At 64.0% G+C, this 132840-nt stretch overlaps 14 protein-coding genes across 17 annotated transcripts in view; 6 read left to right on the top strand and 8 right to left on the bottom strand.

The window, feature by feature from the left end:
- TTLL10 (tubulin tyrosine ligase like 10) overlaps positions 1 to 5924 on the top strand; it is a gene marked incomplete at its 3' end in the record, with an annotated part of 12121 nt that extends 6197 nt beyond the window's left edge. The window contains exons 10-12 of the mRNA XM_082860401.1: positions 4625 to 4741; positions 5102 to 5195; positions 5509 to 5924. Of these exons, the coding sequence (XP_082716527.1) occupies positions 4625 to 4741; positions 5102 to 5195; positions 5509 to 5924 (627 nt within the window). The remainder of the gene's footprint in view (positions 1 to 4624; positions 4742 to 5101; positions 5196 to 5508) is intronic.
- Positions 5925 to 11583: 5659 nt separating this feature from the next.
- TNFRSF18 (TNF receptor superfamily member 18) lies at positions 11584 to 14505 on the bottom strand (the record flags this gene model as incomplete). 2 transcript variants are annotated; one of them, XM_082834632.1, is made up of 5 exons in its annotated part: positions 11584 to 12011; positions 12078 to 12277; positions 12461 to 12548; positions 13388 to 13510; positions 14349 to 14505. In XM_082834632.1, the coding sequence occupies 5 exons, from the start codon at positions 14503 to 14505 to the stop codon at positions 11884 to 11886; spliced, it is 696 nt and encodes a 231-aa protein (XP_082690758.1). In that variant the 3' UTR covers positions 11584 to 11883. The 2 variants fall into 2 exon arrangements, with proteins under 2 accessions (XP_082690758.1, XP_082690757.1); XM_082834631.1 differs by having other exon boundaries at positions 11584 to 12277.
- Positions 14506 to 19267: 4762 nt separating this feature from the next.
- On the bottom strand, positions 19268 to 21938 carry TNFRSF4 (TNF receptor superfamily member 4; the record flags this gene model as incomplete). Its single annotated transcript, XM_082833017.1, has 7 exons — positions 19268 to 19338; positions 19437 to 19565; positions 19711 to 19907; positions 20552 to 20618; positions 20875 to 20982; positions 21425 to 21547; positions 21797 to 21938. The coding sequence occupies 7 exons, from the start codon at positions 21936 to 21938 to the stop codon at positions 19268 to 19270; spliced, it is 837 nt and encodes a 278-aa protein (XP_082689143.1).
- A 3075-nt stretch (positions 21939 to 25013) lies between these two features.
- On the bottom strand, positions 25014 to 37860 carry SDF4 (stromal cell derived factor 4). Its single transcript, XM_082832922.1, has 7 exons — positions 37763 to 37860; positions 34345 to 34697; positions 31459 to 31595; positions 30864 to 30977; positions 26585 to 26743; positions 26206 to 26381; positions 25014 to 25556 (listed from the first exon to the last, which is right to left on the bottom strand). The coding sequence occupies exons 2-7, from the start codon at positions 34647 to 34649 to the stop codon at positions 25380 to 25382; spliced, it is 1068 nt and encodes a 355-aa protein (XP_082689048.1). The 5' UTR covers positions 34650 to 34697; positions 37763 to 37860; the 3' UTR covers positions 25014 to 25379.
- Positions 37861 to 38022: 162 nt separating this feature from the next.
- On the top strand, positions 38023 to 40110 carry B3GALT6 (beta-1,3-galactosyltransferase 6; the record flags this gene model as incomplete). Its single annotated transcript, XM_082856960.1, has 1 exon — positions 38023 to 40110. The coding sequence occupies one exon, from the start codon at positions 38023 to 38025 to the stop codon at positions 38995 to 38997; it is 975 nt and encodes a 324-aa protein (XP_082713086.1). The 3' UTR covers positions 38998 to 40110.
- Positions 40111 to 50912: 10802 nt separating this feature from the next.
- On the bottom strand, positions 50913 to 54783 carry C1QTNF12 (C1q and TNF related 12; the record flags this gene model as incomplete). The annotated part of the gene is made up of 8 exons (XM_082834251.1): positions 50913 to 51011; positions 51143 to 51221; positions 51467 to 51557; positions 51793 to 51901; positions 52236 to 52387; positions 52485 to 52569; positions 52650 to 52766; positions 54616 to 54783. The coding sequence occupies 8 exons, from the start codon at positions 54781 to 54783 to the stop codon at positions 50913 to 50915; spliced, it is 900 nt and encodes a 299-aa protein (XP_082690377.1).
- A 3150-nt stretch (positions 54784 to 57933) lies between these two features.
- Positions 57934 to 70430, bottom strand: UBE2J2 (ubiquitin conjugating enzyme E2 J2). The gene is made up of 7 exons (XM_082833472.1): positions 70323 to 70430; positions 66507 to 66637; positions 63833 to 63873; positions 59778 to 59880; positions 59559 to 59697; positions 59162 to 59242; positions 57934 to 58578 (listed from the first exon to the last, which is right to left on the bottom strand). Exons 2-7 carry the CDS (start codon positions 66635 to 66637, stop codon positions 58294 to 58296), a joined length of 780 nt encoding a protein of 259 aa, XP_082689598.1. The 5' UTR covers positions 70323 to 70430; the 3' UTR covers positions 57934 to 58293.
- Positions 70431 to 75892: 5462 nt separating this feature from the next.
- SCNN1D (sodium channel epithelial 1 subunit delta) lies at positions 75893 to 79575 on the top strand (the record flags this gene model as incomplete). The annotated part of the gene is given in 13 exon segments (XM_082860388.1): positions 75893 to 76228; positions 76230 to 76276; positions 76805 to 76962; positions 76965 to 77011; positions 77087 to 77265; positions 77442 to 77730; positions 77732 to 77962; positions 78154 to 78271; positions 78399 to 78481; positions 78556 to 78627; positions 78843 to 78936; positions 78980 to 79318; positions 79466 to 79575. Coding segments are annotated over 13 exon segments (2103 nt in total).
- Positions 79576 to 81514: 1939 nt separating this feature from the next.
- ACAP3 (ArfGAP with coiled-coil, ankyrin repeat and PH domains 3) lies at positions 81515 to 94683 on the bottom strand. The gene is made up of 24 exons (XM_082861353.1): positions 94572 to 94683; positions 90716 to 90773; positions 89922 to 90041; positions 89675 to 89728; positions 88443 to 88501; positions 87856 to 88039; positions 87375 to 87419; positions 87136 to 87231; positions 86981 to 87055; positions 86548 to 86559; positions 85856 to 85968; positions 85718 to 85769; positions 85380 to 85480; positions 85196 to 85307; positions 84751 to 84959; positions 84602 to 84671; positions 84382 to 84476; positions 84098 to 84303; positions 83820 to 83924; positions 82736 to 82834; positions 82432 to 82652; positions 82119 to 82228; positions 81871 to 81981; positions 81515 to 81784 (listed from the first exon to the last, which is right to left on the bottom strand). The coding sequence occupies exons 1-24, from the start codon at positions 94616 to 94618 to the stop codon at positions 81637 to 81639; spliced, it is 2502 nt and encodes an 833-aa protein (XP_082717479.1). The 5' UTR covers positions 94619 to 94683; the 3' UTR covers positions 81515 to 81636.
- A 662-nt stretch (positions 94684 to 95345) lies between these two features.
- Positions 95346 to 98215, top strand: PUSL1 (pseudouridine synthase like 1). Its single transcript, XM_082834844.1, has 8 exons — positions 95346 to 95454; positions 95717 to 95774; positions 95884 to 96071; positions 96231 to 96380; positions 96469 to 96642; positions 97413 to 97467; positions 97547 to 97709; positions 98050 to 98215. Exons 1-8 carry the CDS (start codon positions 95390 to 95392, stop codon positions 98097 to 98099), a joined length of 903 nt encoding a protein of 300 aa, XP_082690970.1. The 5' UTR covers positions 95346 to 95389; the 3' UTR covers positions 98100 to 98215.
- Positions 98216 to 98380: 165 nt separating this feature from the next.
- INTS11 (integrator complex subunit 11) lies at positions 98381 to 111319 on the bottom strand. Its single transcript, XM_082834843.1, has 17 exons — positions 111209 to 111319; positions 108262 to 108359; positions 107835 to 107908; positions 107287 to 107515; positions 101936 to 102034; positions 101814 to 101848; positions 101430 to 101568; positions 100900 to 100964; positions 100543 to 100732; positions 100298 to 100381; positions 99793 to 99882; positions 99518 to 99680; positions 99299 to 99406; positions 99148 to 99209; positions 98929 to 99071; positions 98713 to 98842; positions 98381 to 98629 (listed from the first exon to the last, which is right to left on the bottom strand). Exons 1-17 carry the CDS (start codon positions 111234 to 111236, stop codon positions 98567 to 98569), a joined length of 1800 nt encoding a protein of 599 aa, XP_082690969.1. The 5' UTR covers positions 111237 to 111319; the 3' UTR covers positions 98381 to 98566.
- Positions 111320 to 111482: 163 nt separating this feature from the next.
- On the top strand, positions 111483 to 115286 carry CPTP (ceramide-1-phosphate transfer protein). Its single transcript, XM_082832553.1, has 3 exons — positions 111483 to 111520; positions 113485 to 113617; positions 113780 to 115286. Exons 2-3 carry the CDS (start codon positions 113496 to 113498, stop codon positions 114300 to 114302), a joined length of 645 nt encoding a protein of 214 aa, XP_082688679.1. The 5' UTR covers positions 111483 to 111520; positions 113485 to 113495; the 3' UTR covers positions 114303 to 115286.
- Positions 115287 to 116953: 1667 nt separating this feature from the next.
- On the top strand, positions 116954 to 119785 carry TAS1R3 (taste 1 receptor member 3; the record flags this gene model as incomplete). Its single annotated transcript, XM_082860371.1, is given in 14 exon segments — positions 116954 to 117093; positions 117095 to 117170; positions 117172 to 117381; positions 117458 to 117536; positions 117539 to 117775; positions 117778 to 118131; positions 118134 to 118234; positions 118339 to 118521; positions 118574 to 118751; positions 118917 to 119063; positions 119066 to 119083; positions 119086 to 119311; positions 119313 to 119546; positions 119548 to 119785. Coding segments are annotated over 14 exon segments (2421 nt in total).
- A 927-nt stretch (positions 119786 to 120712) lies between these two features.
- DVL1 (dishevelled segment polarity protein 1) lies at positions 120713 to 132639 on the bottom strand. 3 transcript variants are annotated; one of them, XM_082862488.1, is made up of 16 exons: positions 132384 to 132639; positions 126948 to 127017; positions 126699 to 126820; positions 126309 to 126412; positions 125928 to 126066; positions 125574 to 125667; positions 125425 to 125494; positions 125202 to 125341; positions 125050 to 125126; positions 124899 to 124966; positions 124600 to 124752; positions 123865 to 123996; positions 123619 to 123786; positions 123303 to 123509; positions 122564 to 122603; positions 121980 to 122044 (listed from the first exon to the last, which is right to left on the bottom strand). In XM_082862488.1, the coding sequence occupies exons 1-15, from the start codon at positions 132551 to 132553 to the stop codon at positions 122593 to 122595; spliced, it is 1725 nt and encodes a 574-aa protein (XP_082718614.1). In that variant the 5' UTR covers positions 132554 to 132639; the 3' UTR covers positions 121980 to 122044; positions 122564 to 122592. The 3 variants fall into 3 exon arrangements, with proteins under 3 accessions (XP_082718612.1, XP_082718613.1, XP_082718614.1); XM_082862486.1 differs by lacking the exon at positions 122564 to 122603 and having other exon boundaries at positions 120713 to 122044; XM_082862487.1 differs by lacking the exon at positions 122564 to 122603 and having other exon boundaries at positions 120713 to 122044; positions 124675 to 124752.
- Between the last annotated feature and the right edge of the window lie 201 nt (positions 132640 to 132840).

Here is a 132840-nt window from a genome sequence, read left to right as displayed (position 1 = left end):
ATTCTTTAAATATATTTGGAAGGATTCACCAGTGAGGCTACCTTATTGTGGACTTTTCCTTTGTGGGAAGAATTGTTATTTTTTTAATTATTACTAACTCAACCTTTATTTGTTAGAGGTTATTCAGATTATCTATTCCTTCTTGGGTCAGACTTATTAGTTTGTCTTTCTAAGAATTTCTCCACTTCTCCTAAGTTGTCTAATTTGTTTCGAATACAGGTACTCATGGTATTTTATGAACAATTGTAATCGTTTTCATAATCATTTTCATCTCTATGTAAGTCTTTCTTTCTTGATTTTAGTAATTTGAGTCTTTTCTCCCCTTTATCTTGTTCAATTTAGCTAAAGGTTTGTCAGTTTTGTTGATCTTTTCAAAGAGCCAGCTTTTGGTTTCATTGATTTTCTCTGTTGCTTTCTATTCTCTATTCCATTAATATCCACTCTAATCTTTATTATTTCCCTCCTTCTTGCTTTGGGTTTAGTTTTGTTTTGCTGTGGTTTGGGTTTTTTGTTCGTTTTTTGTTTTTTGTTTGTTTGTTTTTCTTCTAGTTTCTTAAGGTTGAAGTTTGGGTTATTGATTTGATTTGAGATCTTTCTTCCTGTTTAATGTAGGTGTTTACAGCCATAAATTTCCCTGTGAGCACTGCTTTCACTGCATCCCATAAGATTTTGTGTGTTCTGTTTTCATTTGTTGCTTGTGTGTTAATTTCCACATATTTGTGAATGTTCTAATTTTCTTTCTCTTATTGATTTCTAATTTCATTCCATTGTGGTCAGAAAACATACTTTGTATGATTTCAACCCTTTAAAAAGTATTGGGGGCTTCCCTGGTGGCGCAGTGATTGAGAGTCCGCCTGCCAATGCAGGGGACACAAGTTCGTGCCCCCGTCCAGGAAGATCCCACGTGCCGCGGAGCAGCTGGGCCCGTGAGCCATGGCTGCTGAGCCTGAGCGTCTGGAGCCTGTGGTCCACAATGGGAGAGGCCACAACAGTGAGAGGACCACGTACCGCAAAAAAAAAAAAAAAGTATTGAAACTTGTTTTATGTTCTAACACATTGTCTATCCTGAAAAATGTTCCACACACACTTGAAAAGAATGTATATTCTACTGTTGGGTGGAGTGTTCTATAGATATCTTTTAGGTCTAGTTGGTTTATAGTGTTGTTCAAGTCTTCTATTTACTTGTTGATCTTCTGTCTAGTTGTTCTATCATTGAAAATGGGATACTGAAGTCTCCAACTATTATTACTGAATTGTCTATTTCTCCTTTCAATTCTGTCAGTTTTTGCTTCATGCATTTTTAGGCTCTGTTGTTAAGTATATGTATGTTTATGATTATTACATATTCTTGACTTATTAGAAAATGTCCTCTTTTTTCTTAATGTCCCCAATTTTTGTCTTAAACTCTATTTTATCTGCTATCAGTATAGATATTCTAGCTCTCTTTTGGTTACTGTTTGCCTGATATATATATATTTTTAATTTTATTTATTTATTTATTTTTGGCTGTGTTTGGTCTTGGTTGCTGTGCACGGGCTTTCTCTAGTTGTGGTGAGCGGGGGCTACTCTTCGTTGCCGTGCACAGGCTTCTCATTGCAGTGGCTTCTCTTGTTGCAGAGCATGGGCTCTAGGCACATGGGCTTCGGTAGTCATGGCATGCAGGCTCAGTAGTTGTGGCTCAGGGGCTCTAGAGCTCAGGCTCTGTAGTTGTGGTGCATAAGTTTAGTTGCTCCGCGGCTTGTGAGATCTTGCCAGACCAGGGCTTGAGCCTGTGTCCCCTGCATTAGCAGGCAGATTCTTAACCACTGCGCTACCAGGGAAGCCCTGATATATCTTTTTTTTATCCTTTTACTTTCAACCTATCTGTGTCTTTGAATCTCAAGTGAGTCTCATAGATAGTGTATGGGGGGGAGGGGAATGCATCCTGACAATCTCTTTTAATTGGAAAGCTTACTCCATTTATATTTAATATAATTACTGATAAGTTAGGATTTACATCTTCTATTTTGCTATTTCTTTTTTTTTGAATTTTATGTATTTTTTTATACAGCAGGTTCTTATTAGTCATCCATTTTATACATATTAGTGTGTACATGTCAATCCCAATCTCCCCATTCATCCCACCACCACCACCCGTGCCACTTTCTCCCCTTGGTGTCCATACGTTTGTTCTCTACATCTGTGTCTTTATTTCTGCCCTGCAAACCGGTTCATCTGTACCATTTTTCTAGGTGCCACATATATGCGTTAATATACAATATTTATTTTTCTCTTTCTGACTTACTTTACTCTGTATGACACACTGTAGGTCCATCCACCTCACTACAAATAACTCAATTTCATGTCTTTTTACGGCTGAGTAATATTCCATTGTATATATGTGCCACATCTTCTTTATCCGTTCATCTGTTGATGGACATTTCCATGGTTTTTAATGAGAACTGGTTGTTGGTCTTATCGAGGAGCCTTTATGATGAGTCGCTTCTCTGTGCTGATTTCAACATCGTCTGTTTGTCTTTGGAAAGTTTGCTTATGCTGTGGTGGATCTTTTTGAGTTTATCCTCCTTGCAGCTCACTGGCCTTCCTGAACGTGTAGATTACTTTTCATCAAATGTGAGAAGTCCCACTGCCATTATTTCTTTAGATATTCTTCCTGACTCTTCCTCTGCCCTCTTTCTGGATCTCCTTATGCATTTTGGTCTGCTTGACGGTGTCCCACGGGTCTCTGTAGCTTCATTCCTTTGACTTTCTGTTCCTTAGACTAGATAATATCAATTGATCTATCTTTGAACAACTCCAATGGACTGTTGAACCCCTGTAGTGCTTTTTTATTTCAGTTCCTATAATTTTCAACTCCAGAATTTCTATTCAGCTCCCTTTTATAATTTCTATCTCTTCACTGGCATTCTCTATTTGGTAAGACATTGTTCTTGTATTTTCCTTTAGTTCAAGTGAGGTCTGCCATGGAACCATCAGACACATCACAACAAATGACTCCAATTCTTTGCCAGACGGGTCTATTCTGCTATCTCCAGTACCAAGAACACAGGCTTTTTTCAAGGCACTGAGCTGGGATGCCAGGGATAAAGTCAGGGCAAGTTAAAATGCTACAAAGCTTGCTGTTCTTACCAAGATTTAAGATTTTACTTGAGTAAACACTCTTCGTGTTGCTGGGCGCCTTTGGTTAATTTCCAGCATTTTGCGAAGGTTAACTCTGACAAATTTGGCCAGTTTGGGCTGTTTTTATGTTGCCTCTCTTGAACCTGCTCAGCAAAGCTTCTCCCTGTTGTTTCGCTGAAATGCTCACTGGAGTGACCTCTATGCTGTCAAACCCAGGGGTCAGTCCAGCCCTCTTCTCCCTGACCTGTCAGCCAACTTTGGACACAGCTCCTCACTCCCCATGGCTTCCAGGACCTCGTCCACCCCCCCTCCGCCCCCTGTGCTGGCCCCTTGGCTCCGCACTGCTGCTCAGGAGGCCCAGGGCTCAGCCTGGCTCTACTCTTTATCTGCTGTACCCACTGATATCTACTCTTTGTCTTTATCAGACATCGCCTGACTTTAAATTCCATCTATGTGCTCAAGACCCCACATTGAAACATCCGGCCCTGACCCCTCCCCTGAACTTGAACCCTGGCTCCCAGCACCCCATCTGTAGGCTCACAGATGTCTCAGACTCCATGGGCCTCCTCTCCTTCTCCGCTGATGCGGGCTCCATCCTCCCAGAGCCTCAGACCAGATACCTAGGGATAACCCTGCATTCCTCTTTTCACAGCTCACCATCCTTTCATCAATCAACCAGGCTGGCTCTACCCCAGCACAGACCCAGCATCCATTCCACCACCTCGGCTTACACAAGCCACCCATATTTCTCACTGGATCTTTGCAACGGGGCCCTTCAGTCTCTCTCAGCATAGCAGCCAGAGGACCCTATTAGAGCACGGGTCAGATATGCCCTCCTATGCTCCACCCTCCAACAGCTCTGACCTCAGGGTGAAAGGCAAGGTCTTCCCATGTCCCCGAGATGTGACTGGTGCCACTCTGGTCTCATCTCCCACTGCCCTCCTAGCTCACTCGAGCCACAGCAGCCTCACTCTGTTCCTCCAACACCTTGGGCGTGCTCCCACTTACAGCCTTTGCTCTACCCAGGTGTCCCATCCCCACCCCACAGTTCTCCCTTTCAGTCTTCACCCATTGCTCACTCTCTGGCCCACCCAGATCAGACGCCTTTCCACACCACCCAGAACGCCCCACCTCTCACCCTGCTTCATCTTCTCCATCAGCATGTATGGCTTCATGTGCTGTGCAGAGTGCATAACGATTTACACATCACAACTGTTGTCTCTCTCTCCTACGAGTGAGCTGCTCAAGGGCAGAGACTCCTCGTAAGCTCTCTCTACTCTCGACCCCAGTACCTGCCACGCAATAGGAGGTCCACACGTTCGTGAAATGAGTAAAATGAGAGTGAAGGAGTTTCTGGCTGTGAGCCTGTGACCCTGAGAATGTGAAAGTGCAGGCACTGGTGGGAGCGCAGGTGAGGGGTGGGAATGTGGCTGTTCAGGCCCGGAGGGTGTAATCAGGGCCCACAGGTGACATCCTGTCTCCACCCCCCCCACCCTACCCACAGAAGCGGATGCAGCAGATCATGGCCCACTGCTTCCTGTCTGTCAAATCCAAGCTCAAGTGCAAGCTGGGCTACTTTGACCTCATTGGTTGTGACTTCTTGATTGATGAAAACTTCAAGGTGCTGCTGAGGCGTCCCGGGGTGGGGTGGGGTGGGCGGGGCCCAGCATGCAGCTGCAGGAGGCAGGGGCCCTCTGTGCACACCCTGACCACTCAGGCGGGCCCCTGGAGCAGGCAGTTATGCACCCTCCCTAGCCCTGGGGGTGGTGTGTCCACAAGGCTTCGCTCTTCCTGCAGCTGGGGCAGCCCCCAAGGCCAGACTCTCAGACCCTCAGAGTCTTAGCCCCTTGGGCAAATGGGGGAGTGAGGCCATGGGAAAGAAGTGACCTGCCCGGTCACCGGGCTTAATGGGGACCAGGGCCTCAGCCTCCTGCTGGCCAAGTGGTAGGGAGGCAGGTATGCTGAGCAGTGTTGGGCCCAGGTGTGGCTGCTGGAGATGAACTCCAACCCTGCCCTGCACACCAACTGTGAAGTCCTGAAAGAGGTGATTCCAGGCGTGGTCACGGAGACCCTGGGTGAGGCCCCTACCCAGCCCCCAGGACCCTCAAACCGACCCCTCTGCCTGCCCAACCTCTCCCCAAGTTCAGACATCCACAGACCTAGCTCTCCAGCCCCCGAAAGGCTGCATGGCAACCCCACCCTCTGCTCAGGCCCCCACCTCCCAGCCAAGGTGATGCCCGCCCACGCCTCACCCCAACCCCTGGCCCATCCCTCAGCCCCGTAAACTCCAGCCCCTGGAACGCCATGCCGGGGAGGCTGGGTGCCCGCCCCTCCCTTCCCCCCACGCCTCCCCCGCCCCAGCCGGGCTCACCCCCAACTCCTCCCCAGACCTGGCACTCGAGACCTTCCAGAAGAGGCTGCGCGGCCAGAAGATGCTGCCGCTGCTGTCCCAGCGCCACTTCGTGCTCCTGCACAACGGCGAGGCAGACCTGTGGCCGCGCCCCGGGAGCTCCCGCAGCGTCCCCCGCCCGCCGTCGCCGCCGCCCGCCGCGTCCCCTGCTCTCCGCGCCGCCGGCAGGCCGGGCGCGCGCAGGCCCGCACCACGCCGGGGCCCCAGCGGCGCGCCCGGGCGGCCCTCCTCCGCACAGCGGCGCCCCCGGCCTCCGACCCCCGGCCCCGACGGCGCCCAGGGCGGGGACCCCGAGGCCCCGGGCGGCGGGGAGCCGGCGCGGGAGCCTTCCCCGGGGTCGTCGGAGGAGGAGCGCAAGAACGCGGGCCACCGGCGCCCTCGCGGGGGCCTATAAAAGCTGCTTTTTTGTTACAAACGCGACCTCTGCAGCTGGTCCGCGGGTTCCCCGCACACCGGGCCCCGAGACCCCCTCCGGCAGCCTCCCTGCGCCCCGTGAGCCGCTACTCCACTGCTGGGGCCCGTCCCTGGGGGGACACGAGGGTCGAGGGATGGGGGTGTCTGCCCGGCAGGAAAGGGAGATGAGGCCCCCCGTGCCCCTGACTCTGCCCACCGTGGGCTGCTTCCAGTTCCTGGGCCCCCTCACCTACGGCCCTCGTCCACCCGCCCTGCAATCTCACAACCCACCTGACCTCTACTGCCTGGGTCGGTGGTCCCCAGGAAAGGTGCCCAGTGTCCCCCAGTCAAGGGTCTAGAGCCTCACGGACCCCTCTCGATTCCCATAGGAAGGCTTCCTCACACCCAACATGTTCCTCCGAGCTGCGGTCCCCGCCCTGCCCAGGCTCAGCTCCTTTCTGGGCCTTCGGAGCACCAGCGCCCTGAGCTCTCCTCCACCTGCGGCGCCCGGACTCTACAGCAGGCAGAGACCTGCAGAGGCCGGGAGGACCCAGGCTGTGGGTAACTGGCATATGGTCGTGGCAGGACAGCGCCCTGAGGGAAGTGCCGAGCCAGCAGGTCCCTGTGTGCCCTGTGTGCCCAGCCTCAAGGCTACTAGGAGATTCAGGGCCTCTCATGTGTCCACACCCCTGCCACCAAGCGTCCTGGGGCAGCCATAATCCCCTCTCCACCCTGGCCTTCCCCACCCCCCCAGTCCAGACCCCAGGGTCTGGGCAGCCCCATCCCTAGGCCCACCCTAGCTGTCACACCGTCCCCCTGCCCTCACCTCTCCAAACGGTCACCGCCAAGCCACATGCCCTCCTCCTGCCCTGCACACCCTCGCTCAGTACCTCAGCGGGCTCCACCAAGGGGGGAGGGGCCGCCGGGACCCCTGCTGTGCCCTGCATTGGCGTGCTGGTGGGACCCGAGGGGCACCGACCTGTCCTCCCCCGCTGCCCCCCCACTCCTTTCCCAGGGATGCAATGGCCACAGCACCGCTAGAGGGCGGCGGGCACTGACCGCCGAGCCTCCGGCCAGCCCACTGGAGGTATGCAGCCAGGGAGCCAGGGAGCCAGGGAGAGAAGAGCCAGATGGAAAGCGGGGCTCAGAGAGGTAGAGTCAGTCCTCCCAGGTCACAGAGCCAGTGAGGGGCCCAGGCCAGGGCTCACCTGCCTTGTCACTCACAGCCCACCCACCCTCCCACCACCACTGCACCCCGTCGTCGTCCTGCTGCTGTGGCCCAGAGTGTGGGGTCCCCAGGGCAGGAGCACACTTGTCACTGGGTGACTGCGGTCTGGGAACCCTGAGTCCCCTCCCAGTACGTCTGGTGGTCTCTCCATGAGGGGTCAAGCCCAGCACTGCGTCCTCTGCAGCCTGCTGGCCAGCTCTGTGTCTGAAGACCCGTCTCCATCAGGGAGAGGTGGCCTCCTGGGTGGGCAGAGCACACCCAGGTCTTTGTAAAACCCACGCCTGTGTCTTCGGGGTCAGGACCACTTTCCTTGCTGGCATCCAGGACACTACACAGCCATGTCACCTCGGGGTCACCCCCTTAACTCGCCCAAGGGGCCTCTAGACCCCATGTCTCATCTCTGAGGCCTCTCCCACCCCCTCCTCACATCCTGCCCACGGGGCCTCTGCCCACGCTGTCCTGTGGCTCACGATGTGGCCCGTGGTGGCAGCAGTGCTGCTCCAGGACCTTCCAGCTCTCCTCCAGCCTTGGCGGGACTGTTCCCCTGCTGGTCAGGGCGGTGTCTACGGAGGCGACCCGATCCTCAGGGAGCAGCTGTCCCTGCCGCCTCCATCATCCCTGGGCCCTGAGTGCGTGCAATGGCCCACAGGGACCGTGGTGGGCTAAGAAGTGCATGTCCTGACTGGACCTCCGCCCCCGGGCTCCCCCAAAGCCCTGGACTGTCTGCTGCTCTTGAGTGCCTGGTTACCCCAAGAGCCTGGAGATCAATAAATGAGGTTTCCTTGCTACTCATTCACCCCAGGGGCGACGGCCACACCCTCACACCCCCATCTGGATCCTCTCCTGCCCCACCCAGCCCCCCATCGGGCTCCAAAGTGTCCTTGCCAGAGCTGTGTGGGCTGCCAGGGAGAGGCGGGCAGGGAACCGAGTCTGGAGCGCTGTCGGCTGTGGGGCACCTGGGCATCTGGAGGTAGAAGGTGCCCCGACATTCAAATGATGTGCTGGGCCCCCTGCAGCAGCTCGAGGAGCAGCCTCAGCAGAGGGGAGGTGGGGGGGAAGCGGGGGGGGGAGGGGGGCACTCCTAGTGCCTGGGACGGGGCTGCCCAGCACTGCAGCTGGAGCTTGTAATCCTAGGCGAGAGCTGAGGGCCTCTGCCTCCCCTCCCCCTTGTCTGCCTGCTTTGACCCAGCACCACCCAGGGACCCCCACCATCCCTGCAGCCCCCACTGGAGGCCCTCACCCTGGCAGCCACTGGGGCCTCCCTCAGCGCCTGGCAGTCAGGGTTCTGCCCTGGCCAAAGAGCCCACGGAGCCCTGAGGACTCAGAGGACCCCCCTCACACCCCTCTTCCCTGGAACGCGTCTCCAAAAAGAGGGGTCTGGAGCAGCCATGGCCCGAATCACTGTCTCTGGAAAGCACCTCAGCCCCAAAGCGTCCTGCGAAGATGTGTGCCTCTCCACCTAGGTGTGGCTACTTCTTGGTGGGAAGGGGGCGTCCAAGGCCCTGCAAACCACAGCGGGGTGGGAGCTCAGCCCAGCTGCTGGAGGAGTGGCCCTGCTGCTGAAACCGTGGTGGGGGAGCCGGGGAGGAGTGATGGCCCAGGTCCTGGTCAGGGCCCTTGAGTGGCCAGACTTAGCACCATGGACCTATCTGATCGATGGGTTCGCATCCCAGCACCAGGGGGCAGCCAGGGACCACCTGCCCTTGGAAGGCCCCCTGAAGCTGCCCTAGGACTGGGGCTGGGAGGGGCTGGCAACCAGTTCTGCTAGGGTGGGTTCCCTCCCTATGCCCCTCAGGGGTCTCTCGGTCCGCTTGCGGAGGGGCCGTGTCTCACAGTGGCTGAGTCCAGGTCTCAGTAGAGGGAGGGTCAGGGGCCTTTTCCAGCCAGGTGAGGCGGTGTGGCTGCGGCGGAAGCACTTCTGGGAACAGAGGATGGCCTCTAGGCCCTTATCTGAGGCTGAACTGACACTGGATTCCGACCCCAGGGGGAGGAGTTGTGGTTTTCCGGAGCAGCTGGAGGGCCCCTCTGGTTGGTGTAAGGCCAACTGGCCCGAGGCAGGGGAACGCAATCAGATTCCCAGGTTGTATCAGACCAAAATTCTCCGGACCACCCAGTTCCAGAAACTGCCCTGGAGACTTTCCGGACCACCCAGTTCCAGGAACTGACCTGGGGACTTTGAACCCAGCCCAGCCTTCCCGCCTTTCGAGGGGCGGGACTAACGGTCCCCCAGGATACCCGAAAAGACCACCAAATAAGGAATACCCTGCGCCCTCCCGGATTCACCACACCCCTCTCCCTTCTTCCCCTATAAAATCTTGCCCGACCCTCGCCTGGGCGCGACTTCTCTGGCCCCTTTCTCTCGGACCAGCGAACCTCGCCCAGGAGCGCTCCCTAATCTCTGGACCAGTGCACCTCGCCCGGGAGCGCTCCCTAATACAGCTCACTTGAAGCTTTCCTCTGTTTCGCGGTGCCGTTTGTTAAGATCCGACCTTACAGCTGGGGGGGGTGGTGGTTTCCCGGGGGAAACAGCGAGGGGTGTGGAGCTGGCGTGGGCAGAGTCTCATCTTGGGGTCCCTCTTGGGCTTGGTGACCCAGGTGGGCACATATCTGCCCCCATTCCAGGAAGCTGGCCTGAGTGGGGGTGGGGAGCCCCTCACAGCACCAGCACCCTCTGTCCCCCACGCGCCGGCACCCTTGAGTCCCCTGCGCCTCCTGCCGCCCTGGGGGGTCTCCCTCCTCCCAGCCTGTGTGACTGGTGGCAGTCTGTGCACGTTGGGCCTGGGTACCCCAGCAGAGCCTCCAGCCTTGGCCCTGAAGCCAGCCCCTCCCTGCTCTGTGGGACCCCAGCTGGGGAGGGAGGTGAGTCCAGCAGGGAGGGAGAGGGGAGGGAGCAGATGCAGCGGCGGTGACCAGGGTCCCGGCAGGCCTGGTGGGGCAGAGGCCTCTCTGCTGACAGCAGGCCAGCGTGGAGGGAGGTGGCGGCTCCGGTGGCAGTGGCTCTGCGGAGCCCTTCCGAAGCGCTGAGCTCCCTGGGCAGAACCCCCTCCCAGCCCCCCATGAGCCTGGCCTCACTCTCCCAATCCCTCCACTGGGCTGGGCGAGTCCCAGCGTCCCCGCCCCTCCACGGGGCAGGAATCCCCCGCCCGCTCGCCTCACCCCACTGCCCCCGCTGCCCCGCACTGACGTTCAGGGAGCTTGTCCCACGCAGGCCGCCCGCGAGGACTTTCCACGCTGCGTCAGCAGAACGCACTCGACACCTGACTCACAGCCTCAGCAGGGGGCTGGGCCAGGGCTGGGGACCCCTTTCCTATACGTGGGAGTGGGGCAGTCAAGGGACCCAGAGGTGGGTGGGGGAGGGGTTGACAGGACAGGAGATCTGGCCTGAGGACAGAGGAGCCAAGGGGTGTGGCAGGCAGGTCCCGGAACACCTGGCTGTCTCCCCTGAGGTCGCTCACTTGGCCCCAGGGGCTGCCCAGAGCCAGGAGCCGAGGGGCTGGGAGAAGGGGCTGAGGGAGGGGTCCTTCCCCTGTGAGTGGTCCCAGAGCACCCCCCCACCCCCTGCCTCCTTCCAGGGGTGGAAGTGGGCAGTGCCCCATGCGGTGGGGGGTGGAGGGCGACGCAGAACCCTCTCTCCTCCACCTGCCTTCTGTGAGCTGGGCCCACCTGCCCACTGGGACTGGGTCGGGGTCAAGGGGCTCTCCTGGGCAGCGTGCAGGTGGGAGGGGAGGGCATGGTAGGTGGGGGAGGTGCTGTGCTAGAGCACTGAGCCACAGACAGACAGGTGGCCAGGTGTGCTGGCACCTGGAGAGTGCAGCTGCTGAGACTGCCTGCCACGCCCTGGATGCCACAGAGCCCTGTCAGGAGGCTGAAAAACTACTGCTCGCCTCTGCTGGGCAGGACCCCAGGACCGCCCCGAGGGACCCGTGAGGTGACGGAGGCCAGTAGGAGGGCTTGGAGAAAGGGCGGGACCAGGCCATTCTGAGGCTGTCCACATCCTCCAGGAAGTGTTGGGTATAGAAACTGACCTTGCCCTGGATTGGGGACCCCAGTGACGCAAGGGCCGGCGCCCCACGGGGCCAGCAGGATGTGCGGCCAGCCCGGAACCAGAAGCCGGAGCAGCGGTGGCCCAGAGACCAGACACACACCAAGGAACCCAGTGTCCCAACAAGTGCCAGGCAGGCCACTGGAGGACAAGTGTTGGACGGGGCAGCCCAGCGGCACAGAGGGCAGGTGTGCAGCATAGCAGGTCGCCCCGTGGTCTCGGCTGTGGGCTTGTGTCTAGGACTGGAGTGGCCCTAGCTTCTACCCCACCCCCCCCACCTAGGCTGGGAGGGGGCTGTGAGAACTGGCGGGGGAGACCCCGGAGCCTGTCCCCTCCCCACTCCCACCACACGGCCACTCAGGCCACCGGACAAGCGTTTATTGAGTGCCGCCTGCAGCCAGGTCCTGTGCCCATGGCCTCCTGTCCTGGGAACCAAGGAGCCACGGGCCCCACCCCAGCGGGGCCAGCAAGAGAGGCAGGCAGCCACGGTGCGCCTCTGTCCCCCTGGGGTTCAGCCACAGCTGCCTCCTCTCCTGCGTGATCCGGAGCACTGGTCACTGTCACCATCCCCCACCTGTTTCCGCCATTGAGGGGAGCAGGGCCGGGGCCCCACGGCAGGGCGCAGAGCCCTTGCTCCTGCGGGCCAGCCTGCGCCAGCTCCGGGAGGGTCTGGCACGGGCGCTCCGGGCCTCAAACCCACAGGTCCTCCAGGCGGCCCTTGTTCCCCGACAGTGGCTCGCCCCACTCCTCCTCGGGGAGCTGGCAGCTGCAGGCGTCCTCGGGCGGGGGTGGCGGGGCCTCTAGGAGCAGCTGCGTCTCTGCAGAGGGGCTGCGGTTAGCAGGAAGGCAGGGGCCCCCCTCCCCGTCCCCAGGGCACAACTGACCTGGGGGCCGTGCTCTCTGCCTCCTCAGTTGCCAGACGTGTAGGCTGAGCTGGGCCACGGTCAGGGCCAGGATGCAGGCGGCCAGGCCGAGGACGGCGGTCAGCAGGCCACGCGGCTCCGTGGGCGGCAGCCCTGGGCTGCACACGGCATCGTGCGTCTTGTTCCCGGGGAACACAGTGGGAAACCCAAGCTTGGAGCAGCTGGGACGCACAGACACAGAGCCCTCGGTCAGCCCTCGGCCACCTGAGCAGCCCCTCAGCAAGGCTGCTGCCCTCCGAGCCGTTGTGGGGGGGGGCGGTCACTGCACCAGAAGGGACAGCAGAGGCCCCACCCTCGAGCCCACCTGGACCACCCGGCCACCGGAAGTCCCCACCAGGACTCACTCTGCCCAAGGTTTGCAGCGGCCCTCACGGCCCCCAGAGAAGGTCCCCGCGGCACAGTCGAAGCACTCGAAGCCGAAGTTGAACTTCCCTGGAGACAGAGGGACAGACGGACACAGGCTGCGAGGGCAGCTGGTGTGGCCGAGGTGAGACCACCTGGTGTCCAGGTCCACAGCACAGGGACCCCCACCTCATCTGTTTGACAGGGGCCCCAGGTGGCCACAGGACCAGGACCTGGGATAAATCAGGTCCCCCAGGTGCCCCTTTCCAGGGCAGGCCAGGACTCTGGGCTCAGTGGAGGGTCCCTGATGGGGATATGGGGGAGGGGAGGGACCTGCCTGCAGAGGCTAGAGTGTATGTGGTGGGAGGAAGGGGTGGAAGCCGAGGCCACGCAAGAGCTAGGCTGGGCCTTCGCTCGGTCCGGAGGCCGGAAGGCGGGAGACCGGGGAGGGTCCCGGAGAGAGGGGTGAGGCTCTGCCCCAGCTGCCTCTAGGCACGGCGCCATCCAACCTCACACAGCCCCCCCTCCGCCCTCACTCTCCCGGCCCACATGTGCTCAGCCAGGCGCCCCCGCATCGGGTCACGGTGAGTGCAGGACCTGGGCGTAGTCAGAGCCAGGGCCTAAGGGCCAGACAGCCTCTGGATACCCCCACTGTTCCTCACAACCAGCGCTTAGGGGCATCGTCTCTGGATGGAGAAGCTCAGGCCAAGAGAGAGAAGGAAAGGCTCCCAGAGCCACACCAACAGGAGGCACTGTGACCCCAATGTGGGCTGAGATGCTAAAGTCGGAGAGCGCCCCCCCTACCCCGCCAGGGTGCTGCAAGACCCCCAGTGCTGGCGCCCACCTGCCCGGAGGACGTGTCCGTGCCCACCACTTGCGAGCTTCCTTGCACACCTGGCCTGCCCGGGCCACCCCCACCTGCCACTTACCTACAGGCCACGCCCCCTGGCCAGGCGGACAGGAGTAGTACTTGCAGCTCTTACACTGGGGGTCTCCACAGTGGAACTCAGGCTGGATACACTGGCAGTCCGGCTCGGGACAGACCCCCTCAGCTGGCAGGGGGTAAGCAGCCCTCTCAGCAGCTGGGCCGAGCCGCCCTCCCCTGGACGCCCCCCTCCTGGCCCTCCAGGGAAATGGGGGCGGCAGGGCAGCCCCAGCGGGCAGCACACCTGTCTGGGAGCCAGGACCCTGGCTCGGCCCAGCTGTGTCGCTCCCTCCTGGGCGCCCAGCTCCTCCACTCACCAGGCCTGGCTGCATCCCCCGACCGTCCCAAGCTGCTCCCACCCAGGGTGGCCATGACTCGGCATGTGACCCTGAGCCATTCCTTCCTGGGAGACCTACTCCCCCTCCCCTGTCTGGGTCCTGCACTGCCCTCAGCTGCCAGGACCCTTGAGGCAGCCTGCCCGTCCCTCCCTGACCGCCGTCCATGGCTCCGCCGCACTGAGACCTGGACTCTCAGAGCCCCCTTCCCACTCCCCAGGTCCTGGCAGGGGGACACTCTGGGTGTTTTCCCTGCAATATCTGTCCCCAAACGGACCCATTTCACCTGCCCCTCACCCATAGATGCAGGTCTGAGGCAGGGAGCTGGGAGAAAGAGGGGTGCAACCCCAAACTGGGCAAGAAGTGGCCTGAGTGATGGCCAAGGGCTCACTCCCCACTCGGAAGGAACGGGGACAGCCCTCCTCCACCCTGGGACGCCAGACCTGCCTTGGGGAAGGCTCCTACACTCCTTGCCCACCCCCCACCCCCCACCCCCCAGGCCACTGGCCCGGTCTGGGCGGCTTCCGCCTCCCCGGATTGCGCTGGGATCAGGGCTCTGGACTCGGAAAACTACGGGGGGACGGGGCGCAGCGCTCTGCCCTCCGCGCAGGGGCTCCCGGCCCGCCTTACCTGGGATGCACGAGCGGCAGCAGCGCGCGCTGGTCCCCGTCCCATGCAGATGGCGGCCGGGGCCGCAGCTCAGACCCCCGGGGGGGTGCTGGGCCAGGCCCAGCGCGCAGAGCAGCGCGACGCCGCACAGGGCCACGCGCGCGACCCTCACCCCCATGGCACCCGCGGCACCCATGGCCGCGCGCGGCTCCGCGGTTTTAGGAGGCCGGCCCCTTCCGAACACGCCCAGACCCCGCCCCGCAGGCCGCCCCGCCTCTGCCACTCCCCAAGGGGTCCCGAGGAATTGTTCCCATGGGGGACCCCCCAAGACTCTGCGCCTCGGAATCCAGGGCATGGGCAGAGGTTTGGGGCAGTGAGACTGCTCTGGGGATTTCAGCAGTGGGCACGTGTTGTCACGTCTGTCCAAAGCACAGGACGCACCGCACGGAGGGACCCTGGTGTCAACTAGGGACTCTGGGTGACATGACCTGTCAGTGCAGGTTCGTCGTGTGTAACAACTGCACACTCTTCGGGGATATTTATGGGGGGTAGGCTTCCCCTCACTGTTGCCGTGAACCTAAAACTGCTATAAAAGATAAGTTCTTTTTTTAAAAACTTCAAGGGATGGGACTTCCCTGGTGGTCCAGTGGTTGGGACTCTGTGCTTTCACTGCCAGGGTCCCGGGTTCGGTCCCTGGTCAGGGAACTGAGATCTGGCATGCCCACAGGGACCCCAAGGGAGAAGAGAAGGTCCCATCACAGGCTGCAGAGCACCTGACCACGGACGAGGGGGCATGCGGGAGACCCACATGGGGGGGTGACCTTGGGGGATTCCTAAGTGATCATGCCCTTTGGCCCAGGCATTCTTATCCGGAAACTAAATATGACCCAAATGTGTGTGCCTTGTGGGGGGAAACACCGCGTATACCCAGCCACATCCTTGGGGGGGGCGGGGGGAGGGGGTCAGAAATGTTTTCTATGTAAAACTTGTGGCCTCCGGGCCTGAAGGAACTGGAGTGTGTGTGGGCACCGGATGCGGGGTGGCAGGCAGTGCCCTGAGTCATTGGGGGTGGGGTGCGCCCCCAACGAGGGTGGACTCAGCAGGGACCATTCCTGGCTGAGCCCCCTCCCCACCTCCAGCTTCTTCAGGGGGACCCCACGGGCTTTTAAAGACCTTCTCTGACGTCCAGAGCAGGTGGGATGAGACACTTCGTCCTCTGTGAAGCCTCCAGACCCCACACCCCACACCTACCAGAAGTCCTCGAATCCCAGCACTGAGCAGCCTCAGAACCCATCCAGGGGTCAGGACAAGCCCCCTGCACCCCGCCTTTCTGGAGATTAGAACAAGCTCCCCACCCCGCCCCAAATTGGCCAACGGGGCCTGGCTGGGCTCTTGACATGCAAGCACCCCATAGCCACACACACACTTGTGGGCTGCAGCCTCGCTGATGCCTGCTGGGAAGAGCTGGCTAGGAGAGGCCAGGGCATTGATTGAGCCCTGACACTGGGGGAAGAGGGGGCTGCCCAGGCTGCAACTCTGCTGGGCAGATGTCAACCCAGATCTCCCCACACAAATGCAGTCATCCTGGAGGATGTGGAAGGCCGGCCCCGACGGAGCTCTTGAGCCACAGAGAGCCTCCAACTCACCGTGAGACTGAGCCTCAGTTTCCCCACCTGGCACCAAAGGGCTTGGGGGCCCGGCCTCCCCCAGGAAGCCTCCCCAGATTTCTCAGCCCTCCAGTTGAGGCTTGGTACAGGGGCAGCGGGTGGAGACCTCTGGGAACGCTGCAGGGGTGGGCAGTGGGGTGCCAGGAATGTGATTCTGGTGGCGCCCACCAGCTGGAGGTGTGTTGCCGGCTGTGACCTGGTGACCTGGGCAGACCCAGAAGACTTGGTTTGAGACCCTCTGAGACCTGCAGCTGCCGCCTCGCCTGATGGGGCATCTGTCCTTTTCAGAGGAAAATGACAGGGATTAGCAGTTTTGTGACTCAACTATCGTTTTCAAGTCCCAGGATGCGCAGGGCCCTCCTCAGAGAAGCAGCTGGGCCCTGCAGGAGAGGGAGGGGTCTCCAGGACAGCTCTGGCTGCTAGGGGGTAAGGTGAGGCCACCCTGTCTGAGGACCCCCCAGGCCTCGGCTCAGCTCCTAGATGGGGAGGAGGGTCTGAGCCATCCCGGGACCCCAAGGAAAGGTCAGGAGTGGAGAACTCAGCAGTCCTGGCCCTTCTGCCCGTGTTCAAGGCCTGAGCAGTCCGGTCTGTACCAGGACGGCATCACCCCAATTCTGGTAAGCGCCTGAGAAAATATGATAAATCCCCTACAAATGACGTTTGTCAGACAAGATCATATCTGTTGGCCCTTCTGGAAGCTGGGCCAGCCCGTCAGGCACCAGGGGGCAGCTGTCTGCCCGAGGGGGGCTGCCACCCGCAGCAGCAGGAAACCAGAGGCAGGGCTGTGTGTAACAAGAGGCGAAAGCGCCGGCGGGGTTGGGGGCCTGCGTCTGCTCCCCTGTCCCTGAGGCTCCGGAAGGCCCCTCCCGCACAGGCACTGGGTTGCCGCGAGCTTCTGTAACCGGGCGCTGCGGGGGAGATGGTTTCTATCTGCTCGCGGTAGTTTCCTATCCTCTTTGAGCAGCTCGTCACATTTTTCATCATTTGTCTCAGCTCACACAAGTGACGCGCGTCCAGGGGGCAGAGGGTCCCAAGCAGAGTCCAGGGGCTAACCTGGAGGGCTGTGGGGCAGGATGGGGAGCCAGGTGGGGCCCTGGAGCAGGGAGGAGCCAGGGTGGGTGCCTGTGGGCCCCCCGGGGGGTGGGGGGAGCTCTGGCGGGGTTTCACACGGGAGGGGCGGTTGTCAGCAGAGACAGGAGTGGAGAGCGTGCTTAGCGGCAGCAACCGAGGAAAGTGAAGGTGACCAACCTCCTTCCACCCACCCGTCAGCTTTCAGAGGTGGAGCCACCAGGCTGGGGGCAAGGTGGGGGGCTCGCAGCTGGGAAGTCTGGGGAGGAAGCCCACGACCTTCGACCTTCCATTCCCCAAGGATCTGGCCCCTCCCCCAGGCCCCTTCATCAGGTCCCTTAGCTTCTCTGCACAGCCTGCACACTGCCCAGGGACCACAGGCCCCAGGCCAGTGGTGCCTGTTTGCTGCCCGTTTCCAGGGCAGAGAGGACGTATTGTGTTCACTGCTGCAACCCGAGATCTTTCCAAGAACACGTGGATGGTTCGGTCTCCCCTTTGCCCCCGGGCGGTCCAAGGGACCAGCCAGGGTTCAGAGGTTTGAGGAGAGGTGGGAGGGCCTCCAGGGCAGCTCCGCGGAGAAAGCCAGCCTGAGAAACTGGGGGGCGGGGGGGGGCAGCACACGTGTCAGGGGCGGACCTTTGGCCGCTGTGAGGGCACTGGCCTGTGGGATGATGCCCAGTCCTGGCCCACAGGTGGGTGAAGGGAGGTAGCAGGCTGGGAGCTCAGAGGTGTGCATCTTTGCCAGGTCCACCGGTGGGGGGCCTCGGGCTGTCGCATTTCTCTGCTCCCACCTCCCACCCCCACCCCACGCCTGACCCCCCGCCCAGCACCTCGGTGGTCTTTTATTTCGGTTAGTAGTAGCTCTTAAATCTATCAGAAACCCCGAGGGCGCAAACTATGGGCTGCCTATGGGCTGTGGAGCGTTTCCTCGCTGGCCCACGGCTCTGGCGCTTAGATGAGCCGTTTAAGCCGCCCACCTCGCCTGCACGGAGGGGCGCTGTGGGGGGGGAGGGGTGGTGGGCCACAGCCCACGGCTCAGCCCGGTGTCCCCAGGGCGGGCTCGGCCCCAAGTCTGTGCAGCTGCCAGAGCAGGGGCTGCCCCCAGTGCCAGGCAGCGGGCCTGTCCGACCACTCAGCCTCGTACAGCCCACTCTGGTGCCCACGGACGCTTGGGTTTCCCACCTGGGAACCTTTTCACATAAAGCTGCACATTTTGTTTGCGCCCAGGGTGGACGAAAGGTCAGCCCAGTCAGAAGCCTCCAGTTTCCCTGAGGGACTCGGGGGCCCTGCAGGCATCAGTGGGGGTCCCAGGGTCACCACACACTCAGGTCTAACAGGGCGTGGGGCTTGAGAAGAAACAGACGCTCGTGCCCTCTCCTGGGAGGGGCCCCAGAGACCCTGAGGGGTTGTCCTAAAACCCCCTTTGGGACCAGGGCCTCCTCAGGGCTCCCTCCCACCCAGCAGCCCCTGCCAGGCCTTCCCAAGTAGCCCCAGAGTGGGTGCATGGGGTCCACCGGGCCGGGCTAGCATCGCGCTTGCCAGGCAGGGCTCGCAGCTCCCCAGAGTGGGTGCGTGGGGTCCACCGGGCCGGGCTAGCAGCGCGCTTGCCAGGCAGGGTCGCGGCTCCCCAGAGTGGGTGCGTGGGGTCCACCGGGCCGGGCTAGCATCGCGCTTGCCAGGCAGGGCCCGCGGCTCCCCAGAGTGGGTGCCTGGGGTCCACCGGGCCGGGCTAGCATCGCGCTTGCCAGGCAGGGCCCGCGGCTCCCCAGAGTGGGTGCGTGGGGTCCGTCGGGCCGGGCTAGCATCGCGCTTGCCAGGCAGGGCTCGCGGCTCCCCATGCACTTATTTTGGCTGCCACGCTCCCCAGAGGCGCTGGGAGGTGCCCAGCGAGCAGGACAGCAGCCCCAGGTCTCTGAGGGAGCCAGGGGAGCCCCTACCCCACAGCCAGCCCCCGTGTGTGCAGCCCTCAGACCACTGGTGCCCAGTCAGAGGCCCACATTTGCCAGCGTCGTTTATTGGGGCCACCCTGGGTGGGGAGTACGCACAGCATACATAGCAGGGCCCAGGGTGCCAGCCCAGGAGCGCCTAAAACGGCACAGGGCGGGGGGACAGGGCGCCAGGGTCCGGGGGTGACGGGTGGGGCGGCCTGCGTCTGGGGGCCCCGGCCTGCAGAGGGGCGCCGGCTTCTACGCCAGTGGGCGTTGCTCAGATCTTGGCCAGGCTGGAGTTGGCATCGGCATGCTCCTCTTGGATGGGGGTCCGGAAGCTGTTTGCCCCTGCGGAGGAGGAAGGGGTGAGGGGTGGGGGGCGGGAGGTGGGCGGGGTCCCAGCCTCCCGCAGGCAGCGCGCTCTGGGGCCCACCGAGAGCACTCACCGGGGGGCTTGGGGGCGTTGGGCGTCGGCCTCCAGGCCCTGTGGTGCAGGAGCAAGGCCAGCGCGGCAGCCACGGGGCCAAGCAGGCCCAGGCCCAGGCCCAGGCCCAGGACAGCGGCCAGCTCAGGGCCTGCGGGGAGGCAGGGCCCTCTGGGGTGGGGTCCACCAGGGAAGGAGTCCACTGCAGGAGGGCCGCACCCGGCCAGCGGGCAGCTCCACCCACCCTCCCCGCCACCCCACCCCCCTTGGGTTGGGGGAGGGCCAGGCCCCCTTACCCTTGGGGGGCTCTGCGTGGGGCGTGGAGGGCCCCTGTGAGGCCCTTGGCCAGGTAGTGGTGGGCTGAGCGGGGGTGGACCGGGCTGCGGGGCCCTGGGTCTCCCAGGCTGGTGTGAGTCGGGGGCTCCTGTCCTCACAGACAGCGTCCGAGCTGTTGCTGGCCGCCTGCAGTGTTCGCTTTCCTAACGAGGTGCAGCTGAGCGGGGCAGGGGTGTTGATCAGGCCAGAATGTCCCCCACCCCACTCGTCCCCCACCAGTGGGACGGGCCGAGAACTGGGGCAGGACCAGGGAGATGTGAGGGGTGACAGGGGTCCACAGCAGGTCACTCAGGCAGCATCAGAGTCCAGCCCAAAGGCGGCGAGGAGAGAGGCCAAGGTCCCTGCCAGCCCCCAGGAGCCTGGGCCTCCCCCGGCCTCCACCCCCTTCTCAGCCTGCTTCCCACACCCGCTCCCCTGACCTGTTCCCGCCTGCACCCCTCTCTCCCAAACCCCTGCCTGCTCTTTTCCTACCCCCACCAGGTCAGCTCAACAAGGACGGGGGCCTCTCAGCTGTGAATGAGTGAGGGTCTCACACCCTCCCGGGCCTGGGCTGGGGTCTCACGGCCTCCCCGCTCCAGCCCAGCAGGAAGGTCAGTGGGAGGAGGCTGGGTCAGGGCCGAGCAGGGGTCGTGGGGGCGGGGCAGGGACCAACGTCGGGGGGGTGGGGGTGCTAACATGGGGGGAAGGGGTCACGGGGTGCCGGGCCCCGGAGCTCCCAGCCAGCAGCTTCCTACTCCCAGACCTGACCCCTGGCTCCCAGACCCCAGGCCACCCAAACCGTCCAGCCCCAGGGACACTCACTTGGTCCAGGGCTGGCAGGCCTGGTCGTTGCCCGGGGAGAAGTGTCCTGGTGGGCACGGGGCACAGTCTGCAACAGAGTCAGCAGGCTCTGCCCATCTGCCACCCCTGGGGGGCCCAGACGCTCACCCCCCAGGGCCTCCAGCAGCCCCTCTCTGCCTACATGCCATCCACTGGCCACGACCTGGGAGCCCCCCAGCCCCTGTCTTGGCCTGACCTGCCTGGGGGAGAGGGCACTCGGCCAAGCCTGGGGTCGGGGTGCTGAGGGGAGGTGACAGCGTGTGAGGGACATGCTCCTTCCACATGGTTCCAGAGGCACCCCTCACCAACTCCACGCTTGTAGCCATAGCCGTCCTGGGGCTGGGTGCCCGGCCTGCAGCCGCAGACCGTGTCTCTCGTGGGTGTGCATCTCTGCTTGGGCTCGCTCCCACTTCCTGGGGGTCGGGTAGGGTGGGCGCAGTCAGTGGGGAGGCCAGAGACACAGAGCAGGCTGGGGGACCGAGGCTGAGGGTCTGCAGCTATCTCCCCCGGGCCAGCTGCCCCCTCGCAGCCGGGTGGCCTCTGGTCCTCTCCCATCCCCGGATGCCATGTCCCTCTTGGCCACACAGGCCCAGGGGTCACCCCGTGGCAGCTCTGCCTGCTCTTCCCACCCCTCCTCCAGCCTGCTCAGGACCCTCTGTGGTCCTTGACTCTGGGTCTCACCCACTCAGCCACATGGCCCTGGCCCTCTGGGAGGGGGAGGAGCCCCGTGGGTGGCCTCAGCTGACTGTGGTACTCTGGGGCAGGGGAGGGCAGGCCCCGGCGTGGTCTGGAGTTTGCTCCGAGGCACCGTGTGAAGTGGGTACCAGCGGGGCCGGGGCGCCTGGCAGTGCTCACTCTGGTTGCACTGTGTGCAGGGCTTGCAGGCCTCGTAGTTGACTGCCTCGTTGTAGAAGCCGGGCTCACACGGACGGCACACCGTGTCCCGGGCGTGGTTGCAGCGGCTCTCCATCCCATAACCTGCCACGGGAGGCCGGGCTCAGAGCTCCCCACAGCCTGGCCTTCCCCACAGCAGCCCCCGACCGCCTCTGGCTGGCCCACCATCCCATCCCAGGCGTGGCTCCAGGTCACCCGCTTGCCCTAAGTCCACTCGCCCCACGGTGCCTCACCATGTGACCCCATCTGTAGGTCCCTGTGTCCCCTGACCCCGTCTCCTCATCCTGGGTCCCTGTAGGCACCCCTCCCCCACTCCACGTCCAGGCCACTCACCTGGCTGGCACTCCTTACAGCACCTGCTGCCACTGGGGTAGGTGTCCCCAACACAGTTGAGCTGGGCCGCAGCGCCCAGCGCGAGCCCCAGGAGCAGGAAGGCCGAGCCCGGCGCCCTGGGTGGCTGGGCTCCCACGCGCATTCTCGGCTGCTCTCAGCCCCACAGCTCGGGAGTCTGGGGTTTTTCCTTGCAGGATGTGGCTATAAGGGCTGCGGGGGAGGGGTGGGGAGGGCAGGAGGAGGGGACCAGGAGGAAGGAGGCCCCAGGAAGCACTGGAAGGCAGCCTGTGTCCCGGTCCTGGGCTTCTCTTCTGCCCTGGGCGCCAAGGCCCCCAACCCCGCGATAACGGCCGTGGGCCTCAGGCTCGGCCCAGCCAGCAGCTGCAGTGTGCAGATCCGGGGCCTGAGTGAGGACCCGCAGCCCCCTGACCCCTGCCAGGGCCACCAGGCCAGGTCCTCCAGCCCAGCCGGTCTGCACTGACCCCTCCCCCTGGACCCCTCCCACTCCTGTCTCACAGGAAACTGGAGCCCCTTCCGCCAGGCATCCTGGCTGTCCCCCTGCCCTGCCCAGCCTGGCCAAGCTGCCCAGACCGGGGTGGTCTTGGGATCCCTCCACCTGGCTCACTCCTCCTGGGCGCCCCCCTCTCTGCAGGGCAGAGCCCTGAAGAGGAGCGGGGGGCTCACCCTGAGGCCAGTCCTCACCCCTGCCCCACAAAAGGGTGCCCAGAGCACATGGGCGAGCCAGGGCAGCACACTGGGTCAGGCATCAGGTGCAGGGGGAGGGCTGGTGGTGTCCAGGGCTCCAGAGCATGGTCACTGGCCCAAGTGTCCAAAACTAGCTCGGACCAATGCCAGCAGCCCTGGTGGGTCAGATGCCTCATGACCAGTGCCCACAGTGGGTGCGCAAGCACGTGAGGGTGTGTGCTGGTGTGAGAGGGAGAGAGCAGCTGAGCATCCTTGAACACAGCAGGCATCTGAATCCACGTTAGTGCCCTAAACCCACATGTGGAAGCGTGATCCCCGTGCAGCTGTACTGGGAGACCGGGGCCTCTCAGGAGGCCATAAAGGCTGGGTGGGGTCACAGGGTGGGCCTGATCCAGTGTGACTGGTGTCCCTACAAGAGGAAGAGGGCAGGGCACAGACACGAACAGGGCACGACCACATGAGGACACAGGGAGGAAAAAGGCCTCAGGAAACACCAACGCTGCCCACTCCTCGGTCTCTGGACATCCAGCCTCCAGGACTAGCAGAGGGTAAACGTCTGTGCTGCAAGCCACCTGAGCAGACCGAACACGTGCTGCTGGGCAAGCCCTGCCCGGTGCCCTGGGGGTGGCGTGTGCCTGGGAGCGTGCACCAGCCGTGTGTGCAGCACGCATGTGTGGCGCTGGCTCCACATGCCGGGATGTGTGCTCCCATGAGCACCTGGGCATGTGCCTTGGGCGGGGTGTCCCGTGAAGACAGACTCTCCGCTCTGCCCCCTGGCCGGGCAGGGGCTATCTTCCTAAAAACTCTGGAGGCCATGCCAGGCTCTCCCTGCACCACACCCACCCCAGGTTTAGGGTGTTCCTGCAGCACCACTGGGACAGGAAAGAGAGCTCCCGTGTCCTCAGGACAGGTGGGGAGGGCCTTTGTACCGGCCCCCCGTGGGGCACGAGGGAGGAGCACAGGTGCCCACGCACACACATGCACACATGCACGCACACACGTGTGCACATGCTCCCTCTCATGCAAAGCTCTGATCCTGGTGGCCCAAGGCAGGGAGGCCGTATGGCTTTGGTGCTTTTAAATCTGAACCACGAGACAGGATTATCTGCTTAATGGTTAACCTGAAGCTTTGGCGGTGGGGGGGGGGGTGGTGCAGGCCTCCCGCAGTGGCTGGAAACCCCCCACCTCCTGGGGGCACAGGTAGGATGTGGGGCTCCCTGCCCACCTGCGGGAAATTCCGCCAGCCAGCTCCGCCTGCGGGCAGGGGCCACCGCAGGGTCTTCGCCCTCAGCCTCCAAAGAGAGGGAGGGTCCATGGGGGAGGGGCAGGGCTCCAGGCAGCCTGCTGTGCACACTTGTGTGTGCGTGTGTTGTGCCCCGTCTCCCACTGACAGTGAGAAAAACTATTTTGAGACAAACCATAGCTGCTGAGGTGGAAGTAACTCGGGGTCTGGCGGGCAGCACCCCATGCCTTACGGGGGCCATGGCAGGGGAGGCCGCCCGCCCCCTGCCCAAGGCCCCGACTCTGGGCAGCGCACGGGGGCCGGCCCGCACCTCTGTCCCAGCGTCCCACCTGCTGGTGGCCACCCACCCACACGGCCAGAGCCACGGGCCCCGCCCTCCCACCCCGCCTTCTGGTCGCAGTTCTGAAAAGCCTTTCCTCTTGTTTGTCTGGAAACCGGCCCAGATTCTGCGGCGGCCCCTCCCCACGCTGCTCGGAAGCAGGTCACGTGGGCAGCTCAGGGCAGCCTCTCTGCCCACCTGGCCCGAGCCTCCAACCCCAGCAGGGCCTTCAAAGGCCCGTGCGGACCCCCTGGCCGGGTGAGCCGTCCACCGAGGCACCATGGGCCACGGCTCAGGGCTCTGAGGGGGGCCCGGCGGGGGGCCAGGTTCGTGGGTATGTAGAGTGGAGACCCTCCCTTGTCACTTAACTCTCACTGCCCACACCCCCCCCAGCCCGCACCCCAGCCAAGCCAGCGGGCGTGCCAACCCTGGGGGAAGGGCCCGGTGTGGTGGTGGGACCGCGGCCGGGGGGACCAGGTCTCACCTCTCCCGCCAGAGGCTCCTGACCCCCCAGGTCGCCCCTCCCCGCCCCCCCCCCGCCCCAGGCCAGGACTCTGGGTGGCTCTTGGGGACTCCCCCAGTTCTCTGCCCCCAGCCCCGCGCCCTGGGGGCCCAGGGCTCGTCCTCAGAGCCCCCTCCACCCCAAACTCCCACTTCCTCCCAGCCCGTCCCAGGTGGCCTCACCCAAGCCTGGACTCCAGCTCCTGACTTTAAATCTGCAGCCCAGATCCCCAACTCCCGCCCTGCAGACGGCCCCTCCCTGTCCCCCACCAGGACACCGTCCCGCCTGGCGGCCCCGTGTCATCCTCCCCTGTGTCGCAGGTGACCACCGGCGCTAGCAAGCCCCTGCTCTAACCAAACCGCCCACCGCAAAGCTTCAAGTGGAAGCCGCCTGGCCACAGACATCCGAAGTCGTCTACGTGTTTTTTTTCCCACCAAAAAAATGAAGCTGGGAGAAAAAGGAAACTATATTTCAAAGTAAATTAATGTGATTCCTGTCACCAGTATTAGCGTTTCCTCGGAGACTGAACGCCACAGGGCCGGCGGCTCTCACGGCCCCTTCCCGACCCCCCAGCCGCCGGCTGCTGGTTTCCAGCAAAGCCTTCATCTTTCAGTTTTCAAGGAAACGGCGGGAGCTGCGTATTTCCCACGGTGTGGCCAGCCCGCAGGCCCTGATGTGGCCGGTGCCTCTGGCAGAAGGGCTCCAGTTCTCGGAAGCGAGAAGCAGTGGGTACGCGGGAATCGCGGGAATCGAGGCGCCGCGGGAGGGACGGGACGGGGCGGGGTGGGGGAGGGGTGGGCGCGGCGGCGGCGGCTCAGAACTCCTCGTGCACGCTGCGGGCGTAGTCCACCAGCTTGCTGCCCGTGAAGAACTCGCTGTACTTGAGCACCTCCTCGGGCTCCAGGCAGTGGTTCTGGTTCTCGTCGGCAACGGCGATCATCTGCTTGGCCTCGTTGAGGGCGCTGAACTCGTTCATGGGGTCCATGTAGTCCTGCAAGGGCCCCGGCTCAGCACCGCCACAGCCCATGCCGCCCCGGGCCAGAGGCATCTCCTCACGTTCAGCCCGCATCCGGCCACGCAGCCGAGACCCCCCGCCCGGAGGACGCCCCATGCAGGCTGGCACCCCTGCCTCAGCGGGGCTGTGACACCACAACCAGCTCCAGGAGGTGAGGTCTTGCTGGAAATACTCCGTGAGCTAGTGGGACAGAAGCTGCGGGGCAGGGAGGTGGGAATGTTCTAGAACGTTCTGGAAGGTGGGTGCCAGGCCGGAAGTGGCTCAGGGACAGGCAGCCTGCACCGGCATGGGTAGCTCCACGCCCACGGAAGGGCAGGACAGGGGGAGGGCTGGCCCTGGAGCGGGGCACACACACACGGACCGGCTTGGCCGCCGGGGCGGCAGTGCTGAGGGGAAGGAGCTCCTGAACCGGGGGTCCCGCCGCTATCAGCAGGGATCAGAGAGCTCCGGCTAAAATGAAATGACTCATGCAGCAATGGGGAAAAACAAGCCCCACGCAGCACCTACACGCGACACCAGTGAAGACACTCCGAGGCAGGAAGCGGGTCCAGCGGCGCACAGCCTTCCCGCCCCAGCGTCCGGCCAGGCCGACCCCGCTGCCCAGAGCAGCGGGCCCCACACCCACCTCCAGCTCCGCCGCGGTCACGATCCCGTCGCGGTTGGCATCGATCAGCTCCTCGAACTCTCTCTTCCTGTCTCGCACCCAGCCGTCGTCCACGTCCTGGCCCTGCTGGTTCTCCACGGTGCCCACGGGCAGAGAGATGAACTCGGACAGCGAGAGCTTCTTGTCACCATCCTGGTCTGCGGGACACGGGGGCAGACGTCAAGACTCCAGCGGGCGCGGGACCACTGAGGCCACTCCGGAGAAAACTCAACTGACGGGGCTTTGCTGCCAGGTTTTCAGTTTGTGCGGTTTCGGCCTGACCCCAAACAGCGGCCGTACAGCCCCCGCGGGCCACCCAGCCCAGGACCGGCCCATGCTGACCTCCGCGGCTGGGCCTCACCCAGGTCCCGGATGATCTCCTTGACCATGAACTGCAGCATGCCGCGGCTGTGCTCGGGGTGCAGGAACGACAGGAACTCGCTCTCCGTCAGCAGCAGGTCCGGGGGCGGGTTGTCCGCCTGATACCAGCGGTCTTTGAGGTTCTCCAGGACTTCCTGTGCTGAGAGAGAGAGGCGCATCCGTGAGGACCCACGCACACGGGACCCCTGCACGCATCCAGAAAGTTCCGAGACACGCAGCCCGAGTGCAGGGGGGGCCAGCTCAGGATGTGGTGGCACGCGGGGCCAAGGGCCTGGCCCTCGGAGGGGTCCTCAGCCCCCTGGGGCGCAGATACACAGACGCCCCAAGATGCAGGTGCAGACCCTCAACTGAAACAGACCCCCCCCCACCACCCCGGACACAGACCCCCTTAGACACAGCCCCGCCCCTGCTCGTTCCCGGGAAGCGGGCGCCGGCTCTGTGGGAACAAAGGCACGACTTGCTTCCCTTCCGTCTCCGCCCGTGCACTGTCCCGGGCAGGGCTCTGAGGGAAAACTCAGTTTCCAGATATGACTCACGCGTCCCCTGTGCGATCCCCGCTACCCCTGCCACTGTGGGAAGGCCCGGCGAGGGGCCCTGGGGCCGGTGGTCGGTGACGGGCTGGGTGTCCAGCCAGGGAGCGGGGAGAAGCCGGCACAGCATCCGCACCCTCACCCGGGGCCCAACTCCAGCTTCCGGCTGGGAACAGGGACGCCGGGCCCGGCCCGGTCGCGACGGGGAGAACCCCACACAACGCCTGTGGCCTCACACCTCGTGCCTTCTGACAGAAGGACAGAAGAGCCGTGGCAACTACAGGATCGCCCACTGCCTACCTGCCCGGCCACGGGGACAGGAGTGGTGGGATGGGCATGGGCTTGCCTTGCCGTGTCTACCCAGAGCCTGCGAACGCGACCTGATCTGGGAAAAAGGTCTTGGCAGGTGAAATTAGTAAAGGTTCTTGAGACGAGACCACCTGGGATTCAGGTGGGCCCTAAGCCCCGGTGTCCTTGTGTAAGAGGAGATGAGATTGGAGAGCAGTGGCCACAAGCAGGGACGCTGGCAGCACCAGAAGCTGGAGGCCTGGAGGGACCCCGTCTGCAGCACAGGGGACGGCGGCCCCGGGGGGCCACGTGAGCTCAGCCCCCCCCACGCTCTCCCTCCTCTGGGACCCTCGACAGCCACTTTTCATTTCTGATCCCCCAGAGCTGCTCACCCCCCTCCCCCACCCCAGACTCATGAACACACGGGAGTGAGGTGAGGGCTGGGCGGATGGAGATACCATGAGCTCTAGATCCAGGAAGAACACGTCCTGACCCCACACACACCCAAGGGAAAGGGCGCTGAGGACAGACAAGCAGGCACAGACGGCCAGCAGCTACCCCAGAAGCCAGTGCTAAATCTCCAGTGCTGGCAGGAGGAGGACAGGGGCCCCCCAGACACCTCTAAAGGACACATTCGGGGGACGGTCTGAACCCAGGACAAACAGTGGAAACACAAAATGGAGACAAACATAAAAATGGCCAACAACCATTTCAGGAAGAAAATAACATCCTATTTACAGGCTTTAAAAAACAGCAGAGGGGCTTCCCTGGTGGCACAGTGGTGAAGAATCCGCCTGCCAATGCAGAGGACACGGGTTCGAGCCCAGGTCCGGGGAGATCCCAAGTGTCGCGGAGCAGCTAAGCCCGTGCGCCACAACTACTGAGCCTGCGCTCTAAAGCCCGCGAGCCACAACTACTGAAGCCGCACGCCTAGAGCCCGTGCTCCGCAACAAGAGAAGCCACTGCAATGGGAAGCCCGCGCACCACAAGAGGAGACCCCGCTCGCGGCAACTAGAGAAAGCCCGTGCGTAGCAATGAAGACCCAACGCGGCCAAAAATAAATAAATTAAATAAATAAATAAAAACCAGCAGAACCAAAATCCTGGGTGACACCACACAAACTAGGAAGGAGGCCTCTATACTGCCCAGAACAGAGTAAAATGGTCTTGACTTAGACAGTCAACGATGGACTGAGAAGAAAACAGTAAAGCTGTAAGATACGAAACCCCTGCCCACAATGCGCAGCCCCCATGCGCACGCCTGGAGAGCTGGGTGCCCCATTCACACCTGTCAGGCCGCCAGGTGGGGTCATGTGACTGCTAAGAAAAGGAAAGTGGGGCCTCTAAATCCCACACTAGCAGAGGGAAAGATGAAAGGAAAAAAAGAAATATCAATAGAAACAGAAATGAGCTTAACCCATCTATTACCAAGAAATTCAGGCTGGCGCACAATACAAAGCTAACCTCTACGTAGCCCATAAAAAACAAAACGCTTTGGAAAAACCAAGTCTCAAGGGCGGTTCACAGGTGAATTCTACCAAACATGTGGGAAGGAGGCCATACCAATCTCCACAATCTCTTCCAGAGGAGAGAGACAGAGTGAACACTTCCTAACTCATCCTCTGAGTCCTAACACTAAAAGCAGAAAGGACACAAGAAAACTACAGACTGATGTCTCGCATGAATATAGACACAAAAACATTCAACAAAATATTAGCAGGGGCTTCCCTGGCTGCGCAGTGGTTGAGAGTCCGCCTGCCGATGCAGGGGACACGGGTTCGTGTCCTGGCCGCTGAGCCTGCGCTTCTGGAGCCTGTGCTCCACAACGGGAGAGGCCACAGCAGTGAGAGGCCCGCATACCACCACCACCAGCACAACAAAAAAAAAAACAAAAAAAAACATATATATACATTAGCAGATTAAATCCAACAACATACAAAAACAATTACACGTTACAACCAAGTGGGATTTATCCCACATAGGCAAGGTTGGTTCAACGTCTGAAATTCAACTGATATTCACATCAACAGGCTAATGAAAAGAAATCACGTGGTCGTATCAATAGATGCAAAAAAGCATCTGACAAAATCCAACACCCATTCATGACGAAAACTCTCAGCACGCTAGGAACAGAAGGGACTCGTCCCCTTGATATAGAATACCCACTAAAAACCCACAGCTAAGATCATAACGGCGAGAAAGCCGAAGCTTTTCCACCAAACTCAGATTGAAAGCAAGGATGGCCCTTCTCACCACTGCTCTTCAACATCGCACGGGAAGTCCAGCTGCTGCACTAAGACAAGAAAAGGAATAAAAGAGACACTGATTGGGAAAGAGGAAATAAACCGTTTTTGTTCAACGATGTCACGACCGCCTACGTAGAAAACCCGAAAGAATCGACAAGAAACTCCTGGAGCCACTCAGCAAGCACAGCAAGGCTACAGGAGGGAAGGCTGCCATACAGAAGCCAATGGCTTCCCTGCACCACAGCAGGGAACAAGCGAAATTCGGAACTAAAAACTAAAGAGCACACACAGAAACAAGGCGCAGATCGCAACCTGATGGCAGACGAGAGTCCAGTGCCAAAAACACCAACCCTGACAGAGAACCGTGGCGCCCACAGCACGTCTACACACATAACAGTAACGAACATCCCTGGACCAAAGAACACAGTGCCAGCCGTCACAAAGCAGACGCGGGAAGGGCCACAGACACCAGCAGGAGGCCATGACGCAACCCTGACGGCCAGGTGCACGTGAGACAAACAGGGTAGCATCACAGGCACAGAGACGTCCCAGTAAAAATCCGGCACTCACGTGTCCATCAAGAGAAAACGACACACTGGATGACAATGGCAGGGACGACCCGCCCAGCAGAGACCGAACAGGAGAACACAGGAAGCACACGGCGCTCTGACAAAGCCCCCAACGAGCTGAACTCGACATCCGGCTGCGAACGAACCCCGGGGAGGGACGGGATGGCACAGAGCTGGAGACAGTAACCAGTGAAGGTCACGAGAACTCTTCAGTGGTGCTTCAGAACTCAGCTAAAAGGCGTCAAATTTTGTACCAGGGAGACGGGTTTTTCAAGGAACGTCTCTGAAAAGCTAAGGGGAGAGCCGGCTGGGACTGCGGCCTCCAGGCACCGCAGGCAGGAGCCCCCCCGGCCTTGCCGACTCCCGGGGTCGGACCTCGTCTGGCACCGAGGACCTGTCCCAGCCGAGACCTGCTTCTGGTGCGTCCGCCACCTCCTCCCCGGAGCTCAAGCCCACCTGAGGCCGCCGGCTGCACCTACCCACCCAAGGCACCTGGGGGATCCTGGGGGCTCTGCCTAGCGGCCCCGTGGGAGCACCCGGCTGTGGCCACACCCGCCTCGCCCCCTTCCCTCCCGGCGTCTGTGCTGTCACGCGCGCCACGCTGGCCACGGGAGGCCGAGCCCTTACTCTCTTCGTCGATGTTCAGGTCCCACTTATTCTTTATCTTATCAGCAACTTCTCTCTCATCATGGCCTTTGCTTGCCAAAAACTTCACCTTGTACTCATCCCATGACACATGGCCTGAAAGAGCAAGACAGCTTGTTAGGAGGTTTAACAACGAACGCTTTTTTTTTTTTTTTTGCCCGCGCCGTGGGGCACGTGGGATCTTAGTTCCCCGACCAGGGATCGAACCCGAGCCCCTTGCATTGGAAGTGAGGAGTTTTAACCACTGGACCGCCAGGGGCATCCCAACACTGAACGTTTTAAAAAGACGTATCTAGTTACTTTAAGCCATCAATCCAAAATCCTGGTGCTAAGGGCATCTGTAGAGGCAGGGGCAGCAAAACACGGCTCCAAGCTTCACGACAGAGCCTAGCCCCGTGGTCCCCGCCTGCACGGCATGCTGGCATCTGTCTCCCTGGCAGCACCTGCAGACCCCTCCTGCCTCTCACCTCCTCGTTCCTGGGCCCTCGGCCTGGAGCCCCGCCCCCGCACACACCTCCAGGCACCGCCCTCCGCCAGCAGCCTCAGGCCACCAGGGTCAGGGCGAGGTTGGCCGTACCGTCACCGTCGGGGTCCACAGCTCGGAAGTGCGCCTTGCTCTCCGCGATGGCCTCCTGGAAGTGCTCGGCCGTCTTCTCCATGATCCAGCGCTGCATCTCCTTGGCACTGATCCTTCTGTCGGTGTTCAAATCCACCCTGCAGGCCCACGAGACGTGTCAGGCGAGGCCTCCAGCACCCCGACAGACGGGTGTACGGACAGAAGGATGGCCACAGGCGTTCTGCAGGCAGCCACAAAACCACCACGAACAGCAACACATCCCACCCAACGGTGACGCAGGAGAAGTCGGGGGGATGTGGGGGACACAGTGGGGGAATCAGGGAGGACGCTGGGCAGTGTCACTACCCCATCCGTTTCGGGACCACAGCGAGGGGAACAAGCCTCCCCCCTGCCGCAGGACGGGGTCCACAGACCCACACACCTGGGACTCACGAGGAGTCCCTGGTAACAGGGCTGGAGCTCAGACACTGGAGCACAGTCGTGTCTACTCGCACAAACACAGCCAGTGAGACAAAGAAACAGCTGTAGGTGCAAGTGTGCCGGCAGCTGTACACTCTGCACACACTCACGTGCATATGTGGGTGTGTGCATGGCTAGTGCACACCAGTGGACATGGGTCAGAACACATGTGTATGCACGGGCTGGCACACACACACATAGGAAAGGACTACAGGCAAGGACACCCCAGCAGCAACGCCCACACCCGCTGCCAGGTCCTCGTTTCTAAATCCCACTCTCCCATGAAACGAACCAGCGCTCCCCAGAGAACTGGGTGATTCTAGGGCTGAGGCGGGAACACAACAAGATGAAGGGAAGCTGGCGTGGCTGGCAGTGCAAGAAAGGAAGGAAGCGCTCACAAGGGGCGGGGGGTGGGAGGGATGGGCAACGACAAGGTCCTGGCGGCCAAGGCTGGAACGAGGTGGGCAGCCAAACCGACAGCGCGGAGCTGCGTCCCCACCAAAGTGCAGACGACACCCACGCGTCCATCCTCCTTACGGGAGTCCAGACCACACGGTGGGTCTTCCCCAGAGCTTCGCTCCCACCCCCGGGAGGGTGGGCTGCCCCTCTGAGTGGCTGCCAGAGAGACGGGAGGACAGGACAAGGAGTGACACTCCTTGGCAGATCCCCCCTGAGCCAGGTGACCAGGCCGACAGCCCCCGTGATGTCGTGCGGACGTCAGGTGCCCTGATGTGATGTCACGAGAGCGCCACCTCACCTCTGGGGTCTTCTTTCCATAAACCACAACCCCTGTCTAACCAGGAGAAAACACAGCAGACAAAGCCCAAATCAGGGACACGCTACAAAACACCTGAGTGGTCCTCCCCAAAACCGTCAAGGTCACGAAAAAGTAGCCTCCCAGATGGGACCCCGGGCAGAACGAGGACCCTGGGGCAGCGCGTGACCTGCAGCCTGGAGCGCGGGGAACAGTAACAGAGCACCGTCGTGTCTCAGTTTCCACAAGTGTGCCTCGGTCTGCATCTTTCTGTTAACCTAAAACCACTCCAGAATAAAAACCTCACTTGAGAGGTGCTACGCAACCTAGGTCTTGAGGCTACGTGTTTGATCTGCCCCGGGCAGGGTGCAGGGGAGGCAACAGCAGCTGCAGGGGGCCCCACAGGGCCCACGGTGGCACCTCCAAGTGGGACGGCTCTGGGGGGGGTCCGACTGAGAAGGTGAACACGGGCTAGACGCTCCCCGATGACAAACCTGTTAGACACGGGACGTATAAGGAAGACACGTGACATGGGTGGATGCAGCCGCGCAGCTGCAACGGCCCCAGGAGCCCGGTTTTCTGCGTTTCCCGGTGATCTGCTCTCTGCACCTGAACCCCACTCCCACTCCCAGAGCAGCTGCGAGGGAGGCTCTGTCGCCACTCCTCCCCACTCCGGGGGTCCCCTCGGCCTGGTGCACGCGGCTGCCCTGCTGATCCCTGGAAGAAGCCACGTGCCCTGTGGCCCCGCTCACAGCTTCCTTCCCGGCTTCACGAGACAGTGAGGTCTGGGCGCCGGACAAGGTTTCGGTCACTTCAGCCGCTGACAACGATCAGTTCCTCAAACTGAAGAGGGCACATCCAGGGGGCCAGGCGGCCGGCTAGGCGCCTCGGGGGGCCGCCGCCCCGCCCCTGGTCCCCCACTTCACCAACGGGGATGCTGCCAGAGCTGGTCCCCCGGCCGCGTGACCCCTGTGTGCACGCACAGCCCCCCACGAGAGAGTCAGTCTCCTTTCTGGAACCAAGAGCCACCCATCGTGCGTCCTGGCACATGACCCTGGCAGCCACCGTATCGCCAGTACCGAGCCTGAGACCAGCCAGGCCGGCGCTGAGGCAGAGCCCCGGACCAGCCCATGGCCTGCGGGCGCCTAACCCACAATGCGTGCAGAGAGCAGACCCATCGGGCCCGCCTGGTGTCCCCAGGCCAAACCCCTCCCCCTCCCCACCACCTGCCCCATGGGCCCTGTCCGCCCATCACCTCAACCTGTCGTGGCTCCAGGCCAGCAGAACAGTACAGCCCTGTCCGCACACGCTCACTGGAGCGCTGATGGCGGCGCGGAGCCGACGGCCGACCGTGCCCGGCAGCAGCTCCGCGCCCACGGGCCCTGCCTCTAACTGGCACTGCGACCAGTCCCACGGGCAGCAGGGTGCTGGCGCCTCTGCCCCACGCAGCCCTCCCCACGCCCTCTGAGCCCCCGCCGGACACAGGGCGCAGGGCTGCTGCCTCGCGGCTCCCACGCTGCCAACTTCCCAGGAGCTCGTGTTACAGCACCACCTCCACAGCACGTCACCGAGGGGGGCCTCGTCACCTCGGCGCCGCGCAGAGCCAGGACTGGACCAACAGGGAGGCCGAGGCCAGCCCCCCACGCCCCCCCACAGGCCCCAGCAGCACCTACTTGGAGAAGATGGCCATCAGCTTCCTCCGGCTCCTCCGGGGCTCCGCGTCCTGTTCAAAGCCGTCCGTGTCCTTGCCCAGGAAGACCTCCTGGTGGAAATCCCTGTTGAGGTGCCCATCCATCTCTAGCTTCACCCCGTTCAGGTGGTCCGGAGGCAGGATCTCGTTTTCCTCCCTGCTACCCACTCTCTCCCGAGCGGACGTGTGGTTGGCGGGCCGGGCGGACGCGTCCATCAGAAGGACAGCCCCCAGGAGCCAGAGACAGCGAGGGGCCAGGCCACAGAGGGGAGCCTGCCTGGAGGTCATGGCTGCCGGGGTCTGCGCTGCAGGATGGCCTGTGAGTGTGGCCGGGAGCTGGGGAAGGGGGGTGGCAGGTGAGGAGGTGGTGATCACAGCCCGCCTACCACCCAGGGCAACGCGGGAGGCCCCACAGACAGCACAGCTGCCTGCAGCCAGCAGCCTGAGGCTGCCCGGTCCCAGCCAGCACTTAATGGTCCACGAAGAGGGTGCAGAGCCATGAGATGATGGAGCCCCAGCAAACACTTCTCTAAAGAGACGTTTACTTTGTAACACGAAATAGAAGTCCTTGGTTTCCAGGACCTACGCTGGGCATCCTGTTTTCTCCTTCTTCCACTCCCCCCTCCAACTACGATGAGGTGGCCCTGCCTCAAGGTACGCCCTGCACCGCTAACCCTGCCCCTTCTCCAGGCCCACCGAGCTGCCCCCAGCACGGCTGTCCTTGGAAGCTGGCCCCAGAGTCACCATAACTCACTCTCCAGATGCCGGCTCAGCGCTCACGAGCTCCGGGACCTTGACGAAGGCACCTGCCCGCCTCAGCTTCGGCCTCCCCGCCCCAAGGCTTTGTGAGGGCCTGGTGCCAGCGAAGCCCAAACCCACCGGGCAGGGCACCACCCCTCCCCCTCCCCACCTCCACGACCCTTGTGCACACACATGTACACACGTAAACACAGCGTGTACACACACACACAGGCACACACACACAAGTGCACTCATGCACATACACGAATGCACACACATACACAGGCACGCATCCACACGTACGCCCACGTGTGCTCACACACACACAGACACAGGCATCCCTGCTCACGTTCACACACGAACACCGAGAAGGCCAGAGTACCCAGGAAGTCTGTGACCCTGGGCGTGCCCGGGCTTGGCGGTGAAGGAACAAGGCCACCCTCTGTCCACGTCAGGGACCCCAGGGCCACAGGCGCTCACACCCAGCACTCGGCCACCCGGCCTCTCCCACATCTGCTGCCCACCCCGGGCCGCCTGCCTTCCCGCCCCCACGGCTCCTCCTCCAGGCCCCCCCCCCACTTCCCCACTGCGCTCCTCAGGACCTTCTTGCCCTTAACGTGTTCCTCTTGGAGCTTGTCCACCCAGCAAACGCCTGCCGGCCCTCCCAGGTGCCGCGGAGGCCCCCCTCCAGCAGGCCTGACAGGGAGCAGCGGAGGGAAGCCCCCCAGGCCAGGGTGGTGTCCAAGGTGAGGCACAAGGGGTTCGAACCACGGTGCCCTCCATCAGGCCAAGCAGGCACCTGTGCTGGCTGGCAGCGCAGCCCAAGGCCAGGGCCACAGGCCCTCCCCGGCTGGCAGACGCCACCACTTGCTTCTCTGATGCCTCTTCTGTACCCTGCGCGCTCCTGACCAACGCCTCCCCTGGCACGGGGACACCTCAGTCGGTCTGACAAGGACAGGGTAAAGGGACAAAGCAGGTGACTAAACAGTTAATCCCACTAAGGGATCATCCATGAAGAAGAACGTGTGGGAGACCCCTGTAAGTTAATGATCACTCTAGAAAGCAGGTTTGCTTAACCACAAAACCAAGCAGGCTTGCTTAGCAACAAACCACGCAACATAAGCACAAGACATGCCCCGGGACGATAAAATGGGGGAATGAGACCCACATCCTGCTCGCTAAGGTCAGTAAGTTAATGGTTCCTAAGACACGCTCCTCTGCGCAAGCTAAAAACAAAAATATAAGGACAAGGTGGCGCTACACTGAAGCCTGAGATGATTTCCCATATTTTAGTATGTGTTACCGCCTTTCTGCTCATTTCCACTGCGCCATGACAGTCCCAGTTTGACCGCGTAGGGACAAGAAAACTCCCCCGCCCGACAAGGAGGAGGAACTGGTGATGGAAGGGTGACGTCTACTCAAGAATGAGGAAGAAGGTGGTCTTCTCCCCTGCCCATTTTCCTTCCGCTATAAAAATGTAGCTTAGTTCTCAGGGCAGAGCTCCCCGCCTGCCCGCTTGTATCTCTCACAGGCGTCCTACAGTAATAAACTCTTTCCTTACCTGTCACTCTGCTGCTCAGTGAATTTTTTCTGCGCCGAGACAGAAGACCCTTCGCTCTACTATCACCCGAGACGCGTTCCGTCGGTTTCAGGTCCTCTGGGCCCAGGCGCTATCTGGACCCCTGGACGAGATCCTGCTCTCCCAGCTCAGCTGGCTCATTCCTTGGAGGCGCAACTCTCACGGAAGGGCCGCCTTACGTCCCTCCTTCCGTGTCTGTGAGGGCCTGCACCCTCCCCACACCCACGAGAACCCACCAGCTGTGCTCTCTGCGTGGTCACCGTCCCCTGAACCACATTTACTGGAACTTCCACTTGTCCCTCTCTGAGGGCACCGCCCCAGCACCCATCACACTGTCCACACAGCAGGCCTTTCTGCTCTGCCACGATGCATATATTCCCCGAGCCCACAAGCAAACCAAGACAACTTCCTCCTGGCCTTAACGCCACTCTGCTCACTGGTGGCCATAAACACCGAAAAGACTGGACTTTTCTGGGAAGAGCAGTCAATCCCACATTCTGCTTATCTTGATAGGCAGTACAGGGAATGTTATTTACATGATATTCTGCACAAAGAGTAACCCCCAAATAACCGTGTAGGCATCAGAAGGTCGGGCACTTCCTCCCCTCCATTCACAACGTTTCTGTACCGTGGTGAGCACAGGAGTCAGCCGTTCACTTCCCGCCCCAGGGGAAGAGATTTCAGAGCAGGGTCAGCCCCGCTGACTGGGGGACCCATCACGGACTCCTGGACAGCCCTGGTGCCCGCTCTGGTGAAACTAGTAAGAACATCGTCGTTAAAACGCAAACACTTTTTCTAAACGCTCCGTCCTCGGCTTCAGGAGTCGCACACGGCGTTGGCAACGACTGCCCCGGGCCGAGCCGGGTGTCCCGGGCCTCACCCGGACTTCGGACCCTCCCCACCCCCCGAACGGCGGGGCCGCGGCCGCCGACCCGGCTCCACCGACCCCCGACTCCGGCATCCGAGGGGCCGGGCCAGCAGCAGATGCCGGCCGCCCGAGGCCCCGTCGGCCTGCGGCGCGCCGCCTTCCCGCCGCCCCGGGGCCGGGAAGGGGCTGTCACGTCCTGGGACCCTCACTCACCGGCCTCCCTCGCCGCACCCAGGATCCACCGAGCGCGACCCGAGCGCCTGCGACGCCTCCAACGGGCCACCTCTTAGGCCGCGGCCATCACTCTTCCGGGAAGAGGCGGGTCGCAGGGCGGTGCGACCTCCCCGCGCCGATGCCGGCGCCGCCATCTTTCCCCCGGGCGGAAGCGGCCTCACCGCCCTCCCGGGCGGCCAATGAGGAGCGTACGCGGGTCCACGTAGCCCGACGGCGCGGTCCGCGGCGCTCCCCGCGCCATGAAGCTGCTGCGGCGCGCGTGGAGGCACCGAACGGCGCTGGGCCTGAGCGCCCTGGCGCTGGGCGCCGCTGCGCTGCTCTACCTGGCGCGCTGCAGGGCGCCCGTCGACCCCGCCGCGCCCGCGCCCTTCGGCCCCGCGCGCGCCGCCGCTTTTCTGGCCGTACTGGTGGCTAGCGCGCCGCGGGCGGCCGAGCGGCGCAGCGTGGTCCGCAGCACATGGCTGGCGGCGCGGCGCGGCGGCCCCGGGGACGTGTGGGCGCGCTTCGCCGTGGGCACCGGCGGGTTGGGCGCCGACGAGCGGCGCGCCCTGGAGCGCGAACAGGCACGGCACGGCGACCTGCTGCTGCTGCCCGCGCTGCGTGATGCGTACGAGAACCTCACGGCCAAGGTGTTGGCCATGCTGGCCTGGCTGGACGAGCATGTGGCCTTCGAGTTCGTGCTCAAGGCAGACGACGACTCGTTCGCGCGTCTGGACGCGCTGCTGGCCGAGCTGCGCGCCCGCGACCCCGCGCGCCGCCGCCGCCTCTACTGGGGCTTCTTCTCGGGCCGCGGCCGCGTCCGGCCCGGGGGCCGCTGGCGCGAGGCCGCCTGGCAGCTCTGCGACTACTACCTGCCCTACGCGCTGGGCGGCGGGTACGTGCTCTCGGCCGACCTCGTGCGCTACCTGCGCCTCAGCCGCGAGTACCTGCGCGCCTGGCACAGCGAGGACGTGTCGTTGGGCGCTTGGCTGGCGCCGGTGGACGTGCAGCGCGAGCACGACCCGCGCTTCGACACCGAGTACAAGTCCCGCGGCTGCAACAACCAGTACCTGGTGACGCACAAGCAGAGCCTGGAGGACATGCTAGAGAAGCACCGGACGCTGGCACGCGAGGGCCGCCTGTGCAAGCGGGAGGTGCAGCTGCGCCTGTCTTACGTCTACGACTGGTCGGCGCCACCCTCGCAGTGCTGCCAGAGGAAGGAGGGCATCCCCTGACCGCCCCGAGCAGGGCTGGGACGCCCGGCTCCAGACCCTGCGCAGCCATTCTGCCGCTCGTGGTGGTGTGTGGAGGCTGGACCGAGTCACTGGGGGCCGCCCGCCGGCCTTCCACTGGTGAAGCTGACAGCTTCTGGCTGGTCGTTAGCATGAGACCGGCCCTCGAGAGGACCCAGTTTACCTGGTGACCATGGGCCAGATGCCAGGCAGCAGTGGACACCTCCTAAGCCCCGGCTCCGCTAAGCACCCATACAGCCTACCCGAGGGCATCTTGTTCTGCGTCTGCGGCCAGCATCCTGTCAGACAGAAATGTCCCGTCCCTGGATTTTAGCGTTTTGCTTGGACGTGGGCGAGTCCGCAGGCAGCCCCGCGGGGCCTGAGCACACACTGTCCTCTCCCAGGCCGGCACCAAGAAGCCAGAGGATGGAGCTGACAGGCCTTGCAGGACATGACCCCAAAGAAAAATGCCCCACCCCTCAGGGCTGGGGACAATGTCGTGTCCTGCCTCCACTGTACTGACCATCCACCTGCACCTGCTGAGGGCTGTGACCGCTGTGAACTGGGTCCTGGCACTTGGAGACTCGCCATGTGATGCAACCCAACAGCCTTTATAGAAGTTACTGTTGCTTTATGCGGTTAGGTCACCTCTTGCGTCTCCTGCTGGTAACCCTTGTCACATGTACGTCTAGGGTTTAATTTCGTTTTATGTGAGTCAGCTTTCGTGGTATTTTGGTCTGTGTGTCTGGAGTGAATTCGTGGTACGTGTAATTCAGAGCTTGCCTGCTATTTATTTATAAATTTTGTGAATTTGCGAAGATAAGCGTTTGAGTTGAGAGTTGGGGGGGTCTCATATGTTTTGGTATTCAAGAGAGGATTTTTCTACGAGAACTTGGAATTTGTGGGTTAATCAGTTTTTCCAACTTGAGTTGTAGACGCATTGCTGCTTAAGAGTTGAGACATGGAAGAGCTCATCCACCTCTCTTCTGTTTACACGGAAGGCGACCCCACTGTCTCTCTCTAAAAACACTTTTCTTTAAGGCTTCCTCTCGGCCGCCCAGGGCAAGTGTTTCTGGAAGCATTGACGAGGTTTCCCAAAATCTGTCTTGAGACAGCCTTGCTATGGCATGTCCCCTTGGGGACAGCAGGAGTTCGTGGCACCCTTGCACGTCCCCAGAAGGTTGGGGCTTCCTCTTTTCCCCGTTAAATGTGAAAAGTGAGCACTGTGGTCATTGCAGAAGTCAAATAAAGTGGCTCCCGGGAAACGGGGAGCCTTCTCAGGCTGGGGGTGTGAGAACTCTGCACTTTCTGCCTGGGTCCGGGCTGTGCTGCCACCTGCCTGTAGCCCAGGCTCTGGGGCACTAGGAACGGGAGGGCACAAGTCTCTGGCTCGCCTGTCCGCTGCCATGCCTGAGCCCTCAGGCTGTGCGTTTTAGGAGCGCTGTCTTGGCCCAGGTGGCTTGCACACCAGACGGCTCTCTCGTGGCTTCTGGAGGCTGGGGGCCTGTGATCGGGGTGCCGGCGTGGCCGGGTTCTGTCAAGGCCCTCGTTCTGGTGTGCAGAGGGCCACCTTCCTGCTGTGCTGTGGTGGGGGAGCCAGGGCGAGCTCTCTGCTGTCCCTTCTTAGCAGGGCATTAATCCCCTCATGGGCCCCCTGGCCCTGATCCAGACGCCACTGCACCAGGGCATTGGGGCCTCCGTCTGATTTGGGGGGCACAGTCAGTCCATAGTGACAGGTTTGGTTATTTTTGTCTAAAGGTAGAAGAATATCAAGAACTCTCAGGGGCTTCCCTGGTGGCGCAGTGGTTTAGAATCCGCCTGCCAATGCAGAGGACATGGGTTCGAGCCCTGGTCCGGGAAGATCTCACATGCCGCGGAGCAGCTAAGTAAGCCCGTGCGCCACAACTACTGAGCCTGCGCTCTAGGGCCTGCGAGCCACAGCTACTGAGACGGCGTGCCACAGCTACTGAAGCCCACATGCCTAGAGCCCGTGCTGTGCAGCAAGAGAAGCCACCGCAATGAGAAGCCCGCGCACCACAACGAAGAGTAGCCCCCGCTCGCTGCAACTAGGAAAAAGCCTGTGCGCAGCAACGAAGACCCAAGGCGGCCATAAATAAATAAATAAATAAAAAGTCTGGGTCTCAGTCCATAAAGGAGGGGGTAGTCTTATGGTTGGTGACCTGACCACAATTCTCCTGCCTTGAGAAGGCAGAGGCTGGACAGCAGAGGCCCCAACCTCTGACCTGGCTCTGATTATGAGGTGTGGTGAGCCTTGCGCCAGGACTGACTGCGTGGCTGAAGGTTTGGGGACACCAGGGTGAGCTGGATGGGGCCCTGCCCTCCACTGGGTGAGTGCTGAGGGATGCTGACTGTCTGGGATGATGGTCCTGGGATGTCTCGTCTGAACCCCGGGATTATCGGAGGAATTGGTGGGCACACATGTCCATTTCTCAGAACAGGATAAGGTGCCTAGAGTGATGGGAAGACCTGCGGAGGCTCACATGGCCAGGGCAGAGCCTCTGGACCCTCAGATCCCTCCTGGGCACCGACATCCAAGCCTCCCTGGTAAAAACACTAAAATTCCAGGCGCCTGTCTTGGGGGTGGGGCACCGTGAGCTTTAGCGTTTAGTTGAACCATGTGAAAATGCCAGTATGCAACCAGTTTTGACCCACAGACGTGGGAATCTCATACTGTTCAACCCAAAACACTAAATTCCAACACATCACACACAGCCTGGGCTGACGGTGCCCGTCCACACTGTGGTTGAGGAGATGTCAGACAGCATGTTGGAGCTGAAGGCCAGGATCCCTTCCTAGAGGGACCCACAGCCACCCCATCTGTGGTCCTGGAGCCCGTGCACGGGCCACACGTGGGCGTCACGGAGCCCAGCCTGCCACCGGCCTGGAGGAGTCTGCCCTCCAGCCTCTGCCTCTCTGCTCCTGCCCTGTCCGCTTCGGCAGGTTCTCCTGGCTGGGCGGGTGCCAAGCCTTCACCCTCCCTGCCGGCTGGCACCATCCCCTGCATGCGGACCGGCCACGGCGCCCCCTCCCAGGCAGCCCTCCTGGTCTGCACCTCCCATGAAGTCCACACCATCTGGGCATGGGTGCCCTGTGGACCAGGGGCCGAGCCCAGGCTGTCCCGGGTTCAGGAGGCAACAGGTCCTTAGGAGATGGGAAGTTGGACCACCAAACTGGCTTTTCTGGGGGAATTTAGGGTACAGGACACCTCAAGTGGTGAACAGCCCATGGGGACCCAAAACTCAAAGTTTAAGTTAAAAATACGATACGATATCACTAATTAATAAAATAGAGAAACGTGGGACCCAAGAACCTAGAGGACACGGTGCCTGCCAGGAAGGCCCAGGCACGGGGGGTGGTCTGTGGCACTGCACTGCTGGGGTCGCCACACGGCCACAGGTGGGCCCTCTCCAGACCTCCAAATCCTGGGTCCACCTGGTGTGGCTGAGTTAGCAGGACCAGTGACGCAGTGGAGGCCAGGGGTTCACCCAGGACACATGGCTGCCAGAAGAGACCCTAGGACAGAAAGGGGCTGAGGCTCCCCTCAAGTGAGCCCAGAGGTGCGCCTGCCCTTGGTGCTGGGGCTTCCCGGCCTCTGGACCCTACAGTGCAGGCTAGTGTGCAATTTGGAGCTGGGAAGAGATAGTGGCCCAGCTGTCCCCTTGTCCCTATGTGCTCAGCCAGCCCCTGACTCATCCCAGGGGGTGGTGGCGTCCTCCCTTCCCTGCCCACCCCCCAGTGTCGCTGTATATACCAGGTTTAGCCAGTAAGTTCTGGCCTCGGGAATGTCCTCCAGCCTCATGTGCACATGATAAAAATAGAAACATTCAGGGCTTCCCTAGTGGCGCAGTGGTTGAGGGTCCGCCTGCCGATGCAGGGGACATGGGTTCGTGCCCCGGTCCGGGAGGATCCCACATGGCCCGCGTACCAAAAAAAAGAATAGAAACATTCAGATTCAAAGACCCCTGGTGTTTGAAGCGCCGTAACCCTGGGGGTTCTATGCCGAAAGCCCCTTGCTGGGTCTGGGAGGGAGACATGGGGAGGGGGAGATGCAGGAGCCCCCAAGATGCTGGCCCTACTTCACCACCTCCAAACCAGCCACTGAGCAGTGGGGCTGCTGGGGGCCCGCGGGGAACCCCAGAGATGCCCAGCCTGGCAGTTGGGGCAGGAAGAGCCAGCAACGGGGCTTCTCGGGCAGCCCAGCGTGTAGGACTCCGTGCTGCCACTGCAGGGGCACGGGCTCCACCCCCGGACAGGGAAGTAGGACCCCACAAAACGTGCGGCACAGCCAAAAAGTAAACTAAATAGATGAGAGAGAGAGAGAGATAGAAGCCAGCAGGGCACCGGGGGCCCTGCAGCCGCTGCCCCCGTCACCTCCCCTCACTCAGGCTGCTCTCCGGGGCCCCTGGCTGCAGTCTCCTCTGCCCTCCACGCCAGGCTCACTCCTTCCCTGAGCCTCCACCAGCCCTTGCTCACGGCAACATCCCTTCCTTGTCCTCGGGGAGGCCCGTCCAGATCACCTGCCGACAGCTCCCCCCGGCCTCGCGCTTCCCCCGGCCTTCACCTGTGTACCTGGCTGTCCCGGGGTCTGTGCTGCCCCAGGAGTGAGACCGACCCGGGAAACAGGAGCCCCTTGCCTGCCGCCTGCTGGGCCCAACGGCTCGGAAGACGCCTCCCGGGAGGCAGAGCTGGCGCTGCTGGGTGCCCGGAAGCCATGGCTCAGGCTCAGCCAGCCCCGCGTCCTCCGGATGGGCCTGGGCGGCTCACTCAGGATACGAAGTGCTGCTGCGTGTGGGTCCTCCTAGGACGTGGCCCCATCCCCTCGGACCTTCTCCGTCCACCCACCTGCCTGGGTGGGGCCCATATTTAGCTGTGGTCAAGGTTCTCAGGGGCCGGCTACGGGCTGTGCTGTGTCCCCCAGGAGACATGTCAGGTCCCAGCCGCCAGGACCTGCAAGTGTGCCCTGATTGGGAAGTAGGGTCTTTGCAGGTGTAACTAAGGTGAGCACAGCAGGTGCAGCCCTACTGTAGTATGACTGTGTTCTCGTAGGAAGAGGAAGCAGAGACCCAGGAAGGAGGAGGCCCTGTGCCAACGGGCAGAGTCCGGAGCGATGCAGCTGCCAGCCCAGAAGTGCCCCGGTGGCCGGCCCGAGGCCCAGAGGAGACCGGCAGGGGTTCCACCCAGAGTCGCAGAGTCTGCTGAGCCCTGGATTTCAGCCGCAGGCCCCAGACTGTGGGAGACCCCGTTTCCCTGTGGACAAGCACAGCTCCGACGCCACCTGCCCGGTCCTCCCAACGCTGGGTGCTGGGCGGGCGCCTGCCGGGGCATTCCAGAGCCCTCAGCCACTGGCTGAGCCCAGCCTCCGCCACGTCCCAGGGCTCAGCACAGACCCTGCCACCTGGGGGCAGGCCCGCAGTGGCCGTGCCAGGATCCCCGCAGCCTGTGCCTCACCTGCCTGGCCCCACGTTCCCTCCATCCATCGGGCCCCCCGCGCCCCTGTGGACTGGGTCTCAGCCCCGTATCCGCAGGGTCTCACGGGGGCGGCCAGCCCTCTTCTCGGTCCCCCTGCCCCAGGCACCCTGTCCACATCGTGAGACCACTGACCCTTGCCATTCAGGGCCCCACGGAGCCCACAGCAGCTGCCGCAGACAGGCCTAAAGCAGGCCAGCTGCCCGGCCCCCAGCGGGGCGCCCCTCCGGAGCAACTTGAGAACCCCAAGGTCAAGGTCACATCCAGCCGTTCCTTGGTGCTTTGCGCTCTGGTTCCAGGGGCTTGACGAAGGGCACGGGCTGTTCTTCCTTCTTATAAACACGCTCTGGGCTGAGCCGACATCTTTCTCCCACCATGAGGCCCGGGAGGCGGTGAAAGGCCGCCCCGCCCACCTGTCCAGGCCCCCAGGCCTGGGTCTCCCCTGTGGTCACCGTCCCCACAGCCTTGGGAGCTGGAGGAAGACCTCTCGCCTGTCACCTGGCTTCTGCGGGCGCCCCCCAGGCCCCACCCCTCGGTTCCGCCCCCCCCAACCCCACCCCATCTGTGGATGGTGCTCCTGGCTCCCCACCCCTCCCCAACACGCCCCCCTTCAGACCTCACGGCCTCACACAGAGGCAGCACTGCCCACCACGGCCACACTGCGGCCAGGCGACCCCTCCGACGGCGCCGACCGCGCCGACCGCTTCAGGGATCCCCCAGAGCAAACGGCAACCGGCCACCCAACGCGTCCCCAGGGTCCCTCCTCGGCTGGGGGTCCCGGGAACCCACCCCACCCTTCCTCCCCAAGGACCCTGAGCCTCCCTTGCCACGGGGCCCTGGATGGGTGATGAGAGGAGAGCAGGAGGGGAGTGGAAGGCGGCCAGCCTCAGTCCTCTGCTCGGGCCACAGTGACCAGCAAGACCCTCAGTGTGACCTTGTGGACATCCCGCAGACCGTGGCTGCAGCACCGGCTCTGCCCAGGGCCCGGGTCTGGTGGGAGTCACAGGGGAGGCCAGTGGCCAACGGCCGAGTCTCCACTGATACCCCTCGCGGCTCCTGGAGCCCCAGAACAGGACGCGAGGAATGAGTGACATCAGGAAAGGTGAGCAGTTCCTGTGACGCTGGGGCAAGGCCTGACCCCACTCTGGATGTCAGCCTCAGTCGGCCAGGTCAGAAGACAGGGCAGAGGTACGGCCCCCGGCCCAAGCACCAGCAGGCACCCCGGGTCCAGCCAACGCCACCCGACTGATGAGGTCTGCCCAGGAGATGGAAGTGGGGGCCTGGGGGGAACCTAGGAGGTGGTAGGGTCACGGGTCTCTACAGAGGGGTTTCCACTGGAGCCTAGAGATGGCAGCTACCCGAGAGCACACCCCCTGCCCTGGGAAGGGGGCTCTGGTGGCCAGGTGGGCAGCTGGACCCTGGACCTTAGGAGGTCTGGGCAGTGGGGACAAGGGTGTTAGCAGGGGGCCGACTCTGACCTGGCCACTCGGCAGGACATCAAGGACCCTCCCACCATACAATGCCCTGGGCTCACAGCTGGTACCCCATGGCCGCTGGCCCCGGGTCATGCCTGCTGGCCGGCCAGCAGGGTCCACCGGGCAGGGCCCAGCTGGCCACGGTGCTGGGTGACGCTCAGGGCTGGGGAGGAGCCAGGAGCCAGGGTGGCCATGGGGACCGGACAGAGGTTGACTCTGTCCTCTAAACACCGAACCTCCACGGCCCTGCCGGCGGGACAGGCGCCCAGGGAGGGCCCTCGTCCAGCTCCCACTTCCCACTAACCCAGGGCCTGACCCGGCCCAGTGACCCGAGAAGGAAAAACCCCAGCCCCGGCCCCTCCCTCCTTTGGCATCTGAGGGTCTCGGCGGCCCAGCCCCCGAGGGGGCCCGGCACGCCCGGCTACAGCCGCCCACCCCGTCCCGCGCAGAGTGCCGGGCGGATGGCCAGAGCCAGGCTCGAGCCCGGCCAGCAGTGCTGGGTCACCGTGTCCAGCCCTCTGACTGTGTTCCCAGACGGACCCCAGCCTGCGCCTCCGGCCCCAGAGGCGAGAGCGGGCAGCCTCCACGTGAAGGCCAGGCCGATCCCGCTGAGGGGCCCGGTGCGGGCGGCAGGGCGGCGGGGCGGCAGCAGGGGTTGCTTCTGGAGACGCTTCGCTTCAGAGGCGGAGTTCTGCCCGTGATGCCCCTTCCTGTTCAGTCCCATTCTCACACGCCCGGGTCCCACCAGCCGCCCAGAGGGGCTGCGGGCACAGGTGGCCATCTCTCCTGGCCTGGCCACTGCCCCACTGCCCCAGGTGTGCGTGTGATGCCAGCTGTTGCAACACCAATGTCATCGCACCAGAGGAGCCCATGAGTCAGTGCCCCACAGCAGGGCTGCACCCAAATCCTCCCGAACAAAGGCCCTTGGTCCCCAGGGCCCCGGCCCCCGCCAGGCCTGCCCGCGTGCACCACAAGACACTCCGGCAGACGCACCGAGGGGCAGGCGCGCTGATGGCGGCACACACAGGCACCGGTGTGGGAGTTGCCAATACCCAGGCGGGCTCCCCAGCCTGTGTCCACCCAGCTCCAGGGCTGGGCCGGGGGAGGCCCCAGGCTGCTGGAGGCGTCAGCTCCTGGGTGAGCTCAGGCACCCCGGGCCGGAGACCCAGCACCTCGATGACCTGGGTCAGGGCCCCGAGGTCATGCAGGGCTTGGAGTGGCCTGAACACGGAGCCCAGAGGGCACGCTGGCCGAGCCCAGTGAGCGAGCGAGGGCCCCCCCGGGTGCAGCCAGGTCCCAGGTCAGAGCACTGAGTGCAGGCTGGAGGCCTCGGATGAGATAAGGCTCCCTGCTGCCCGCAAGGAGCTTCTGCGCCAGGACAGGGGCCGGGAGCCCCTCTCCCCTCCCCCATCACCCAGAGTCCCCGGCCGTCTGGTGAGTCCAGCTCCAGGCCCTGGGCAGTGGCCCTTCCCCGCCCGGCACCCATGGCTGTGTGGCCACCAGCCCAACTGCCCAGCACGAAAGCCCCCCCGGCTGGACCAGTGCCGAGGACCCTGAGCATGGCTGTTCCTGAGCTCAGGGACCGGCCAGCCAGGGTCTCCAGCCGCCGAGGCCTGGACACCTGCTCTGTATCCACTCCTGAGGGTCCTGGTGATTCGGCTCTGCCGAGAAAGCCCAGGCAGGCCGCAGGGCGGAGACAGAGGGCACTCAGAGACCCCCACGCGGCATCCAGACACCAGGGACCATGGGAGGCTCCACCTGGACCACAGGGCAGGGCGGAGCTCCCAGAGTCACCACCGCAGCCACCACTGGGGCACGCGGGGTCAGCACGGCGGGCCCAGGTTCGTGCAGACCCAGGGAGAGGTGCACAGCCACACAGAGGACACGTCCACCCAGGTCCCAACGGGCCCCCTGCACTCCCCACACCCACACCCCCTCGGGCCGTTTTGGGTCCTTGGCCCAGGTCACAGGAGTCAGAGGGTCTGGGCTGGCTAAGGACAGGGGCCCCGGTGGGGAGAGGCAGCCCAAGGGGCCCTTGGAGCAGATCCCTGCGCCCAGCCCAGGCCTAGCCTGAGGGGACTAAGTCACACCGAGCTGGGCACCGGCCACAGGCGGCTGCAAAAGGCTGCAGCGGGCCGGCGTGTCCTGGTCACACCCTGAGGGCCTCCCCCTCCCCGGAGCCCCAGCCCAGGCCAGGTGGGCAGCCTGTCCTGCTGGCCTCACCCCTACCCTGTCCCATCCACAGCCCGCAGAGGGGACCAGGGGCCACCCCTGCCCCTGCCAGCTCCTGCGGGGCGGAGTGGGGGGAAGGGAGGGGGCTGGCAGCTGCGCCCGGACCTGAGAGAACTTCAAACTGCCCTGAGCCAGAGACCCACATTCTTGTCTGCACTGAAACTGGACAGCAGGCCGAGGGTGCTGACCTGGCTCTGGCCCAACTTGGACACACCTGCCCCCAGCACCCCAGGGCTGCCTCAGCCTCGGGGCCGGGAGGGGCAGTTAGCAGCAGCCCGGCTGTGGCCGGGGACCAGGGCTTGGGGAGCCAGGGCTGGAGTGCTCCCAGGAGGAAGCGTCCTCCCTCGCGGGAGCCCCCAGCACAGCAAGTCCCCAGGCCCGGCTGCAGGCAGAAGGGTCAGCCAGAGGTTCTGGGAACTGAGCCTAGAAGGGCCAACAGGGTCAGCCCAGCACCTGCCGCTGCTTCAGAGCAGGCCTCGGAGTCAGGGCTCAAGCTGAGGCCGCCAGCGCTGTGCTGGCCACCTCAAAGCCCAGCTCCAAACCCAGAGTCCAGGACAGGGAAAAGAGCCCCGTCCCCAGGCCCCCAACCCAGAACCCCCGGTGAGCCCGAGGGGCAAGAGCTGCTACAACCCACCCCAGGAGCCCCTGCTCAGACTGGGTGGGTGTGACTGTAAGGGCCCAGGGCCCAGGGAGCTTAGCAAACACCCCAGTTTGGGTCCAGCTTCAGGAGATGACGGGGCTGAGAGAAAATGCTGCTGCTGGGTCCAGGGCGGGGCCTTTGGGGCCTCACCCTGCACTGGCCGCTTGTCCGCACTGGGAGCACAGCCTGCGTCTTTGAGGACCACCCCAGCTCGTGCCCCTGGACCCGCCTATAGCAGCCACTGCCGCCCACCCCAGCCCCCCATGTCTTTGCTCCAGCTCTCCCAGCGCCAGGGCCCAGCTGGACACGGCACATTCCAAGGGAATTAGAGCTAAGTGGTTAATGACCTCCCATTAGGGGCAGAAACCGGGAGGAAGAAGAGACAGACGGGAAGCGTGGAGTCGGGCGCCGGGCGCGGGCCCTCCGGCCCTGGCCACCTGCCCGCAGAAGCCCTGGGCGGCCGGCTTGTCCGTCCTCTCCATCTCTCTTCTCCTCATCTCCTGTCTCCCGTCTGTCGCCCCAGCAGGGCCTGGCCCCAACCTCTGTCATCACAGCCCCTGGCAGGTCTGGGTGAGGTGAGACCTGCCCCCTCCCGGGCCGGGGGTAGGGTGGGGGGACCGGCCGGTGTTGAAGGACAGTCAGGAGAGCCCCGGGGGCGGGGGGGGGGGTCTGGTCCCACTAGTCACCGCCTCAGTGAGCCCTGTACATGGGTGGGAACACAGACTGGTGCCTGCGGCCAAGCTGGGCTCCATACAGCAGTGTCAGGAGGCCTGGGCTCCTCGGCCCACACAGGACCTCGGTGCCGGGGGTGTGGGGGGCGGCCCGCAGCCTCCCCCGACCTCCCAACAGAGACCCCAGTGCGCCACTCACGCCTCCCCCTTGCAGGCGGCGGGAACATCCCTCTCAGACCAGGCCGGCGGCGCCATGAAGCCGAGAACCGCCCCCAGACCCGGGGCCCCTGATGCCACCCGGGGGAGCGGGGAGAGAGGTGGGGACGGGTCAGTGGCCACGCCCGCCGCTGCACGCACTGGTGCCCTCCCGGCACCAGTGCTTTCCTGCCTCATTACCCAGCGGGCTGCAGGGAGGGTCTGGCGGAGCGGCTGGTAACCCACCCCACTCCCCACGCCAACCCGAGCTGGCAGACGGACGCCCGAGCCCCTGCCCTTCCCTGCTCAGCCTTGGAGACGGGTCTCCGGGCCCCCCTGCGGCGGAGCTGATCCCCCACCCCCAAGCCCCAGTCATGGGCGGAGGGGCCAGGTGCGGCCGCCCACCCAGGGCCCAGGTGCCAACCAGCGATGGTATCTCGGCAGCTCTGCAGAGACCCGGACGTCCACAACCAATTTACATTCTTCCGTCTGAGCTTGAGTGGTGCGGGCAGGGGCCGAATCCACAGGACCCACAGGCAGGGCCTCAGCCGCCTGTCCAGGCCACTCTGACCCTGTCGCCGGGGCGGGGGGGGGGGGCAGCCGCCAAGGAGAAGGTGATGAGAAGTAAGGTCCCTGGGGGAATGAGGGACGCTGAGGACACCCGGGCCGCGGGGACATCGTCCGCGTCTGGAGGGTGTGAGGCCAGCACACCTGTCTGCTCCCCACCAGCCCCACGGGGGGCCCCGCCTCGCCCTCTGCTCCCCGACACGCACTGTGCCACTCACCAGCCTCGAGGTCTCCCAGGCCCTGTGAGTGCCCACGGGCTGCTACCCTCTGAGGCTGGACTGGCCCTGGGCAGGCGGAGGGGTGGTCCCAGGCCATGGGCAGGGCCAAGCAGCGCCTGAACAGACACCTGTCCTTGTCATCAAGGTAAACGTGGCCCCTGGCAGGCACAGGGGCCGTGGGGGACGCACCCCAGCTGCCAGGGTGCTCGGCCGGAAGCTCCACCTCCAGGGCCAAGCCCGCGCCCACACCCATGGGTGTCCTGAGGCCACTCCACGGCTGCTGCTGCCCCCGCCCTCCCCCACCCCTGCCCCTACAACGCCGCAGCGACCAGGCGACAGGAAGGGCTGGGGGCTCTTTATTGCTGTGACCCCAGGTTTACCGGAGGGCAGCGGGGTGAGGGTTGCGGCAGCTGCCCCGCGGCCCGTCGGCCCCTCACGTGCCCAGGAGCAGGCCGGAGAAGCTGGAGCTGCTCTGGACGGTGAGGGCTGCGCCGGAGCCATTGTCCACAAAGACGGAGGTGTACTGTCCCGCCTGCAGACACCCACAGTGGACGTTACCACCCACAGGGCCCGGCTGCCGGCCAGGCAACACCCGGCCCGGGCAGCTTGGAGGCCCAGGACTGCCCCCCGCCCCCGCACTGCCCCACCGACCCCCGGCCTCACCTGCAGCTGCAGCAGCCCCTGCACGTGCACCGTGAAGACCCTGCCGCCGCTCTCCAGGCCGGAGATGGCCTCCAGGGACCTGGACGCGGGGCCGCAGGGGTGAGGGCACAGTGGCCGTGGGGTGGGGTGGGGTGGGGTGGGGTGGGGTGGGGTGGGCCCCCCCCGGGGTGGGCCCCCCGCACCCCCGCTGGCGCCCAGAGACGCGCATGCTCCCGCCCCGGTGCTCACTGCAGTTCTCTGTGTTCAGGGAAGCCCCCCTCTGTGGGCAAGATGGTCCCCGTGCCCCTCAGGACGCCCCCACGACCCCCAGGAGGGCCCACTCACGTGTGGCGATGGCACAGGGACTCGATGCAGACCAGCACACGCACTGTGTCCCGGGCCCGCAGCCGGGCCCTGCCCTGCAGCTCCCTGGGGTCTGCGGAGACAGGCCAGGTCTGCAGCACCTTCAGGGAGGACGGAGCAGGGGGGGCAGGGGCTGGGGGGCTTCGGGGCACACTGCGGGTTGGGGAGGGTGGGCGTGAGGACCCGTCCAGCCCCCAAGGGAGTCAGGGTGCGAGCAGGAGACGCCTCTGCAATAGGACCCAGGCCTGGGGCACATCCGGAAGGCCAGCCCCCACGCCCCACATGCACCCTGGCCCGGCCCTGCTCACCCACGTGCAGGCTAGCAAAGAACTGGAAGATGGCGGTGACCGGGGCCGTGAACCGACCGGAGGCCAGGCTCAGGCCAGACCCCCGCAGGAAGGCGCCCTGGGCAGCGGGCTGAAAGGACAGCAGGGGGGTGCGGGCTACAGAGTCTGGACCCTCACCTTCCACACCCAGCCTGGCGGAGGCGCCTGAGACCAACAGCCCCCAGCCCAAAGAGGCCCCAGGTGGGCAAGGCAGAGGGCTAACCCGTGCATCTGCACCCACCCAGGCCTCTGGGCACAGATCGGGGCCCCAAGGACCTCCAGAGGGGAGGGTGTGCCTGCCCCTCACCACCCCGGACCCCACCGCGAGCCTCGGCGGGGCGTGCGTGGGCCCGGGGTCGCCCGGCCCTGCTGGGGCCTGAGCACCCACAGTGGAAGCCCCCAGGCTGCCCCCCACGCCCACTCACGGCCTGGAAGCCCTGCAGCTCCACCAGCGTCCTCTTGTCCACCAGCACTGGGCCCTTCAGCCGACAGTGGAAGGCCTCGGACACCAGCCACCTCCCCGTCCCCTCGGGCAGCGGGGGGCCCAGCGGCGCTGAGGACCGACGCTCGGTAGCCTCTGTGGGGGCAGGGTGGAGGGGCGGCTCGGCTCAGCTTGGGGCACCCCCAGGGTGACCTCCTGAGCCTCGGGAGAAGAGTGGGCGGGGGGTGCCTACCCTTCAGCATCCCCTGAAACTCCCGGAGCACAGCCTCCTGGGTCACTTCCGCACCGGGGGGTCCTGGGGGGCCAGGGGGGCCTCGCTGTGGGGGAGCAGGAGAAAATGAGGATAGTGGTGGGACCCACAGCCATCCCCATCCTGGGCTTAGACCCCGGGGCTCACCGACTTCTTGTCCTGGCCTCGGCACCGTTTCTTTGAGGCCCCGTCATCGGGGCGCCTCACGAAGTTCAGCCATGTCATGTGGGCATCTGTGAACTCAGGCCCTGAGGCCTCAGGCAGCTGAAGGGTCAGAGGACAGGGCTAGAGTGCTGACCATCAGGCCCCACTGCCCCCTGGGCAGACACAAGGAAGATGGCAACGGGGCACCACAGGCCACCCCCAGGACTCAGGCCAGGGCCTGACGTCCAGGAGCCTCGGGTCTGCTGCTGTGTTGCAGCAACCGTTCCCAAGCAGACAGGCACACCCGTGTGCACACGGGGCCGGGCCCCACATGTCCTGACAGGGGCCCAGCCCCGGCTGAGAAAGGCAGTGGTGGGCAGGAGTGAGTTCTCCAGAGCCGTGTGAGGCTGGGGGCAGTGGGCAAGGTCCCACTCTGTGCTGGGCATCGGGTGTGCCAGCTGGCAGCCCAGGATCGGACCCTGCAAGCCCCCCTCCTACGCCCAGTTTCTGCAGCAGGGCAGCAGGAGAGGCAGGGGCACGCCCAGCCCCAACGTCAGAGAACGCGACAGCGTGCCAGGGGAGGGGCATGTGCCGGGAGCTCGGTCCCTCTCTGCGTCCAGGTCTGTGTGCCGGCCTCACACAGAGGTCCCTGAAGTGGCCAGGAGCGCAGCAGACTCTGGTGTGGCAGGAGAGAGCCACTGCCACAAGGCCAGTGGAGCCCTGGCTACTCCCGGAGAGCCGTCCAGGCAGGCACGAAGAGGGGTCCTGGCCAAGGTCTGGTCCAGCGGTCAGCTTCCAGCGCCAAACACGACGAAGGCCCAGGCTCCCAGGGCAGGCCTTTACCCTGGGGAGCTGGGAGGGGCCCGCCAGGGAAGGGAGAGGAGCCAGGAACTTCCGAACGTTCCGGGTCCTCACTTCTGCTGTCCGCCTGTTCCTCTGGCCGCCTCAGACCCGAGCCATGTTGGAGGATCCGGGGTGGGCAGGTGGGGGAGGAGCCCAGCCCCAGCAGGAAGAGCAGGGCTCCTGACACCTGGGGAGGGCCGTCTTGTGGCAGGGGTGGCGTGGCCAGGGACACCCCCCTATCTGCCCCCAGACTGCCCTGCCCTGGCTCTGGAGGGGCAGGCCGGGCAGGACCTGTCCCCAAGGACACCTCCCCCAGGAGCCTGGCTCAAGAGTTTGCGTGCCTCTGCCCCAGAACCTGCTGGCAGCCCACTCCCCTGGCAGCAGGGCCCGAGGCGGACTCTCTCCTCGGCCTACCCAGCTGGAAAACGGCGCCTCCGGCTCCAATGGGGCCGCGTGGGCCGAGAGCAGCCGGGGTGGCCGCCACGGAGACGCCCTCGGGAGGCGGGAGGCCAGGATCAAAGGCTCGAGGGCTGGCAGGGGGCCTGGCCCAGCAACTGCCGCTTCACTCCAGCGGCCACCAGGCCTGCGCTGCTGGGGTCAGCTCTAAGATCCCTTCGGGGAGCCCCAGCCCAAGAGGGTGGAACCCTAGGGCTGAGGCAGGTACAAGAAGCTCCTCTCAGAGGGCCGGGGGCCTCCCAGGCCTGGAGCACGTCCCATGCCAGAGGCCGTAAGGGGTGCTGGCTGCCCAGCAGCGCGTCAGGCAGAGGCTAGCCTTGGCCTCACCGGCGGCGGGAGTTGGGGCACCCCGGGTTGCAGCAGGGGCTCTGAACTGGCTGCCCAAAGCACCTCCCCAATTTGCAGTCACACCGAATGGCAGCAGGTTGCTCAGGGCATGATGGTCCCTGGGGCTTCAAAGGGTTCAATGTAGCCCACTGGGAAGCCCCTCCACGCCCCCACCCCTCCCCAGGCCCAGAGAGGGTCCTCGAGGCCCGCCCGATCCACACTGCTGTGGCTGCTGCCCAAAGCCCCCCCCCCCACCCAGACGGGGAGGGGAGGCCTGGAGAGTCCAGCGGGCAGAGCCTGCAGCTGGGAGGAAGGCGCCCACGTGCGCCCAGACCCTGCATACCTTGGGGAAGCCCAGTAGCCCCTCGCTGCTGGACGTGGTGGCGTTGGGGGCTGCGGGGTGCTGGCCGGGCTTCCGTGGCCTCTTGGGCTCCCGCCGGGCCCTCACGCCCCCAAGGAGCGTGAGCTGTGGCCAGAGGAGGGCCGCGGCGGCCGCCCAGACCCAGCGCATGTTGGCTGCCCGGTCGGCTGCAGCGGCTCAGTGATGTGAGCCCAGGTGCCTGAAGGCACTCAGAGCCCCGGCGCGGGAGCACAGCCCCGAGGGCTGCCCGGCCACCACTGGTGCATGTCTGCGCAGGATGAGCCTGGCTAGCAAGGGAAGCGGGAGGACACACCCCTGTCCCCGCAGGTTCCCTCGTGAGCAGTGCCCTTGCCGCCCGCGCTGCCGCCAAATAAACCCTCCCCTCCTCCCCAGAGCTGGCGGACTCCAAGGGGGAGGGCTCACGGGTGGCCCGGGGCGATGATGGGGGCGGAACCCACACTGCTACTGCCTGAGGGGCGAGGCGGCCTCCACCCCGGCCCCTTCAGGGCGGGGCCCTGAAGCCACGGGCGGGACACACTCCATCACAGCCCCTCAGCCGCCTCCTACGACCTCTCTCCTCACCACCTCTCCCGGATCCTGACCCCTCTGGCTCCGCTGCAGGGCCCCCACCCTAGGGTCCTGGTGCTGCCACAGGCACTGGCCCCGCTCCCGGGAAGGGCAGGGTCTGGAAGCAGGACAGCCAACCCACCGGGCTCCCAGGCTGTCCCAGCCTTGGTGACCTGGGGTGAGCGGGGCCAGCAGGGGAGACTGGTTGACCTCGGAGGAAAGGTGTGGCACATAGCTGCCCCAGATCCCTTCTGCCCCCTCCTCTTCTTGGGGCACAGGGCCCACCCTTACTGAGGGGCTGCCCTCAACTCAGCCGGGCCCCTTGGGCTCTCCAGTCCCCAGGACTGTCCCCCCAGTAGCTGTGCACAGCCAGACGAGCCAGCAGCAGAGGAGAGCAAGTGACAGTGGGCGGGTCCCCAGGGGGAGCTGGGGCCCTTCCTCACCTCTGGGCTGCAGGCAGCAAGACGGCTGTAGCCAGGTGGCACCCACAGGCTCCAGTGGAGGCCCGGCTGGAGGCTCGATGCTTAAGGCAGGACCCCCACGGCCAGCCACCCCTCGGCTGGTGCAGCCTGGGGCTACGGGCCGTCAGAGCTGTGGCTGGCCGTCAAGGACCTGCTGCCTGCAGCCCAGCCTTGAGGAAGGTGGCACGGCTCACTACCCTGGAGGGCAGCACAGGAGACCCTCATGACACCCCCCCCCCGCAACTGGCAGACTCCAGCAGGAACAACGGGGAAGGAGACCCCGGCCCCAGGCCATGTCCACAGTCAGCAGCTACAGGCAGACCCGCCCCAGACACAAGCTGGGGGGGACAACGTGAGGAGCATCTGCCCGAGGACACCTGGCCCCTCCCTCCTGGCTCAGGTGGAGGTGGTCACCTCCCAGGACGGCAGCGGCCAGCCCCAGTGACTCCTGAACTCACTGTGGGGGTCGAGTGTCCGGCTGTTGAGCCCAGGTCTCGAGGAGGTCATGGTACAGAAGCCTCCGCTGCGCCATCCCCGCTGGGACCCTCCACGTGACCTGCGGCCAACAGCCAGCCAGGGGGCTGCCAGACAGACCCCTCCTGTCCCAGGCTGGGCACCTGTGTCCTGCTGGCCTGGGCCACGTGGACATGGCAGTTGCGCCAGGCTCCGACACCAGCCCATGGGTCCTGTGGGTCCCAGCTCCCCCAGTGAGGCTGGACCAAAGGGAGCCTGCTCGAGGCATCCACGCCTCCCAGCCACAGCCACCGGCTGCCCGCGGGGAGGCTCAGGCCAGCTGCCCGCGACCCGACCATGGACACACCGCCTCCGCAGGGGAGGACGGGACCTCGGAGCCCCGGCACAGCCCTCAGCAGGCCGTCTGCCCGCCGCCCGGGGGGAGCCGCAACAGCCTCAGACCGAGACCTCTGAGCTGCGCCTGCCAGGTGACACCCCAAACCTGGGCCTGGGAGAACCTTCTGAGGGAGAGACACAGGCCCAACAGGACAAGGTCATCTTTTATTCGGGGGTCACATCAGACAGCAAGCCGCCACGGGTGCCAGGGGGAGCCTCTGTACAGCACAGATCTGCTCCCACCGCTGACTGAAGTTTTTAAAAGTTGAGATTTCACACACACAGAAGAAAAAACACTTGTCAAGTAATTTCTATTTCCCAAATGTTCCTCCTCCGAAGAACCTCAGGAAACGCGGTGCGTCTGGAAGGGGCACCAACCTCCACAGACGCACCCTCGGGCCAGCAGTGGACGGAGGGAGGCCTGGCAAAGCCGCACCCGTCGGGGTCCGGGCCCAGCAGCACAGCACCACCCCGCCACCGGGGTCCACCGTGGGTCGCAGGACACCCAGCTGCCCACGGGCTACCCAGTGCTGGGCGGAGAGGAACTTGTGGTATACAGACCCCAAGAGCACAAAATTTAGGAACAAAGACAAAGTGAAAGACTCTTTTTCACAAGAGCGGGTTGAATACACACAAGCAGTAAATCAAAGAGCAATTTTAAATAAATTGATCAAAAAACAAAGAACGTGAAAGATGCACCAGCGCCGGGCTGCACGCGGCTTCCCTGCCGGCCTCTGGAGCGAGGCCACAGGGTGTCGTGCGGTGGCGCCCGGACACGGCACCTTCCAAACACCGTGCAGGATGTCATTAGCAGAGACGAGAACAGGGAGACGTCGGCGATCCAGGAGGCGCAGGCCCCAGGTCTGAGACGGCACCCACCGGCGCTGCCCCTGAACCCGGGTGTCCTTCCCGGGCGGCCAGCCTCTAAGAACTGGCCACGGATCCGCTGTGAAAGGGAATGTGTGAGCCTGTCTCCAGGGCAAACCAAAGAGCTGGACCACGTGTGCGGGAAGCCCCACGTGTGCAGAGCCTGTCCGGCGGGTGGGACCCAGGGGCCCGCTGGGGGGGTCTCCTCCTTCCATTAGCGCAGCCAGCGGGAGCCCGCAGGAAGCCATGGGGGTGAGAGAAAGCCGGCAGCGCGACCGCGCAGGACGCACAGCTCAGCCCCGGTGACAGCCTGTGGTCAGAAAGGAAGCAGATTCTCAACTTCAGCAAAACAGAGCACACGTGCTTTTTCCCAGGAGGAACCTGCTTCATTCTAAGTAAACACAAATGCCAAAGCCCAATCCCCTGACCCACCCATGGCTGTCCCCGGCCAGCGGGCCCCGGGCCACCCTGCCAGGCCCCCAGCCACCCTGCCAGGCCCCCGGCACTGCCTGCCGAGTCAGAGCTCCACACTAAGAACGCACGCAGAGTGTTGGATAGGCATCAAGTTTTATATTTTTAAGTGACCAAATCTAATAAAATGAAAAACAGATTACTAAAATAGATCCAAAAGACAATACAGGAGATAAGCTATAAAACCAAAGCGTGAGGCCCTCTCGTGGACATGGAGCCTCCCAGCCCCCAACGGACGCCAGGGCAGAATGGGGGCTGGGAGTCTCACGTCTCCAAATCCAACTACACACTTTGGTTTGTGTTTTCCTTTTGAAGGTTTTTAAAAAGCTAACCCCAGGAGTCAGGCAGGCCCGCCCAGTGCTCGGCGGCACGTCCAGCCAGCCCACGTCGAGCTCGGGCCCAGCGTCCCTCGTTTCCGACCACCTCTGCTGGTCGTGGCGGCGGCTCACTCCTGCGCTATGCTTCTCAGCACGTACTTGACCGTGTAGGCGAAGGCTGCAAACCCAACTATAACAAACAAGTTCGCCAGGGCACCGCCCAGGAGTCCGTGGTGCCGGTTGGCCTGCTGGAGCCCCGCGAGGTGCGGCCCAGCGCCCGGCGCGTGCCCGTTGAGGAGCGGAAGCCCGTTCTGGCCGTGGTGCGTCTCCCCGTCTGGAACCACGTCTGGTAAGGGGAGAGCCTGGGGTCTGCTACTGAGTTCGTCTTGTGCTCTCTGTTTTTGCTTAATTTCCTAAGACAAAAACAGCAAGAAACAAGGGTTGGTTGAAACAAGCCAGCTCCTTCAGGGCTAGGGAGGGGACTGCGGTCTACCACAGAGACCCTGCAGGGTCGGCGGGCAACGGCTGCACGTTTCGTCCTGACAACTGCCCTCGGAGGCAGTGCCGCTGCGAATCCTGTTCAACAGACGTGGAGGCCACATGACTTGCCAAAACCGCCAAGCCTACGCCTCACGAGCTAGGACCGAGCCAGGTCCGAGCTACTCTGAACCACCAGGGCCCCGACTTGCGTGTGGCTCAGCCTCCCGTTCATGGCCAGGTTGTCTGCTCTGGCACCAAGACCAGCAAGCATCCCTGCCCCTCACCCCTGGCGCCCCAGGACCTCGACAGGCCCAGCGGCCTTCCCCCGACTTCTCCCCGTCTCCAACCCACCATCCAACCCCCCGACCCCGGAGGAGAGGGTCAGGTCTTTACACCTAAACACCCCCCCACTCCCGGTCTGCAGTACAGGAGCACATGTTCTCTGTGGAAAGTATTGAATCAAAGTGTCCCTGACATGGGGAAAGCAAAACTAATGGCCAACTTTCACTTTCTTACCTCCACGACTTCGGGAAACAATTCACAAAACACTTTGTCTTTTAAATTAAACACTAAACTTTGTGCAGCCAGTTGTCTTTTCTAGGAAGAGAAAAGAAGAAATATCAGCCCGAAGGCTAATTTCAATTCTTTCACATCTAAACACACACTGACAGACAGTCGAGGGCTGCTGTCTTCTTGGTGTGGAAAGGACTCCACAAGCATGCTCCTCGTGACAAGCTGACGTGTGGTCTCCTAAGGCTGTTCACCTTCCTGCATCATCCACTGATGATGCTAGACCTGACCCCTACTTAAAACGGGAGAGAAATGAAAGCCCGATATCAAGGAGTCGCTGTCCTGACTGGGTACAGCAGCTGTGGAGACCAACCGCACTGCCCCCCTCCCGCCCCCAGCTCACTGTGAAGTCCGAAGTCTCAATGCTGCCCAGGGTGGGGCCCTTCTCCACCATGAAGCTCAGGAGCCCCGTCAGGATGGTGGAGACGGACCAGGCCGGGTTCCACGTGTCTGGGTGGAAATCCGTGATGGAAAGACACAGCCTGAAGAAAGGGACCCAGTCAGCGGGGTGCACACTCCTCAGGACCCCAGTCCCACTTCAGAAGCACCCTGGACGCCTTACCTTGTGTTGCACTTAAATCTTCCATTAGGAGTTATCATATAAATACTAGGAGGTTTAAAAGGAAATTCTCTGGGAAAAATTAGTTTTCCATGATAATAGCCACCTGTATCAGAACAGAGAAGGAGCCTTGTCATTGTTCAGAGCGCGACAGGCCCTCACTGCCCTCAGGGTCCCGGCCCGGCCCAGCTAGGTGTCCCCACCCGCTACCCACCAGCCGACCATCCCTGGAACACACACATCTCACTGGGGGTCACGACCACCAACCTGGGGGGGCCCTTACCCCCACTGCCGACTACACGTCCCTCCTCCACCCTCGCGTGCCCCCCTCCCTGAGAGCAGAGCATCAGGACAGAACCTCCAGGCTCCTCGCTGGCCCCACGTCCACCCCCGCGAGTGGCAGCTCTTCCGGTCCCCTCACTGCTGCCCCACCTGCCTCTCCTCCACCAGACCACACCCAGCAGCAGGCAAACGCACCATCATTTCCCCCCCTTAAAAACAAGTAAACAACAAAACTCTGAGCCCCCACCCCCACCCGGCTCCCCTCCAAGCCCTGCCAGATGCTCCGCCTCCTTTATGTAAAATTCCTGACCTTGAAGTCACCAGACATCCCCGCTGGGCCACGTGACCCCATCTCAGGCCTCACAACCGTTCCTCAAGGCCCAACCCGAGCCCGGCTCCTCCTGGCATCCTCCTGGCATCCTCCCGGCACCTCCAGACCCTCCCCCACTCCAGACCTGCGTACTGACCGTCCCGGCAACACTGCCCCGGACGGGTACAAGATGGAATTCCTGCTTCTTCCCTCAAGCAGCAGCTCCGTCCTCTTAGTTATTCAGACTAAACTCTGGGGGTCCCCTGCTCCCGTATCACACCTACTCCATCAGCAAATCCCAGCAGCCCCACCTTCCCACAGATGCAGCCCCCAAAGCTTGGAGTGACCTCACCAGACCCCTGGCTTCCATCCCTGCCCACCCAGCTCCAGGTCCCACCATCCCGTCCGCACTGGAGGCCTCACCCCCTTGCTCTCAGGGTGGCACCTGGGAGCCTGTTGGAAATGCAGAGCCTTGGGCCCACCCACACCGGCGGGGCAGAACGTGAGTTTCACAGGATTCCCAGAGACGTGTGCGTGTCTGTGCATGTGTGCGTGTACAGCGAGGCTTGGGGTAGCTGCCCTGTCCTCCCACTGGAGCTCCCAGCTGTCCCCCCAGCCCTGCAGGTCTCCGCTCCAGCACCCCACCAGGGCAAGGCCTCCCACTGCCTTGTACGGCTGCAGCATCCCAGCTACCTGGTGTGCTCTCGCTTCCACTCTCACTGTCGGGGGTGGAGGGGTGACTGAGACCAGTGTCACCTGCGAGGACAGCTCGGCACACAGACAAGCCCACCAGCAAGGGACTAACTCTAAAAGCGACGCTGAAGCACACCTGCAACCCACAAGTACTGAGAAAAGCCCAAATGGAAAAAGCGCAGGAGATGGGAACAGGCGCTCGGCCCAGAGAAGACCATGGTGGCGCGGTCGTGACGGGAAGCAGTGGGCTCACACCACAGGAACACTGTCCGCCTCGTTCAGTCGGGGGCGGGGGGTGGGGGGTGGCGACCCCGCCTGGCTGATCCAGAGGGGACCCGTCGGCACCACCCGCCAGTCCCCAGAGGGAAGGGCTCCAGGCGCGGCCGAGCACAGCGAGGGGCTCAGGCAGAGCCATGAGCAGGGTCCACGGTGGCGGGGCCTGCAGTTCTCCTTGCACCCAGGCGCACACTCCCAACCTCAGAGGGTCCGTCCCGGGCCGGGAGGTGCATCCGAGGGCGTGAAAGGCCCCTGGGCCTCTCCTCCGGCTTCATTCCAAGTGTCCACAGGCACTGAGCCCCGGGACAGACAGACAAGACTGTGAGCACCGGGCCGGGAGGAGGCCTAGGAGAACCGCGCCTGGAACCCCAGGCACCTCCGGCCCCGCCCCGCTGACAGAGAAGCTGTGCGGGGCGATCCCCGGGCCCTGCTCCACCCCGGGACCCGCCCCGGCCACACCATCCGGTACACACAAAGACACCGCAGAGTCTCAGAACGAGGCACGGTGACTCCCCCAGTTTTATGATTTTAAAAAACTATGTTAGCTATTCTAGGTCCTTCACCTTTCCATAAGTTTTAGAAGCAGTTTTTAAATAAGCCTGTGCTCACCTACAAAAACCTCTGTTAGGGTTTTAATGGGATACTGTAAAACCTCTAGACACAGATCAACACTCGTGTACTACCGGGAAGCCCACCTGAACTGTGAAACTAGTGTCACAGTTTTGGCACCGGCAGAGCCCAGAGCAAGGACCAGGTCAGCGGGCAACCGACACGGAGCCAGACAGACGTGGACGCGGGAGGGAAGGGTCAGAGCATCCGGAAGTCAGAGGAGCAAAGGAGGAGGGAGCCAGAGTCCACACAGGCCCAGACCCTGAGGCCTGAGAGCCATCCACCAGATGCGGCAATTCTGAGGGTCCCTCCGAGACCCTGATGGGAACAGAGTCAGCAGAGGATGGCACTGCAGACAGCAGAGCCCTGAGCTGAGGAGGGGACAGGCATCAGGAGAGGGCACAACAGCAGGTGCTGAGGGGAGAAGGGCAGCGTGTGGGCGGGGTGCAGCGGAGGAGGGGGAGGGCAGCAGGAAAAGCTTTGGTCTCCGAAGGAAAGCTTTACAAGGAGGATGAGGACTTTCCCAGCCTTTAGACCGGGAACAACAGGGACACACGGGAGAACAGATGGGGCAAATGAGAGGAAAAGTGACAAGGTTGGGTCTGGAAAAGGAGAGCCTTTCATCCAGCTCAGAGGGGCTGGGTGGGCGGGGGTCTCCTGCAGTCCCAGCCACCACACCGCTCGCTCGGGGCTGCCCTCTCCTCTCCCTGCCACCTCTACCCTCTGCCCAGGTGTCAGCCTCACTTACGCCACCAACAGTTCTGGCTGGTCCTGGGCTCAGTGTGTGGGGGGCTCTCATCACACAATTAGTAAGCAGTGTTCTCTACTGTACGTTAAACACTAAAACCACAAAGAATAAGAAAACTCTGAAACCAGGCCTAACCCTACTCGCGAGAGAACACTGCTCGTTCTCGGTGTCTGTCCAAGTTCGCTAAAAACGTATCGTGTGTTTCGTAAGCGTTTTAACATGAGCTGTGCAAGCTGTTCTGCAGCCTGTCTTCCGCCCTTTCTCCTGGAACCCCCACGCAAGGCCATCGCCGAGCCCGTTACCCTGTGGTCATGACACATCCACCCTATAGATACGCTTCTGCACACTGTTTCCCTAGGGCAGGTCATCCCCCAACAGGGATTCCTGGGCCACAAGAGTCCCACGAGGCTAGTGACTTGTCTTCCCAACTACCCACAACACTCCTGGGCGTCCAGAGCACCCACACTTCCTCCCCAGTAGCACGGGTCCTCTAGTGGAATCGAATGCACAAGCCCCCAGGAGGAAGACACAAGTGTGCTGCTCCGGCCACCCGAAATCAGGACCCAGGGACTAGAGTGCCCGCTTGGCCACGGCTCTGTCCCAGGCTCCACCACCCGGAGGCTGGCGCCAGGCTCCCCTCGGGCCCCTGGAGGCTCACTGACTGACAGCTCCGAGATCTGTCTGCAAACACCAGAGGATGCTGGGTAGCATCACCTGACCACGGCAGGCCCTGCAGCCCCCTACACCTCAGGGTCCTACCTGCACAGGGGCCCGCCCCTCAGCTCAGAGGACTCAGCACAGAGTGAGCACTCAGGAAATGACCTTTCTTTCCTTCAACAATACACGTTAGTCTTACTTTTCCCCCGTCTGTTCTCTCAGCTCTGATCCCACTGACGTCCGAGGCTGGGTAAATTCGATACTCACAGCAGCCCCTGAAGACGGAGGTACATGGGCAAAACCAAACCGAGCAAATCCCTCTATGACTTGGAGGAAACCAGAAGGGGCTCCACACACGTGCGGTCTACCTCACGCACATCCAAACCAGAAACAGTGTTATTTACAAATAGGTGTTTCTCAGGCAAGGGCAGCTCTGAACACAGACGCCGCCACTTGTTCCTCTAACTCAGGGCAAAGACTTACCTTCGTAGGGAGTCATCTCAGGGCCTCGGACCACATAGTGCCTGAGGGAGGGAAGAAAATGAGTTGGCTTTGGGGACGGCAAGTTCTCCAAAGTCCGAGTCACTCCAAGGCCAGGGTTTTTAGCGCCCACCCGCAACTAGATGTTCACAGACGCTCAGTAGGGGAGCTGAAGGGTGAACCCGACCAGCTACCCAGCTCCCAGCTCTGCAGCTTCTCCAGCTGCTGGCACGTTAGCCGCTCTGTAACGGGATCAGAGAGGCTGTGTCTCCCAAGTTTTCCACAGAGCACTTCTGTATCCACAACACAATATGCAAAAAGCTAATCCTCTCTAACCGTCAACCCGACGATTTAAAAATTAACTTCACGGGCTTCCCTGGTGGCGCAGTGGTTGAGAGTCCGCCTGCCGATGCATGGGACGCGGGTTCGTGCCCCAGTCCGGGAAGATCCCACATGCCACGGAGCGGCTGGGCCCGTGAGCCATGGCCGCTGAGCCTGCGCGTCCGGAGCCTGTGCTCCGCGACGGGAGAGGCCACAACAGTGAGAGGCCCGCATATCGCAAAAAAAAAAAAAAAAATTAACTTCACAATTTATTCTTGAGACGTACCTAAAATCTGGTATTTTTCAGCATGCCCAAATATCACGCAGTAGCTAACCCGGGAACAGCTGGAGACACGCAGAGGCTGGGTCCCCGGCCCTGATGTCCTGGAAGAACCAGACTCGACCTCAGAGCAGCTGCCCTCCAGCAGGAGGGACAGGGACAGCCCGTGACTGTCACCAAAGTCCTCACACGCAGAGAGCCTCAGTCCAGGAGCACCAGCCGCCATGGACTCTGCTCTCCACGTGAATAAACGAGGCTTCATCTCTACGTCAAGGAGCATTTGAGCTTATGAATTTTTTTTTGTTTTTTGGCCGCACCTCTCAGCTAGTGGGATCTTAGTGCCCCGATGAAGGGCTGAAACCTGGGCCCTCAGCAGTGAGAGCGCAGAGTCCTAACCACTGGACCGCCAGGGAAGTCCCTGAGCTAATGAATCTTCAAAGAAGACAGAAAAGCACAAAGAAGAAAGTAGACCTAACCAAAAATACCACACCAGACACACTGAGCACAGGTCAGTAACCGCCCCTTCGGGCACTGCTTCCCACCAGGACGCTGCGACAACCCCTACCCCCTGCTGCCTGATAACGTCTGACTCAAAAAATACTGTCGTCCCGTGTCAGCAGACCAGGAACACACCAAGGAACGTGGCCTTAATTTGTTACTGCTCCCAATTCCTGTGCCCAATCTGAGGACACCGGGAAGGGCCGGTGAGCAGGGCTCTGAGAGCGCCCAGCAGCCCTGGGGCAGCAGAGCAAGGAAGGCTTGGAGGACAGGCATCTTCCAAAAAAACACGCTCTTCTCCCAGCTGAAGCAACAGACACCCACAGCTGAGCAGAAGAGCCCACGCAGCAGGCCTGACACTGCTGTCCTCAGCCAGCGTCTGGGAACTGGATTCCAAGGGGTTCTCATCACCCCAATGCATCTCAACTATTTGTGCAAAAAACGTACTTAATGCTGAAGGGAAGCCTGCTGTCCTGCTGGGAGTCTGGAACACTGGCGGGTACCAGGCAGAGCTGCCCGTGACCCACCCCACTGAAATCCCTGGTGCTCAGTCCCGAAAGGGTTTCCCTGGTGGATACACCTCACAGGGCTTGTCACAGCTGGCCACAGGGGAGGGGAAGCTTGTGTCCGGTCTCCAATGGACTCTGCCCTGTGCCTCTTCCTTTGCAGCGGGTCCTCCTAACGAATGATGGAGCGTAGGACCCGACTCGACTCACATGCAGCAGGGGCCCACACAATGAGGATGTTCCCCTAGACTGCCATGGGACCCATCTGTCCACCTGCCAACTATGTCCTGGGGGCCACGCTTGTTTTTTGTCGTCTGGGGGCAGGGAGAGCTCTGCTGCGACACTGATGCCTCCCCCACATGCCAAGGCCAGTCTCCCCCCTGAGACCCTCTGCCCCACCTGCCAGTGCTGGCCCTTCTCTGCGAGCCAAGGGAGGAACGCAGACCCAGAATCCTCGAACACCTGTCCAACTTGGAAAATGCTTTTTAACTCAGATCTCTTTTCTCTGAATTTCAAAAAAATTTTTAAGTATTTGTTAAGAACAAAACATAACAAGGAGAAAACACTCCTTGATATTTCAGCCCTACACTTTGTCTCTCACAAAATCACCAGCAAACCTGGTAGGAGCAGCTCTTCTACAACACGGCGACAATCACTATGAAATGCATATTCCCAAAACACAGAGCTGGAGCATCAGAACCCGTCCCCCCGTCACCAACTCGCCAAAGTAAGACAGGGCGCCTCACAGCACCAAGAAGCAAAGAGCAGAGAAGGAAAGTCTAAACGTGTAGCTTCTCCAACAGCCGTGAGGTCTGCAGGCCCCAAAGCCTCCCCCAGGAAGGACCCTCTCTCTGGCCCCAGCAGGCAGGGGTCAAGGACAGCCCACCACACCCCCAGCTGCTGCCCATCGTGAAGACAACCGGGCAGCGTCCACAGGCCTCACAGTCCACTCACACCTGCCAAGGGTACAGGAGCCCCTTCCCCGCGCCAAGACGGCCCATCCGGCCCACACAGCCCAGCCCGAGAAGCTGGGTGACGGGTGGTGCGGGCGAAGGAGGATGCAGAGCCTTACCACTCAAGGATGTTGGAAGGGAGGGGCTCGGCACAGATGTAAGGCACGGGGTCTTTCTTAATCCGGAGGTAGTCCTGCTTCAGGCGCTGCGTCGCTGTTGTGGGTGCTCTCCTAGCGCTGCTGCTGCTCATCTGTGGAACACAAAGGTCTGCGCTGACGAGGACAGAGGTGTTCCCTGCCGCCCTCCCTACAGGCAGCCTCCGCCACCCAGAGTCAAGGCTCATGGGCCGCGCTGACTTGCCTGAGCCCTCAGACACCCGCAGGCCTCGCGGAGTCCCCTTTCCTGTCTGCCCGCTAGGATCTTCGCTGACACGACATCGTCAGACAGAAAAGTTAATTAAAACCCTGCAGCCACACTCCTGTTTTCAAAGAACCTCCACGGGGAGAGAGAGCTCTATCTGCAAGGGTCGCGGGAGGAGGCCCTGACCGCCTGCCACGTGAGCATCTCCCCAGTGCCGTGCTGGGCGGTGCCACTCCCCCGCCACGGCCCACTGATGCCCGCTGTTAAACATTTTCCAGCACACCTACCACTGGCCACAGGTGGGTGGGAGCAACAGAGGAGCAGAGAAAGAGCCTCTTTTTGGGACTGGAGAGAGAGACGGGGACCCCAGAGAGACTCAGGAAGCGGCAGCTGGACAGGCAGAGATAAGGAAGTGTCCTGCGTCCAGGACACATCACTGGGTCACCGCGGCAGGAGCCAAACACAGTGAACAGCGGCCGATGAGGCCAACCAGGGATGCGAGGCCAGGCCATCAAGCGGTGCCCACAAAGATTTTAGGCCCAAACCTTAAGGCACATCAGATCTTCTGTTAGAAAGGTCACTCTGGTGGCCCAGCAGAGGATGGATGCGACACCATGGGACATACAGGATGGCACAGGACAGCACTGAAGGCTGGGGACAGGGAAGGAGGGAGCAGGCATCATTCAAGGCAAGAGACCTGAGGGGGCCCTGGGACACCTCAGCTCTGCCCCAGAGGCGGGAGGGCGGGATGGGGACGCGCAAGACAGGGCTCCCCACTCTCACGGGCACCACGACGGCTCCAGCTCGATCCACTTAACCTACCAGAATTTCTCACAACGTAAGGTGCAAAAGCAAAAAAGTTCTACTGCTAAAACTAAAGCGCGAAAGCCACTGGTGTAAAACATGGTGGAGACAGAGAACACACCAGGGTGTGCAGCTCAGGATGGACAGGAGTGTCCAGGCTAGAGGAGAGGCCAACTGGATGGGGGGGCAGTGAGGGAGGAGTCACTCTGCCCGAGTTCCCAACCTGTCCCGCCGACAGTGGCCAGGATCTCCACCTGGAGCCACTCCCCGCACCGGGCCGGCCCCCGCCTCACCTCAGCCCGGGGCCTCTGCATGCCCCTTCCCTCCCATCAGCCTCTGCCCACGTCGCTGCACCAGAGGCCATGGACTCCTGCCCAGTGGGATCCTCCTCAGAGTAGCCTCCCCACCAGACGACGACCAGGGCTCGCTGTCTCGCTCTGCACCCCCGGGGTACCCGCAGTGGTCCCGCCACACGCATCACAGCGCAGCCTTGCTTCCTACTCTGGGGCCCCTAAACCTCGGATCCCCATTCACCCCCACTCTCCCCAGCCCCACCACACACCCCTGATGCAGGGCCCGCTGCTCTGCCCGTCAGAGACCTCGAGACTTCCGCCCAGCCTCCCGGCTCGCAGTCTCCCTCCATTTCAGTCCATCCTGTTCGCTGAAGTCAGATGACCCTTCTCATCGCACAATTCTGATCGCAGCCCTTCAGGAGGCACCCAGAACTAAGCAAATAAACGTCAACACCTCCACCACCTGCCAAGAGCTCTCCGGAGCAGCCCCAGACCGCCCTCTAGCGCCAGACTCCCAGGGCCCCCGACATGGCCTGAGCCGACCCCGTCCTCATCCCAGCCACACGGCCCCTTCCCGCTCCAGCCTCTACTGGCAGACAACTCGCCGAGGCCCTGGTCAAGCGCCTCCATGCCACCCAGCTCCGCTCCGCACAGGGGCCCGCCAGGCCCCAGCAGACACCACTGGCTGGTGTGCCCTCGCAGGTGGCTAGACCAGCCTGGGGGGAGCACTCCGTCCACAGCACCGCCCCAAAGGCCGGAGAAGCCAAGGGGACCAGGGCGATGTGTAGTGACAAACACAGCGACAGTCCAAAAGTAGGGCCACCACCCAGGACTCGTTTCCTTTAACTGCTCGCCGTCAAGTTAACTCTGCCGACACAAACCGGCTCACTGGGTAATTCAGATACAGCCGTGCGGGCCTCAGTCAAGCGGCCAGCTGGGTGCTTCACAGAGGGTAGCGCACGGCCACAGAAAATAAATAAAACAGATCCTGCCCGCCTGGGCACAAATGGACTTTTCTCTCGCTTTTGCTTCCAAAGCCGACTTACAATCCAGCTACCGGGTCCCTCAGAGGAAAGGGCTCCCTCTGCGCAGCGCCCTCAGGCCCCTCCGGGTGACTTCCGGTGAGCCGGCCTCTCCCAATCCGCCCGTGCGCACAGACCAGGCGCCTCCACAGGCCACGAAGCGCTCCTCAAGGGCCCTTCAGGCCACGTCCCCACGGAGAGAGCATGTAAGGCGTGTCACACTGAAGGAAACAGGGCGCAGACGTTCAAAAACATAACAGAACAAGAAACAGGGCCCGTGCACAGAACCGCAGGGCAGAGAAGCTGAAGGCGGGCAGCCCGAGGCAACGGGGGACAGACGTGCCGCCCGCCCCTTTCTCCCGCTCGGCGGCTGAGTGCTCCAGTGACTGTGCGGCACGAGACCTTGGCCTGAGCCGCCAGAGGGCACGTGACACACCCGTGCCCGGGACTCGCACGGAATTCTCTCCCTTCACCAGCAGGGTTGCTTCACAGGCCGGACGGAGGCCCGGGGCTGATGGGGGCCGCCCCGCCGCCACTCCCGCACCTGCCAGAGATCGGCGCGGCCAAAGTGTGCGGATGACTGAGCGCCAGTTCTAGGTGCCGAGATCCAACGGTGCCTGCAGACACGCGGGACCTTTCAATCAAGCGAGACCCTTAAGTTCCTCTCCGCGAAAACGAGCCTACACCGAGGGCCTCGCACCTCCAAAGAACAGAGCCGCGACCACCGCCCTCACTAGCTCCGCTCGCCGCCCCCTCCACCGGCTGGGGCCTGACCTCTCTAAGTGTTTCATGCCTGGGCCCGCGTGCGGTCGGGAATGGATGGGAACTACACATAGACCAACTAAGTGGTACTAACTGGAAAAGGGGCGAGACGCTTACACATGGCCAGACGAGAGAGCGGGCGTGCACAGGCGAGGAGCCGGCCCAGGGCCCACTCCGGCCGCCCGGCGTGGAGCTTCCCACTCTGACCGCCCGGATTTTCTCTCAGTTACCACCCCAAGGGCGTCAACCAGGCACGCTCACTGCTGGGGGGACATAAGGGGCGGTCTGGAGTCCTAACTGCTCGGGGATGAAGCGGCGGCGGGCTGGACGGCAGTCACCCCATCCCAACACGGATTCCCAGAGCAGTTTACGAACCAAGCTCTACGCCGGCCCGTCCTGACGGCAGCCGCAAGTGTGCCACTAACGGGAGGCCTTTCCGTGGGACGCCAACCGTGTAACCACCCGAATCCCCAAGCTAGCCGGAGGGAGAAAGAGCCGGCCCGGAGCCCCGGACGCCCCGCCGTAACCGAAATCAGGTTCCACGCACGGAAGCTCCAGGCCGGGCCCCGCGAGCGCGGACGGGGCGGGGATAGGCCGTGCGGCGGACCCGCGCCCCCCGCCCGCCGCTCGGGCCGGCTCCGGCGCGGCGGACGCGCGGCCGAGGCCCCGGCACAGGCCCGCGGCGCGTGCTCACCTCTCCCCGTCGCCGCGCGTGGGCCGCCGCCGCGCTCAGGCTCGCCGTGCTCGAGGCCAGAGCAGGGAGCGAGAGAGTGGGGCCCGCGCCGCAGAGCTGCACCGCGCCAGGACCGAGCCCACCCCGGCCGCCGCCGCCGCCGCCGCCGCCGCCGCCGCCTCCGCCTCTGCTTCCAAGATGGCCGTTCGCGGGGCGGGGTTATCCACGCTTCCGGTTCCGGGGCGCGGTTAGCCGGGGGGCGACCTCTCTAGGCGGCCGGGCGGACGTCGCCTGCGTCTCGCAGCCGCCACCCGCTCCAGGAAGCGGAAACAGTAGGCGCATGGGCAGTGGCTTGCAGCCTCGCGGGGCGGGGCCTGAGCCCTTCTGCACGTCTGGTCTGACAGCTGCGGCCCTCCGGTTGATCCTTCAGCCGCATCGCTGTCCGGCTGGCGGCCCCGGGGAGAGTCAGCGGCCGTAGCGGACCGGGGCCCCCCACCGAGCACGTTCCCCTCCTTAGGAACCCCGGCCTTCCGCGGGAAGACAGGTTCTGTTCGAGGGTGACCCCCGCGGTGCCGGCGTGAGCCCCGCCCGACTTCTCTGGGACGCCGACCCTCCCGCCGGCCCCCTTTCAAAGGATCGGCCCAGTGCGGACTGGGGGGCCCAGTTCTTGTGCCCATTTAGCAGGAGAGCGCGGGAGGCACTCTGCGTCCCCGGGCCTCAGTGACCGAACCACCTGGGGCCCTGAGAATCGAGTCCTGGGTGGCCTTGTGTGGCTGCGGTAACGCGTGGGACCCGGAGCCCCGCCAGAACCTGTGCCAGGTGGGGTCTGCCGTGGGAAGCCTGCCCAGCCCCTGCCCAGGGGGAGAGCTGTCCTCATAAAAAGTGTTGCACTGTTTCCCGACCGAATTTTCCACCCAGCCCATCAATAGGGTCATTATGCACCGTGGATGCCGCACTGAGGCTGGCTTTCCGCTCCCACGGCCCCCTCCCTGGCCCTGGGGGAGGGGGAGGCAGAGCAGGGCGGTGGGGCGGCCAGGGAAGGCCCCGGGGAGCAGAGGGTGCTGCCACTGGGACAGCATCAAGACAGCCCTGACCACGGGGCCTGGAGGTGTCATGTGCACCTCACATCTGCCTTGGGGAACACTGGGGGGCACGTGAGGATGGCACACAGGTGGGGTTCTGGAAAAGGGAGGGCTGGGCAGCTGGGCAGGCCGACACACTACCCTTCCTGGTGAGTGGGGCTGGGGGTGCCCACACAGGCTGTGCCATTGCCGGCTCGGCTGTGAGGCTGGTGGTGCTCGTCAGCCAGGACCCATCTGGAGGGGCCGTCGCTGGGCAGAGCACAGGGCTCCGTGCAGCAGAGCTGCAGTTCAGACCCCAAGTTCTCACCCCTGACCACGACCCTGACTGCCTCTCGGAATAGACCACCGGTCAACGGGGTAACTGACCACGTGGCGATTGACGGTGGACTCCAAGCCCTGACGGGTGTAGCCGTGGCCACTGGCAGAGGGCGGGAGGGCGGCCATGCTCGCCCCCGAGTCTGGCCCACCCAGGGCGCCTCAGGCAGGATCTGAGCGGCCACTGCAGGGCTGGCCCCTGACCCAGGGCAGAAGCAGAAGGAGTGCCCGTCGTCCCTCGGCCCAGCACCAGGCGAGTCGGCCCGTGGGAAGCCAGCCTGCTACGTCTCTGGCCCCCAGTGTCCCCCGGTGCTGGCCCGCCCTCCTCCTGGGGAGGCTGACAGTCCCCAGGCCCCACCTACTGCTGCCACGCTCAGGAAATAGCTCAGCCTGCCCTTCACTCCCCCGCCTTCCCCCCCACCCGGGCTCTGCCATCCCCACACAGGGTGGGCCCAGCTGTTTCTAGCTCACGGAGAGTTCTACAAGGGAGGCCACCCTGAGGCGCCAGAGTGTTTCAAATGCAGGTGTGAGGCAGACCCACGGCCGGACCCTGAGCCCCACACGGGCAGCGTCACGCACTCTGCCCACCGCAGCCAGCCGGAGCCCCCTCTGTGGTGGCAGGAGCCCCTGCCTGCCACTGCGGTCAATGCCTGGGGGATGGAGAGTTTCTGCAGTTGCACCGAGGAGGCCCCTTACCCTCCGGAGGGCATGGACTCCAGATGGGCCAGCTCCAGGGCGGGGAGGATGCCCCTACCTGCCCACCCCCCCAGGAATCCCACACACACGTGCAGAGCCCATGAGCTCAGACTTCACATCTGTTGCACTGGAATTCCCCCGGGGCCAACCCTGAGCTGTCCCTGAGGGTGGAGGTGGAGCCCAGGCACCCGCAGTCTGCAGGGCAGCCCCGGCCTGCAAAGGGACGCCTTGGTGCCTCTAGGCCCAGCCTCGGTGAAGGCCACCACTTGAAGGCTAGGGCCAGTCGTCCTTCTGGGGAGAGGGCGGGGGACGGGGGCCCTCCGCCTTTCCCTTCTCTAATCCTTTCAACATACAGCCGTCAAGGGAGCTGGGGAAGCCCTGTCCCGCCCCAGACACCACCTACTGCTCCTCCGGGGACTGGAGGGGCCTGGTGACGCAGGCGAGGGCACGGGCCCAGAAGGGAGGAGGGGGCTGCTGGCCTCACTGCCACTGGACGCAGTCTCTGTGTCTCTGCCCTCCCAAAGGCAGGCTCTGGGGTGGCCGCCTCAGGAGGAGGAAGGAGGGGCTCTGACACTGGCCCAGTGACATCAGTTGGTCTCACCTCTGAGCCTCGAGGAAACTCAATCCCACTTTGTACCTGAGGAAACGGGCTCAGAGAGGTTGAGTAACTTGGGCAATGTCATACAGTCGATGAGTGGCAAAGCTGTGATTCGCACTCACGCCCAGATGAGTCCAGGGCCAGCTCTTCCCCAAGCGTGACTTCCCTCTCCCAGAGGTCTCCTGTGGCCATCTGCCTCCTTCCAAAGCCACGAGGCTGGTGACCTCATGCCTCCTCAGAGCCAAGGCCCCACCAGAAGGGCCTGGTGGAGGTGGGGGCTTCCTCCCTTATCTCAGCCCGGGTCCTCAGCACCGATTTGGGGTGGGGTGTCAGGAACCCAGAGCCTGTGTGGGGAGGGGCAGAGGGCCTGAGCCGACCCCTCAAGCCTGGGACCAGGCTGAGGGTCCGGTCACTTGGGATGACGAGGCCTCTGGGTCATCCTAGAGCCATGTTGGGTCCCCCGGCGTGTCACCCTGGGGCTGTCCTGCCTCCAGCACACTGGCTGGCCTCATGCAACCACACTGAGGCCGAGGGTTTCAGCAACCGAGATGGTGTGTCCCTAGGGTGTGGTGCTGTCTTCGTGGGTGGTGCGTGGTCTTAGTATCTCCTGGGAGGCTGAGCTGTGGGCGCCATCTCCCACCTGGGCCCCAGCTCCTTCCCACAGTCCCCGCCTGTCCCAGGGTCTGGGCAGCCAGCCCTGGCAGACCCCTGTGTTCTGGGAATGAAGGCCCCTGCCCAGCGACCCTTGGCCACAAACACTTGTGGTCAGAGGCCTGGCAGGTGGAGGCGAGCAGGCGTCCTTGCAGGCCAGGCTGGAGGAGAGTGGACAGGGCAGGGGGCATGCAGGGTCTGCTGCAGCGGGGTCCCTCCTCGCCCTCCAGAAACCTCGGGCCCCTCACCCCAGCCAGGGCCAGGGCCCCAAGCCTGGCGCGAGGAACCGGGGCAGGAAAGCTTCCCACCGGGGAAAGACGCCAGTGCCTGCAGCCAAAGGCTTCCCCTTCCAGGACCAGAGCAGGTGTGACTGCCCCCAGCCAGGTCCCTCCCCACCGCCACGTCCCACGCCCAGCCTGTTATAAATAGGAGGCTGCCTGGCCAGCGTTGGGCCACGGCCTGCTTTGTCACCTGCTAGAACCGCCAGCAGCACCGCCACTGTCGCAGCCACCCAGCACGGGAGGTTGGAGACACCCACACAGGGAGGCTCCAGCCTCAAGGTCCCAGGGGTGCCTGAGGTGGCCTGTGGCCGGGGCAGTTGGGGCAGGCCATCTCTCCGGGTCTCCCCTGCCTGAAGTGGAGGGGCCACGTCCCACGTGAGAGGGCAGGGGCTCCTGTCCACACCTTCATCACGCCACCCCCACTGACAGAGGGCTTGCTGTGTGTGAGAGGAGTGTGTGTTCGTGCAAGTGTGTGTGTGTGCGTGTGCTGCGTGAAGGGGCCATGCACCCCTGCTCCTGCCGCAGCTGAGGCGTCAGGGACCCGCAGTGCCCACACTCACCCCAGCGCATCCGCCCCAGTGGCAGGACCCTGCTCCCCGTCTCAGGAAACCCTGGAGGTGCCTGGGTCTCCAGAGCCACCCTCCTCCTGCTCCAGCTGGGGTGGGAGGCGGCCGGTACGGAGTCCCAAAGAACCTTCTGGAGCCCCTTTTGCCTCGCCAGTATCACAGGGCTGAGGATCCTGCCTTCCCTGTGAGGGCTCAGTGTGATCACGGGACACACGTGTGGGCAGCGCTCTGTCCCGTGTGGGACCCGCCATCAGCACCCCATGCTGGCATGTGCCCCTGGCCAGGCCACCTCCACAAACCCGAGGCCTGGGCCCACACAGCTGGCTGGTGCTAGGGTGCCAGCACGTGCCAGCTGAATGCACCAGGCCCTTCCTCTGGCTCAGCGCCCTCCCCAAGCGCCAGCCCAGGCCCCATTGGCTGGAGGGGCCAGAACTCAGGGGGCTGCACCCCAAGTATGAGAGGCCTGACGATTCAGACCAAGATGGGGACATTGTGGGAAGTCCGCAGTAGGCCCGGGCAGTGACTCAGTGCGTGTCCTGGACCGGCAGGCCTGACCTGGTCAGGGCTCCACGGCCCTGCACACTGGGGGACCTGGGTCCCGGGACGCTGGAGCCTCCGGGTGGGAATGGGGGCCAGGCAGGCCTCGGGTCCACCTCCTTGCGGCCCTCAGATCCCCACCACGTCTGGCCCATCAGCCTGCTGCCTACTTTTCCGGAAGCCCGAGGCCCACGAATGGACCATCCCTGGGGACTCAGCTCGGTGGACAACTCCCCACCCCAGGCCAGCAGCGCCCACCGGTCTACAGGCCTGACCCTTGGCCCAGATGTGGCCAGACCTGCCTGGCTCCATCGGCCCCAGTCAAAGTGGCCATGCTGGCCGCTGAGGGGTTGGTGGAGGCCGTTGAGGCCCAGAGTCCCGTCAATCCTCAGCACTGGGCTCTAGGCCCACCCTGAGCAGGTCACCTGGCTGCCCCTCACCAAAGGCCCCTGGCCCACTTGGCAGATGGCAGCAGAGACCCACCCAGCCTCGAGCCTGCCTGCAAACAAGGCCAGGCGTGGCGTGAACACCATGTCCCCTGCTGTCCCTGCCCCCACCGCCCAGGCTCAGCTCTGGCCATGACAAGACACACCCGCGGAGGCCGCCTGGTGCCCTGCCGGTCATCACAGGGGAGGGCCGCAGCGTCGGTCCCAAGTATGGACCAGCTTCTAATGGGGTCTCTCTTGGGCATCAGCAGGCCGGGCTGGGCCACTGGAGGCTGAGAGACGCGACGGTCCCGGGAGTTCCCAGGGACAGAGAATGGAAGTCGATGGCATGGCCCCGGGTGGGGACACCTGGGTGGGGTCAGACCGGACGGTGGGCTGGGACCCCACTGAGGCTCACTTCTGGGATTCAGGCTGGAGCCATGGCCCAAGCAGCTGGTGGGGGGCCGGGGACCCGAACGTGCCCCCAGCTGCCGCCATCGCCACCACCGCCCTCGCCCGAGGAGGAGCGTGGGGAGAGGCTGGTGGAGCTGCGCGCCTCGTTGAGGGAGCTGGTCGCCACCTTCTGCACCAACGGCACCATCCACGGCGCCATCCGCCTTGTGTGCTCCAGCCAGAACCGCCTCAAGACTGCATCCTGGGGGCTGCGGCTCGCGCGGGCCCTGGGCGTGATCTGCTGGCAGCTCGGACTCCTCTTCAGGCAGTACTGGCGCTACCCGGTCATCATGACGGTGTCCGTACACTCGGAGCGCGGCACAGCGCAAGCTCTTCCTGTCGGTCACCCTGTGCGACATGAACCCGCACCGGTGAGGGCTGCAGCCAGCTTGGGGCCCTCCCCACGTGCTGTCACAGCGGGAGCCCCCATCGTGGACCACTTGCCTTCCCCAGCCCTGAGCCCCGGGAGCGGGCTAAAGGGCGAGAGCCAGCGGAATCCTGGTGTGACCACTGCCACCCGGAGGGACGCTGAGGCACTGGGCAGCCCGGGGAGGGGGAGGGGAGGGTGGCAGGGGACTTTCCAGAAGGGCAGGCCCCCCGAGAAAGGAGCAGGGCAACACTCCAAAGACAGGGAGGGGCCATGAACGAGCCAGAGGGTGGCGGGGTCCACGGTGGGCGGGGCAGGCAGGCGGGGATCTGACTTCCCTCTGCAGCCCCGGCTCCCGAACCCCCTCCTAGGCTTCTGAGGACGGCGGGGGATGGGGGCCGCTCTGCTCTCCGTGACACCCAGGTCAGTGCCGTGGGGACCAGCGTGGCTCTCCCCGCAGTGTGCGTGGCTGTCGTGGGGACTCGGGGCCTGGCTCTGACTCTGCTGCCCCCCACCCTGGCCCTGCCCCCAGGCCACACCCAGCCCGCCGCCCCCTGCGGGCGCTGGACAACTTTGCCCGGCAGAACATCTACTCCCTGTGTGGGTTCAACTTCAGCGACAGCGTGGACGCCCCAGGGGCCAAGGCCCTGGGCCCCGAGCCCACCTTCCAGCTGGACCGCAGGATCCACCTCCAAGGCTGAGCCCCCTGGGGGGCCAGAACAGAGTGGGCTGCAAACTGGTGAGTGTCCCAGCCCTGGGAGGTCTGCATGGGACGGGGCAGGTCGGAGCCCCACGCTGACCCCGTGCCGCCCAGTGTAACAGCGCCGGAGGCGACTGCACCCAGCAGGCCTACTCCTCCGGCGTGGTGGCCGCCCGGGAGTGGTACCGCTTGCACCGCGTGAACGTTCTGGGCCTGCTGCCCACAAGGACGGCCACCACAGCCGCGGCAGACACTGTCTTCTGCCGCTACGACGGCCAGGACCGCCAGGCCCAGTGAGTGCAGGCGGGTGGCTGCTCGCCCCGCCACGCCCCATGCAGTGGTCTGCCGGCCCCACGGCTCCCTCCAGAGATAAGGCAGCTGTGGTCCCCTCCCTGCAACCCCGGGGCTGCACACAACAGGGTGATGGGTCAGGGGTATGTGCGGGTCTGAGCGTGGCCCCTGGTTCCAGACACTTCCAGACCTCGCACCACCCCAGCTACAGCAGCTGCTACACCTTCAACGGTGTCTGGGCCGCGCAGCACCCTGGCATCACCCACGCTGAGTGCCAGCCTGGGCTGGGTGTGGGCGGGGTGTCCAGGCCGGCCTGGCCTCACCCCCGGCCTCCCCCAGGGGTCAGCCTGGCCCTCGGGGCAAAGCAGCAGGATCATCTTCTTCTGCTGCCCACGGAGGCCGGCATCAAAGTCGTGATCCACACGCGTGACCACACGCCCTTCCTGGAGCACCGGGGGCCTTCAGCATCGGCCAGGGACTGAGACCACCTCCGAGAGGTGGGCCGCCCAGCCTCCAGGCTCCTGGCCTCCGTGCCCAAACCTGGGGCCTCGGGAGCTCCAGGGCAGGGCGGCAGAACTGAATCACACCCCCTCCCCCCAGGACAAGGTGCACCAGCTCGGGAGCCCCTGTGGGCACTGCACAGACAGCACGGGGGGCGTGGACATGCAGCTGCTGTACACCGCCTCCTGCACCAGGCAGGTGAGGCGGGGCCTAGGGGGCATGAAGGAGGGGGGAGGGGCCCAGGGAGGGGGTTGGGGAGTGGGGGGGCTAAGGCAAGGAGTGGGAGCTGGGGGGCGGACAGGCCAGTGGGAGGGAGGTGGGCGGGCGGCAGGCCCGGGAGAGGGGCGGCGGTCCTGGACCCACAGCTCCAGTCCCCGCTGTTCCCCCAGGCCTGCCTGGTCTCCTGCTTCCAGCCGCTGATGGTGGAGACCCGCTCCTGCGGCTGCTTCTTCTACCCCCTGCCTACGGGGGCCCAGCACTGCAACTCCATGCGGCACCCGGCCTGGGGTAGCCCCCCACTCTGCCGGCCTGCATGGGCTGCGGGGGGCAGAGTCCCAGGCTGCCCCGTCAAGGGCAGACCTCCCCACCGCCCCTGGGTCATTCCTAGCAGGTTCACCCATGACCCCCTCCCCAGGTCACTGCTTCCGCCGCCTCTGCAAGGACCTGGAGACCCACCGGCTTCCCTGCGCCTCCCGCTGCCCCCGGCCTTGCAGGGGAGTGGGGAGTGCCGGGGTGGGGTCCGCCCGGAGGCACCTCGCAGGGATGTGACGGGGTCTGTCTCTCCCAGGGAGTCTTCGTGCAAGCTCTCCGCTGGGACCTCCAGCTGGCCTTCCTCCAAGTCAGCCGTGAGTCCCGGAAGCGGGGTGAGGCCTCAGGGGCAGGGAGCCCTCCCCGGACTGACCTGTGTCCCCGAGGCCCTGCCCTCACACTGCCCCACAGGGCCCAGGGAGGAGCCGCAGCCAGTGAGCCTTGTGTGTGCAGGGCGGGCCAGGCCCCCGGAGCCCGAGCCCCAGGTGGGTGCAGCCCCCTCCTGCTGAGGTCATGTCCTGGCGCCCCCCCTGCCATCCTCGCCCTTCAGCGCCCCCAGGGACGGCCCCGCCCCAGGAGCAACCTGGCCAAGGTGAACATCTTCTCTCAGGAGCTCAGCTACCGCACGGTGGACGAGGACACCCGTCTACTCGGCAGCCACCGGGCCGATGAGCGGGGGTGGGGCAGGGCTGGCGCCCGGGGCCGCCGCTCACCGCCCGCAACACCCATATGTGCCACAGCTGCTTTCAGCCACGGGCAGCCTCTGGAGCCCGTGGTTCGGCTCTTGTGTCCTCTCAGTCGTGGAGATGCTGGAGCTGCTGCTGGACGCTGCGGCCCTCGCCCTGCTGCTGTGCTGCCGCCAGCTCCACGGGGCTCGGGGCCAGCCCAGGGCAGCCACGGGGATGCCCGCTCCGAGCCAGAGGCCGGCTGGTGGCCGGGTAGCTGCAGGCATGACGTCGAACGCCCGGGGGCCCAGCTCCACCTCCCATGATGTTGCAGGGGCTCCGGCAGGGGTCTTGGCTGGAGGTCAGCCCGGTGTGGGCCCCGGAAACTCCTGACACCTGAACCAGCCTGCGAGTGGCCTGACCCTGGGAGCTGTGGCAGCAGTGGGCTCTCCTGGCTGCCCAGGGCTGGCCAGTCCCGCCCCACAGGCCCCCCCCCACCCCCGGCCAGCCGAGCCAAACCCGGGGCCCAAGAAGCAGCGGCACCAGAGCCCGAGGGCGGGCAGGCGCCAGGCGCTAGCACATGGGGCCTTCTTAGCGCAGCTGCCTGCCGGGCAGTGACCTCACAGGTCTCAGGGAGGCCTGGGGCAGGGAGCAGGGGAGCGTCCCCACCACTCGGGATCCTCGCGCTCAGGGCGTGACGGAGCATCTCCCGTATGCAGGAGTGTGCACGCGTGCATGGGGGGGGGGCGCCCCAAGGGAGTGTGTTTGCCTGGTGTCAGCGTCATACATCCACATGTTTCCGAGCATCAACACGTCTGTCTACACCTCCGTGCAGGTGTGTGCAGGCATCGGGCAGAGCCCCCCTCGCTCAGGGCCAGTGGGAGAAAGGGCAGGACGAGGCCCGGGCACTCAGTGACCTGGGCCCGCTTTGCAGTAAAATGGATGATTCTACCTGGTGGCTGTAGTGTGTCCTGCCGTGCGCCCCCCCCACTCCCCCCACCCCCGCAGCGAGCTGAAGACCTCAGACCACACCCCCACACCCTCAGTCACGGACACGGTGGGAGCTGGGGAACGGGAGGGCGTGGGGCCAGAGCTTGCCCAGGGGACAAGGCCAGGGACAGAGCACCCTCGCCAGTTGGTGTCCATCCCAGAGGAGAGCAGAGGGCCAGGGAATGGGGTATCAGGAGTTGGTTTTAATCAAAGCAGCCCTGGCTTCCACGAGGCCGCCAGCAGGGGCACTGGGCTCTGCCTTACTACATGCTTTGGGGGCACGACTGGTACTGTCCCACGCAGGGCCTCCCCTTGGGGAAAGCAGGGGACGCAGAGACCGCCCCCCCCCCCCCCGCCGTCCCCAGCCAAGACAGAGCGGAGTGAGGTGGGCGAGGCGAGGGGGCAGGTGCAGGCGGCCGTTTATTAACTGTGATCTGGAACGGAGGCGGGTCCCGCCAGCCAGCCGAGGCCGCAGCAAAGGCCCTGATGCAGGCAGTGGGGCGGGAGGCGGGGGCAGAGCTCAAGCAGGGAGAGAGGAAGGCATTGATTCTGCTCTCTAGGGGTCACAGCCAGCAGGAGAGGGAGCTGGGAGCCCAGTCCGCACCCACCTTGCTGCCCATGGGGCCTCCCTGGGCAGTCTTTGCATAGTGAGCGACCAACTGGCCTTGGCCTGGCCGAGGGCCCGAGTTGGGGAGAGGCCCAGCCGGTGCCCCAGGGCTCTGGGAAGGGGAATGCAGAAGGCATCAGAGGGCCCTGGGGAGTGAGCCGAGGCCCCATGGGTCTAGCCGGAGGTGGTGGTGGGGGAAGGCTGGCGAGGGGGCAGGGCTGAGCTGCAGGCGCCTCCCCTAGCAGCAGGCAGAGCTGGGGGTCAAAGTGGTCCTTGAGTCCAGAGAAAAGATGTGAGACAAAGTGAGAAGGAGATCATTGTAGAAAACCCCTCAGTCCGTGACAAAGGATGTCGGATGCAGGGGTGGGAAGAGCCACACCCCTGCCACCCGCTGTGGGAAAAGGGGGGGATGGGTGGGGCTACGGGGCACGAGGGCCTGCATGGCCAGCCACACGGCCTCGGGACATCCGCACCCAGCCAGGGCTAAGGCCCCAGGCCAGAGCCCCCCAAGCACCCAAGAAGCCCAGCCTGGATGCTGGGGTCGCTAAGTGAGGTACGCGGGTTGATTCCCTGGATGGGCGGCCCCTTCTGCCCTCGCCACGTGCTGGTGGCCAGCCACCAGCCCCAGGGCCTAGTGGAGGGGTTCTGGGGATGTGGGAGGGCCCCTACTAGCAGGTCAGTGTTCTTGGGCAGTAAAGTGGGGGCACAAGGTGACACAGGCCCTGAGGGCAGAGTGGGGCACCAAGCGGCATGGGCCCCAGGGATAGAGGGGCATGAGGTGACACGGGCCTGGGGGAGCAGAGAGGGGCATGAGGTGATGTGGGGCCTTGAGAGTGGTTTGTGACACGAGCCAACCCAGGCCCCCTAGGGAGGGGTCACCCGAAGACACAGGGTCCCTGGGTGGGGTGATGCAGCACCTCCCAGGGGAGACATGGAGCTTCAGAAGACTCAGTGCTGGGGTCCTGCTCCGGGCCGTGGGGGTCAGGGCAGCTCCGAGGGGGGCAGAGCAGGCAGCAGGGCTCCAGGAGCTCCGGGGCTCTCAGGAAATGGGCCGGTGGGGGTCCCGCCAAGGCCCTGCCACCCTAGCTCTCATCCAGGTGGAGGCTGATGAACTCCTGGATGCACCTGCGGTACTGGAGCTCGGTGGGGCTGCTGCCAGCCAGGGGCCCCGGCTGGCCAGGAGGCGCCTCGGCCTCACGCATCTCCTCGGCCATGCGCGCCAGACGGAGACTGGAGGAGGGAGGGCCACGTGAGGGGCTTCCACCCGCCGCCCGCTTCCCGCCGCCCGGCCCCCGCCGCCCCCGTGCTGTGCTCACAGCGTGACGATGTCTGCATTCGCCTCCTGCACCGCAATGCTCAGTGGGTCCTGCTGCGTGTGGTCCAAGGCATGCTGGTCCGCCCCCCGCTTCAAGAACAGGCAGACCTGGCTGAGGGCGGAGGAGCAAGTCGGGGCGGGCCCTGGGCAGGTCCTGGCAGGCGACTCGGGTCCACGGGGGGCAAGGGGGGGTGGGGAAGGGGAGGGTGGGCGAGGAGGGGGCAGGGGCGCGGCCCACCCACGACTTACCCGGTGCGGCCCAGGAGCGTGGCATGGTGCAGGGGCGCCCGACCCCGGCTGTCTCTTTGGTTCACATCCGCTCCGTTTTGCAGGAGGAATTCACAGATGATCAAGGAACCCTGGGGGGTGGGTGGGGGGTGGGTTCAAACCAAGCGGACCAACAGAAATGGTCCCTTACAGGGCCCCTGTCCCCCCACCCCCTACCCCCCAACCCCCCCACTACGCCTCCCTGGGCGCCCCAGCAGGACCAAGCCCGGTCCTCAGCAGAGGGCAAGGGCCCCGCGTGCACGCCGTGGAAGGGTGCAAACCCGCGCCCACTTACCCCCAGCACGGCCTGCACCAGCGGCGTCTTGCCCTCGTCCTCTGCGTCAGCCCAGTTGACCTCGGCTCCTTGCGCCAGAGCCGCGGCCAGTGCAGGGAGGTCTCTAGTGCGCGCCGCTCGATGCGCCAGTAGCCCGGGGTGCAGCTCGCGCACGTCCGCCAGGCCCCAGGCCTCCGCCTCTCCATCTGCCTCGCCGCTGGACTCCTCCGACTCGGCAGCCTCTGCGAGGAGGGGGCGGTCAGGGCCGTTGACCTGGCCCGCGGTGGGGGACAGGTGGCACGGGACTGGGGAGCTGCACACCCACCCTCCTCAGTGACGCGGTCCACCACGGAGCCCACGCCGAAGGCCAGGACATCCGAGCTGCCGTCGGAGCTGCCCCCTAAGCCGCTGTCGCTGCTCAGACCTGCAGGGTCCGCAAGCAGAGGAGGTCCTGAGCGCTTCTGCCTGCTCCCACAGCCCTGCGGGAAGGCTGGCACCCTACCCACCCTCCGGGGGATGCTGCGGGGTGAGGGAGAGGGGAGCCCTGCCCAGGATGGGAGGAAAGGGGAGAGAATCAAGTAACAGCTTGAGAGAGCCAGGATCGCCCGTCCCCCAGGAGCACAGCCACAGGTGGAAGTCCGCCCTCTCAGGTCAGCCCTAGCTGTGGCCAGTGCGGGCTGGGCGGTCACCGCCCAGAGGTGGGGTCTTTGCCAAGCCCCAGACACAGCCCCAGGCCACAGCGAGCGAACTTGGCCCTGCTCACCCAAGGGCAGCCCTCACAGATGAAACCAGGCTGAGGGATGGTGAGACAGTGCCCTCTGCTGCCTGAGGGGACCTCCGTCACCCCAGCAGCCTGGCCAGTTCTTGGCCCCAACCTACGCCTCTGCCCACACGCCCCAGGCCAGTGGGTGCTGACAGACGGTTAAGGGAGTGAGCCCTGACTTGTAGCATTTGCACCCCCAACTCCAGCAGGGGTTGGGGAAGATGCACACAACTGTCTCTCAGGATCTGGTCCCGCCCCCAGCAGGCACGTGCACACGTGCATGGGCACACGCCCACGCATGTACACACGTATGCACATGCACTCACAGGCGTTCACCTGTGTGCACAGTCACGCCCTTACACGCACATTCCTGTGTGCCCACAGCACATGCGCCCACATCACTCCTGAGGGTCATGGCCCCAGCCTCCAAGCCAGTGGCCAAATTACCCCCGGCCCCTCAAGATACTGTCCCAGCCTCAGCCCTGCAGTCCCTCCTGCAAGGAAAGCCCGTCCCTCCAGTCCCTGAGCGAGTGGCCGAGGCTGTCCCGCACTCATCCACCCTCCAGGCGAGCGTGCCTGGCTCCTGCCCTGCTACCCCTGCTGAGCGGGGATGTGGGTGGGGGGGGGTGGGCAGCAGGGGACTTACTGCGTGGACCGGCTGCAGCAGCCCCCGCGTCGAAGTAGGAGAAGAGGGAGTCCAGCTCATCCGGGCAGAAGAGGGAGTCCCTGCGGAACCTGGGCTCTGTGGAGCCTGCAGGGCGGGAACCAGGCTGCGGTGGGAGGTGGGCAGAGCTTGGGGTGCCCGTGAGCCCTGCCCCCCCTCCTACCATCCCCCCACACCCCGGCCTCCCTGGGATCCAGAGTCTGGAGGCTCACGCCCTGCCCAGGCCTGTGAGCTGGGGCGCACCTGCCAGACCCTCCCACCTGAGCACAGAGCAGCCACAGAGGGCGGGACGGGCTCCATCCGGATCTTGCTGCGGCGGGTGGTGCGGGCACGGGGGGAGCTGTGGTGGCGTGGGCACTTCTGCGCCCGCCAGCGCCGTGGGGCCTCCCGGGCCGGTGCCGAGGGCGGCTTCCGTACGAACTTCTTTTCCACGTATTTGTCCTTGATCCAAGCCTCCTTGTCCTGCCTGGACCAGGACTGGACGTAAGGCTGCACTCGTGGGCCGGGGGTCCCCTGGCCCTGCCCAGGCTGCCCCCCACCTCACCTGGGGCTGCTGGCCGTGGGCTTCCTGCTGCCTGGCCCTGCGCACTGGGCCTCGTAGATCTGGTTCACAGTGCTGTTTCCCAGCTCACACATCAGCTGGCAGGAGAGGGTGGTGTGGGCATCAGCCCAGCTCACTGAACGCCCCCCAAGCTTGCAGACCTGGCTCCCGCCCCCGACCCGCTGCCCCCAGCCATCCAGAGGCCTGTGACAGCCCCCCACACCTTCAGCAGCTCCGGTTCCCACGAGTCCAGGGTCAGGGACCGCACCTTGGAACAGTGGACGCCCAGGCTCCTGGATGGCGAGGCGGGGGGAGGGGGAGTCAGGGCACGCCTTGGCCCCCGCGCCCCACCTGGCCACCCCGTGGTCCCACCTGTGGATGCCCGAGCACTCGATGCAGAGCAGCACGCCCAGGTTGATGCTGGCCCAGCGCGGGTCCGGCCGCCCGCAGTCGCCGCACTGGCTGTTCCCCGCCACGTGCTGCATGCGCTGCAGCACGCTCTCGCCCTTGACGCTGCGTTCCCGAGAGTCCGTGGCAGAGTCGATGCTGCTTGTGGACGGGGACGCCGTGCGGTCCAGCCTCTGGAGACAGGGTGAGGGGTCGCTCAGCCCCATGGGAGCTCCAGCCCCAGTCTCCCCAGCGGGGCCCCTCCTCCTCCCCAGACGCAGGTGCTGGCACAGGCCAAGGCCCCTGAGGCCCGAGCCCGCGCCCGCATGTGTGCACACACGCTCACGTGCGCGTACGCACGATGCACACGCCTGCTCGCGTGCGGCCTGCGGGAGCTGTGCGCGCGTGTGCAGGGCGCTGGAGGGCCCACCTCACGGTAGCAGCTGTCGGGGCTCTCCCGGTAGGCGGACGCGATGCTGGCTTGCACAGCCTGAACCCACGCCTGCCGCAGCTTCTCTGAGTCGGCCTGCAGCATGCAGCTCCTGCGGGGAAGGGCCGTCAGGCCGCGCGGGCAGGGGCTCCCTCCGCGCCCGCCCTGGGCCGGGCCTCCTCACTTGGTGGGCGACACGACCTCAAAGCAGAACCTGCGCTCAACGTCCTCACAGGGCTTCACGGAGCAGAGCCGGAGGTCATCCACCACCACGGTCAGCACGTCCTGCGGGCGGCACCGCCGTGGCCCTCGCACTCAGTGCCCAGCCCTGCCCCGCACCGACCGCCCATCCACTGCTCTGCTCAAGAGACGCCGACCGCCTGAGACTTGAGTGGCCTCTGTCCCTGGCCACTCAGGCTTTGGTGCCTGTCAGCACCCTCAGCCCTGTGACGCCCCCCACCGATCGCCCACCCCAAGGCCTGGTGGGGAGGCCCCGGTCGTTGCTGCCTGGGCCCAGCGCACCTTGAGCTTCTTCTGGTAGACCAGCTGGCTGTTCTGGATGGAGAACCAGCGCCTGGGCAGGGGGATGGGCCAGGAGGGGTCAGGCCGGGCTGGCCCCCATGCCTGCCCCTCACCCCCTGAGGAAGGGCCCTCCCTTACCGGTTCCATGTCTTGAAGGCGTTGCTGGCCCTCTTGAAGAGGTAGCCCTCCATCACCACACCACTGGGAGCGTCCACGTCAAACTCCACCTTGGGCTCATCGTAGGAGAAGTCCTGGGGGTGGTCGGAGCCCAGCCCCCAGTGAGCACCCACCCGCGGCTGCGGGGACACTGCCGCCCTCTCGGGCTGCCCCAGAGGCGAGGTGGGGGGGGCGTCTTCACAGCCGCTTCCTGACCCAAAACCCCGTGGGGGCAGATGCCTCCCGTCACAGCTGGGGGCCCGGAGAGCTCCAGCCCCCACCCCCCAGCCTGGCAGAGCAGCAGGCTCTGGGATCAGGAAGGAAGCTGTCCCCCATTCATGTCGCCAGCTGGGCTCCCCGACCAGCCTGACAGAGCTCCATTCACGCGGGCTGGGGAGACACTGAGCGTTGTCCTGGGCGTCCGGCAGTGGGAGAGGAGGCCCAGCCACCTGCTCCCCTGGCTGAGTGGGGGCGGGAGAGGACAGCTGCAGCTGCTCCCGAAGGGGACGAAGGGGACGCGGTCCCAGCTCAGCCACCTCCGCTGGAGCGGGCCGCGCGTCGGGAGCTGCGCCGGGGCCGTGGAGGTGTCCTTGGTGCTGAAACGCCGCGGGGCGGGAAGGGCAGAGGCCCTGCCCACCGGGGGCCCCCTCCCCCCGGGGTGGGCGCCCACTCACCTGCAGCAGCGTCTGAGGGCGAGAGCAGGAGAGGTGGGAGGAGGGAGAGAGCCAGTGAGTGAAGCCCTGCCCCCTCCCTGACGGCTGGGGACTGTCAGCTCCCGCCCCGCAACCCGTCTCTGCCCCCGGCCGCGCCCGGCCAGCTGTGGCCGCAGTAGGATCCCCGTCCCAGCTGCAGCCCCGTCCCAGCCAGCCCCTGCAGCCTCTGTGGGCTGAGGGGGCTGGCGCTGGCATCTAAGTGACCGTTCCACTGTGCTGAGACCCTGAGGGTGGGGACCCCCGCCTCTGACTGCAGTTCAAAGATCAGAGTCAGCCTGGGGAGGGACGGGGCACGTGTCTGTGCGCTGGGCCCCCCAGGTCCCCGCATGGAGCGGGGTGAGGGGCAGTGGACCCGGAGCCCCTCGGGGGGGCGGCCAGGGCTGCAGGGCCTCACCCGCTGCTGGATGGCGGCGTGCTTGCGCTCCATCTCCCGCTTTTCCACTGCCGAGTCGATCACCAGCTGGTCCAGCTGTGGGGAAGGGCACAGAGAGGGATGTGGACCCCCTCCCCTGACAAGCTGGCCCCAGGGCCCCCTCCCCGCAGGCTCACCTCAGCCGCCAGCTTCTTCATGTAGGGGTCCAGCTGGTGCAGCAGGCTGTAGCCCTGCTGGAAGAAGCTGTACTGGGCGTGCATGAAGGACAGCATCTGGGGGGTGGGGTGGGGCACGCAGGTGAGGCCCCGCCCCCCAGGGGCAGTGGCCGGGGCCCCAGCTTTTGCACCCACACCCAGCACGCCTGCGGCACGTGCCTATTCTTGAGGGCAATCCCTCTCCCTCATCCAGCACTCACAGAATCCAAAATCTCAAACTTCTTCTTGGCCTGGAGAACGTTGATCTGCCAGGGGAGGAGTGAACAGGTGAAGGGGTGTCAGGGCCAAGGTCGGACCACGACCTGGACCTTGCCACACTGTCCACTCAGGGTGCTGTGATCCCCCAAGACCTCCAGCTCATCTTCAGCTCCCTGAACTGGTGCCCATCCATCCTCTTGTGGTCGCAGTTCAGGACACTGGGTCCCTCCCATAGGCAAAAGCCACAAATTCTCTCCCTTGCTCCAAGTCCCTCCAAGCCCTGCCTCAGCAAGGCCTTCAAGGCCTCCACCCCCTGCAGCCCACAGCCCTGGCTTGTCCCTAGCCCAACCCCACCTCAGGCCTTTGCGTGGACATCCGCCCCCCATGTCCGTTCCCAAGCATCTCAAGTTTTCTCAAGCCAGAGGGGCCCCTCCAGACAGCAGCTCCCTGTCTGCAGGGACACGGGAACGCCCAGGGGCTGACCTGGAGCACGTAGTCCAGCGCCAGGTGGCGGAAGCACTTCCGGGCGAGGACCAGGGCACCCGCGGCCTCCTCCGCCTCATGCGGCCGGTGCCTCGGGGCCTGCGCGTTCCTCGCCAGGGACAGCTCCATGTCCTCCCGGACCCTGTCGAACTGCTTCTTAGTCTCCTTGAACTTGCGCACGTCTCTGGAGGCCGGTGGGCGTCAGGTCAGGGGGTCCGAGGAGGGGTGCACGTGGGGTCTCCCACCTCTAGGGAACGCTCTCCCTGCTCCCAGCCCCTCTGTGCCCCGAGTCTCCAGCCCCGCTGCCCCACCCCCTAGCCACCGCTGGCTGCCTCTTCCTTCTCAGGCCCCTCCCCCTCACTCCCGGGATTGGTCCAGCCTGGGGGGACCCCCAGCCTCACCCCGCTCCAGACTCTCCACTCTGGCGGTTCCCCAGCTGTACACACAGCACTGAGCTGAGACCCCTGCCAAGGCCCCTGGACCCTCCCAGATCAAGCGTAGCTGCGTCTGCTCCCCCTTCCAGCGTGGGTGTCACCCTGACACCTCCCGGGGCCGGGAGAGGCCAGGCCTCCCTCGGGGCCACTCACTCTTTGACGAAGTTGTGGAGCTGCTGCCGCACAGACCTCTGGGCCTGGTCAAACAGGATCTGGGGGCAAAGGAGGGTACGGGTGTCAGGCGTCTGTCCCCACATGACCCCAGAGGCCAGGCCCCAGGCCCCTCAGGTGAGAACCAGGGAAAGGCCCGTCCAGCCCCACCCTCACAGAGCCGGACTCGCAGGGTCACGGGCCCCCAGGCCTGGGTCGGCGGCCAGAGGCGACAGCTGTGACCACCTGCCCGTCCCCCCCACCTGGCTCTCAGCCAGACTAGAAGCCAACGCTGTCCCAGATGGACCCCCTCCTATGGTCCACTCCACATCAGCCCGGACAGGGCAGGCGCACACAGAATCCCGAGGGACACCCATCGCTGCCCGGCATTGGGAGGCCACCTGGGGGATGCCCAGCCCTGCAGTAAGAGGGATGGAGATGCAGCCGGAGCTCCCGAGTAATCTGGCCCGGGGGTAGGGTGGGGCCTCCCTGCAGCATTGGCCGGACCCAAAATCAGACCCCAGAGAGAGCTGGGGCCTAACCAGGAACAGACAGACAGACACACGGAGCAGGACGGCAAGCCATCCGGCGCTGGTTTATTTCTGAACTTCCCCTACAGGGGATGGGCCCCTTGTTTAGTCTGGGGCTCTGGTTTCCAGGCCACGGTCTGACCACCCACGTGTGCCTCGGTCTGTTCTATGTGTCCACAGTGGGGGCCGAGGGGCTCGAGGTCACGCAGACCCAGTCTGGGTAGCAGCGGGGTTGGGAGAGTCATCCGGTAGCTGTGGGGTCAGCCGGGGAGATGCTTTCGTTGCCTGGCCCATGACCCCTGCCGGGTGGCCCTGGATGACCCTCTAAGGCCTTGCCCACCCCAAGCCCCCGCTGCCCTCAGCCCCGGGCAGGGTCGACGTGCCCCCCGGCTGGCTGTCTGGCCCTCACCTGGGACACAGCATTGTCTCGGCGATGTGCCGCCCCCCACCCCCACCCCCGGCCAGATTGCAGGAGCAGAAACGTGGCCTCCCCCACCGCCCGCCCCTGCCAGCTCAGCTCAAGCACACGGAGCCAGCCCAGAGCCTTCCAGGCTGGGCGGGGCCTGCAGGGAGCCCGCAGGGGTGGGGGCAGGGGCTGCCTGGGATGGGGGTGGATGAGACGACAGATCAGGAAGCCGCCGGGTGGGTGGGCCCTGCCCTATCCTCCCCTCCGCCCCCCATCGCCCCCACCCGACCAGGGCTCACCATGTGGTAGGTGACCATCTCCTGCAGGCTGTCTCCGAACCTCTGCAGACATTCCTGGGGGCAGGGTGGGTGGGTGGGGGAAGACCCTTGCTCAGATGGGATGGCTGTGCCCCAGTATCCGGCACCTCCCGCCCACAGGCCGCAGCCCAGCGCAGACGCCCACCTGCTCCCAGGGCCAGGGCACCCTGAGGGGCTGTCTGCCCTCGCCCGCCCCTGACTAGAGGTCAGAGGTCAGCTGCCCCCTCACCGAGATGACGGTGTCGCCCTGGCACTGCTGGGACAGGTCGCGGACGCCACTCACGAAGAGCCTGTTGGTGGTGACGTAGGCCTTGCCAGCCTCGATCACGCCGCTGCACAGCTTCACCAGCTGTGGACAGGACGACGGATGGGGCAACCCTCACGCCACCAAGAGGCCAGGACACACAGGCAGGGACCCAGACAGGGCAGCCGGAATTCAGCTCAGGGTCGGGTCCGTCAGTGCCCAGGACACAGCTGCCCCCGAGCAGCCCCGGGCGGGAAGGGAAGGCCACTGCCCGGCCGCCCGCCCACCCTCCTGAGCCCACCTGGCACTGGGGGACAGCTTGGCGTGCCCCAGGCCTCGGCTCCAGGGTGGGAGGTGGGAGGGAAGCCAGGAGCAGGGAACCCAGGGCCGGGGGGGCGTGTGGTCCTGGACAAGGGTCAGCAGAACCCAGCCAGCGAGGGGCTCAGGGGTGCCACCCCTCCTTCCTCCCTCTGGCTTTGAAGCCTGTGCCCTTGGCCCCTAACCCAGGCACTCGGAGGCACAGCCCCCGGCAGCTGCCCCCGCCCCCCGCCAAGGTCCCCCACCCTGCTTGGCTTGGCGGGAGGAGACCCGGCAGACACAGGTGTGTGTGGGATGTACACCCCGGTATGGGTGTGACAGGCCGGTGATGGACAGGCCCACGTGCTGTGCACACGCATACTCGCGCTCACACTGGTGGCCATGGGTGAGCTGGGCCAGGGCCGCGTGGGGGACAGGGAGAGTAGCCCCGGGCCCTCCGTGTGCCCCCAGGCCCCCCTCACCTTGTCCAGTTTGGCCTCGATCTCAACCACGTCCGTTTCCACCTCGTCGATAGTTGCCCTGCGACAGGGACAGGGTGGCTGGAGACCCACCTGCAGCGAGCCTCCCCCACTGACTCAGCTCGGCCTCGTCTCCCAGGCACCTCCCCAAAGGGGTCAGCAGTGGGAAGGGGCTACTCTGCCGATGGCCACTGGCTCCTGCAGGCCCACCTGCCTCCACACGCCCCTCAGACAGACCAGGAGGTGGAGGGTGGCGGTGAGGGGGGATGGAAGAGGGAGGGGGAGAGGGGGCAGGACTGGGACCGTGACTCCAGAGCCGCAGAGCCACCAGGGCCCACTGCCACCCCAGGCACATAGAGGCCCAGTTGGCTGTGACGCCCCCATCTGGGGTCTGTGGACGGGCGGGGGTGGGGGGGAAGGGGGTGGTCAGACAGATCCCTAGCACAGAGGGAGCGGCCGGGGTCCCGTGGAGGTGCACATGCAGGGCCTCGCTGGTCACCCCCCCCGGCCCAGCCCCTGCACCTCTCCAGGGCTCAGGGTTGACCCCGAACCCCATCTGGACCCCCCACCCCTCAGCTTCTGCTGCAGCCCACCCCGGCCTGGGGCTGGCAGGCCCCGGGGCAGACCTGTCTCAGCAGCTCTGTGGCCCCGAGAGATGCCTGCAGAGGCGTGCCCCTACCTCCTGCCTGCTCCCCAAGCTCAGAATACCAGGTAGGCCTCGTCTGCCTGGCAGGAGCAGTGGGCCAGACCCCGGAGGAGCCCACTCCCACGGGCGCGGCCTGCCAATGGGGCTGCCTTGGGGAGGGAAGAGTTAACGTCTGACATCACCAGAGAAGCCAGTGGACGGAGAATCCCGGAAGGCAAGGCGAGAGGCAGATGGATCAGGCACGTGACAACCTCCAACACTCCGGGAACAGGAAATAGGGAAATAGGGCCAGGATCCTGCCCTCCCCGCCCCACTCAGCTGGCGAGCTGGGCCCATCTGGCCTCCGGGGGACCAGGGACAACAGGGAGGGAGCTCCGGCCAGGGCCAGGGCAGGGCCAGGCAGAGGAGGCGGTCCAGGTCTAGCGGCCCGTCGCTGGCCCCTCGCTGCCCCCCAGCTGGCAGAGGAGGGGCGTGTTCCAGGCTTTCCCAGGCCTGGGGGGAGGGACTTAGTCCCTCACGCGGGGTGCAGCTCGGGACGCCCTCAATTAGGAGGTATGGGGTGAGTGCCAGGCTGCCCCGTCAGGACCCTTGGACCGTCCCACCACCCTCCTCCTCTCTGAGCAGCCCCTATCCCTTCCCCACGGGCTGAGGGGCGTCTGAGTTCCAGAGAAGGAAGGGGTCAGAGGGGACATCCGCTTGGACCGGTGGTGGCCCACGGCCTGCAGGTGCCCCCGCCTGAGACTGCAGGACCCTGACGGCTGCTGTAGCCTCCCCTCCCCCTCCCCCTCCGAGGGTCCCAGGGCAGGGAAGGACCACCCACCCAGAAGAGGGGGATGAGGCTCAGCCGCCCCAACTGCCCTGGCCAGCTGCGTGGAGAGCTGTCACCCTTGGGCTGGGATGGGGGGTTTGTCCCTAGAGAGCTGGTGAGGGTGGGATGCACCAGAGGCTGACAAGTGTGCTCATGGGGACAAGGTGGGCGCTCAGCAGACAGTCCGTCCCGGGGGCCCCACGCCCCTCAGGTCTCTCCTCCCCGCCCCCATGGACCAAGGCCTCCTCTCCTGCTCTCCCTCCAGGATTTCCTCAACAGCTTGGATGCTGGGGAAGAGGGTGAGGCCAGCTCCCCCCCCAGAGCCATGACTCAGCGCCTGAAGCCCCACCCCGGGGAGGGGGCACCAAAAACAAGGGGTGAGCGGCACCCCGCCGGTCTGAGAGAGTCTGGACCCCTCCAGCCACGTGCATCCCGGGGCTGTGGGGCTTCCCCAGGCCAAGAGCGCGTAGGCAGGGTCCCCCTTCCCAGGGCTGGGGCTCCCATCGCTGACCACACTCTCCTGCCTGGCCCCGCCCTAACCCCCTGCCCCCAGGCTGGCCTCCAGGAAGTCCAGGTTACATCCTCAGCAGCACTGACAAGGGGACCCCAGAAAAGCCTCAAAAGCCATCACATCTCAGCCCAACCAAAACCCACCCAGTGCAGCTTCTGTGGCCCAAGGTCGGGGGATCTCCTTGGACCCCAGCCCGGTCTCGGCTGGGCACTCTCCAAGGAAGCCTGGCAAAGCCCAGGCGCTGCTGCACCCACTACCGCACCGTGGGTGCCACCAGCGAGCAGGCTGGTGTGGGAGGGAAGGCCTGGAGGTGAACGGGGTGCCAGCGGCCCTGATCCAACCGGGCAAGCTGGGCCTGGGCCCCTCCGCGACGGGAGGGGGAGCACGAGGCTCCGCAGCCGGGGGCCAGGGTGACGCTGCGGTGCTTCGGCCAGGACCAGGCCCCCTGCTGCGGCCCTGGCTACACCTCCGCCCACTGCCTGGGCCGTGCTGGGGGCCCAGGATCACGGGTGCCGAGTCGCTTACACCCCTCCCTCAAGCAGTCAGGAACAGAAGATGGGAGAACACAGAGGGTGGCCCTCAGCACTCTGCCCGGGGCCTGGGGCCACTCTCTGGTCCGACCCCTACCCCTCATCCAGCCTTTCTTGGCCTTTGTTGCTGACCCCTTGTGTGGCGGTTGGGCAAGGGGCTGGCTCTAGGGAGTCGGGGGTAAGGGTACTGATGCTGAGGCCCTCCAGACACCCCCACACAGGCCGTCTGGCTAACACACCCCAAAGACCCAGCGCACGTGCGCGCACACTCGCGCACGGCCAAGTGCGTGTGTGCAGAGGCGTGGCAGATATGCACACGTGCCATCAAACATGCATGCACGCAGCAGCGCAACGCACACGCAAAAGGGTGCACTCGCGGATACCGTGTATAGACACGCACCCCGTGCTGAGATGCACACAGGAAGAAACTAACGTATGCTTAGTGCCTAAACTCACGCTTTTATGATACACACCCACTATGCATCTGTATTCACACCCAGAGGTGACACATGCACACGTGTGCGTGCACCCAGCACTAGTCTGGACGCACGCATCAAGCAGCCAGTCCAGGGGTGCACAGCTCACCCACACATACACGTCCAAGGTCTGGCACCTCAAGGGAGGGTGCAGAGGGGCAGAACTCACACGTGTGCACCCGAGCACGAGCACAAGCATGAGCACCTGACACACGGGAGGTGCCCCGTTAAAGCAGATGCGCACGCACCATGAACATGTTCACACGGATAAGCCCGCCTGCACTCCCAGGAAGGACTAAAAGCACAAACCCAGGGCCGGCCACAGCGCAGACCTCCACCAGTCCCTGGAACCCAGTCTGCTCTGGTAGCGCCCACCCTGCCCGGTGCCTAGGTCACCCCTGCCAAGCAGCCGCCCGAGGCCCTAACCGAGGCTCCAGCTGCCTGCCCCCTTGACTGCTCTGGGCACAAGGACCAAGACAGATTCCATGGGCAGACGCCCCACGCACGCAAACGACCCTGGCCACAGCCGGGCTGCAGCGCCCGGCTAGGTCTCAGCCCTGTGCAGGTGGCCAGCACGAAGGTGCAGACACAAAGCGGGGCGGACACTCCCACGGAGAGGTGGCCGCGCCGGCGGCCGCCCCGCCCCACGCGCGCACCCTCCGCGCGCGGCGACCAGCACAAGGGGCATCTTTTGTTCCGGGCTCTCGGGCCGGGGCGCTGCGGGCTTTGTACAAGACGTGTCCTCCTGCTTTCGCCTCTGGCCCCGGCGCCGGGCACAAAGGTGGCACCGGCGCCCCCGCCCGCGCCCATCCCCCGGCGGCCCCGGGTGCCCCGAGGGGCGGCGACCCCGCGGATCACAAAGGGCCGCGCCGCGCCCCGGGGGCGCACCTGAAGCGCGGCGAGTCCTTGATGCACTCCTCGAACTCCACCGTCATGGCTGCGGCGGCGCGAGGCGCTCACTGGCACGAGGACCGCGGCGCCCCGAGCGGCATCCCCTGCCGGCCCGCCCGCCTGCGCCGCGCCGCGCCGCGCCGCGCTCGGCGCCCGCCCGCCCCGGAACGAGGCCGCCGCGCCACCGCCCCGCCCCGCCTGTCACCGCTGGGGAGCGTCGCCAAAGTCCGCCGCCCGCGCGCGCCGCCCGCGCGCGCCGCCCGCTGTCACCGCCGGGGAGCGTCGCCAAAGTCCGCCGCCCGCGCTCGCCGCCCGCTGTCACCGCCGGGGAGCGTCGCCAAACGCCCCGACGTCCCGCCCCCTTCGTCCGGGCAGGCGGTCGGAAGTGTGGGTGGGCCCAGAAACAGCCGCGGGAGCCGTCAGGCCCCGCGCGTTCCAGCGATCCGTCCGTTAGGCAACCCGGGGAATTGGCAACAAGCGCTCGGCCGGACTGCGGCGGGAGGATGGGGTTGGGGGCCAGTGTGTGGCCGGCGGAACGTGAGAGTCTGCGTGGGGCTGTCTCGCCTGGGTCGGCACTTTGCACCCGCTCCCTAAGTCTGCCCCGCCTCCGCCCCCGCCCTGGGCGGCCAACCGAGGCTGCCTGGGCGGGGCGAAAGCCCAGGCGCAGGCGCGGGATTGGCCCGGGGGCGTGACCAGGCTGGGTTCGCGGGCGCGCGCGGGCGCAGCCCCACGTGCCGTCCCAGTCCGCCTGCCGCTCCGCGGGGTCCGGTTCCGCCTGGCCCTCCGCCTGCCCCAATGCCGGGTCCGGCCTGGCCATGGGCGCGGGCTCAGTGCGGGCGCGCTACCTCGTGTACTTCCAGTACTTGGGCACGGACTTTAAGTACGTCATCTAGGCCTCCCACCCGTGCCCGCAACCCCCTCATGTAGCTCGGCCCCGCGGGAAGCACCCGAGCTCGAGCCGGAGAGCAGCCGACGGCCGGCGCCCGAGGGGTTGGAGGGAGCTAAGTTTAGGGCCCACACCTCCGGCCTCGGGCCCCGGCCTCCCGGGCATGGAACGGCCGCCTTTGGCCGCATAAGATGGGACGGGCGGGGTCCGGGGCGGGGCGGCCTAGCGCGCTAACCTCCGCCCGCCCTGCTCACAGCGGGGTCGCGGCAGTCAGGGGCGCCCAGCACGCCATCGGAGTCCAGAACTACCTGGAGGTGAGCTCCGCCGGCCCGCGCCAGGGAGGGGTGAGGGAGGAGGGCGACCCTGGGGTGGGGCAGATGGGAGCCCCGCCCGCGGCCGCTGTGCGCTCCCCGCCCCCCTCAGGAGGCCGCAGAGCGGCTGAACTCGGTGGTGCCGGTAAAGTTCACTATCTCCAGCCGCACGGATGCTGGGGTCCATGCCCTGAGCAACGCGGCGCACCTGGACGTCCAGCGCCGCTCAGGCCGGCCCCCCTTCTCCCCTGAAGTCCTGACGCAAGCCCTCAACACCCACCTGAGGCACCCGGCCATCCGGTGAGCACCTCTCTGCTCTCCCGGAACTCGTCCATTATGGTGGAGGCGGGAGGTGAAGAAGGACTCTGTATCTGGACAGGACTCCTTGGGGGTGATGGCAGAGATGCCAGGGTGTCACATGGACAGGGCAGGGGGTCATTCCTGGCCTCGTTCCCACAGGGTACTGCAGGCCTTCCGTGTGCCCAACCACTTCCATGCCCGCCACGCAGCCACGTCCAGGACCTACCTGTACCGTCTGGCTACTGGCTGCCACAGGCCTGACCAGCTGCCCGTGTTTGAACGAAACCGGTGCTGGGCGCTTCGGGCTGAGTGAGTGGGTGTGAAAGTGACCCTGAGGGGTTTGCCAGGCTCGCCTGGCCGGCCATTCACTCCTGACCACTCACCTGGCTCCCTGCAGCTGCTTGGACGTCGCTGCCATGCGGGAGGCCGCCCAGCACCTCCTGGGGACACATGATTTCAGGGCCTTCCAGTCGGCTGGCAGCCCGGCCACCAGCCCGGTGCGCACCCTGCGCCGAGCCTCCGTGTCCCCCGACCCTGCCAGCAGCCCCTTTGTCCTCCCCGAGGAGAGCAGGTGAGAAGGGCAGCCTACACTCTGGTCTGGACGCTGCAAAGGCTGGATTTAGCTCCAGCACCTTCCCTGGTGCTGCACTGGGGGCTCCCGGGACACCCGTCCAGCCTTGGGGGAGAAGGAGGTGCCAGTCAGCCAAGTGGTGTGGCCCCAACACCCGTGAGCCTGCAGCTGTGCCCTCCCCTGGGCTAGGGTCCTGCCAGGCTGGGGGGCAGAGGGCAGAGAAGGCTGCCTAACCTGCCGAGAGCTCCCTGCCTCGTGGATGGATCCCGGCGGTCGGTGAAAAGACTCCGCTGGGGGAGAAGCACCAAGCCAGTGGTTCGTTCGGGCCCAGGCTGGCAGGGGGTTGGCTCCACTGCCCCCAGCACTGGCCCAGGGGCCTCTGGCCAGACCGCAGCTACTGACTTCCAGAGCCTTCCCACTTGGGCCCAGCACTGAAGGGAGGAGGGACTTTGCACAGCCAGCTTCCAAGCCTCCGACTGCTGCTGGAGAGCCCAAGCCCCAGGGCTTGAGTCCCTGGGAGAGAAGCTGGCCGCTCCACCTCCTTCGCAGCCCCCAAGCCCAAGGCCTCCTCCTGCAGCCAAGACCCCGGAGGCGCTGCTGTCCCTGCTCACAAGCAGCAGTCCTCTGGCTTTAGTCTCCCTTCCGCCAGTTTCATTTACAAGGGGTTGGGGGGGAGTAGGTGGGGGCCCCTGGGGTGGGACGCGGGGAGGCCACACTGGAGGGTTGAGGCTGCCCTGAGGCCCAGACCTCATGGGCACCTGTGTCCCCAGGCGGTTGCGGTTCTGGAGCCTGGAGTTTGAGAGCCAGTCCTTCCTATACAGACAGGTGGGCTGTGTCCTGGGGCCCTGCCGGGGGTGGAGCCCGGGGCTCGGGCGGCTGCAGCACTCTTCACCTCGGGCCACAGGTGCGGAGAATGACATCTGTGCTGGTGGCCGTGGGGCTGGGGGCTTTGATGCCTGCTCAGGTGAAGACGATTCTGGAGCGCCAGGACCCCCTGGGCAGGCACCAGAGCCGTGTGGCTCCCGCCCACGGCTTGTTCCTGAAGGCGGTACTCTACGAGGGCTTCGGTAAGAAGCGGCAGGGAGCGGTCCCTGCTTGTACCCCGTTGACTGACGGACCCCTCCCAAGGCTGAGTCCTTGCCATGGGAGGGGCTCTCAGTGGCAATGCTGTCCCAGCAGCTGGGACTCCAGCCTGTGGCCAAGAGGAAAGCCAGAGCCCAGCAGCCCAAGCCCCAGCCTGGCCCTGTGGGGAGGGAGGCTGAGAGAGCGTTCTAGAAGGCAGCAGAGGGTAGAGAGGGGCTTGAACTCTGGGGCGAAGGCAGGGGGCTCTGCAGTCCTGCTGAAGGCTCTGGCCTGGCCCCTGCAGAGACTGTCACGCCCCCAGGATGACCTGGGGTCTGTTCACAGGTCCTGCCTCTATGTGCCCTCAGAGTCCACAGCACAGAGGTCACACGTGACCCGACACGCAGCAAGGTCAGGGCAGCCGTAGCACACTAGGCCCAGCTGCTGGACGTTGCCCAGCTCTGTACACCACGGTGCATCACACAGGGACCACGGCAGGCCCCACGCCTGTCAGCCTGGACCTGCCACAAGTCCCCGCCTGCCCCGGGTGGGCTGCCAGAAATGGGGTGTAGGAGACAGGCGCAAGCACCGGAAAACGAGACACCCAAACAGCCTGTGGTTGTTTTTACTGGAAATCAACACCCCGGGAGCCCCCCCCCCCCATCTCCTGGGAGCCCAGGAGCAGAAATAAAAGGTGAAAAGCCCCCCAGGTCCGTTTCTTTCTTCGGCCAAAAGCAGCCACTCGGGTAGGGGCGTGGTGGCACTGTGGTCTCTGCACAGATGAGGGTCGTAGCCAGCTGTGGGCTCCACATCCGAGGACACAGGGAAGACCCAGGGTGCACACAGTCCTGGCGGCGGGGCCTCAGCTGGCCTGGGGCAGGCCCTTCTTGAGCAGAGACGTGAGGTAGCTTCCCAGCTCCTCGTCCTGCAGCCACAGGCAAGAGGGGCCATTGGTCCCGGTGAGGCAGCCCAGGGCGACTGGGTGACCCCACCAGTCCCGCACCTTACCTGGTAGGTCCAGGAGACCAGCAGCACCTTGGTGCCTGGGTCCTCTGAGTGGGCAGCGGCCTGAATGAGGATGGACTCCACGGTCACGGAGCCGTCAGGAAGGTGTTGCACGCAGTGGTCCTTGAGGACGCTGCAGGGAGGCACAGTGAGCCCCTGCCTGGCGCCCCCGCTGGCGCCCCGCCCCCCAGGTCCAGAAGGCGCGGCCGCAGCGTCTACCTCTTCAGGTGGCTGTACACGCGCACGGCTGTCTCCTGCTCTTTGCGCATGTCGTGCAGGTGCACACGGCAGGTAAAGCGCAGCTGGTGCTCGGCCAGGCCCAGCTCCTTGAGGGCCTGCTCTGAGGACACGAGCCGGAAGTTCTGTGGGGCAGGGGCAAGGGCAGGTCAGGGACGGCGAGGGCGGACCCCACCGCCCCCAGTGATGGCTGGCACTCACACTGTCCTTCATGATCAGGGTGCCATGCAAGAGCCGGGGCTTCTTGGAGTCAGGGAGCAGCCCTGTGGGGCAGGGGCAGCGGTCAGAGCTGTCAGTGGGGCCACCTGCCCAGCAGCTGCCCCGCCCCCGCTCGATGGGCCCTGCCGCTCACCCTGTGCCATCTCCCGCTTCAGCAGCCCCAGTGAGATGCCCACGGGGATGCTGGGGCTCGTGGGCAGCGTCACTGTCTCGCCGTTGGCCGGCATGTAGCAGCTGACCCCTGGGCCGGGGTGTGGAGAGAATCTTAGTCCAGACTGGCGGGCCCTGCCTGCACCGACCCAGCCCGCATACCCTCCGTGTCACCCAGCCCGCCCTGGCCTGGGCTGCCTACGGAATTCCTGCTCAATCTTCTGCTTCAGAAACTCCATCTTCTTGGCCTCGCCGTGCACCAAGAGCACGTTCTCCGGCTCCGCCTGACCCACCAGCTGCATGATGCCCTTGGCGTCCGCGTGGGCGCTGAAGGACATGTACTCCACCTGCATCTTGACCTCCAGCTGCGGCATCACGGCAGGCAAGCCATCAGCACAGGTGGTGGCTCCCAGGGCTGGCCCCCCCCCGCCGCCACAAGAGGGTCCACAGAGCTGGTGAGAGAGGGTGAGGACTCACCACCTGCCGCCCCTCCATCTCCAGCTTGCGCTGCCCGCTGAGGATCTTGTGGCCCACGGTGCCCTGCACGCAGTAGCCGGGCATGATGACCTGCAGGAGGGAGGGATGGACGAGCAGCTCCCCTGCACCTCCTGCCTCCTACCTCAGGGCTTCCTCCCGGGACGTTCTCCCACCCGCCCCTCTGCCCACCTGAACCCAAACCCTTGGTGGAGGCCCCTCCCCCTTCCAGGGCCCACTGCAGACCCAGGCAGGCTCAGGGGTCTCAGCACAAGCCCGCCCAGGCCTGACCCCCATGATGGCTACTTGGGAAGCCGGGGGCTTTCTTGCCTGGTGCAGACAGGCCAAGACACAGCAAGAGTCTGAGCCTGGGTCAGACACCGATGCCCAGGGTACCAAGCTGCCGCCTCCTCCTGACAGCAACAGTGTCCCCCCAGCCAGGGGGAGCCCCTGCCCCTCAACCTCGCCAGCCCTCCAGGGAACCGGCCCTGGGGCCCAGACCCCTCACCATGTTCTTCTCGTTCCCTGCCCACTTCCTGAAGATCTGTAGGGACTGGCCGGCATGCAGCATCCCTGGTGTGGCAAACACGACCTTCGGGGCAGGTGTGGGACAGTCAGGGCATCAGATGCCCCCCTGCCCTCAGCCTTCTGACCGCTGGTCTTCCCGGCACAGAGGCGCCCCGCTCCCCTGCGCGACTTGCCGGCAGGGCCCCGGCCCAGCAGAACCCCACCCCAGCCGGCAATGGGCCGCACCATGGGACCCGGGCTGTCGGCAAACGCCCGATCGAAGGCCTTGATGTGCTTGAACTCAAACATGTTCCTCTGCACAAAGGTCTTCCGGATCTTCTGGTTGGTCCAGGGGATGAAGAGCTTGTAGTAGTGGTTGGCCTTCTCCGTCAGGCCCGTGGAGAAGTAGATGGGGGCCTTCAGGTCCATGCGCTCCCTGTGGAGGACGGGGCTGGTGGGGAGGCTGCAGGGGCAGGGCTGGCCTGCAGCCCCCATGTGCCCTCAGCCTGGGTTGGGTCCAGTGCCAGGAAGGGCACTCCCCACCCTCTCTCACCCCACGGCCAGCAGGGCCGGGCCTCCAGAAACCGTCGTGGCCACACCTACCAGAAGGTCTCGAGCAGGATGCAGAGCTCCTGAGCACGGCCCAGCGCAAACACGGGTATCAGCACCTGCAGGTGGGGTGGGGGTGGGGGTGGGGGTGGGAGGCCAGCTCGGGAGGAACCCCTGGCCGCGCCACCTGGCCACCGAGCCCACAGCTGTGCAGAGGCCAACAGTTGCTCCTGTGGCCACCTTCTCAGGAGACCAGCCCTGCCAGCAGCTCTGATGGCCGGAGGCCCCATGCAGACTGCCGGCAGCCCCCCCCATTCTGTCCCAGCACAGCCTGTCCCAAAGTGACCATGGTGGACACTCTGGCCAGCCCTGCATGGGGATCTGAGTCACGAGGAGTAGGTGAGCCCCACTAAAGGGTCTTCGGGGGAATCTGTCTTCCCAGTACTGAGCAAACCTTCCTCTCTCTGTGCCCAGAACACAGCACCCCGTCCCTGACCGCATGCCAGGTCAGCCGAAAGACCCGTGTAGCATGGCCAGAGGCACACAGCCAGCCCCACCTGGGGCACCCGCTGCCCACCAGCTACCTTCCCGCCACGCTCCACGGTCTCATGGACCTTCTTTAGGAAGTCTCGCTCCCGGCAGCGCTTTGAGTCTCGGATGGTGGTGGCGTACGTGGATTCTGTGATCAGGAGGTTGGGCCGGCATTTGTCAATCCAGGCAGCTCTAGAACACAGGTGGGTGTGGCCAGAGGTGGACAGGCCACACAGTGGCAAGGCTGTACACAGCCATGGCCCTCCTGGACCCTCTAGCAGGCAGCCTGCCTCCTCTGCACAGGCAGCACTTGAGGGGACAGAACATCCAGGGACAATGACATGCAGACTGCTCGGGAACCCAGCACACCCCTCAGGGACCCTGTCCCCCGGGGGCACCCGCCCAATAGGATGAAACAAACATACTGGCCTACTTACCCCAAATGCCGGTCTGGGGTCATGTTATAATCCCCCTAGCAAAGAATGTGGCAATGAGGAGGGTGCCTCCTTCCTCTGCCCGGCCAGCCAGCCCTTCCTGTGCCCCAAGTGCTTCCACTGACCGTGTAGACCACAGACTCTGAGCCCACTTTAATCTGGAACATGGCCGCCCCCAGCACGTGGCCCGCATAGTAAGCCTTGATTTCCAGCTCATCGTCCACCTACAGAGAAGAGGGCTGACCTCAGGTCTGCTGGCTGTGCCGGGCAGAGGGCAGAGGGGCAGGGAGGTGGAGCCTGGGACAGTAGTGGGCGCAAGTTGATGACATCATTCTAGCCTTTCATCATCCCTGTTTTTTCATACACGACATCCAGTTCTCAATCAAAAGCAGACACAAGGGCTTCCCTGGTGGCGCAGTGGTTGAGAGTCCGCCTGCCAACGCAGGGGACACTGGTTCGTGCCCCGGTCCGGGAGGATACCATGTGCCGTGGAGCAGCTGGGCCCGTGAGCCATGGCCGCTGAGCCTGCACGTCCGGAGCCTGTGCTCCGCAACGGGAGAAGCCACAACAGTGAGAGGCCCGCGTACCGCAAAAAAAAAAAAAAAAAAAAAAGCAGACACAAGAGATGAGACAATAGGGCCAGAAAGAAGAGGAACAACAGTCCAGAGAAACAGATTCAGGGCTCCTGGAATTTTCAGACACAGGCTTTAAAAGGATTGTGATTAAAATATTCAGAGAGAGAAAGAATTAAGAATGTTGGCAAAAAACTAGAAACTATTAAAAACAGTGGAAACTGTAAAACCAGGAACTATAATAACCCAAGTTAAGGATTCAAAAGAGCCATACTATCCCAGGTAATCTACATATTCAATGTAATCCTTATCAAAACACCAGTGGCATTTTTCACAAAACTGAAACAAATAATTTTAAAATTTGTGTGGAAACACAAAAGACGCCAAATAGCCACAAGAATCCTAACAAAGAACAGAGCTGAAAGAATCACACTCCCTGACTTTATACTACAAAGCTGCAGTCATCAAAACTGCATGGTAAAGAAAATCGGAGCTGGAGCAATCAGGCTCCCTAACTTCAGAGTATACTACAAAGCTCCAGGAATCAAAAATGGTACTGGCACAAAAACAGAAATATAGATCAATGGAACAGGACAGAAAGCCCAGGAATAAATCCATGCATCTATGGTCAATTAATCTATGACAAAAGAGGCAAGAATATACAATGGAGAAAAGACAGTCTCTTCAATAAATAGTGCTGGGAAAACTGGACAGCTACATATAAAAGAATGAAATTAGAACATTCTCTAACACCATACACGAAAATAAACTCAAAATGGATTAAAGACCTAAATGTAAGACCAAATACTATAAAATTCCTAGAAGAAAACATAGGCAGAACACTCTGACATAAATAGCAACAGTATTTTTTTTGGATCCACCTCCTACAGTAATGGAAATAAAAACAAAAAAATAGAACCTAATTAAATTAAAAGCTTTTGCACAGGGACTTCCCTGGTGGCACAGTGGTTAAGACTCCGTGCTCCCAACGCAGGGGAACCGGCTTCGATCCCTGGTCAGGGAACTAGATCCCCCACACATGCCACAACTAAGAGTTCACACGCCACAACTAAGGAGCTGGTGAGCTGCAACTAAGGAGCCCGCCTGCCACAACTAAGACCCGGCACAACCAAGTAAATAAGTTAATTAGTTAATTAATTTAAAGAAAAAGGAATCTCTGTTATTAAAAAACAAAACAAAACAAACTTTTACACAGCAAAGGAAACCATAAACAAAACAAAAAGACAGCCTACAGAATAGGAGAAAACATCTGCATATGATACAACCAAAAGGATATTAATCTCCAAAATATACAAACAGCTCATGCAGCACAATATCAAAAAAAAAACAAACAACCCAGTCAAAAAACGGAAGGAAGATCTAAACAGACATACAGATGGCCAAGAGGCACATGAAAAGACGCTCAACACCACTAATTAATACAGAAATGCAGGGACTTCTCTGATGGCACAGTGGTTAAGAATCCGAGCTCCCAATGCAGGGGGCCTGGGTTCGATCCCTGATCAGGGAACTAGACCCCACATGCATGCTGCAACTAACAGTTTGCATGCCACAACTAAGGAGCCCACAGGCCACAACTAAGGAGCACATGTGCTGCAACTAAGGAGCAGGCGAGCCACATCTAAGGAGCCCACTGGCCACGACTAAGACCAGGTACAACCAAATAAATAAATAAATAAATAAATAAATAAATAAATAAATAAAATATACTTTTTTAAAAACAGAGAAATGCAAATCAATACTATAATGAGGGGGGCTTCTCTGGTGGCTCAGTGGTTAAGAATCCGCCTGCCAATGCAGGGGACACAGGTTCGAGCCCTGGTCCGGGAAGATCCCACATGCCGTGGGGCAACTAAGCCCATGCGCCACAACTACTGAGCCTGCGCTCTAGAGCCCGTGAGCCACAACTACTGAGCCCACGTACCACAACTACTGAAACCCATGTGCCTAGAGCCCGTGCTCCACAACGAGAAGCCATGGTAATGAAACGCCTGCGCACCTCAACGAAAAGTAGCCCCCACTCACCGCAACTAGAGAAAACCCATGCGCAGCAATGAAAACCCAAAGCAGCCAAAAATAAAATAAATAAATAAGTTTAAAAAAATTAAAAATAAAAACAATGAGGTACCACCTCACACTGGTCAAAATGGTCATCTACAAATAATAAACGCTGGAGAGGATATGGAGAAAAGGGAACCGTCCTACACTGTTGGTGGGAATGTAAAATGGTGCAGCCACTTCGGAGAACAACATGGAGATTCCTCAAAAAACTAAAAATAGAGTTGCCATATAATCCTGCAACCCTACTCCTGGGCATATATCCGGAGAAAACCATTATTCGAAAAGATAAATAGACCCCAACGTTCACTGCAGTGCTATTTACGATAGCCAAGATAAGGAAGCAACCTAAATGCCCATCAACAAATGAATGGATAAACAAGATGTGGTACAAGGACTTCCCTGGTGGTCCAGTGGTTAAGGATCCACCTGCCAATGCAGGGAACATGGGTTCGATCCCTGGTCCAGAAAGATCCCACATGCCGCAGAGCAACTTAAGCCCATGCGCCACAACTACTGAGCCTGCGAGCCACAGCTACTGAGCCCACGTGCCTAGAGCCTGTGCTCCATAACAAGAGAAGCCCCTGCAATGAGAAGCCCACGCACCGCACTGAAGAGTAGCCCAACTCACCACAACTGGGAAAAACCCGCATGGAGCAACAAAGACCCAGCGCAGCTGGGGCGGGGGAGGGAGAAAAAGGGACTTCCCTGGCGGTCCAGTGGATAAGACTTCACCTTCCAGTGCAGGGGGTGCGGGTTTGATCCCTGGTCGGGGAGCTAAGATCCCACATGCCTCGTGGCTAAAGAACCAAAAACCGTAAAAAACAGAAGCAATATTGTAACAAATTCAATAAAGACTTTAAAAATGGTCCATGTCAAAAAAAAAAATCTTAAAAAATAAAAAGGAAGCTGTGGTACACATACACAATGGAATACTACTCAGCCATTAAAAAAAATGAAACCTTGCCATTTACAGCAACATGGATGGACTTGGAGAGTATTATGCTAAGTGAAATAAGTCAGACAGAAAGACAAATACTGTATGATATCACTTATTTGTGAAATCTAAAAAATACAACAAACTAGTGAATGTAACAAAAAGGAAACAGAATCACAGACGTAGAGAACAAACTACAAGTGGTGAGAAGGAAGAGAGGAAAGGCAAGACAGAGGTGGGGGATTAAGAGATACAAGCTATTACACACAAAATAAGCTACGAGGATATACTATACTACAGGGAATATAGCCAATATTTTATAGTTACTATAAATGGAGCATAACCTTTGAAACCTGTGAATCACTATGTTGTCCACCTATAACATATAATATTGTAAATCAATTATATATCAATTAAATTTCAACAAATTTAACAACCACTTACATATAACCAAAAAGAGACTTAATGAACTAAAATATCTAGTAGAGACTATCCAGCATGAAGCACAGAAAAATAAAAGGACGATGAAGGCTCTGGAGAAGCAAGACCTACATTCAGCCTGGAAAGAGCAATGGGCAGACCCGGAGGCCTCAAACCTGAGCAGGCGCAACAGGACGAGAACAGGTGGGGCCAGCACAGCATCCCTCCAAAGTCCACAGGAAAGGACATAATCCCACAAGCAGCCAAAGAAAAGATTCTCTTCCAAACAGCAGATGGGAAGACACATTCAAAATACTGATAGTAAATGCTGCCCCAGAATTCCAAACCTAAGGGGAAAAGTCTTCAACATTTGCAGACAAATAAAATTTGAGAGCATTCATCACCAGCAGACCCACAATGGTGTTCTTCATCCCAAATACAAAATGAAGAACACAGGCAGTAGAGGGGAACAGTGGGAAAGGCAAACAGAGACGGCGCCTGGCAAATCTGACCTTACCAGCATCAGCGGTGAGGTCCCAGGGGCCTCGCACGCTGCGGGAATTAAAATACATGGAAACAAGAGCCAGTGAGTCAAGGGAGGAGTAAATGCATCTGAGGTGCTCTGAGGCTCTTGCACCGTCCCGGAAAGAGGCAAAAGTTCCAAGCACCTTAGAGCTCTGTTGCCATGGATGTGTTTTGTAATCTCTACCACTACAAAAATTATAAAACAATACTTAATTACTTACCAAATAAGAGGAGAAATAGAGTTTTTAAAAGTCAATCCAGAAAAAGGCAATAAAGGAAATAAAGCATAGGACAGGCAGCCCAAATAAGAAGCAAATGGTAGGAGGATACAGCTAAATCCCAAACTATTACCCGTACAGTCCAAACCCTCCACCTACAGGACCGGCTATCAGGCTGGATTAAACCCAAACTACTTAAAACATGATGCAGAAAGAAAGTACAAAGATGGGAAAGGATGCCCCGTGCAAACGCTAACTAAAGGTGGGGGAGGGGGAACGGTGACCCGTTCACCAGAAAGGTGGACTCAAAGGTAAGAGCGTTCTTGAGGAGAAATGCACCACTTCATCTTGACAAAAGGTTCAACCAGGATAAGACGACCCCAAATGCTAGACACGTGGTAACAAGCAAAACCCAGACTCTGAGGAGAAGCAGACAACTCCGCGAGCCGCGGGATGAATTTCTCCACATCTGATATCACTTTCCTGCCTCCTCGCTGGCCCGCGGACAACTGCCACTGAGCCACAGCCCACACTCCGGTCGGCGTCCCGCCCAGCCTGCCCCCCCGCCTCAGCCCCAGCGTGCTCAGGTGGCACAGGTGCCCTCTCCCGCCTCTTCAGTGCGCTCAGGCAGCGCCGGGGAGCAGCAGAGGCCCTGCCAAGTGCTGCATCCGCCTCCAGGCAGCTCCCCGCCGGCAACACAGCGGGGTGGGGGTGGGGGGCCTGACCTGCACCGTCTGGTGGAGGTGGACGGCCACCACCTTCTTCATACAGTCCTTGATCATCTGGGACGTGAAGAAGTTGGCCTCACCCTTCTTGTCCACGGCAATCTTGCGGTAGTCCTCCAGCAGGATGGGGCAGATCGCCTGGGTGGGCTGGGTCATGTAGATGGGCCCGTCGTAGCCCACCATCTCGCTGAAGTAGGGGAGCGCCCCGCAGTGGTCCAGGTGGAAGTGGCTGGGGAAGCAACACGGGTCAGCCTGGAGGGCCCTCCGCACCTCCCCACGGGGGCTACCGTCCCCCCTCCCTCGCTCGCTGAGGGCCTGCCGTGCACGCCTCAGACACCCCGCCCTGAGAGCCGCAAAGCAAGAGGGAGCGAAGGGGCCGGAGCGCAGTCGCCCTGGGGCTCGGCGCCCCAGCGTCTAGCGGCGCCACCAGCACGCAGTCACTCTGGGGTCAGCCTAATGCTCCAGGAAGGAACAAGGAGGGGCTCAGGGGGACGCGTATCAAGAGTCGCCACTTGCGTGGGTGGGCGGGTGTTGGGGAAGGCGCCCACCTGATGATCACGCAGTCCAGGAAGTCAGTCAGCCGGCCGCTGCGGGTGATGTAAGAAAAGTCGGGGAAGCGCCTCTGTGGGGTAGGGGAAGGGTCAGGATGCCACCGGGGCTCAGGAGCCAGTGGGGCAGCTGGGGCTGCAGGCACGGCCCCCGGGGCTTAGGGTGCAGCTGAGCCTGACCCCCACATCCCCACCCCGCAGGCCCACCGAGACCGCCAACTGCTCAGAGCCTCGGAGCGTCCAGGAAGCGGGTCAGCTGCCCAGCTGGTACCTGAGCCGGGAGCCCCGATCTGGTACAGACCGGCCCCGCGCAAGTGCCCCACCTTGCCCCCTCTGTGGGTCAGAGCCTGAGACGCCGAGGCCCGGGCCTACGGTTGGTGATGCCAAAGAGCAGGCTGGGTGGCGGCCGCCCACCCAAGGGACTCACGTCGTCGCTGAAGCCCATGTGCATCCCGCAGTCCAGCATGACGTTCTTGCCCGCGATGGAGACCAGGATGCAGCTTCGGCCCACGTCCTGGCCAGCCCCTGCACGGGAGGACGGGTGAGAGGTGCCACCACGCTCCTCTCCCCGAAACTGCCCCTGCGAGGATGGCCCCAGCCCCAAGGCCAAGGCCCAGCCGCCTGCTCCAGACCCCTAAAGGACCCCCTGGGCCTCTGGCCCTGCAGAACCCTCTGTGGCTGCTGTGTGGACAAGGTGTGAGGTGAGAAGCATTGCGACCTCTGCACATGGGCAAGGGAAACGCACAGGGAGGGGACAAAGCACCAAGGCCACCTTGGGCCCTTCCCCATGATGCCTCTAGCCTCGGGCCCTGCCACTCACCTCTCAAAGCAGTGGCCCACAGGCTTGAGGCCAGGAGCTGAGTAAGGGGTGCTGGACTGTGGTCCCAGCACTCAAGAGAGGCAGGCCAGGGCTCCTTGGGGCCTCACCACCCCTCCCAAAACCTTAGCTGGGGCCACATCTGAGCTGTGACCACCAGGCACCTCCTGGTGGTGCCACTGCAGAGGGACACTGCGTGGCTTTAGCCCAGCCACGGGGAAACATGGCCCTAGCTGTCCAGCAATGACCAAATAGAGTGGCCACAGTACAGACGCCCCACCGCTGGGCCCCCTCAGGTACCCCCGGCCCAGACCATAACCCGAATCTCATCCACAGTCCTGACCTCCAAGCCCTGCCCAGATGCTCCAGGCCCAACGGGGCATATCCCGGCCACCTCATACGGCCATCTGTCACCTCCTCTAGGGTCTGGGCACCCAGAAGGAAAGGGACACAGCCTCACAAGGCCCGATGACAGCAAATGACCTATTTTTCATCTTGGCTCCTACAAGCCTCCCTCTGCAAGGAACCTTCTGAACCTTCTGTTAGCACCACACACACCAGGGTGACCAGGCCACCGCCCAAAGTGGGCCGCGGCTGGTCCTCAAGAAGCTTCAGTCACCTGTGACAATGGCAGGTGAGAGCAGCCACGAGCTTCACCTGTGAGCCGCAGGCAGCCCAGCCACAGACAGTGGCCTCGAAGTCTCTCACAGGCCTGCTCCCCCCGCCAGGATGTGAGCTCCCTGAGGGCAGGGTCCCAGCCTGCTTCCTATTGCACCTCCAGCCCCAAGCCATGCCCCGCTCAGAGGCACTGCAGACATGTGTGGGAGGGAGAAGGGCCACCCCTCTTCACGGACGAGGATGTGAAGTCCCAGAAGTCATGGGATCCGCCCACGGCACATGGCTCCTGAGCATGGGACCAGGGACAGTTTTCCAGACTCTGGAACTCAGCTCTGAGGCACTGGCCGCCTGCTCCCAACAGGAACACCCACAACAATCCCAGGGAGCAAAGACAGTGGCCCGAACTGGGCAGGCGAAGTGGGGACAGAGCCTGGGACACACAGGAGGGTGGGAAGAAAACAAGGAGACATGTGGCCGCAGGGAGTTTAGGTTCCAGGTGGTGTGTGTGTGTGTGTGTGTGTGTGTGTGTGTGTGTGTGTGTCCGAGAACACGGACAATAATCACCTAGACAAACTTGCATTCGGGGAGATCAGCACCTCAGGAAAAAGTACTGTAGGGAAGGGCACACAAACTTCCAGCCCTGCCTGAGAAGACGAATTCCGAGCAGGGTAGAGAGGGACAGCTGGGATGAGAGGGGCAGCTGTGCAAAGGCCCTGTGGTGGGAGAGACCAAGGGGGTCATGAGGCAGAAACTGGCAAAGGCAGATGGTGACACAGAAGTAGTTCTGCTCTGATGGTGCTGTGGCTGAGTGACTTTGGGGGCACACCCAGGTGCAGATTTGGGGTAAAAGGAGCAGTAAGAAGATAGGATCATTCAAGAATGAGCGGTGACAGAACAACTAAGCCCGTGAGCCACAACTACTGAGCCCGTGTGCCACAACTACTGAAGCCCACATGCCTAGAGCCCATGCTCCGCAACAAGAGAAGCCACCACAATGAAAAGCCCACGCACTAAAACCAAGAGTAGACACTGCTCGCCACAACTAGAGAAAACCCGTGCCCATCAATGAAGACCCAACGCAGCCAAATAAATAATAAATAAATCTTAAAAAAAAAAAAAAAGAATGAGTGGTGAGAAAGGGGTCACCTGGGAAAGGGTCAGGCTGGAAGGATCCTGCAAAGGCCCCTGGAGAAGAACCAGGCGCGGGGAGAGCGTGGGGCTGAAGCAGCCAGAGGGGACCCGGAGCCAACAACTAGGAGAGGCTGTGGGGGTGACGACACCTTTGGTGGGGTAGGATGTGCGCTGTGACCCAGCAGGCCAGGGTCAGGAGTGTTCACTGCAGCTGTCAACAGCTCAGTGTCCACGCTGGGGGCTGGGGGGGCTATTTTGAGGAGAGCTCACCACAAAAGAAAGGATGTGGAGCTGCGGGGGACATCCCTAGGAGAAGATGCTTCCAACACAAGGCCAGGGCAGGGGGCAGGTTCCCGAAAAGCCCCTGGCACGTGTGCACGGAGACCCCAGCTGTTTCTGATTCTGAGTGATCTTTCCTCCTTCACACTGTTCTGTACTGCTTGAGTCTTTAAACTGTGCATTTACATCTTTTGCAAAAAGCAAAGTTTTGAGGGTTTTTCTGTTTTGTTTTGTTTTGTTTTTTAACGCTGCGGCGGTCAAGTAAAGCAAGGGCTGACTTGGGGTGGACCGCAGACGGGTAAACGGGTAAACGGAGGCTGCAGGGAAGCGGGACGCGAGACAGATGGAGGAGGTGGAAGGGCAGGAAGTGGCGAGGATGCAGAAGCAGAAGAAAGGCGCCCTAAGCACCGGTGCCGGGCAGGGGGCCGCGCGGCAAGGACGACACGTCCCGGGGTCCCCGGCCCTCCGAGCCTCCCACCGGCCTTTTCGGGCGCTCCTCCCGCGCCGCGCCGCACCGCGCCGCACTCACCCAGGGGCGTGACCCTGATCTCGGGCATCCTGTCGGGCGCGCTCAGCGAGCCGGCGGGACCACTACTGCCTCACGAAACCCGGGCGCCTGCGTCCCGGAGCCCGCCATGCGCTTCCGACTCGCGGCGACGCACTGCGCAAGCGCAACCCCAAAGGCGCCAGCTTCCGGCGCGCCCGACGGAAACTCGGACCCGCGCATCGGACCTTCTGATTGGGCGGCCGGCAGCCAATCCCGGGCGGTGGGTCAGTGGCCGGGGGCGGGGCCGCGGCCTCCACTGCGGCTGCGCGGGGCAGGTGAGGGGCGGCGTTGCAGGTGAGCCGGACGCGGTGGGATCGAGCTGGCGCTGAGGAAACCCACCCCAACCGAACCGGACGTGGGAGGGGGCGGCCGAGGACCCGACTCCCGCGCTGGCCCGGACCCCGGGCCCCTGAGCCATCCCTGGGCCTCAGCTGGAGCAGGACCCACCCGAGTCCCGGATCCCACCTCGGCGCCACCCGGAGCCCCCTTAGCAGGCGAGACTGGGGCTGTGGTGCCGGAGGGTTGCCCCCTTTTTCCTGGGGTCCTTCAGCTTGCTGTCAGCCACAGGGCTGCGGTGCTCAGGCCGGCCTCAGGACGAGCCCTGACCTTGGGACCGTGGACTGCCCCTGGGGGAGCCTTGGCGGTGCCCTGCATCACCTTCCCAGAGCTGGCAGGCTGCCCGCCCCCGGCCGCGCCGCCCCTGCCCTTCCTGTTTTTTCCAAGCTCTGAAAGGCTGCTGGCACCTCCTGTTGGCTGCTGGCTCAGGTTCTGGGCAGGAAGGCCAGGCCCACAGGATGTCTGGTGACCAGGAAGGTAGCCCTGAGGGCCTCAGAGGCCATCTGCTCGGTGGACAGAAGACTGAGGGCCTGAGAGAGGGGAGGGGTGTTCTAGAAACCTCCGGAGTGTTATCTTCCTGAGTCCAGGCCCGGCTGTCCCCCACACCTGAAGACAGGGTGAGCTCACCTCTGGGCACTCCACCCAGTGCCAGGCATGCGGCCAAGCCGTGGGGCCTGCAGGGCCTCAGCAGCACCTACTGGGCCCCATCAGATGCTCCCAGCAGCCTGGGTGGTGGGCAGGGGAGGGTGTGCGGGCCCGTTTTCCCCAAAGATGTGGGACAGGATCTTAGAACAGTGCACGATTTGCCCGCACAGTGGAAGGCAGACCCTGCCCAGGCACACCAGTGTGCTCTCCTGGCTGAGCTCTCACCACACACCTCGGGCGACCGGGCTCCCACAGTGCTCCCAGCACCAAGAGCACAGGAACCCCCATGCCCAAAGGGGTGAGAGCTTGTCCTGGGCATGAGGTGAGACACAGCTCAGTCCCCAGGGCCTGTCAGAGCCACACTGCAGTGCAGGCCCCAGGCACCCAGGGAGGCAGGGGCTGAGGTGCCCAGCGACACCCACTAACGCTTGGGCACTTGGGTGTTTGTGGAGTGACTATATGAATGCCAGAATCCAGAGCAGGCCTCTGGCCTGGGGCACTTCTGGACTCCCTGGGGCTGGGGGAGGGCCTGTGGCTGTCTTCAGAGCGTGAGAAAACCTGTGTGTGCTCCAGCTGCCCTTCTGTGTGCGACGGGTACAGTTACAGTAGGAGTGAGAAGACTGGTGTCTGTCCATCTGTCGGCAAATGCTGACCCCGCAGCCTCTGCCCTGTGTGTTGCGATGCAGCTTCAAGCAAGGAAGGGCGTGGCCCTCCAGCCTCAGCCCACAGTCTGTCTCTCCACGGTGCTTATCCTTTTACCTACTGTGTTGAACTTCCTGTCTTTGCTATTATCACACACACACACACCTGCCACTAGGATGTTGCCTCAGCAGGGCCAGGCTGTCGGTCTCACTCACAGTGCACTGGAATGGGTGCCTGGCTCTGGGTGGGGACTCAGCAAATACTTCTCCAGTTAGTAGGAACAGACATACACTCAAGAGAGACAGACTATAAACCAGCAAGGAAACCTGAGCAGAGACGCCTCCCGCGAGTGAGACGTGGCAGTGGTTTGACAAGCCTGAGCGTCGGGGGGCCGTGCTAAGAGCCGGGCCAGGCCTGTGTGTCTGCGAGTGTGTGACCCGAGCAGAGCGAGGTGGGCTCCTGGGGAGGAGGGGCTGGCCTGGGGATGGGGGTTATTGTGGGCTTTCACTGGGGAGCAGCAGCAGCCCAGCTGTTTCTTTCCAGCTGCCCCTGCCCTCCCTCCCCGAAATAATGACCGAAGGAGGGAGCCTCCTCACCAGGAGACAACCCACAGCCTGACTCCCGGTGTGTTTCAGTTCCTGTTGAAATGGATGACTTGGAGTCAGAGTTTAATCTGAAAGTTGTCCTGCTCAGTTTCAAGCAGTGTCTCAACGAGAAGGAAGAGGTGCTGCTGGACCACTACCTCGCCAGCTGGAGGGGGCTGGTCAGGTGCGTGCGAGGGCCTTTCCTGGCCACGTGTCCCACTGCGTCCCGCTGGCACTCGTAGTCACCTGCCGGCCCGGTGCTGGTCAGCTGTCCTCACTAGCGGCCCAGAAGGTGGGGGGTGCTCTCCCCCGCACCCCCAGCTGAGCGCCCGCCTCCCTTGCGCAGGTTCCTGAACAGCCTGGGCACCATCTTCTCGTTCATCTCCAAGGATGTGGTGGCGAAGCTGCAGATCATGGAGCAGCTGTGCGGTGGCCCCCAGCAGGAGCACTATAGCACCCTGCAGGCCATGGTGGCCTACGAGGTGGGCAGCCAGCTGGTGGACCTGGAGAGGCGCTCCCGCCACCCCGACTCGGGCTGCCGGACAGTGCTGCGGCTGCACCGCGCCCTGCACTGGCTGCAGCTCTTCCTGGAGGGCATCCGCACCAGCCCTGAGGACGCGCGCACTGCCGCGCTCTGCACTGACTCTTACAATGCCTCGCTGGCCGCCTACCACCCTTGGATCATCCGCCGCGCCGTTACCGTGGCCTTCTGTGCACTGCCCACACGCAAGGTCTTCCTGGAGACCATGAACGTGGGGTCCCCCGAGCAGGCCGTGGAGATGCTGGGCGAGGCCCTGCCCTTCATCGAACGCGTCTACGACATCTCCCAGAGGCTGTACGCCGAGCACGCCCTGCTGGACCTACCCTAGGGGCTGGCAGGCCCAGGTGGGGTGGGCTTCCCCTAATCCAGAGCTGAGTGGGGGCAGCCGGGACCCATCAGTCCCACCGTGGAACTTTCTGGGTCCCCCTGTGAGCTGAGCTCGTCGGGAGCCATTCAGAGCATCCAGCCGCTGCAGACAGGCTTCACGGAGAAGGCAGACGCTGGCCGTCTGCTCCACGCCCGGCCTCTCCTTTGCCTGGGCATCTCATCTTTACTCTCAGCTAAGTTACACTCATGTCCAGTCAGGCCTCTCCCGGGTGGATGAGGTGCAGGAAGCAGTCAGTGGGGGTCAGGATTAGTGTTCATGGAAAAGCTGCCCCTGCCGGGGAGTCGTGGGGCGCAGGACGCAGTGTCTGCCCAGCTGGGCTGCCTTGGGCCCCTCTGTAACGGCTGGCTGTCCCCAGGACAGGGAGAGAGTCCTGGGCAGGGGTCAGCACTGCAGGCTTTCCCCCCGCCCCTCGCCTCCTCAGCCAGGGGCCCACGTGTCCTCAGCAGTGACAGCAGGACCTGAAGCCCTGAGGGAAGGACTGCCCTGCTGCCACTGCCCTGCACACGTGTCAGCCGCCGCCTGGGGCCTAGAGTCTGCACAGCACAGCCTGAGAACCCCCAGGATCCCAGGACTCCTCTGGGCCAGTGCTGGCTTCTCCCTCCCCAGCATCCAGCGAGATGCTGTGCTCCCTCTTCCCTGCCCCTTACTTCTCCATCCCCCGTGGAGCTCAGGAGTCCCAGGATGACATAGCACAAGGGAGGGGGCCTCGACCGCTTTGCCTCAGTGACAGGCTGGCAGGTGGCCACACCCATCCCAGCCATCACCCAGTGCTTGGGGGCCTGGCCCCACCCACTGCCTCTTCACTGTGAGGCCAGGACCTCAGGTGCCAAGGGGACATTATTCACCGTGCAGCAAATGTACATAAGTGCAAGCCTTCAGGTACCCTTAGAAGCTGTAATACGGGTGATGGCTTTTCCAAAATAAATAAACTGCACTTAGCAGAACTGCTGCTCTCCAGGACGGGGGTGTTGGGTGTGCCAGGTACCTGCTCCCAGGCAGTCAGGGCCGTGTCAACCACAGGGACGTGAGGTATGCCCCGGCCAGTGCTGGGGTCCTGCCCGTCTCTGTGCAAGCTTTAGCCCTGCCGAACCCCATCTGTTGCCAAGGTCCACATTATCCCCACTTTAGAGGTGAAACAACTGAGTCACAGAATCACCTAAGTGGCTGAGTTGGAAACGCAGGTCTGAGGCCAGCCACACACCGTGTAGAGAGAAGGAAATTTGCCTGGACTGCAGCCAGTGGAGGGGGGCTGCTCACGCCATGGCAGTGGCCTGGACAGAAGGAGGATGCCTGTCAGGGAGGGTCCTCTCAGACGCTGCACCAAAGCCAGCACTGAATAGCAGTGCCCAACACAAGCCACCTCCAAGTCCCCACACCCAGCGGGGGACCAGAGCCTGGTGTGCCTGCAAAGGCCAGTGACTGAGGGAACAGCCTGGGATTCCCCCGGGCCAGACAGTGAGGGCTGCACGTGTGTGCACGTGTGCATGCAATGGTGCAGGTGCAGGCCCTGTGCATGCGTGTAGCGTGTGTGCTGTGCCATGTGTGCGTGCCCCACAGGGCAGTGGAGACAGGCAAGGACTGGATCCCTAGACCACGTCCCATAAATGTCTGCCGGGCCCCACCGCCATACCCCAGGGCCATCGCTAGCCTCCCCCAGCTCCTCTGGGTGCCTGCAGCCTGGTGTCAGTGAGGCCCCCAGCCCCAGACTGGGGGAGACGGGTCCTCAGGCACCCAGAGGCTAAGCGGGAGCTGCTGGCCTGGCCCCCAGGCCCCTGGCACACCCTGGGGCTGACCTGGCTGCAGCAGCCTGCTTGGTTACAGCATTTCCTCCCTCGCTTGCATGCCGCTCCTCGGGCCCAGCTGTGAGCCTGGCCCGCGCAGGCAGGGCCCAGGCCGGTGTGAGCACGGCTAGCCACGGGGCCCCGCAGCTTCTAGGCCTTAGAGCCTCAAGGTGCACTGTCCCCAGGCAGGCCGAGAGCCCACGGCCTCCCCCTCGGGACCCTCCCCACCCTAGCCACGGGGTGGGAGCGGGCCATCCGGCCACCCACTGTCCTCCTGGCTGGCCTGCAGGGCTGTGGGACACACACCCCCAGGCTGCCCCTGGGCCTGCCGAGGGAGCCACCCCTGCAGTCTCCCACCCCGACTGCCGACAGTGCCTCCCCAGGGCTGGAGGGAGTGTTTCTGTGCCCACTCCCTGGGGCATTGGCACCTCCAAGCCTGTCTCACAGGCAGCCAGAGAATCCAGGCCCCTCTGGCAGACGGGTACAGGGTGACCCCTCTCCAGGAATAGGTGGGTACCAGGGGCTTGGGCACAGGCAGGTAGCAAGGTCACAGTCAGCGGCTGCCCAAAGCCTGCCTGCCCGGGTCACTGTCAGCCAGAGAGCCTAGTGCTGGCATCAGGATGAGTCCAATGTGAACACACCTGTGGGGCCCAGGAGATGGAGGACATCTCCAGGGCCCCGAGCTGGCAGGTGAGGACAGGCAAGCGCTTTGCTAAACAAATCGTCTGCCCCTCCGCGCCCCGACTCCCCATATCTGGCGCCCTGGTCAGTCTGCCCACTTGCTGTCCCTGCTGGAAGCTGCCACCTGCCATGCCAGGCCTGGCTCTCCTGGGCCTCGCGGCTGTCCTGGGCGTCGGGGCAGGGGCCCCGCTGTGCCTGTCCCGGCAGCTCAGCTGGCCAGGGGACTACGTGCTGGGGGGCTCTGCCCCCCTGGGCTCAGCTGAGGATGCTCTCGTCCCCTGGGCTGCTCTGGGCGCTGGCCACGACGATGGCCATGGAGAAGATCAACAGCGGGTCCACCCTGATCCCCGGGGCTGCGCCTGGGCTACAACTTCTTCGACACGTGCTGGGAGCCCGTGGTCGCCGTGAAGCCCAGCTTGGTGCTCATGGCCAAGGCCGGCAGCTGCAGCGTCGCCGCCTACTGCGATTATATGCAGTACCAGCCCCACGTGCTGGCCATCATCGGGCCCCACTCCTTCGAGGTCGCCCTGGTCACCAGCTTCTTCCTCATGCCGCACGTGCACCCCCCAGCCCGCGTCCCCCCTCCTGCCCGCCTCGGGAGCCCCTGCGTCAGGAGCTGCCTTGGACCCGCAGGTCAGCTACGGCGCCAGCACGGACTGGCTGAGCAGCCGTGAGACGTTCCCGTCCTTCCTCCACACGGTGCCCAGCGACGCGGGCAGGTGGCGGCCGTGGTGGAGCTGCTGCGGGAGCTGCACTGGAGCTGGGTGGCCGCCGTGGGCAGCGAAGACGAGTACAGCTGGCAGGGCCTGTGCCTCTTCTCCGGCCTGGCCGACGCCAAGGGCACTTGCATCGCGCGCGAGGGCCGGGTGCCACTGCCCAGAGCCGGCAGCCCGCGGCTGGGCTCCGTGCAGGGCCTGCCACGCCGGGTGAACCAGAGCAGCGCGCAGGTGGTGAGGTGTTCTCTGCCTGCGCTGCCCGCACCCTCTTCAGCTACAGCATCCGCTACAGGCTCTCGCCCAAGATGTGGGTGGCCAGCGAGGCCTGGCTGCCCTCAAACCTGGTCATGACGCTGCCCAGCATGGACCGGGTGGGCACCGTGCTCGGCGTCCCGCGTCAGGGCGCCCAGATGCCCGAGTTCCCGTCCTACGTGCAGACGTGCCTGGCCCTGGCCGCGGACCCCGCCTACTGCGCCTCGCTGGACGCAGGGCAGCCAGGCCTGGAGGAGCACGTGGTGGGGCCGCGCTGCCCCCAGTGTGACTGCATCACCCTGGAGAACGTGACTGACGGACTGCTGCACCGCCAGACCTTCGTGCCCTCGCAGCCGTGTACAGCTTGGCCCAGGCGCTCCATAACACGCTGCTCTGCGACACCTCGGGCTGCCCTGTGCGGGAGCCCGTGCGGCCCTGGCAGGTGAGGGCACGGGAGCTGTGCCACCAGCGCCACCAGGGAGGAGGGACAGTGGGAGCAGGTCTGGGCTGGGGGGGCTCCCCGCCCCCCCGCCCACCCCCCGCCAGCACCCGGAGAACACGCACAACCTGAGCCTGCGGTTTGACACCAACGGGAACGTGGACGTGAATCATGACCTGAAGCTGTGGGTACGGTGGGACCGGACGCCCACACTGCGCACCGTGGGCACCTTCAATGGCAGCCTGCAGCTCTGGCACTCCCAGGTGAGGTGGCACGCGCAGGGAAACCAGGTGAGCGCCAGCCCTGCCTGAGGGAGCGGGGCGGCCCCCAGGGCTCGGGCAGCTGCAGCCAGCCGTGCGGAGCCTGAGCCCCGGGGCCCGTGCCAGGAGCCCGTGCCCGGAGCCCGTGCCCCAGTGCTCGTGGCAGTGCAAGGAGGGCCAGGTACACCGCGTTAAGGGCTTCCACTCCTGCTGTTACGACGGTACCGACTGCAAAGCAGGCAACTACCAGCGCAACCCAGGTGAGCCCTCCGGGGGGCCTTCCCACGCTGTCGCACGAGCGAGGGAGGGTCCCCGCAGGGTCGGGGACACAGGCCTGGCTCTGAGGCCAGAGGCCGTGGCAGGGGCGAGGCTGGGGGAAGCCGACGGCCCCCAGCACCCCCCTCTCCTCCCCCTGCCCTCTGCAGCAAGTGTGACCAGGACCACAGGTCCCCGGACTGGAGCACCGGTGCCTCCCCCGCCGGCCCAAGTTCCTGGGGCTGCTTCTGCTCTGGGCCCGGCTCTGGGCCTGGTGCTGGCAGCCCTGGGACTCTTCATCTGGCGCCGGCACAGCCCATGGTTCAGGCCTCGGGTGGGGGGCCACAGGCCTGCTCTGCCTGGGCCTCGTCTGCCTCAGCGTCCTCCTGTTTCCCGGCCGGCCCAGCCCTGCCAGCTGCCTGGCCCAGCCGCCGCTGCACCACCTCCTGCTCACCGGCTGCTGGAGCACACCCTTCCTGCAGGCGGCTGAGATCTTCGTGGGGTCAGAGCTGCAGCCGAGCTGGGCAGACCGGCTTTGCAGCCGCCTGTGGGGTGCTGGCTGGTATCTTCCCGCCGGAGGTGCCGACAGGCTGGCAAGTGCCGCCCACGGAGGCGCTGGTGCACTGCCACGTGCGCTCCTGGGTCAGCTTCGGCCTGGTGCACGCCACCAACGCCACGCTGGCTTTCCTCTGCTTCCTGGGCACCTTCCCAGTAAAGAGCCAGCCCGGGGGCTACAACGGTGCCTGCGGCCTGACCTCTGCCATGCTGGTCTACTTCATCACCTGGGTCTCCTTCGTCCCCCTTTGCCGACGTGCACGCGGTCTCCCCGCCTGCCGTGCAGATGGGCGCCATCCTCTTCTGTGTGCTGGGCATCCTGGGCACCTCCCACCTGCCTAAGTGCTACCTGCTGCTGTGGCGGCCGGACCTCAACACCCCTGAGTTCTTCCTGGGAGGGGATCCTGGCGATGCCAGAGGGCGAGGCAGCAGTGGGGGCGGGGAGGAGACTCAGGGAGAAAACAAGCGACCCCTGACCCAGTGACCTCACCCCAGTGAACTCATACCTAGTCAAGGTGCCCCCAGACCAAGTCCATATGCAGCAACCTACAGACTATGCCCCAACTCCGCTGTGACTCCCCAGCCCTACATTCTGCTGACCTTGACCCCACAGTGACCTCCAGAGTGCATAAGGGGCCTCAGCTCCGTGGGATCTCAACCCCTGGGGCCCCAGAGGCAGGCTCTGTCCCTGCCCCAGCCAAGCCCTGGCCTGCACAGGTGACCCAGCGCCACTGTTCCAGACAGAAGCCCATGGAGGCTTCCTCGGGGCCCCCCGTAGCCCAGGCTGAGCGCACAGGAAAGCCCCCAGCCAAACCATGTGAAGGCAAAGCTGGATACCACTTGCCTGGCTGGGCCCAGTCTGGGGCCCCCACCCAGCATCCTGTCCAAGAATCGTAAGAGTGGGAGGTTGGTGGGTGCGGTGGGGCTTTCTTGACCCCTCTGCAGGGGTGTGTGCCTGACTGTGGGCCTCAGTGCAGGGCAGAGACCCGCTCAGGAAGGAGGGGGCACCCAGCTTCCTTCTCTCCCTGGCCAGCGAGCCAGTAGAATGTGGTCAGTCCCCTCCAGCACCGCGGACAGAGCCCGGCCAGGGTCGGGGGTCAGCACCAAGCCCAGCACCAGCCGCAAGGACGACCCACCCCACCCCACCCCACCCCACCCTCCACCCCCCGCACCCCCCACCGGAGCCAGGAGCCAGCACCACAGACAGAAGACCGCCCGCCAGGACTGCTGCGGCCAGGGCCTTGTCGCTGAGCTGGCACCCAGAGGACAGCACCTAGCCAGTCCTGGGTCAGCTCTCGGACGGACCCTGGGGAAGCTGACCCGGCCCCTGCACCCCAATCTCCTAAAGTGGTTAAAAAGAGACACAGATCACACGTCGGTCCCATAAAATTAAATGCTTTTTAGTGTTTAAAATAGCATTTACACAGAAGCAGCTCTATTAACTACCTGGACGACGCTCCAGCTCCACACAGTATCTGCAGTGCAGACATGTGCAGGCCAGCGACGCTGGACGGAGGGAGCAGCGTGCGTGCGTGCGTGTGTGCGTGCGTGGGCGGCCACCCCAGGACCGCGGGGAGGGGCGAACTGGCCACGCCCTCTGCCCCAGACCCCGCCCTGGCAGCAGCTGTGTGCATCTGTGGCCCTTGCCCTCAGTGTCACCTTCCCTCTCCTGCCATCTCTCCCTCACCGTTCTCCCGCACACCTTCAGACACACCGTGTGTCCCTGCGGGGTGGGGGTGAACACATGAAACTCTGCTCCAGTGGCTGGGAGTGGGGGACAGCTGACTTGGCCGCCACCCCGTGGAGCACACAGACCAGGCAATAAATAAATAAATTAGATCCCTACCCTGGGCAGCCAGAGAGAGGCCTCGGGGCTAGGACCCTACCCCCGAGAGGGCCCCCCACCCCGGCCTGGGCGGGATGGGGGGTGGGGCCTGTGAACCGGGTGAAGAGGGGGGCCCAGGCCTAGCGGCCACCTCTCAGCTCAACCTGAGGCCCCGTGCACAGCACTGTGGGCAAGTGCGGGTCCCTGAGGCACACGCCAAGGCGGGCAGGTCAGACCTGCCTGAGCACAGGGAGATGGAGGCCCCCCCACCAGGGTCTGCACAGACACAGCTGCTCTGGCCAGGAGGACGGGCTGCCATCCAGGTTACGGTGGCCTGGCCTACCCTCAGCCCCTCTCCTCCAGCCTGCTGCCACTCTGGCCAGGCCCAGACCCCATGGCACGAAGCACAGGCTGGTCTGGCCCAGGAAGGCCACGAAGGCCACACAAGCTCCAGGTGCAGCCCCTCCTGCAGGGGCAGCAGGACCACTGGCTGGAAGCAGTGGCCAGGCCGGAAGCACTCTCTCCTTGGTCACATGATATCGACAAAGAACTCACAGGGGTTCCCCATGGCCTTCTGGAAGGACTGGCGGCTGCCTGTCAGCTCTGGGGGGACAGCGGCCAGCTCCCGGACAGGCGGCCCCCCAGGCGGCCCGCCCACCACCGAGTACGCCTTTGTCAGGGGGTGCAGCGGGGGGAGCCCTGGGGCGGCGGCCGAGGCCTGGCTGCGCGGGCTGCTGCCACGGCTGAGCTGGCCAGCAGGACGCTCCCGCCAGCCGCCGCTGCCCACCCCGCTTGGCACTGTGTGGTCCGACTCGCTGCCACTGCCCCCAGCTCCAGCCGACCGGCTCTCCTTCTCGCGCCCCAGGGCCCGACGGCTGCTCCCGCCAGCGCTCCGGGTGGACCCACTGCTTTTGCTTCCTGGGGTCAAGAAGGGGGGAGAGGAATGGGACGGTCAGTGCCGGGCCTTGCCTCTTCCAAGATGGCCGGCCATTGCGAGGACAACCAGGGGCAGAGCCTGGTGGTCCTGAGCCGGGGTGCAGGTGGAGGGGGGAGCCATGCAGACACAAGGGCTGGGCCGGCCCCGCCCAGGAAAGCAAGAGCAGCTGCAGCAGGCCGGGGGGGGGGGGGCGCGGGGGGGCAGTGGCAGACAGGCAGGGACACCAGGGCCAGCTCAGTGCCCCCACTCCTCACCCCAGTGCCTGGACCGAGGGCCTGGTCTTGCAGCTGAGAAACCGAGGCCCAGAGAAGGCCGTGTGTGCTTGGCGCACCTGCCGGCCATCTTGGGCTCCCCACCCAAGACCCGCCTTTCGTCTGACCCTGGAGCCCTGGCTGGCCACTCGGCTCAGCCCCTCCTCGGCTCAGGAAGTGTCGGGAACCTGAAGACGCCCACTGGCTGGGGATGTGCCGGGAGGGACGCCGGGCAGGACCCTGGCTTACCGGCCCCGAGGGTCCGTTCCGCTAGTCCTTCAGTCTAAGGCTTGCCCAGCACAAAGCAAGGGATAGATGAGTTACAGAGCAGGCCCGGCTGGGCACCCACACCCTGCTACCAGGGTGTGACCCCACCGGCTGGGCCTGTCCAGGGTCCACAGGTGCCCAACACGGCTTCCCCTCAGACACCACTATCCTCCGATCCACTCTCCTGTCTCCCCGTCCCTTTCTGGGTCCACCGGGCCAGCCACCAGACCTCTCCCCAGACGCTGGGGGCACGGGCCCATGGACCTCACTGACCCCACTGAGCCTCGGGACACTTCCAACAGGTCCCCTCCTCAGGGACACCCCAAGCTTCCCGCTCAGCTGCCCCACACATCCCAGCATCGGGCTGCGCCGTCTATGAAACTGTCACCTCCGGCTGCAGGTGGAAGGCGGAAGTCTCTGTCCTCCACTGTGTCCTGGGGTCCCCATGCCACTCCCCCACCCGGGCCACCACACCCCGACGCCCCCATCCTTCCCACACCACCTCTGGCCTCTGCCACGGCTGGAGCACCGGCCCCCACACGCAACCCCTGAAGCCTCCGGGTTCTTCTCTCTGGCCCCTCTTCGACCACTCGCCCCTTCTAGAAGGAGCCACCCAGGGCCCAAGCACAGAGCGGATGGGAGCGCACAGGGTGGAGGAACCGGCACACAGGGCAGAGCTAGGCGGTGGGGAAGGTGTGGCGGCCGGGCGGGAGGCCCTCACCTTCACTCTGCTGACTGCCAGCACTGCCGCTGCCGTAGCCGAAGCCGGGGTCCTGGTACGCGGGCGGGAAGCAGGGCGGGGGCCCCGGGTACTGGTAGGGGTAGCCCTGCCCCAGGGGCCAGGGGGCGGCCGGGTGGGGCAGCGGGGCCAGCGTGTCCTGATCCGAGGCCCCGCTGGAGCCGCTGTTGAGGTTCAGCGCCGCGAAGTCTGCGAAGGGGTAGGCGGGGGTGAGGGGGGTGGGTGGCGCGGGGCGGGGGTGGGCGCGGGGCGGGGTGGGCGGGCCCTCTGGGGACCCCGCCCCGCAGCCCCTACTCACTGCTGCACAGGTCCCCGAAGACGTAGTAGCACTGCTCGGAGAAGGTGATCTTGTTCACCGTGTGCCGCAGGAAGCCGCGCTTCAGCATGCTGCTGGCGTACCTGCGCGCCTCCCGCCGCTCACGGAAGCCCTCCAGGTGCGTGTACAGCCAGTCCACCACGTCCGCCCCTGGTGTGATGGGTGGCCGTCAGGCAGGGGCCCGGGGCCGCCCCGCCCCGCCCCCTCTGCTGGCCGTGGGACCCTCACCAATGACGGCGTTGGCGATGGTGATCTTGAGCCACATGCGGTCGCGGATCTCCAGGCCTGAGTCCGGCAGCTGCATGACCCGGACGACAGCGCCCATGTCACTCTTCACCGTCAGCGGCACCTCCTCCAGCTCTGCAAGGCACGGCCTCCTCCTCAGCCCGAGTGGCTGACAGACAGGGCGGGGGTCAGAATGGACCCCAGGCCCCACCTGCCGCACCCCCTCAGAGACCAGACTGCTGGCCCAGTGACTGGGGGGTCCAGCCCCACTGCTTGACAGCTCCGAGGGTCAGGGAGCCGGCACATGGGGGTGGGCGGGGGCTGGACCTTCGTCGCCTACCCTGCAGGCGCTTCATCAGAATCTGGGGTCCAACCAGGACGAGGACCCCACGGGCGGAGATCGGGCCTCTTCAACCCCCTCCCCCGCGAGCTCGGGGCTATTAGTCATGTTAGTGGCAGGAAAGCCAGGTGAGGGCCCTGCTCAGACAGCCGCCCCTCCCCGCCCCGCCCCGCCCCGCAGGCAGACCCCTGGGCTGGCCGGGGCCCCTCCAGGCATCTTCCATCTCCACCACGTGAACAGAGGCTGGGAGGAGGGCAGAGCCCTGTGGGCGCTGCATCTGACTGCCGGACCCTGGCATGGGCTGGGCCTTGGGTGCAACCGACCATCCCCATCCGGGGCGCCGCGGCCAGGCCCTCGCCTGGGGCCTCAGTTCCCTGGTCTCGTGAGCCACCACTTACGCGGAGCGCCGGGCACCGAGCTGGTTAGTGAGGAGGTGCTGGTGCGCGTGACGGCGCTGGAGCAGGGGCTCGTACCGTAGCGGGGCAGGGCTCCGGTCAGCGCCGCCGTGTGCGACAGCCAGGCGGCCGGGTCAATGGGCCGAACGGGGTCAGCTGGGCGGCCACCGCGCGGCAACAGACGGACGGACGGACGGACGGCGGGAGAGAGAGCAGAGCACAGGGGCGCAGAGGAGAGAGGACCTTCAGGCCGCGCTGGGCACCCCCCGCCCCCGCCCCGCTGGCCCCGTGGGGTCACTCACCCCTCGGGATGGTGAAGTAGCTGCGGGGCGTCGGGTCCCAGCACTTGGCCACAGTGAGGCTGATGGGCCTGCGGGGAGGGCGGGTCACACGGCGAGGCCCCGGGGGGACCCCCCAACTCTCAGCCCCTGCCCCGCCCGCCCCGCGCCTCACCCTGTCTGGGACACGATCTCCCGCAGGACCCGCACCGCGTCGTCGTTGCTCATGTTCTCAAAGTTGACGTCGTTCACCTGGGGACGAGGGGTCAGCGCGGTGTGTGCGGGTGCCGGCCCCCCGGCCCCCCAGTGGCTCCCCCGGCCCCGCACCTGCAGCAGCATGTCACCCGGCTCGATGCGGCCGTCGGCAGCCACGGCGCCGCCCTTCATGATGGAGCCGATGTAGATGCCGCCGTCGCCGCGGTCATTGCTCTGGCCCACGATGCTGATGCCCAGGAAGTGGTGCCTCTCTGCAGAGAGGGGGGGTGAGCAGGTGCCCCCCACCCGAGGACCCCCGTGCCAGGCCCGAGGACCTGCCCCGCCGAGGCCTCACCCATGTTGAGCGTGACGGTGATGATATTCAGGGACATGGTGGAGTCCGTGATGCTGCTGAAGGAGGAGGCCTGCGGGGGGCGCCAGGTGAGGGGCTGCGGGTGGGACCGCGGCTGGGACCCACCTGCCCGCTCGGGCCTCCACACCTACCCGGTCTGTCTGCCGCAGGCGCTGCTTCCGCCGCCGGCGCTTGTGCTTCCGGATGAGCCGGGAGGAGGTGCTCTGCTCCGTGGAGCTGCTCAGCCTGGCGGGGTCGGGGCGTGGGGGGTGGGGGGTGGGGGGTGGGGGTGGGGGCGGTCGGCGCAGAGTCAGGGCCTGGCCACCCCTCCCCCACGCAGCAGAGGAAACTGAGGCCAGAGGGGCGGGGGCGGGGCCAGACCTGGGGAAAGCCGCCCCCGCAAGACAGCGAGCCACCAGCAGGGCCCCCTGCCCACACGTGCACATGCACGCGGACACACCCTGCGCACACGCCCCGCCCCGCTGCGCACCCCAGCCCTCGCCCACCGGCTGGTGTTGTCGTCCTCCTCCGAGTCGATGAAGCTGCTGGACTCAAGTTCACTGCTCAGCACGGTGGACGCGCTGTCGGGGGGCAGCCCTAGGTCCCGCCGCCGGTCCCCCCTTGGGTGCCCGTTGGTCCGGGCGGCTATGGGGACAGCAGGGAGGGGGGCTGGTTGTGGGGTCCCCTGGAGGTCACGGGCGGCCCTGCAGCCTAGAGCACCTGTTGACCTGGGAGCTGGCAGGGTGACCGCTGGGTTGCTGGGGGGGCCACTAGGGTCCTGGAACCTCTGCCAAGGGACCCCCGCTGGACAGGGCAGTACCTGGGGGTCAGCAGGGGCTTGGGGCGCCCATGGGGTCCCGGGGAGGTCAAGGGTGTGGCCTCGTTACCCTCCTCGCGGTTCCGGCGTCGGGCTCGCTCCCGCCGGTGGCTGACCAGGGACTCCGTGCCGGTCTCGTTGTCCATCCCATCTCGGCTGCCGGCCACATTCGGGCTGTGCCGACGAGGGGGGCTGGGCTGGGGCGGCCGGGCCACTCACGCCTCGAACGCCCTCTCAGCTTCTCTGCTGCCCTCGTCTGGTGGGACCCCGACTCCAGCAGGGGCCCCCATCCACCCGCTGGCCCACTCCAGGCCTCTCCGCCCGCCCCTCCTCTGCTGACCAGCGCCTACTGACCGTGGGTCCCTGCTCAGGGACCTGCCCCTCCCCACCCCTAAGAGGCCTGGCAGGACACAGGCCCCTCAGAACCACTGGGCTCAGCGCCACCCCTCAGAGTCCTTACTGGAAGGAGGGGGGCCGGGAGTCCCCGATGCCGCCTGTCCGCTCGAGAGGCGGAGGCAGGTCTGCGTGGCCGTCAGTGCCCTGAGACCCTGCATCCGAGTGTGTGCCCTCAGCCAGGACCAGCTGCGGAGGAGAGCAGGGCTCAGGGACCGGCTTCCAGGCGAGCCTTGGCAGGGCACCGGGGCACAGGTGACCAGCCTCCTCCACTCCCACCAGCCCAGGGCCCTCTGCCAGCACCCCGTGGACTCACCCAGGAGACCACGCGGCCGTTGAAGCAGGGCAGCCTAGCATTGTCGTCGGAGATCTCCTCCTTCACAACCCTGCAGGCAGATGCAGCCGTGAGGCCACTGCAGTGGGGCCCAGCCCAGCACTGGGCTCTGGACGAGGGGCCCCAGCTTGTCTGGGGTGCAGGCCACACGGGGCGTCCAGCCACACGCGCAGATGTCAGCCTGTGCGGATGCCCGCACCCGGCACCTCCCTTCCCAGGAACCTTTACCACCCTTCCAAGGGCCCCTTCCAGGGTCCAGGTCCAAGGGGACCCAGACACTCCCAGCACCAAGGGTCACTGCCTGAACGGCCCTAAAATGCGCGTATCTGCCTTGCTCTGCGCCTCCGTGCCCCCCCGGCCTGTGCATGGTGAGGGCAGAGCCCACCCTGCCAGCCTAGAACAGGGCCTGGTTCACAGCAGGCCTCAGCACAGATGCGGGCAGGTCGAGAGGGCACAACACACAGACCGACACGCACACACTCCAAGGGCAGGCGGCCGCCCCCCCGGCCCATCGGCCCAGCCAGGGAGACAAAAACAGACCCCCACTCACGGCACCAGCCCAACTCGAGACCTGGAAGGGCAGCCAAGCTCAGGGCCAGCTGGGGCCACAGAGAAGCCTCAGGCCCTGGAGGGCAGCGAGCGCCACCAGCCATACCACTGCCCAGCGGCTAGCCCTGGCCTATCCCTTAATGCCGCCCCCAATCAGGGGGACTTGGGGTGGGGTGGGAGAGGCAGGTCGCCGAGGGCCCGGCAATGCTAACTGGGAAGGAGGCCAATGACCCTGGGGCCAGAAACTGGTTGGGGAGGTCCAGGTGTCAGGTTCAAAAGGGTGAGGAGGGCAGCAGGGGAAGGGCCACGGGGCAGGGCGGGCAGTGCTGTGGCCCAGACACATCCCACACTGCGGCCTCCCCGGTGGCCCGGAGGCCCGGAGAGCAGGGCAGGCAGGGCGGGGCCTGTGGCAGGAGGGGCCCCGAGGCCCTGCCCCCTGAAGGCCAGCCCTGCCCAGCGTGGCAGGTTCCTACACTTGGGCTTGGGCCCAGTGCAGAAACAGGAGCCGGGAGACCAGGCAGGAAGCGGCCTTGTGGCCCGCTGGGCACAGACACCGCGACTCGGCTAGTCCTTGGCAGCAACAGGTGGCACAGGACGCTCCCATCCAGAGAGCAAGGCTCCAGTCCACCCCACCCACCAGGAGAGGGCCCAAGACCTCAGGGCAGAGTGGACAGAGGAGACGGGCCAGCCTGGGAGGGAGGGGGCACCCCGCCAGGGTCCTTCGGTGACCCCCCCCCCGTTCTGTGCCTGTGTGGCATCCCAGGGCCAGCCACACAGGTACAGATGAGGTGGACAGAACAAGGGACAGAAAGAGTCATTTCTCAGGACGCCCCCTCTCCCCAGTGAGGGGCAGACACTGTGTTTGTGGCCCCCACTCACACATCACAGTCCAGCAGAGCTGAGCTCTGGGGAGGCCGAGACCCAGCCCAAGATTTAGTCAAGGAGGCCACACAGAAGTTTGTCACCCCAGGAAGACCTGCGGTGGCCTGGGGACACTTGTGGTTCTGCCAGCTGCAGCCAACAGACGGGGCTGCAGCAAGCCCTCCCGGGGGCCCAGCAGGCCCCAAGCACGGTCTCTGAGTGACTGCGGTGACAGAGACATGGGAGGGACCTGGCTCCCACTTCACAGCCCCGGTGGCCCGGCCGGCGGCCTCCCCTGCCGCCCCCCCGCCCCCGCCCTCGCCCTTTCTGACTCACACCACGGGGCCTGCCTGGCTCCCCCAGAGGTGGACACCCCAGGCAGAGGGGCCCAGGGGCATGCTGAGTGCCCACACGGCCAGAGCCTCCAGGTGACCCGCCGCCCGGGGCTGCCTGAGGCCCCCATGTAGCCCACCCACACACGAACGCCCCTCCCAGGGCCCAGAGGCGCTGCTTCCCTGGCCCTCTCCAGCCTGCGAAACACACACCTTGCAGCCTGCACTACGGAGCATCCTGCCCTCCACCGGGCGTTGGGGCGCTGAGGGGCAGCTAGGCCGGGACAGCAGGGAGGGAGGGGCATGTGCCCCAGCCCCCAGGACAAAGGGCACAGGGGCACACGCTGCCCACCCCCGGCGATGACCAGGGATAGGGACGAGGTCGGGGGTGGGGTTGGGGGAGGCCTTGGCCAAGCCTGGGGAAATGCCCCCCACACAACCCCAGGGCTCCCCTGAGGTCTGAGAGTAGACCTCAGGAGCAGTGGTCAGTGAAGACACTGAACCTTGTGGTGGCCACCCAGGGGCACCCCCATTGGCCTCTTGCCCACAACCTCAGGATTCCTGGCGAAATCCCAGTTACCCTAGAACTTGGGCTGCCCAGCCCCGCCCGCTACCCCTGCAGACTCGCCCCGCCAAGGAATCTGCTCAGAGCGGGGCCCTTGGAGCTGAGCCAGGGGCCCAGGGGGACCCCTGGGCTCCCAGAGGCCCAGTGGGATGGCCCCAACTATGTCCCCAGAGGCACAGTGTTCCCCCATGGGTCGGGGTCCTCAGCTCCCCCAGAGCCTTCCTCTGTCCCCTCACTGCCTCCTGCCCAGGCCCAGGCTCTGCAGGCCTCGGGGTGAGTGGATCCAAGTCCTCCAAGCCCTGCCACAAGCTCCGGGGGGTGACCCATCTAGACTCTCCCAACACCACTAGGGGCACTGACCCCAGATGGTGGGCAGAGTGGGAGCTCGGGCAGCCTGCGCCAGGCCAAGCGCAGCCCCCCACTGCACCCCCCAGGGCCCACAGACAGATGGCCCCACAGACCGGAGCTCCTGGCGCAGAGATGCAGGGGCCAGGGCCACTGCCAAGTCCAGCCAGGCCTGGAATCGGCAAGGCAGCCCTGGCAGCAGAAACCTGTGAGCCAGACACCCTCACCCTCTGCCACTCAGCCCAAAGGCTGGGCCCAGACGTCTCCCTGCACTGCCGCTCACCAAACCCAATGCCTGGCACTTCCAGGCCAGCCGAGCACAAGCCCAGAGACCCTCCCCAGCTTCGCTGGGACACAAAAGCTGTGACCTGCATGGGAAAAGTGGGAGGTGGGTGCAGGACTCGCCACCCACTTGGCCAAAGATGCCCGTGGGGAGTGGGACCCGGCCCAGAGCATGGGGCGGTGGCCACACCTTAGACTTAGTAAGGGAAGGGGTTCCCTTCCTGGCCAGCCGTGGCCAGGAACAGAGGCCCCAGGAACTCAGGGCCCAGCCCACAGTGGGCTGAGGGGTTGGGGCAGGAAGCCCAGGCTCACCAGGTGCCCTCACAGTCCCCAATCTGAGGCCACCCCTCTTATGAGGGGGCTGCTGCCCCAGCCCAGCCAGGACCTGCCCCCACTTTCCCCAACCTCCAGCTACATCCACTAGGTATCTAGGGTGAGCTTCCAGCTCTCATTTATACTAAAGTGTGAGTGACTATTCAGCCCCTCCCAGAGGAAATTTATTACACTGAGTAAATGATTCTACAGAATAAATAAAACTTGGAGCTCTGTAGGTAGACCTCAGGGGAGGGGAGGAAGAGGCAGATCCTCTCCAAGGGTCCCTGAGGCCAACAGGCCACAAACCAGAGGTCTCGGGGGTGGGGAATAAGGTGAGCCTCCCCTGCTCTGTCTGCCCATTTCGCCTTCCAGAGTCACCCGAATCCCTCCCCGTCCCAGCCCAGCCTACTAGCCCGGTCTTGTTCTCTCCCCCCTCATCCCAGTCATGCTGAGACAACCTGAAGAACTCCTACTTGTGCTTCAAGACCCAGATCTGCCTGCCCACTGACCTCCTAGGCCAGGGCACCCATGGGTCCTGCAAATCCTCCAGCAGGCCCAGCCTCTGCTGGGAGTGCACCTTGATGGGGGCAGGGGTCTCTGCAGCTCAGCAGCTACCAGACGGAGGACCAGGGTCAGGGCCCTCAGGATGCACCCCAGATCATGGTCCAAGGGCAGCAACCTAGGGGGTTGGGCACACACTGTGCCTCACATTCCCTGCTGGCTTTGGTTTGTGACAGAGCATGTGTGACTTCAGTAATTTTTGTTGAAATAATAAACTAAGTTAAAAACAAAAGCACCCTTTCACATACCCAGTGCTCACAGCCAAAGCACAGCAGACCCAGAGCAGTGAGACTGTAGCAGATCACCCAACGAGGGCTGGCTCCCCAAATCAATGCCCTACCCAGGGGAGCCCAGCCTGGGGGTGGCTCCTAACACGAGCCCGGCAGGGCTGCAGGCTGCCAAGAGCACATGCCCCCTTCTCTGCCTCTCCCTGGTGCTGGGGAGGCATGAGAGTCCAGCTGCCCACATGTCCCTCAGGCCTTCTTGAGGGCCACAAAGTAGCCTCAGCTTGACCTGACCTGGGCCTGCCCAAGGCCCATGCAAACCACAGAATCCAGGAAATGGCTCAATGTCCAAGTCCCGAGACACAGCCACAGACAAGGACACGGGCTGCCTGAGGGCACCCAGGCACACCTGCTCCGCGCACGAGGCCTCTGGGTGCCCCCCCCCGCCCCCGCCCCAGCACCGCTGAGCAGGGGACTCAGGTTACCCGTGGCTGTGCCGGGTCAGGCCTCAAGCGGACAGCCAGCCTCCAGCTCACCGCTCATCGTTCCAGAGGCCCAGCCCAGCACAAGCGGGAAGTCCCCACGGCCAGAACAGCCACCACTAAGGGCAGACATGCGGACGCTGACACAGAAGCTGCCCCGAGTCAGCAGTTGGCCTGGGCCACTCCCAGGAACCCAAGTGCCATGTGGCTCAGCAGGGACAGAAGCCCTGTGGCCAGCAACCCCGGGGCAGGGGTGGGTGGAATAAAGCCCCACATTGCCCAGTGACCCTTGACCTCTGCCCTGTCCCGAGGGCCCGGGAGAAGGGGGTCAGGAGGAGGCTATCCTGAGCCTCCAGAAACGTCTGCAGACCCTAGCAGACAGATCTGTGCCCCTGTCCCAGATCACCTCATTTCCCCCATGCTAACTAGGGAACCCACTGGGTGGCCGGCACCCTGTCCCCACCCCAACCCCTCCCCTCCCAACACTCGGACACTCCTCTGACCCCAAGCCCCATGAATCGCAAGCTCTCCAGGCCATCCCTAAGCATCTGACCTCCACATAAGGGGGGCAAAGGACCCTAAGCCTGACAGGTGCCAAGGTGGTATTTTCGAGGTCGACCTGGACTACAGACCTCCACCGCAAGTCACACTCAGGACAGGATCCAGGGCAGGTGGAGAAGCCAGGACCCTCGCCTGCCCACCGTCCAGAGCTCTCAGGCTCCTGGGCAGGCAGTCAGGGGCCCAGGCGTCCCCTGCTCAGGGCACAGACAGGTGGGACACACCGCACCGGGGCGCGCAGGCACGGGGAGGCACCGCCCGGGTCACAGCCCCAGGATCTGCCCTGCCTGGCGCAGACAGGTGCCCACACGCGCGCCCGCGCACAGGCCCTGTGGCCCACTGACCCGAAGTCCTGGTCCATGGACTTGAAAAAGAATTTGTAGGCGTGCACGGGCCGGTTGCTGAGCACGTTCTTGAAGTCGGCCAGCGTGACGCGCTCGGGCGCCACGGGCAGCTTGACCAGGTACGGCGTCTCCTCCTCGTCCATGTGATAGATGATCTTGGTCTCCGCCATGGCGCGGCGCTAAGGCCCGGCCCGGGCCTTGGACGCGGGCGCCTCCCCGCCGCCGCCCCGCGCCCCGCCCGCGCGCCGCTCCCGGCCCAGCCGCGACCAGGCCCCCGCGCCCCCGCCCGGCCGCTCCGGCCCCGCCCGCCCTGCCGGCCTCAGCCCCGGCCCCGGCCCCGCGCACACCACGGCTGCTGCCCCGCCGCCCGCGGCCACCCATGCGCCCCCGGCCCGGGACGCAGGCAGGGAGGGCGCGAAGCCCGCCGCGTCCGTGCGCCCCGCCGCCGCCCCCTCGG

Source organism: Leucopleurus acutus (genome assembly GCF_964270905.1).
Source record: "Leucopleurus acutus genome assembly, chromosome: 2".
Taxonomy (NCBI): domain Eukaryota; kingdom Metazoa; phylum Chordata; class Mammalia; order Artiodactyla; family Delphinidae; genus Leucopleurus; species Leucopleurus acutus.
This window is presented reverse-complemented; position numbering and strand designations above follow the sequence as displayed.

Bases quoted from the DNA above. Each gene is read 5' to 3' on its own strand.
- DVL1 (XM_082862486.1), bottom strand. From the start codon at position 132,553: ATGGCGGAGACCAAGATCATCTATCACATGGACGAGGAGGAGACGCCG. The intron at 127,018-132,383 runs GTCAGTGGGCCA...ATCTGCCTGCAG, and splicing joins TCCATGGACCAGGACTTCGG to GGTTGTGAAGGAGGAGATCT. The intron at 126,067-126,308 runs GTAACGAGGCCA...CTGTCCCCATAG, and splicing joins ACGCCGGAACCGCGAGGAGG to CCGCCCGGACCAACGGGCAC.
- UBE2J2 (XM_082833472.1), bottom strand. From the start codon at position 66,637: ATGAGCAGCAGCAGCGCTAGGAGAGCACCCACAACAGCGACGCAGCGC. The intron at 59,243-59,558 runs GTGAGCTGGGGG...TTCTCTTCCTAG, and splicing joins TTGAGACTTCGGACTTCACA to AAAAGACAACTGGCTGCACA. The intron at 58,579-59,161 runs GTAAGAAAGTGA...TTTTTGTCTTAG, and splicing joins TGTTTCCCGAAGTCGTGGAG to GAAATTAAGCAAAAACAGAG.
- ACAP3 (XM_082861353.1), bottom strand. From the start codon at position 94,618: ATGACGGTGGAGTTCGAGGAGTGCATCAAGGACTCGCCGCGCTTCAG. The intron at 87,056-87,135 runs GTGAGCCTGCGG...CCTTCCCCACAG, and splicing joins TGAAGAAGCTGGCGGCTGAG to CTGGACCAGCTGGTGATCGA. The intron at 81,982-82,118 runs GTAAGTCGTGGG...CTCCGCCCTCAG, and splicing joins ACGCTCCTGGGCCGCACCGG to CCAGGTCTGCCTGTTCTTGA.
- PUSL1 (XM_082834844.1), top strand. From the start codon at position 95,390: ATGGGCGCGGGCTCAGTGCGGGCGCGCTACCTCGTGTACTTCCAGTAC. The intron at 95,455-95,716 runs GTACGTCATCTA...CCCTGCTCACAG, and splicing joins TACTTGGGCACGGACTTTAA to CGGGGTCGCGGCAGTCAGGG. The intron at 96,381-96,468 runs GTGAGTGGGTGT...GGCTCCCTGCAG, and splicing joins TGCTGGGCGCTTCGGGCTGA to CTGCTTGGACGTCGCTGCCA.
- SDF4 (XM_082832922.1), bottom strand. From the start codon at position 34,649: ATGACCTCCAGGCAGGCTCCCCTCTGTGGCCTGGCCCCTCGCTGTCTC. The intron at 31,596-34,344 runs GTAGGTGCTGCT...GTGGGCCTGCAG, and splicing joins CTGATGGCCATCTTCTCCAA to GGTGGATTTGAACACCGACA. The intron at 26,744-30,863 runs GTAAGGGCTCGG...TCTCTCTCTCAG, and splicing joins CCTGAACATCGACGAAGAGA to CACAGGAAGTCCTGGAGAAC.
- CPTP (XM_082832553.1), top strand. From the start codon at position 113,496: ATGGATGACTTGGAGTCAGAGTTTAATCTGAAAGTTGTCCTGCTCAGT. The intron at 113,618-113,779 runs GTGCGTGCGAGG...TCCCTTGCGCAG, and splicing joins AGCTGGAGGGGGCTGGTCAG to GTTCCTGAACAGCCTGGGCA.
- INTS11 (XM_082834843.1), bottom strand. From the start codon at position 111,236: ATGCCCGAGATCAGGGTCACGCCCCTGG. The intron at 101,569-101,813 runs GTAAGTAGGCCA...CCTGTGTTCTAG, and splicing joins ACCCCAGACCGGCATTTGGG to AGCTGCCTGGATTGACAAAT. The intron at 99,072-99,147 runs GTGAGTGCCAGC...CCTGCCCCACAG, and splicing joins CCCTGATCATGAAGGACAGT to AACTTCCGGCTCGTGTCCTC.